At 33.0% G+C, this 144,179-nt stretch overlaps 2 protein-coding genes, 1 long non-coding RNA gene and 4 pseudogenes across 7 annotated transcripts; 5 read left to right on the top strand and 2 right to left on the bottom strand.

The window, feature by feature from the left end:
• Positions 1–4,828: 4,828 nt before the first annotated feature.
• On the top strand, positions 4,829–8,023 carry LOC120146239 (selenoprotein F-like). Its single transcript, XM_039159866.1, has 4 exons — positions 4,829–5,047; positions 6,499–6,557; positions 7,111–7,292; positions 7,797–8,023. The coding sequence occupies exons 1-4, from the start codon at positions 4,870–4,872 to the stop codon at positions 7,870–7,872; spliced, it is 495 nt and encodes a 164-aa protein (XP_039015797.1). The 5' UTR covers positions 4,829–4,869; the 3' UTR covers positions 7,873–8,023.
• Positions 8,024–28,896: 20,873 nt separating this feature from the next.
• On the top strand, positions 28,897–31,412 carry LOC120146985 (annotated as a pseudogene).
• A 21,469-nt stretch (positions 31,413–52,881) lies between these two features.
• On the top strand, positions 52,882–98,644 carry LOC120146955 (DNA polymerase I-like). Of its 3 annotated transcripts, none has more exons than XM_039160439.1 (19): positions 52,882–53,069; positions 53,685–53,916; positions 54,312–54,391; positions 54,714–54,752; positions 55,969–55,987; positions 64,359–64,412; positions 65,812–65,939; positions 66,026–66,094; positions 67,119–67,204; positions 68,070–68,179; positions 69,830–69,880; positions 70,516–70,574; positions 71,694–71,738; positions 71,838–71,912; positions 72,325–72,456; positions 92,172–92,191; positions 92,506–92,509; positions 95,868–95,875; positions 98,633–98,644. In XM_039160439.1, the coding sequence occupies exons 1-15, from the start codon at positions 52,911–52,913 to the stop codon at positions 72,442–72,444; spliced, it is 1,326 nt and encodes a 441-aa protein (XP_039016370.1). In that variant the 5' UTR covers positions 52,882–52,910; the 3' UTR covers positions 72,445–72,456; positions 92,172–92,191; positions 92,506–92,509; positions 95,868–95,875; positions 98,633–98,644. The 3 variants fall into 3 exon arrangements, with proteins under 3 accessions (XP_039016370.1, XP_039016363.1, XP_039016380.1); XM_039160432.1 differs by having other exon boundaries at positions 52,882–53,070; positions 53,680–53,916; XM_039160449.1 differs by lacking the exon at positions 64,359–64,412 and having other exon boundaries at positions 52,882–53,070; positions 53,680–53,916.
• On the bottom strand, positions 85,462–93,859 carry LOC120146975 (annotated as a pseudogene).
• Positions 91,926–92,456, top strand: LOC120146382 (annotated as a pseudogene).
• Positions 98,645–101,711: 3,067 nt separating the features above from the next.
• LOC120146227 lies at positions 101,712–102,911 on the bottom strand. Of its 3 annotated transcripts, none has more exons than XR_005518195.1 (3): positions 102,483–102,911; positions 102,264–102,351; positions 101,712–101,939 (listed from the first exon to the last, which is right to left on the bottom strand). It is a non-coding gene; the product is annotated as an uncharacterized LOC120146227 (long non-coding RNA). The 3 variants fall into 3 exon arrangements; XR_005518196.1 differs by having other exon boundaries at positions 101,712–101,847; XR_005518197.1 differs by having other exon boundaries at positions 102,273–102,351.
• Positions 102,912–132,587: 29,676 nt separating this feature from the next.
• LOC120146945 lies at positions 132,588–133,822 on the top strand (annotated as a pseudogene).
• The last annotated feature ends 10,357 nt before the right edge of the window (positions 133,823–144,179 follow it).

Raw genomic sequence — 144,179 nt, 5'->3', positions numbered from 1 at the left:
GAAGAAAGAAGAATCAAGTAATAGTATTGATAATAACAATTCATGGCATGGAAAGTAACAAAAAAAAAGATTGATATGCAACAACATTATTATAATAGGTATAGAATGCAAAAGGAACTTTAGGAACTTGTGATGAAAAAACAGAGTTAGAGAAATACTTGAGTGCAGAAAATGAACCAAATGATTCAAATTTTGATATTTTAGGATGGTGGCGTGAGTCTCAAAGGATATATCTTGTTCTTTCTAAATTGGCTCAAGATGTACTATTTATTCCAATTTCTACTGTTGCTTCTGAGTCTACTTTTAGCACGGGAGGTTGAGTTCTTGATTCTTTTCACACTTCCTTAACTCCAAGAATGGTTGAAGTTGTTATTTGTTCATAAGATTGAATACGTTAATCTCGAGACCCGCTTATAATATAGGAAAGTCTTCTTGAGTTAGAAGATTTGGAGAATGGTTAGTCTTTATAATCTAATTCGTAATTTTTTTATCTTTGATTTGCTATGATTACATTATACTTTTTTTATATTGATTTGCTTCATGTTTTGGAATATAGGAATAAAGGATTTAACACTATGATTGACGAGACAAATTCTATTTCTGGGGAAGCCAACTAAGACCTTGGGTGTTGGTGATTTGATATTAGAGTTAATATTTTGTGGCTTGTGGTACTACATCATAGAAGTTTATTTTATGTTTACTAAAGATTTATGTTTACTAAAGATTATCTTTGAAACTTTGATGGTGTTTTGGACTATTGTTAATTGATAAATGCTTAAATTTATAATATGATTAATTATGTATTTTGTGTGTGTTGGAAATTTAAACTAATATAAAAATATACAAATGTAATATGTATATGTATTAAGTACTATGTAGTATTAATATGTATTTTTTTAAATTAATGAGTAAAAATGTGAAAAAGAAATTTGTAATAGGTTACAGGTTAACTTGTGTAACCAAACCGTTAATAACGGTTAACCAATACCGGTTAATCATTTTTAAATGGTTAGGTCATGGTTAGTAAAATTGAGTAATCGTTATAACGGTTAACCAAACAGTTTAGACAAAACGGTAAGGTTAATCAACCAAACACCCCTACAAGACAGTTTTTGTTCAAAGATAAATTTCAACCATTTGACAACAATTTCATTTGACTAGTTGAATGTTGAAGATGGATCCAAAAACAAATTAAAAAATATCAAGTTGGGCTTAGATCACTTTAAAAGGACTTCTTGAATATCATTTGGATTAGCCTTCACAAATTGGATATGTGGTCAATTTACACCAGTATTTAGATTATCTAGACTTGGAAGTGTAACTCAAATATAGTTGGCTTCAAACCATGAGTTAGCACAATTTTTAGTCAAATTTTCACCTTGGATCAAACTAGGCCATGAATTTCTTGATTCTTTAGGGTAAACTACACATTTAGTACCTAAACTATTACTTTTATTCTGTTTTGGTACATAAACTTTCATTTGTTTTAAAATCATACCTAACATTTACTTTTTGTTTCGTTTTGGTACCTCACTGTTAAAAACTTAACAAAATTATTACAACGTGGTACTTTTTATGGGTAAATTGCATCATCAATCACTCAACTATTTCTCACTCTTATTTTGATCGTTGAAGCTTATTTTTTTTAATTTAATTACTTAACTTTCAAATTAATTTTGATTTAATCATGTCACAAAAATATTAATAAAATAAATTTGAGTGATTAAAACATGAGAAATTTGAAAGTTGAGTGGTTAAATTGAAAATTGTTAAACTTTAGTGACCAATATATGAGTGAGAAGATAGATGAGTGATGGATGATGTGATTTACCCATAAAATGTCACATACAACAATTCCATTACCAAAATGAAACATAAACTAAACGTTAAGTATGATTTTAAAATAAATGAAAGTTTAGGTACAAAAACGAAGAAAAAAATTATGTACTAAACATATAATTTACCCTATTTTTTATTCTCTATATAAGCTTGTAACTAAGGGGTGGATATTCGATCGATTCGAGTAAAAAAATTTCAAGTTATTCGAGTTTCTATACTAATTTTATTATAATTATTTATAGTATTATGGCAAGGATTCGAGTTATTCGAGTTTCTCTAACCATATAAGATATAGATATTTTATATTCTGTTCACATTAAATTGTTATTTAATATATCAAATACAATATAAAATTATGAAATATATTCATAATATTATATTTTAAAGAAAGTATTTTGAGGGTAAAACATTGATGAGAATATAAAAGAGTCAAGGAATTGATGGGAAGAAATTATTTGCAAACAATTGTAGTCAAAAGACCATATTAAGTAAAATGCAAAGTTAAGGGACTAAATAAAGAAACTGAGATTACATTTTTAGTAAAAAAGAAAGAATTGAAGTTACGTGGATATTCTATTATGGTATATGAGAATGTGACTCAAATTTGGTAAAAAAAAATTTTAAAATAAGAATGAAGTGAAGAAATAAGGAAATTATAAAAAATTGAGGGACTAAATTAAAAAAATAGAAAATTTGTTATCAAAAAGAGGAATTGAAAGTACATATGTATTCTATGATGATTTATGAGCATGTGGTTCAAATTTGGTAAAAACATACTTAAAATATAGGATAAGTTAAAGAAACAAAGAAACTATAAAAAATTGAGGGACTAAATTGAAAAATATAAAATTTGTTATCAAAAAAAGGAATGGAAAGTACATATGTATTTTTCGATGGTTTAGGAGCATGTGTTTCAAATTTGGTAAAAAAAGAGACTTAAAATAAAGGAAGAATTGAAAAAAATAAGGAAATTATAAAAAATTGAGGGGCTAAATTGAAAAATAGAAAATTGTTATCAAAAAGTGGAATTGAAAGTACATATGTATTCTATAATGGTTTAGGAGCATGTAGATCAAATTCGGTAAAAACAAACTTAAAATAAATGATGAATTGAAGAAATAATGAAAGCAATGACTAAATCGTAAAACTATTAAAATACTTAGTCAAATTTTTAGTTTTTCGAGTAACTTGAAATTTTAAAATTTCAACTCAACTCGAACTAAAAAATCGAATTGATAATTCAAGTTAACTCAAATAACTCGACTCAAATAACTCAAAATTAAAAGAAAAATCAAATTTTCAATTCATGTTGAGTTTGCTCACCCCCTACTTGTAACCCTTTACTCGCAAAGTCTTGTACCATCATGTTCAATATGAACTTGAGTTATCTCGACATTGATCTTTTTATTAGGACTCATGGGAAGGTCAATATATTACGTCAATGATCTTGAATTTAGGTCTTGATGCTTGATCATCATTATTATTTTTTAAAATTATTGTTATTAAATAATGAAGATAGTATTCTAAACTTTTAAAAATATTAATTATTGTACTAACTAAACTATTTCGATGATTAAAAAGATTATTATTATCTCTAGAAGTCTCAGATTCGAACATTGGAGATTATAAGGGTGATAAGTTTCCATTGTTAAATTGTTGAAAAATCTTTAGAATAAATATTATCTTGTAATCATCTCAGATTAATCAAAAATATATATTAATTATTAGTATTTGAAATATATTCTTAATATTTTTATTAATACAATATTATTATTTTAATACATAACTAATATAATTAATTATATTTATATTGTAATAACATAAGTAGTTGTTCTTTAATTAATAAAATATTTTTTATTTAGCACAAATCAATTTAACTAATTGGTTAAAAGAATCGTTATTATTTCTAAAGATCACAGTTCGAGCATCGGCGAACAACTAAGCCATTCATCATCAAGAAAAAATAGAATTATCTGAATGTTCTATAATCCTGCGTCATTTTATATTTTGTATTATATCCATGAGGTGAGCGTTTGATCGGCTCTAGCAGAGTTAAAACATTTTAAGTTATTCTTCAAGTTGTTCAAGTTTCTTTTTAATTAATCCGAGGTAAGAATAGAATAGTATCTATTTAAATAAAACTCTCAATCTTTCGACGTTGAACACTCACACTCCTGATATTTATGGTGCTCGAATTCGGATCCTCATAAATAATAGCAACTCCTTTTAACACAAAGATCACTTAGTTTGTAGTACTAAATTTAATTATAAACTTTTTTTTAAATAAAGAAAAACTACTAGACCATCATACTTTCTACTTCCTTGAGCCATAGCTCATAAACCGTTGTTGGTGGTGTTTCAAAAATGCAGATATAATAATACTATTTGTTTTAAATTAAAATTAATTTTTTATAATCATATATAATATATATATATATATATTTATATACACTACATGTATCATGTAAAATAAAAAAATTTGACTTAAATTTATAATCAATTCATTAATTATTAAAAATTAATTTATTTAAGTTATATTTTATAACTTAATTTAAATTTAAATTTTTTTAAATCAAATTGAATTTATAAAACTACTAATTAAATTAACTTGAATCAAATTTTCTAGTCAAATTAAAAAGGAAAAAAATTCGAATCTCCCCTCATATCCTCAAAATTTTATTTTTTTTTTTTGAAGGAGTGACTGTTTGTTTACTTTCAGAATGATTAAGTGTTAAATTATTTAAATATTGAATAATTCAAAAGCTCTGAATGGTTTGGCTTTGAATAGTTTGACTCTGAATGTAACATATTATTTGATAACTGACTCTGAATGATTCAGTACTTATATACAGAATCATTTAACACTATTTTACCGAATCAATCAAAACTAACACGCTAAATGAACGCTGAACTGGGTCCTTTAACAGTCAAACAAACAGCCCGGAGACTTTAAATTTTGTGTAAGACGTTAAAACAGAGAACGGAGCGACAGATTTATCCCCAAGAAAAAAGGTTCGGAGCGAAAGAGAAATGTTGAAGATGGGTTTACATTTATTTTCTTTAATAATTATTACAATTTCATCAGCCGCCATGATTGTGCCATCATCAAGCGAACAGCTAAGTTCGAAGCAATGTGAGGATCTGGGTTTCACGGGCTTAGCTCTTTGCTCCGATTGCAACACTTTCTACGAGTATGTCAAAGATAAAGGTATCAAAATTCACCCTTTTATAAAAAATTCTAATCTTGGTTTTCATTGTTTTATTGTTTCAGCGCTTTCTTTGATTGAAAATTGGAGTTTTTAGGTATTATTTGTTTGGGTTTCCATCTTGGTTTCTGGGTTATGATTTTATTGTACCAGAACCGTTTCAGATCTTTCAATTTTGATACTCCTTTTTTCCTGGTTGGCAATGTGAAGTTCTATTTATTGAGGTCAAATTTCATGTGATCATGATAATTCTTCTTTCTATCAAGAATCTTTATAGGTGGATGAACGGTTTGAAGTGTTAAAGAGAACCCCCTTTTATTTTAAATAATCTTCTTCCTCAATTTTTCACAATTTGGGTTATGGAGAACTGAGATTTTGCATATTTGTTACCATTTTAATACTAAATGTTGTTTCGATTCAGAGAAGTAAAAAAAAAAATCACAGGTAAGCCTATATTATCTGGTTTCGGAGTGAGTGTCAATAGGGGTAGGCACCCTGTTTTACATCTCAAATATTTTTAGCGATGGCAGATCATACCTTCATATGGTACTCTAAATGGGCTAGACATTGATTCTTTTACCTTATATTTTAGGTATTTTCTTTGTATTTTATATGAATTATTTAATTTTGCACCCCTAAGATTTTATAATATCGCACCCCCTAAAATTTTAATATAATTTTTTATGTTCACGCCCAAATTCCTCCTCCGTCCCTGGGGTAATGTGAAGCATAAACATATAGGCTTCATTGCTGTTGACAGTACATTACCTTCTTTTTTGCAGCTCAAGTCTGTAGTTATGGAAGATCATGCCGCTATATTCATGTCTGAAATATGTTACACAGATTCTTTAGGAATACAAAGAGTCCATGTACTATAGAGTTAAGCAGAAGCATATAGGTTTTATTGCTGTTAAAAGTACCCTGTGTTTTTTTGTAATTCAAGTCTTTAGCAAGGGAAGTACATGGTGTCACAAAATGAAACTGCTTTGTGATCCTGCTGCCAATGATGTTGCTTTCATTGATGTGGTAAGGGTAAGGTGTCTGTTGAACCTATGTTACATGGAATCGACTCGTGTCAGATACAGGTATTTGTTCGATATGGGTATCTTCAGTATTTGTAGGTTTTCCATATATTTGGAGAGCCCTTGACTGGTCATATATCCCATTACCATGTCCGAAAATGACATGATTAATTCAAGAAAATTGAAGAGTTGAAGCAACATAGCTGTTAAATCAGCATAATAGTTGGAAGACTTGGTTTGATATAGCAAAACATCATTGTGAACAACTCATTTTGATTAATAACAAAGGAATTTCTTTATAGATTTTAAAGAATACACCAGTTCTGGCATGTATAAATAAGTTAAATATTAAACTCAGTGCTCAAGATTAGTTAACTTACAAATGCTTTCCTTGCTCCAAAATGACTCTGAACTATATTTTCTGATTTCAGAGTTGATGTCTGATTGTTTGAAATGCTGCACGGAAGACTCAGATGATTCTGTTAGTAAGGTATGAAATGGTGCGATGTCTTTGATATTGTGCATAGTCGAAGAGTTGTTCCTCTTGGATAAAATTGAGTTTCGTCATAACTCATAAGGGGACGTAGATGTTTAGAAAAAGAGTGTGTCAATTTGTACATTGTCATCGAACCTCTTAGCAACTGTAGTTTATAGCCTGTATAATACTGCTGCAGGTACCTCAGATGATATTACACTGTTATGCTATCACCATTATTAAGGTTTTAAGTTTCTTACTGAACTTTGCATGTAAGAATCAGTCACATTTATTTTCTAGATCCATCTGCGTGTATTATATAACACTATTTCCCGAACTGTAGTTGTCATTTAGTGTAGGAGTCACATTACCTATCTCTCTATTACTCCAACTCAAATGTGAGTGTCTGACATGGTTATGTGTCCAACATGGGTATGTTTGGACCATACCAGATACAGGTTTCAGACATGGTTGCTTAAAATAAATGAAAATCCAAACAACATAGGCCAACCATATTGCGTTTCCCCCTGATTTATTAAGTCTCATATCTTAATTCTTGCAATTGCAGATTACTTATTCAGGTGCGATACTGGAGGTGTGCATGAGGAAACTGGTATTCTATCCCGAAATCGTCGGTTTTATTGAAGAAGAGAAGAGCAAGTTTCCATCTGTTAAAGTGCAGTATGTTTTCAACTCTCCGCCCAAATTGATCATGTTGGATGATGAGGGCCAACATAAGGAAACTATAAGGTTAGTTGCTTCTTCTCTTAAGATGCTATATCCACTCATTATAAGTATGGGGGAAAGATTACTTTGGCCAAACTCATTATGATGCTCTTTAAGTTGCCTAGAATCAACATCCCATAACTGTTTAAACGGACACTATGAATTACAAAAGGAATATTATTTTTGTTTATACAATAAATCTTATCTTTTTTTACTCTTGACCTGCCTCTAGTTTACTAAGACTCAGATTTATGAGTCCGACACAGACGCAACTATGTTCAGTTTTTTAAAGTTAGAAATGTATTTCAGAGGCCCATGGAGGGTCACATCCTTATACCTATGTCTAGATGAATGGCCCATGGAGGGTCACATCCTTATACCTATATTTACAAATTCATCGTATACGAGCTTCGTATACAAATACTTTTAAAAAAATTCGAAAAAATTAGCTATGTCCATGCCAAATATTGCTCGGATTTTAGTGGAAACAATGAGGCTCCTTCTGAATCTTTCTATGTTCTTTTGCAGAATTGACAATTGGAAACGTGAACACCTACTGCAATTTCTGGGAAGGAAAGTTAAACCCAATTCAGCTAGTTCATAGTCTGATTTGTTTGTGATTGAAAGTAAACCCTTTTTGTTACTCATTCATGTAAGCCACCATTGTTTATGGCAATTCATTTTCTTTAAGAACAAGAGTATGAATTACGAATAATTTTATTTTTTATCCAAGGAGTATGAATTGCATTTTTATAGTTGAAAATTTAAGGTAAACTATACCGGATACCATTAAATTTTAAACGTTGTATCATTTACGTAGTTAAACTTTTAATATCTTCAATTGTAGCATTGAAATTTAATTTTTGTTTCAATTATACTATTGGGGTTAAATCGTTAATGGAACGGGCGACGAGGCTGTCACCCCAAAACTGGTACTTAATAAACAAAAGTTGAAGTTTAACCATTGGACTAACTTGAGCTTTTGTTACATTTCAAAAAGATAATATAAATATCAAACTATACTCGAAATTATACAAGAGTAATGACCAAGGGCACTCGTATGAGAATAAAAGTGATTTAAGAGTTCATTCGTGTCGTAAATACTAAAATAACCCCCAAGTAGAGAAAATACCAGATTACTCTCATGGGTAGTAAATGATTTATGAAAGCTTATAAATGATTCAAACATGTTCTATGATAAATAAATGATTATCATGTTGCGTGATATAGTGCATGATGTTAAGACGACTTGAGACAGATCATCTCAGTTATTATTATGATAACACATGATATTAGGGAAGCTTGAAATAGGTCATTTCAATTACTATTATTGATGATTGATTATGCTGAGATCAGATCATTGCATATATTATTGATTGTAAGAATACACGGTAAGATAAACATAAATGTTCATGTTGTTAGTACTGTCTAAATTAACTAGTTAGGTCACTTGTACAATGACATGCCTAAAGTCAAGCAACTGTGTTTCTATATCTCGAAATTGTTTTCCTTAGCAGAGCTATAAAGCGATGGTATTGACACTGTTATATTTGGGCATACAAGTTATGGCGCATCGATGCGTTTAGACCTACAAATTTGTCCATCATAATGGAGTGATTATGTGTCGATGGGAGTCTGTGGACCATATCACCTAGATAGATCCCTATTAGAATTTACTCCAAACCTCTTTAATAATGTTTCATGATGATTATTTAAAAAAAACATGATAACATGTTGATGTTTTTATGTATTATATATATATATATATTCTTACTATGGATTATTATATGAATTATAAATTTACTAATTCTGATGATATAATTAAACATGATATGCAACTATCGTATAAATGATTAGTTATAAAATTATCATGATGGAAAATCTTAATGAACTAGAGGTATATCCTAGATTGAATAATTATTCTGTCTAAAGTATAATGAATCCAAAATATTGAGAATATGAACATGTCATATATGAATTAGATGATCTGATGACTTGAGATAGGTTATACTTTAGACTTTGAGTATACATAATGAATTATGTCGATAATATCAATGATTACAAGAAAATATGATCAATGTTGATGAGTTTATAACTGGCTAACATATTTATTTTTATGAAACTTATGAAATATAATAGAATTGATGTGTACCAATGAGTTTGGTTAGCTTAGCATTTGCATTGGTTTCGCTTGCGCGTTACAGGTTTCGAGAATCACGATGGGACAACGATATTATCAAAGGATTCTCAAGGGGAGTACCAGAGTACATTGTTGAGGACTCGAGTGAGCATGTAGAGGTTATTGTTGGACTAAAATCCATAATTATGGGCACAAAATTTTAACATATATTGTTATCATAAAATATGACTTAAATTAAGTGACCAATTATGTTATAAAGTCGTAAGATATTAGAAGTATCATGGGAATAAAAGTGTAGATATTATTAAAATTGTATTTATAATTTGATGAGGGATAGAGTTATCAGTACAAACAATAATTGATTCTTAAATTAGTTATATAAAAGGGTTATGATCCACAAGAAATAATCTTGTATTTTCTTTTATCCCGTCAAAGAGTTTATAATCAAGAGAAGTCAATATTCTTAGAAGATCAAAATCAAAGAAAGATTCAAGGATTTCAATCTATCAATTAATCTAAATACGCTTTCGCGTATAATATTTTTTCTTGATGATTTAACATGATTAAATCCTAGTTAATTTTCATATTTACTACGATTTGGTTCTGACATTTATGACTTTATTGAGTCATGTTGTACATATTTTATTTTGAATTTTATTTCAAATAACGGAGCCCCGCTTTTATGATTTATCTATACTTCATAATTTTAGTATTAATCGTTTTAAAATTTTTAAGTCATTTCACCAAAATTTGTAAAGTTTAAGGTCACTCTGATGATCGAGGGAGCACTTCCAATATATCATCGTGTAAAGTTCGAGTTGAGAGCCACTACAAAAAAAATATACTTTTAGTAACGTTGAAATAGTCACTAAAAGCATTAAATTTAAACACTAAAATTCATAGTGACAAAAAAATTTCAAACCATCACTAATAATCCGTCACTATTATATAAGTGACAAATATTCTAAAAGTTGTCACGATTGTTCATTTTTGTGACTATTTATTCGACACAATTATCAATATAAATTGTGATGAATTTGTTTGACCCTAAAAATATATTTTGTGATCATCAATATTGTCATACTAAGTATTTTTAAGTGACCAAATGTTTGATACTATTATCAATAAAAATTATGATAAATTTGTTTGACACTGAAAGTATATTTTATGACTATGCTTTTTTGACACAAAAAGACTAATAACAGTTATGAAAAATTTAGACACTAATATTATCCTTATTAATGAAAAATATTTTATCACAACTATATAATTAAATTGATTAATTAAAAAATTTATTATGAAATCAATTAGTAGATATTATATTTTTAATTGTATCCATATTTGTTTAGGGACATAGATTGCAGTCATTATCATCGGTTAGTTATTCGCTAGACTAACTGGTTATTGATTTCACATGTTATCTTTTGATACATTAATACAATGCATGACTTTTTAAGATGATCGAACATGTGACTTTCAAGGAAAGAGTACAATGCTTAACCACAATTCTAAGAAATAAATATTTGTTGTTAATAAAAAATAATATTTATTTTAAAATATCATTGGAATTAATTTTATTTATTTTAATATATATAGTATTAATTATTATTAATAATAATAATAATAAATTAATTTTTTTATGATTTCTCATATGAAATATAAATACATTCATGAAAAATTAATATAAAAATAATTAAGTTAATTTTAAAATATAAACATATAAATATTAAGATTTAGACTTAAAATAATACCAAGTGTCTTTAAATTATATTTAAAAGATAAAATAAAAATATTTGACAATGTATTACCTCTTGTAGTGAAAGTCCTAAATCAAAAAAAAAAGTACTAATAAAGTTTCCCTTTTGACAAACTAGTTTATCTTAACAATAATTTTATTTTTTATTGATGTCAATATTTATCACAACAAAAAAGTAAAATTTTAAATGAAAATAAACTTTACTGGCATAACAAATATCAAATACTATTGATCACTTTATATCAAATACTATTGATCACTTTATATGTCATCAATATTGTTATATCATTTCTCGCCAATAAAATAATTGGCGTCAATTTGCATATTCTAATATTGTCCAAAATTTTGTGACGGTGAAATTTGTGTCAAAATTAAATACTTATAGTGAGAAATTTTTTATCATTTTAGTTATTACTATAAAATAATGAAATAAAATACATCACAATTATTTTTGTTGATAGTGTCATACAAATTTTTGTCACCAAAAGCTTAATAATTGTGACAAAATTACTAATAGTCACTATCAATTTTTCATTAAAAACTTTTACTCTTATAGTGATACTTGTGACGTAATTTAAGACTTTCACAGGTATACCATTATAAAATGGTAAACTTTTAATATCCCAAAATAATAGCTAGTGACTAAAATGGAAGTTTTGAAACTTGAGGTCTAATTTGAAAGATTTAAAAGTTCAGGGACTTAATTGGGAAATAGTTTGTAAAGGAATTATTAGTAAAGTTTGAAAGTAATAAAGTTATAATGTTCATTTGATAAGAAAGATTTTTCCCTTTATAAAGGAAAATCACGTGGGAAATGAGGGAAAAGAAAAGAGGAATCTGGAACCTTGTTTCTTCTTCTTCCTCCTCTCCACCGTGACACCATAGCTAAGGTACGTTGGTCTCAAGTTGGTTAATTCTTTCGTTTTTCAGTTGGTTTTGATTCTTGGGGTGATAGAAAAGCTTAAGGAAAGCTTAAGATTAAAACTTAAAGAGGATTAAGTTATGTGAGATTGAAATAAAAAGAGTTTTTAAAGGAATTATTGAGATTGGGTTAGTAAATAAGTTTTGAAGTGAAAATTGATTTGTCACCAGCTAAACTAAGAAATTCGGAATGATAGAAATGAATTTGGAACATATTGATTTATTGGTTTAATTATTGAATCCAAGTATGTTTAGGGATATGGGATGTTATAATGAGCTAAAGTAAAAATAAGTTGATTTGTGTAAGTATAGTTAAGTCTCAAGGGTTAAAAGAAGAGTAAGGAAGAAGAATTAAGTAGGCTTGAGTGAATTTTCGGGCTCAAAAAGGAAAATATGAGCAAGGTGTATCGGTACACATTCAATAAGTACCGATACATCAAGAGTAAAATCCGGGAAGACATTCAAAGTGTACCGATACATTAAGGAGTGTATCGATAACCCCTTGAAAAGGAAAACTTTCGAATGTAATATGTGTATCGAAACATAGGTAGTGTATCGATACACACGTTAAGGAATGTACCGATATACTTATAAAGGAAATGGAAATAATCTTTTTTTTAGTTTAAGAAATGAAAGATTTGAGTACATCAAACGGAATATTGATATGTATAATGTATGATTATGTAGATATCAATTGATAGCAAGTCCAGATCAGTCGACAGGTATTGGGCATTGAGGAAAAGATAAGAGAACGATATTGACTAACGAGGCTAAGAGAGTGCATATGCATTGATATATAATGTGTATGGAAAAAGACTCGTGATGAGTCTATTTCTAATATTTGATTGCATGATTTTATGAATGTTACTATGGGTGATGTGATTATTGTGTATGCATGAATACATGAATATATTCATAGGTGTTATAAGTGATTTCATGTGTTATGGGTATAGGTAATGATATGATGATAATGTATCACTTATATGAATTAGATTTAAGTGAATAAATGAAAAGTGAGATAAACTAAGTAGGGTTGACCTAAATGATAATATAAGAATATGAAATAAATTATATGATAGAGATTGAACATGTGATTTAAACTATAAGTTAAAGAAATTATATAATATATGTGATCATAAGATAATCAAATGTAAGATATGTGATATTGTATAAGTGATTATACAAGAAAATATATGATGAAAGGATATAAATTACATAAGCTAAGTTTAAGGGAAACTAGTATAATCGATTTAATGTATTAAATGAAAAATGAGATAAGCTAACTAGCATTGATTTATAGGATAATATGAGAATAATATATAAAATAGAAGACATTAGCATAAATAATTATACGAATATGTAGGATAAACTATAGGAGGAGAATAATGTGCTTAAATGAACCTATAATATATGAGTCATATGGTAAAGATCTTTGAAGCCATAGGAAAAGATTATAGAAGCTATACGATGAGAAGTATAGGAATACATGTCTAAGGGATATATGTTTATATGTTAGTAAATATGTTATGGGATTTATGGGAATATAAGAGAATAAAACATGAGATATATGATAGGTGCCATAACTTCTATAATTGCACCGAAGTGCCTCGTAGAATTGCCATAATTCTTATACCTATGCCTCGTAGAAATATATGAGATATATTGATTTTAGTCCAACAATAACCTATGTCTAGATGAATGGCCCATGGAGGGTCACATCCTTATACCTATATTTACAAATTCATCGTATACGAGCTTCGTATACAAATACTTTTAAAAAAATTCGAAAAAATTAGCTATGTCCATGCCAAATATTGCTCGGATTTTAGTGGAAACAATGAGGCTCCTTCTGAATCTTTCTATGTTCTTTTGCAGAATTGACAATTGGAAACGTGAACACCTACTGCAATTTCTGGGAAGGAAAGTTAAACCCAATTCAGCTAGTTCATAGTCTGATTTGTTTGTGATTGAAAGTAAACCCTTTTTGTTACTCATTCATGTAAGCCACCATTGTTTATGGCAATTCATTTTCTTTAAGAACAAGAGTATGAATTACGAATAATTTTATTTTTTATCCAAGGAGTATGAATTGCATTTTTATAGTTGAAAATTTAAGGTAAACTATACCGGATACCATTAAATTTTAAACGTTGTATCATTTACGTAGTTAAACTTTTAATATCTTCAATTGTAGCATTGAAATTTAATTTTTGTTTCAATTATACTATTGGGGTTAAATCGTTAATGGAACGGGCGACGAGGCTGTCACCCCAAAACTGGTACTTAATAAACAAAAGTTGAAGTTTAACCATTGGACTAACTTGAGCTTTTGTTACATTTCAAAAAGATAATATAAATATCAAACTATACTCGAAATTATACAAGAGTAATGACCAAGGGCACTCGTATGAGAATAAAAGTGATTTAAGAGTTCATTCGTGTCGTAAATACTAAAATAACCCCCAAGTAGAGAAAAATACCAGATTACTCTCATGGGTAGTAAATGATTTATGAAAGCTTATAAATGATTCAAACATGTTCTATGATAAATAAATGATTATCATGTTGCGTGATATAGTGCATGATGTTAAGACGACTTGAGACAGATCATCTCAGTTATTATTATGATAACACATGATATTAGGGAAGCTTGAAATAGGTCATTTCAATTACTATTATTGATGATTGATTATGCTGAGATCAGATCATTGCATATATTATTGATTGTAAGAATACACGGTAAGATAAACATAAATGTTCATGTTGTTAGTACTGTCTAAATTAACTAGTTAGGTCACTTGTACAATGACATGCCTAAAGTCAAGCAACTGTGTTTCTATATCTCGAAATTGTTTTCCTTAGCAGAGCTATAAAGCGATGGTATTGACACTGTTATATTTGGGCATACAAGTTATGGCGCATCGATGCGTTTAGACCTACAAATTTGTCCATCATAATGGAGTGATTATGTGTCGATGGGAGTCTGTGGACCATATCACCTAGATAGATCCCTATTAGAATTTACTCCAAACCTCTTTAATAATGTTTCATGATGATTATTTAAAAAAAACATGATAACATGTTGATGTTTTTATGTATTATATATATATATATATTCTTACTATGGATTATTATATGAATTATAAATTTACTAATTCTGATGATATAATTAAACATGATATGCAACTATCGTATAAATGATTAGTTATAAAATTATCATGATGGAAAATCTTAATGAACTAGAGGTATATCCTAGATTGAATAATTATTCTGTCTAAAGTATAATGAATCCAAAAATATTGAGAATATGAACATGTCATATATGAATTAGATGATCTGATGACTTGAGATAGGTTATACTTTAGACTTTGAGTATACATAATGAATTATGTCGATAATATCAATGATTACAAGAAATATGATCAATGTTGATGAGTTTATAACTGGCTAACATATTATTTTATGAAACTTATGAATATAATAGAATTGATGTGTACCAATGAGTTTGGTTAGCTTAGCATTTGCATTGGTTTCGCTTGCGCGTTACAGGTTTCGAGAATCACGATGGGACAACGATATTATCAAAGGATTCTCAAGGGGAGTACCAGAGTACATTGTTGAGGACTCGAGTGAGCATGTAGAGGTTATTGTTGGACTAAAATCCATAATTATGGGCACAAAATTTTAACATATATTGTTATCATAAAATATGACTTAAATTAAGTGACCAATTATGTTATAAAGTCGTAAGATATTAGAAGTATCATGGGAATAAAAGTGTAGATATTATTAAAATTGTATTTATAATTTGATGAGGGATAGAGTTATCAGTACAAACAATAATTGATTCTTAAATTAGTTATATAAAAGGGTTATGATCCACAAGAAATAATCTTGTATTTTCTTTTATCCCGTCAAAGAGTTTATAATCAAGAGAAGTCAATATTCTTAGAAGATCAAAATCAAAGAAAGATTCAAGGATTTCAATCTATCAATTAATCTAAATACGCTTTCGCGTATAATATTTTTTCTTGATGATTTAACATGATTAAATCCTAGTTAATTTTCATATTTACTACGATTTGGTTCTGACATTTATGACTTTATTGAGTCATGTTGTACATATTTTATTTTGAATTTTATTTCAAATAACGGAGCCCCGCTTTTATGATTTATCTATACTTCATAATTTTAGTATTAATCGTTTTAAAATTTTAAGTCATTTCACCAAAATTTGTAAAGTTTAAGGTCACTCTGATGATCGAGGGAGCACTTCCAATATATCATCGTGTAAAGTTCGAGTTGAGAGCCACTACAAAAAAAATATACTTTTAGTAACGTTGAAATAGTCACTAAAAGCATTAAATTTAAACACTAAAATTCATAGTGACAAAAAAATTTCAAACCATCACTAATAATCCGTCACTATTATATAAGTGACAAATATTCTAAAAGTTGTCACGATTGTTCATTTTTGTGACTATTTATTCGACACAATTATCAATATAAATTGTGATGAATTTGTTTGACCCTAAAAATATATTTTGTGATCATCAATATTGTCATACTAAGTATTTTTAAGTGACCAAATGTTTGATACTATTATCAATAAAAATTATGATAAATTTGTTTGACACTGAAAGTATATTTTATGACTATGCTTTTTTGACACAAAAAGACTAATAACAGTTATGAAAATTTAGACACTAATATTATCCTTATTAATGAAAAATATTTTATCACAACTATATAATTAAATTGATTAATTAAAAAATTTATTATGAAATCAATTAGTAGATATTATATTTTTAATTGTATCCATATTTGTTTAGGGACATAGATTGCAGTCATTATCATCGGTTAGTTATTCGCTAGACTAACTGGTTATTGATTTCACATGTTATCTTTTGATACATTAATACAATGCATGACTTTTAAGATGATCGAACATGTGACTTTCAAGGAAAGAGTACAATGCTTAACCACAATTCTAAGAAATAATATTTGTTGTTAATAAAAAATAATATTTATTTTAAAATATCATTGGAATTAATTTTATTTATTTTAATATATATAGTATTAATTATTATTATAATAAATAATAATAATAAATTAATTTTTTTATGATTTCTCATATGAAATATAAAATACATTCATGAAAAATTAATATAAAAAATAATTAAGTTAATTTTAAAATATAAACATATAAATATTAAGATTTAGACTTAAAATAATACCAAGTGTCTTTAAATTATATTTAAAAGATAAAATAAAAATATTTGACAATGTATTACCTCTTGTAGTGAAAGTCCTAAATCAAAAAAAATAAAGTACTAATAAAGTTTCCCTTTTGACAAACTAGTTTATCTTAACAATAATTTTATTTTTTATTGATGTCAATATTTATCACAACAAAAAAGTAAAATTTTAAATGAAAATAAACTTTACTGGCATAACAAATATCAAATACTATTGATCACTTTATATCAAATACTATTGATCACTTTATATGTCATCAATATTGTTATATCATTTCTCGCCAATAAAATAATTGGCGTCAATTTGCATATTCTAATATTGTCCAAAATTTTGTGACGGTGAAATTTGTGTCAAAATTAAATACTTATAGTGAGAAATTTTTTATCATTTTAGTTATTACTATAAAAATAATGAAATAAAATACATCACAATTATTTTTGTTGATAGTGTCATACAAATTTTTGTCACCAAAAGCTTAATAATTGTGACAAAATTACTAATAGTCACTATCAATTTTTCATTAAAAACTTTTACTCTTATAGTGATACTTGTGACGTAATTTAAGACTTTCACAGGTATACCATTATAAAATGGTAAACTTTTAATATCCCAAAATAATAGCTAGTGACTAAAATGGAAGTTTTGAAACTTTGAGGTCTAATTTTGAAAGATTTAAAAGTTCAGGGACTTAATTGGGAAATAGTTTGTAAAGGAATTATTAGTAAAGTTTGAAAGTAATAAAGTTATAATGTTCATTTGATAAGAAAGATTTTTCCCTTTATAAAGGAAAATCACGTGGGAAATGAGGGAAAAGAAAAGAGGAATCTGGAACCTTGTTTCTTCTTCTTCCTCCTCTCCACCGTGACACCATAGCTAAGGTACGTTGGTCTCAAGTTGGTTAATTCTTTCGTTTTTCAGTTGGTTTTGATTCTTGGGGTGATAGAAAAGCTTAAGGAAAGCTTAAGATTAAAACTTAAAGAGGATTAAGTTATGTGAGATTGAAATAAAAGAGTTTTTAAAGGAATTATTGAGATTGGGTTAGTAAATAAGTTTTGAAGTGAAAATTGATTTGTCACCAGCTAAACTAAGAAATTCGGAATGATAGAAATGAATTTGGAACATATTGATTTATTGGTTTAATTATTGAATCCAAGTATGTTTAGGGATATGGGATGTTATAATGAGCTAAAGTAAAATAAGTTGATTTGTGTAAGTATAGTTAAGTCTCAAGGGTTAAAAGAAGAGTAAGGAAGAAGAATTAAGTAGGCTTGAGTGAATTTTCGGGCTCAAAAAGGAAAATATGAGCAAGGTGTATCGGTACACATTCAATAAGTACCGATACATCAAGAGTAAAATCCGGGAAGACATTCAAAGTGTACCGATACATTAAGGAGTGTATCGATAACCCCTTGAAAAGGAAAACTTTCGAATGTAATATGTGTATCGAAACATAGGTAGTGTATCGATACACACGTTAAGGAATGTACCGATATACTTATAAAGGAAATGGAAATAATCTTTTTTTTAGTTTAAGAAATGAAAGATTTGAGTACATCAAACGGAATATTGATATGTATAATGTATGATTATGTAGATATCAATTGATAGCAAGTCCAGATCAGTCGACAGGTATTGGGCATTGAGGAAAAGATAAGAGAACGATATTGACTAACGAGGCTAAGAGAGTGCATATGCATTGATATATAATGTGTATGGAAAAAGACTCGTGATGAGTCTATTTCTAATATTTGATTGCATGATTTTATGAATGTTACTATGGGTGATGTGATTATTGTGTATGCATGAATACATGAATATATTCATAGGTGTTATAAGTGATTTCATGTGTTATGGGTATAGGTAATGATATGATGATAATGTATCACTTATATGAATTAGATTTAAGTGAATAAATGAAAAGTGAGATAAACTAAGTAGGGTTGACCTAAATGATAATATAAGAATATGAAATAAATTATATGATAGAGATTGAACATGTGATTTAAACTATAAGTTAAAGAAATTATATAATATATGTGATCATAAGATAATCAAATGTAAGATATGTGATATTGTATAAGTGATTATACAAGAAAATATATGATGAAAGGATATAAATTACATAAGCTAAGTTTAAGGGAAACTAGTATAATCGATTTAATGTATTAAATGAAAAATGAGATAAGCTAACTAGCATTGATTTATAGGATAATATGAGAATAATATATAAAATAGAAGACATTAGCATAAATAATTATACGAATATGTAGGATAAACTATAGGAGGAGAATAATGTGCTTAAATGAACCTATAATATATGAGTCATATGGTAAAGATCTTTGAAGCCATAGGAAAAGATTATAGAAGCTATACGATGAGAAGTATAGGAATACATGTCTAAGGGATATATGTTTATATGTTAGTAAATATGTTATGGGATTTATGGGAATATAAGAGAATAAAACATGAGATATATGATATGAGTTATGGCAATTCTACGTGTCACTTCGGTGCATTTATACGAGTTATGGTGACAGCATATGTGCACAACCTCTATGTACTCACATATATTTAGTTCTCAGATGTGTACATGGGCCAATAAAGAAATAATAATAAATACACTACATGTGATGTATATGTTTTGTGATATGAGATGTATTACATGAATAATATGATGTTGTTTGGTTAAATGAATCATATGATAGTTAAGAATATTAGGTACAAGAATACATGACTAAAATATATGAATGAATGTAATAATGATAATAATGACAAAATATGTAGAAATACACAATTGACTATATTAAATGTTATATTATTTTGTGTGATATCATTGAATGAAATTTTCATGCATTGTTAATTAGTTAAAGTTTCATCATATGTTTTATTATGCCTTACTAAGTCATAGACTTAGCGTGTGAGTGTTTCACATGTAGGTTCCGGAAAAACGAGAAGATAAGCTAAGGGAGCAAGACATGTCAGTATCTCCTTTACGAAGTTCATATCATAAAAGAAATGGAAATGATTATATATTTTACTATATTGAATATAGTTGGCATGTACTATGGAATTGAGTTTAATACGCTCTGATATGTTTTGTAAACCAATAAAATTTTAAATGTATGAAAATCAATTATTTTCTTGAACTATGAATTTTAATCCTTTTAGTCATTTTGTAAAGAAAAATGTTTGAAAAGTCAAAGTGATAACTCAGACTCAGATTCGAGTCAGATACGTGTTGGGGTGTTACATTTAATGGTATCAGAGCTAAGGTTTAGTTGATTCTAGTCTTAAACCGAAGTTAAACGAGTTTTAAAATGGTGTACATGCCAACATAAAGTGAAATTTTTTGATCTGATAGTGTAAGAAGTGTATTGTCTTGCTAATAGAATTAGTTTGATACGTTATAATAGGAGTATGATAATGAGAGTTTAAAATGAAGTGAGAGGTGATAGACATGATGGTGATAGCAATTCACCTGCTCTGGTTAGGTAGGATGAAGAGTGGACACTTCAAGAAGTGCCTCGTAAAATTAAAAGTGGATTTTAGAAAATTGAAATCATGTTAGAATAGCGTTAGAGTGTTTCTACTGTTTGAATCGGAAAAGTAATAGGGAGTAGTTTTGTTATTTCGTGGACAAGATAAAATATGGTGAATAAATGTTATCATGTGAACATTAGAAGATTTAGTGATGAGGATATTAGTTTAGAAAAGTTAGAGAATAAGTATTTGGTGATAAGTTTATCAGATGTATGAAGCCAGAGCTTATGAATTTGAAACAGGGGAATCGTAACGTGTATGGATAATAGTGTAGTTTGATAAGTTGATTGAATAATTGTTAAGCTAATTTACATGAAAATAAGGTCTGTATGTGGATTGTGAAGGAATTGTGCTCAGATTAAAAGAATGGTATTGGTGTTGAAATCATTCCCTTTTCAAGAAGTAGTTAATAGTACTATAGTTCTAGAGAGAGCTCAGAATGATTAAGAGAATTGGTATTTTATAATGATTATCACTATCAAAGGGAGGTGGAAATTTTGGGTTTCAAATACAATCATGGTTATAATCTGATAAAAGTCAGACTCACTTAAGTAGTCGAGTCTGGTACTGGAAAATTTAATAAGGAGTTGAAGATATATATGAAGAAAGATATGAAGATGGAGGAGTGGATTAAGAGTTTTTTTAGTAATTATGTTAATTGAAGAATAAAAAGTATTTAAATGGATCAAGTAATGTGGATATTATTTCGGAAGTGTTTAAGAATGTGTATATCGGTGATTAGTTTATAAGACAGAGGAAGTTGGAATGTTGAGTTTGAGCAAAGGAAATTGCATAGTGCCTGAAAAAGGATGTGGATCTGATAAGTTAAATAAATTATTGATGGGTTAATTCTGATTGAAAGGAATGTATATAATTGGTTCAATGAATGTTTACATTTCAGATTGGAAGAACCGGTGTTGATTAACGAAGTTATGTGATGGTAAGTGTATTCTGATTATGTAAAGGTGGTATAGCTAAGAAGATAAGGATTTGTGTATCCAAAGAAAGATAAAGATGTGATAAAGATGGGTAATCAGAGATAAGTATAAGTGATATGAAAAGAGTATGAGAGTATGAAAGAGAAGATATAATCGATGTTATAAGGATATTTTGATTTATGGAAAATAATGAAATAAGGAAATGAAAACATGGAATTTACAGAATTAGATATGATAAGGGTTATATGGAAGTGTAGATTATAAGTTTGATGTAGAAGTAAGAAAAATATGTGAGGTGATATAGAAAGATTGGTTGATTTCGTAAAATATACGCCTTAATAATATTGGATAAAGATTTAACGTTGTGTTTCTTGTTCAAATAGATGTAGTCAGGAAGATAAGAATTTAATTATATGTATTAAGGAAGTTCAAGGTATAGTTGAAAGGTGGTTTATGGGACAAAACAATTAGAGAAAAATGAAAGAAATCAATTGACCCATAATTAGGAATGGTAAGGATTATGATTTCTGTCTATGTGATGGTTGACATTAGATGGATTTATAAGGACAAGAAAGATTAAGTAAATGAAGTAACATCAGAACATTAGAAGATATGTATAGGCAGTGTTTTATCAATTAATTTAGTGAAAATTCGAGGACAAATTTTTTTTAACGGAGGGGAGATTTGTAATATCCCAAAATAAGGGCTAGTGACTAAAATAAAAGTTTTGAAACTTTGAGGTCTAATTTCGAAAGATTTAAAAGTTCAAGGACTTAATTGGGAAATAGTTTGTAAAGGATTTATTAGTAAAGTTTGAAAGTAATAAGGGTATAATGGTCATTTGATAAGAAATATTTTTCCCCTTTATAAAGGAAAATCATATGGGAAATAAGGGAAAAGAAAAGAGGAATCTAGAACCTTGTTTCTTCTTCTTCCTCCTCTCCACCGTGACACCATAGCTAAGGTAAGTTGGTTAATTCTTTCGTTTTTCAGTTGATTTTGATTCTTGGGGTGATAGAAAAGGTTAAGGAATGTTTAAGATTGCTTAAAACTTAAAGAGGATTAAGTTATGTGAGATTGAAAGAAAAGCGTTTTTAAAGGAATTATTGAGATTGGTTTAATTATTGAATCCAAGTATGTTTGTGGGATATGGGATGTTATAATGAGCTAAAGTGAAATAAGTTGATTTGTGTAAGTATAGTTAAGTCTCAAAGGTTAAAAGAAGGGAAAGGAAGAAGAATTAACTAGGTTTGAGTGAATTTTCGGGCTCAAAAAGGAAAATCTGGGCAAGGTGTATCGGTACACATTCAATAGGTACCGATACATCAAAAGTAAAATCTGGGAAGAAGTTCAAAGTGTACCGATACATTAAGGAGTGTATCGATACCCCCTTGAAAAGGAAATTTTTTTAATGTAATTTGTGTATCGATATATAGGTAGTGTATCGATACACACGTTAAGGAATGTACCGATACACTATAGTGTGTACCGATACAATTATAAAGGAAATGGAAATAATCTTTCTTTTAGTTTAATAAATGAAAGATTTGAGTACACCAAACGGAATACTGATATGTATAATGTATGATTATGTAGATATCAATTGAAATCACGTCCAGATCAGTCGACAAGTATTGGGCATTGAAGAAAAGATAAGAGAACGATATTGACTAGTGAGGCCAGGTGAGTACATATGCATTGGTATATAATGTCGATGGAAAAAGACTCGCGATGAGTCCATTTCTAATATTTGATTACATGATTTTATGAATGTTACTACAGGTGATATGATTATTATGTATGCATGAATACATGAATATTGTCATAGGTGTTATATTTGATTTCATGTGTTATGGGTATATGTAATGATATCATGATAATGTATCACTTATATGAATTAGATTTAAGTGAATAAATGAAAAGTGAGATAAACTAAGTAAGGTTGACCTAAATGATAATATAAGAATATGAAATAAATTATTCGATAGAGATTGAACATGTGATTTAAACTATAAGTTAAAGAAATTATATGATATCTGTGATCATAAGATAATCAAGTGTAAGATATGTGATATTGTATGAGTGATTATACGAGAAAATATATGATGACAGGATATAAATTACATAAGTTAAGTTTAAGGGAAACTAGTATAATCGATTTATTATATTAAATGAAAAATGAAATAAGCTATCTAACATTGATTTATAGGATAATATGAGAATAATATATAAAATAGGAGACATTAGCATAAATAATTATACGAATATGTTGGATAAACTATAGGAGGAGAATAATGTGCTTAAATGAACCTATAATATATGAGTCATATGGTAAAGATCTTTAAAGCCATAGGAAAAGATTATAGAAGCTATGCGATGAGAAGTATAGGAATACATGTCTAAGGGATATATGTTTATATGATAGTAAATATGTTATGGGATTTATGGGAATATAAGAGAATAAAACATAAGATATATGATATGATATAAGTTAATGTATACATATATGATAGTTGACAGGACATATGTGATTATATGATAGATGATACGAGATATAAGTAAAGGTATATGTTATGATCTATGTGAATACATGTATGTGTGATAAATCATATGAAAATAAATGATGAGTAATACTAAGTTATGTGATTATAAGAGATAAGATATATGACAAAAGATATGTGAAAGTGATATGTGTGGTTACATGTCTATATGAGTACAAGGAAATGTGACTATGTGATATAAGTGAAAAAGCCCATGTTACATGATAAGAGAGCTAGGGATATAGTTGGCATACCAAGTGTCGAGGGTCTACGCGGTCCTTCGGGACATATATGTATTCTTTGGAACATGTGTGAGGTCTTTTGAGACACATACTTGATCCTTGGCATATGTATATGATTCTTAAGGAATTTCTATGTGGTCCTTATTGACATCTTATATGGCACTACGGTGCATTTTTATGCGGTACTTCGGTGCAATTCTACGTGGTACTTCGGTGCATTTATACGAGCTGTGGTGACAACATATGTGCATAACCTCTATGTACTGACATATCTTTAGTTCTCAGATGTGTACATGAGCCAATAAAGAAATAATAATAAATACACTACATGTGATGTATATGTTTTGTGATATGAGATGTATTACATGAATAATATGATGTTGTTTGGTTAAATGAATCATATGATAGTTAAGAATATTATGTACAAGAATACATGACTAAAAGATATGAATGAATGTAATAATGATAATAATGACAAAATATGTAGAAATACACAATTGACTATATGAAATGTTGTATTATTTTGTGTGATATCATTGAATGAAATTTTCATGCATTGTTAATTAGTTAGAGTTTCATCATATGTTTTATTATGCCTCACTAAGTCGTAGACTTAGCGTGTGAGTGTTTCACACGTAGGTTCCGGGAAAACGAGAAGAGAAGCTAAGATGAGCAAGACAGGTCAGCATCTCCTTTATGAAGTTCAGATCAGAAAAGAAATGGAAATGATTATATATTTTACTATATTGAATATAGTTGGCATGTACTATGGAATTGAGTTGAATACGCTCTGATATGTTTTGTAAACCAGAAAAATTTTAAATGTATTGAAAGAAATTATTTTCTTGAACTATGAATTTTAATCTTTTTAGTCATTTTGTAAATAAAAATGTTTGAAAAGTCAATGTGACACCTCAGACTCATATCCGGGTCGGATACGGGTTTGGGGTGTTACAAAGCTTACTAGTGAAAGAAATGTAATTGTCACAATTATGAATAATTATAGTGACTACTTAATATGTTATAACTAGTACATCGTTTCCTATTAAAAAAATTAGCGAACAAATAGAAGTTGGACACAACTATTCACTTCAATAGTGACAAAAATAATTGTCATCACAAATCACCAACTAAGACTAGTGACAAAAATAATTGTCGTCACAAATCACCAACTAAGACTAGTGAAAAAATATTTTCGTCACAATTATGAGTAATGATAGTGACTGCTTAATATATTGTCACTATTATAATGTTTCCCACAAAATATAAGTTGGCGCCAATTTGAGCATTATATTAATGACTAATTGATAATGACAACTTGCTTTTTTCATAATAAAACACTACTAGTCACAAATTACTTGTGATGAACTTAGATTTGTCATAATTATTATCTAAGGAGTGACCAAATAGAAATAAGTCACAATTACTCACTTCAAAAGTGACAGTAATTTTCATCATAAATAACATACTTTCTGTGACAAAATTCTTTAATTTCATAACTAAAAATCTAAATTCTTATAGTGAGCATTATAAAAATATGAAACATTCATACTTACAAACTCAAATAAGATCAGACAATTTAGGTATGTTGATCAATGCTTGGTCTCTGATCTATCTCTAGTTTTTTTTTCATTTTTTTGTATACCAAAGTTTCATTAAGTGATATAAATAGAATATAGAAGACTTGCGGTTCGGTTCATACATGGATTTGAGAAAAGCTCATGGCTTGTCATTGTAGTTGATCAGCCACTAATGTTGATACTTGTGTAAATTAAAATCCCAATAATAAATCTTTGTTTTGTTGGACTTCTAAGTTTGTGTTTCCCTCGACCTTGTACTAGTTGGGGAACCTGAGTTCGACACATGACATTCATGTTATCTTTTCAATAGAGGTAGTCATCTTCATACGATGACTCGGCGATTGTCGACAAAGGAAGACGATGAGGAGGAGATTCCATGACAGGCATCCTCCCTAATAGAAGAACATCAGAGAACTGAAACATGTCTCATTGTCGTTGTTTAGTGTTGGAGCTGTTTTTTTCGGGAAACAAATTAAAAACAGAACCAAAATCAAAGAATAAACATCGTCAATTGTTCACAAAAAAGAAGAACAACAAGAAGTAAAGGGAAGATGAAAGAAAGAAGAATTAGAGCAAAAATGACCAAACTATGCTAACTAAATAAATTTATCCGGCCACATCAGTCTTCTCTTACTGAACAATAGCTATGAACAACCAATTGAATGATTTATTATAAAATAATAATGTCAATAACTTTTTTGTTTCTTTTGAAACTTCAGTATTAAAAGAAAAATTTACTCATACTTCAATGACCATTTATATAATTTATACTTTAAAATTTAATGTTTATTGAAGAACTTTTAAAAGTTGAATGCATGAGCCAAGTAAATCTTAGTTGCTCTCTCTTTTTCTCTTTTAGGGTTTGTGTCGTTTTTTATAGAAAGAATAATTTTTTCTCTTTTAATTTTGTTTAATCGATGATGACATCAATTTTGATATTGGTTGTCGGTCATTGGTTCTTTTTTTTTTCTTTTTTAATAAAAATAATTATGCTTTTGTGACAAATTTGTTCTTTCTTTTGTGGCATATTTTTCGTCTTATTTTCCGGTCGTTTGGTTGTTCTTTTTATTTGATGTTTTCTCAGGGTTGGATTTGATGACGCCACGACTGATTAAGATTGTGCTAATTTGTAATCCTATTGATCTTCCCTGCTATGGACCCTCAGATTGAATTTGCATACGTGATTTTACGTTCGTGTTTAGTTTCTCACGATGCACGACTCTAATTTACGATTCTCAGTGGTTTTTAATAACTTAATATCGTTTTTTGGTTTATTTGTCGATGCAGTCAGATTAATTTGTATATGTTGTTTTCAAGTCTTTTGGCTGAGGTTTTAACTTTTTCCTTGTTTGGTACTTGTATGATCTAGGCTAGTTTCAATATTATAGGAAAATGTTCAAATTATGTATTTAGTTTACATAATGATAATAGTAAACTCTTATTGTAATTTTATATATTTTAACTTTTTTAATAAGACTAGTGACTTGTATTAAAAAAATAAATGAACCAAATGATCTAAGTGGTTAAAGAATTGTTGTTATCCCTCAAGGTCACAAATTTAAGCACGACGTTCGCAAGAATAGTACTCATTATCAAGTGATTGAGATTCTTTCAAATAAATATTATCTTATATTCACCTCATACTAATAAAAATAACTTTTAGAAGTTGATATTTAATGGGAAAATTACAAATTTAATAATTGATCATTACTCTCTCTCTTATTTCACTCACTGTACTTTTATTTTTTTCAATTTCATCACTAAACTTTATACATTTAATTTTTAGTCACTCAACCATTAAATAATTAACGGCATTATGACATGACAATCAACATAAAAACGATGTAGTTTTGAATTCCTACAAAAAAAATTAAATTTCAACCAAAACGACATCGTTTTGATCTAAATAAAAAATTATTTTCTTTGCTTTTTTATTTTTCCATTTTCCCATCTTCTCTTCTTTATGCTTGTTCTTCCTCCCTTTTTATTCATATTTTCTCTTCATAAACTAAATGAACTCAGATTCTAACCATTACACCAGTCACCATTCTGACCACCACCAATGTCAGAAAAACCAATGATTATCAAAATTTCATACCAAATGCTTCTCACCATTCTAAACACGAACCCAATGTCCATTTAACCGAAAAACGCTCTAAACTCCATAGTTCTAACGTTGATTCCACTATCGTCGAACGTCACCATGCTTCTTCTTTAGTCACCATTTATGTTGATTCAAATATCGAATAAAAGCCCCTCTCTCTCCCTTTTCAATCCTCAGTTTAAATCTTTATGAAACCAAACCAAAAACCATGAGAATTAAAATCAAAGCTTTGTGTAAGAATGGCATGGACATTTGCATGGTAATACTTGAAATTTCGCCGATATCGGGATGAGTGTTATTTTTATTATTTATCATTTGTTTGAGCAAGTAATCTTATTTTGATTATTCACGGCAGATTGAAGATTCTCAAATGTGGCAAAAGCATAGTGATGAAATTGAAAATATTCAAATTATAGTTAGTTAAATAAGAGATAGAATAAAATTTAGTGATTAAAGTTGTAATTTACCCATATTAAAGTACAACAGACGTTTGAATAAAACCCTGAATTACTGCAATAAGTATAGACGAGGAAATTAGGGTTTTGATTTCCCCTCGTTGTTGGCATCTTCATAAATAACTCTAAAAGCCCTCAGCGGAAACAGTTGCTTACAGTCCCACCAAAATGGTTAGTTTCTCCCTTTCTTTTGAATTTCACTTCACTCACTTTGATTCTGTTCTGAATCTTTACTTACGATTTCAACTCTCACATTTCTTGTTATTTGCTTTCGTAGTTTTAACTTTAAGATTTACTTTAATATCAGTTTATTGTTTCACTGTATGTTTTTTTGTACCATTTATCTATGTAAACAAATGAAAATTTTGTTTCATAATGTTGATTTTGGCTGGTGGATGCAATAGTAGCTTCATAATTAATGATATTCCTTTGTATGTAGAAATTGGAACTTTAGGGGATGTTTAGTTGGGGGAATGTGGGATTTTCCTAGGAATAGAATTCACGTTTCCCTATTTGGTTAGTATGAGAATCTCACTCTCGGTAATGTAATATTACTAATAGTAGATATTTTGGGTATATTATCGGAATGTCATTACTTCATTTTCTTTAGGTATTGTTGGATTACCGGCGTTTTAGACTAAAATGTTCTTAATTTTTTTCCCTTCAAAAATATCTTTCTTCTGTCATTGAATAATAAAAATTCTACGAAGTTTAAATTATAAATTTTTCCTTAAACTATTTTAGATTTACAAAAAAAAATCTATAATTAAAATTTTATATGAAGTTCAGGAGTTAAAATAAATTTTTACCCTTTCATTAAACCTTTTTATATTTTTAATTTTGTAAAAAAATTATATAAATTTTATGAATTTAATTTTTTTAAAAAAAAATATATAAATATTTTCTAACTTGTTAAAAAATAAATATATAATAACAATTTGGTCAAATATACATTCTAATAATCTTTTATTTATTTAACCAAACACGGTAATTTTACATTCCTGCTAAACCAACCAAACACAAAATATAACATTCCCAATAATCTTATTCCCTAGTAATCTATATTCCCACTGACAATCTTACATTCCGTGAATCAAACGCACCCTTAATTCCTTAAACGAGTGTGTACGATGGAATACTCCTTTTGAATGTGTTCCATAGTAATTTCTAAACGGTGTTAGGTTCCGTTATATCTGCTTTATTTCAAGTTATTTAATGATTTATTTGTATGAATTTCTAGGCTCTCTGCTTTGTTTGATTTGGGTTAAGTTATTATTATTTTTTTTTGTTATTCTGTTTCAAAGTCTCTAACACTGCTGTTTTGACTGAACTTTTCCTATTGTCCTTGTTTTTACAGGCTAGAAGGTTGAAGAAACATTTGAAGAGGGTTAATGCTCCAAGGCATTGGATGCTCGACAAGCTTGGTGGTGCATTCGTGTGTTATCTTCTCGAAGTTTTTTGGCCTTTCACCAATTTTTGCTGCTGTGGGTTAATTTTGTTTTGAATCTTTGTTCATGCAGGCACCCAAGCTATCATCTGGACCACACAAGTCCAGCTTATTTTCATTCTGCGGAAGAGATTAAAGTATGCTCTAACACATAGAGAAGTGATTGTCATTCTTATGCAAAGGCATGTTATGGTAGATGGTAAGGTTAGGACAGATAAGACATACCCTGCTGGTTTCATGGCTATATAGAATTTGCTTTCTCAATCTCAATTTTCAAACTAATACTGAGTTTAAGTTCAGTTTCTTTGTTGATTTCCCCATGTCTTTGAGACTCTAAAATTAGTATCCGCAAATTGTCCCAGTGGATTGCTGTTTTTCGAGATTCAGTTTAATGGTTCGTCCTGTTGCATCTGACTCCTTTGCTTCCCCTTTACCTGAACTTCTCTATCCTTGAGTATTGTCTGAAGATTTTCTTTTTTCCAGATGTTGTTTCGATTCCAAAGACAAATGAGGACTTCCGTCTCCTTTACGACACAAAATGTCGTTTTCGCCTTCATGCCATCACAGGTGATGAGACCAAGGTTTGTATCAATTGGTCCTCAATTTGTTATATTTCCTGTTATTGCTGTTAATTACTGGTTAAGTTTCACTGGTATTTTGATCATGTTGGTTTGGTTGTATTTTAATGATTGTTGTCCTTGTTCCACTGAACTTATACTTTTCAGTTTAAGCTATGCAAAGTTCGGTCTGTCCAATTTGGCCAAAAGGGTATTCCATACCTCAATACCTACGATGGGCGCACCATCCACTACCCGGATCCTCTGATCAAGGCTAATGACACTATCAAGCTTGACCTAGAGAGCAACAAAATTATTGACTTTATTAAGTTCGACGTCAGAAATGTTGTCATGGTCACTGGGGGAAGAAACAGGGGACGTGTTGGAGTGATTAAGAACCGTGAGAAGCATAAGGGTAGCTTCGAGGCAATCCACGTTCAAGATGCTGCTGGACACGAGTTTGCAACTCGTCTAGGTAATGTCTTCACGATCGGTAAAGGAACAAAACCATGGGTGTCACGTCCAAATGGCAAGGTATCAAGTTGTCCATCATTGAGGAAGCAAGGAAGAGGCTTGCAGCCCAAGCTAGTGTCCAAATTTTATGATTATAGATATAATATCTGGAAATGTTTTTGGTCAAAAAAAATTAATCTATTTGATTGTCCTTTATGTTTGATTTCGTAGGATTTATGCTATGTTTTTACTCATGAGGACAGCTTTGGACCAATTATATGGATTTTGAAATTAAATTTATTTACCTAATTGGTCTATGTTAAATTACAGCTAAACCTTAAACAACAATTAGGAACACTTTCTTTAATTGGGCACATTTATAGTGTTTTTTTATGGTGAACTAGTATATTTTATTGAGTTGTGTAAAATTTGAATAAAATTGATTTGATTGAACTAGTGCAATTTGGTTAATTGGTTTGACTAATCCTAATACTATATGGAGGGAAGGGGAAGGGGAAGGGAGAAGAGTGCTCCTAGTAGGGATGAACATGGGTCGGGTTCTCGGTCAACCTAACCCGGTCTGAAAAATTTATACCTTCCACTTGAAACTCGACTCGACCCGAGTTTAGAATAATTTCACTTAACTTGAAACTTGACTCAACTTTTGAGATAAAATCCGACTCTGAACTAACCTAAAATAATATAAAATTATTAATTTTATTTAATAAATAGGGAGTTATTTACAAAAATAATATAGAGGGGTACTCTTGCAATTATCCATAAATATATAAGGTATTTTTAAATTATTTTTCGAGTTGAGCCAGGACGAATATTTTTACCCTAAATTCAAACTCGACCTGACCCGAACTTATCCTCTAAGAAACCGACCTATTTTTTTTCTAAAAAATACCAACCCGTCCGGGTTGGTTTTGGTCAAAACTTGTCGGGTTTGAGTCCCTATCCCTAGCTTCTAAAGAGTCTAGAACTCATGACCTAAGGGAATGCTTAGGAAACAAAAATGAGTAACTTGATTAATTGATAAATATATCATTTAATTATAAATTCATACTCATATAATCCTTTAAATATCTATATCGATATTTATCATTTATTCTGAATCTATGTGATATAAAAGCCAAGCAACTAGTGTTCTTACTACAATCTTGTGAGATTTTGAAGGTGTCAAGCCCATGAATCCTAATGCTCAAATCATATACATAAGATGTTGGTGTTGATTTTTTTTTTAAGTTTAAAGTCGAATTCCAATATTTTATTATTTAATTTAATTAATTTACCATTGATTTTTTATCTTTTAATTTGTATTAAAATTTTTAAATATACAAAAAATTAGCATAAAAATAATGTTTAATTAAAAAAATAAGAATATCTCTTATTCATTTAGGTACAATATTTTTTTGTTCAATTAAAAGTTTATATTTTCAACGTTACTATTTTAAATGTATGATCTGTCGTGGCTATTAAAAATCAATTACTCAAAATGTAACAAGTGTAATATTTATAAATTTTTTAAAATTTTATTTTCAAAAAAATTGATTATATTTAAATAAATTATATAAGGAATCAATATAATTTAAAAATATAAAATATAATTTAAAAATATAAAATATAATTTTTACTTTTTATTTTTACAAAAACTTAGTTTAATGATTATATATATATAATATTATAAAATTTAATCAAATATATAGGGCTTGATTTGATGGTTCAGGTGCTTTTTCCCTTTTAAAATTTTAAATTTGAATCCCTTACAAACATGTTACATTCTCTCTCTCTCTCTCTCTGCTATTAGTAATAACAATTTATATATAAAATATTACAATAAAATCTTAGTGGTTTAGGTGTGCCTAAGGGAAGTTTAAGACTTGGGTTTGATTTTTTTTACATGTTATTTCTTAATTGTGTTTTATACTTAATCGAGTGATGATACTTGTAATAAATTAATTAATTGGGTACAAAATAAAATGAATTAAATCAATTCAAATTAATAAAATATCCTCTAATCTAGTAGTTACATATGTCACCATCGAATTGGAGATTATATTTATTAAATTGATTAAAATTATGACTAAAATTGATATAATATATAAATATTAAAGACTAAATGTATAATTATTCCAATTTTTTAACTGTCTCATCATCTCCTCTGTTAAAATGTTAATGCCCAATGGTTCTAATTGAATATATTTAAATAGTTGGGTGACTTAATTGACAAAATTAGAAGATCAGTGGTTAAAATGAAAAGTGATAATAGTTAGGTGGTCAAAGTGAAAAGGACAACAATTAGATGGTTAAATTGAGATGAGTAAATAGTTAAGTAATCAATGATGTAATTTATTTAATAAGATATCACGGAGTTTGAAATCCATTTTAAGCATGGTCCATTGAAAAATAAAATAAAATAAAATCCAGAATATGGGTGTGTGAAAGTATTTGATTAAAAATGAGAAAATAACCTCAGTGACCAAAAATTTAGTATTTGTCTTTGTTTTGTCTTTTGGTTGAAGTAATGCAATCCATTCAAGTCTCAATTTTAGTATTTGAAACCGAGAATCGCAACGCAAAATGAAAATCGCATCGACAGAATCGCAATGCGATTTTAGTTTCGCGTTGCGATTTTCATTTCGCGTTACGATAGTCAAATTCGCGTTGCGATAGTCATTTTCGTGTTGCGATTTTCATTTTCGTGTTGCGATTTTAAGTTTCAAAAACTATTCTTCTTCTGCAAATTGAAACTTGAATGAATTGCATTACTTTAACAAAAAAACAAAGACAAATACTAAATTCATAGTGTTGCAAATTTAAGTTTGAAGAATAAACTACTACTCTTTATGTTTATTGTTCTTGGTATATCTTCACAGTGTAGTTTTTGGTATATCTAACTTGGTATGTTTATTGTTTTTGTAGAACTTGTATTCGGCTAAATTGACCTTAAGAAATAAAGTAAGCCTGGCCAAAACAATTACGTCGAAGCTTTCACCTGCACAAAGAAAAATATTTGAGGATATTTGCTTCGGGCCATGGCTGAAAGTACAACATCCGGGTGGAGATGCTATGTTGACCTATCTGTTTCTTCAAACCATGACTAGCGATCTACCAGAGACTATACAACGTCGTGATGAAGAGATATGGTTTTATTTTCCACCGGCGTATACGTGTTTTGGGTGGGAGGAGTTTTGCTTAATCACCGGTCTACGCTTCGGACACGATGGTGTAGGTCGGTACACTAGACATATTACCTGCCTATCATGGTTATCCCGGGTTTTTCCTGAGCTGTCAATGGAGAAGCCGAATTTACACGTGGAAGACTTGACGAGATTATTGAATAAGAAAGATGGTTTTACTCGGATGGATGACGTTGATGTTGTCCGAAGTATGCCTTCTAATACTTTTGCATGCCGGCTTTTTAGGCAGAGAGGCCAGACAACCTATTCCTAATTATCTAATTAAATTGGTAGAGGACCTAAATGCATGGAACCTGTTTCCTTGGGGTTCGTATCTATGGAAAGCTACATGGAATAAGTTATCGTCTGCCTTTGATGATCGAAAAAGTTTGTGTGGCAATGGTTTCAAATACACTTTGTCAGGCTTTATTTGGGCCTTTAAGGTAAGAATTTTTATATAATGTTTCTAAAATTATAATTAATTATTTAACAATTACTAATGTTTGTTATTATATTGTTTGTAGATTTGGATATTTGAGGCCTTTCCCGCCATGCAGACATATGCATTAAAAACTTCTAATGATATTCCTAGGGCTATTTCCTGGAAGAGGAAACGGACCTTGCAACAATGGGAAGATTTACTACCGTATACGACAATAAATAATGTAAGTTAACACAAATACTACCATATGTTTATAAACAAGTTATTACTAGTACACGTTTAACTTTGTTTGAGCTTTTATATTGTTAGGAGGCCAACACTCCATTACAGAGGCTGACACCCACGGAAGCTGAGCTTTCCACTGATTGGTGGCAAGCTAGTAAGCATTTTTTTGATGGCACGGATGATGAGAAGCCTCCACTTCGAGAGCCATCACCTCACCCAGAGCCATCACCTGATCGACCCGACTATACACCTCCACAACGAGAGCCATCACCTATTCTGTCACATCATCAATCCTCTTCTCCACCATCACCTCATGATAGGCGACCGGCAAAGATGCCACGACGTGTTGAGGTGTCTACTTTACGTGGTGAGGTAGCCGCTCTACGTGAGATGGTAGCATCATTGCAGAATGAGGTTCATACTCTACGCAACGAGTTAATTTTAATATTTTTCATATTTAACTTGATGATAAATTTACTCGTAATCTCACTTAGATTAACCATTTTACTTAGATTGCTTAGTAAATTCATTCGGATACTGCCAATACTGCTAAACTGTTTATTCTTTAACCCTGTGAAGTTAGTATTTGTTTTTTGTTGTCTTTTGGTTGGAGTAATGCAATCCATTCAAGTTTCAATTTGCAGAAGAAGAATAGTTTACTTTCGTAACGCGAAAATGACTATCGCAACGCGAATTTGACTATCGCAATGAAAGAATCGTAATGCGAAATGAAAATCGCATTGCGATTCTCTCGTTGAGATAGTCAAATTCGCGTTGCGATAGTCATTTTCGCGTTGCGATAGTCATTCGTGTTGCGATTTTAAGTTTTAGATTCTATTCTTCTTTTGCAAATTGAAACTTGAATGAATTGCATTACTTCAACCAAAAGACAAAGACAAAAACTAACTTCACAGTGTTGAAAATTTAAGTTTCAAGAATAAACTACTACTCTTTATGTTGTCATTGAACCTGCACTAAACCTATATGTTGTCCTTTTAAATGTTTATATAAGTGATTACTTCTGGAATGTTTTCTGATGCATTTTGTGAACAATGATAGAATAATGACTTGGGTGAATACCGTGCAAGTTTGAAATATATTTGTCTTTGTTTTCACTGTTTAATATCATGTCTGTTTATTTACTGATTTATGTATTAATTTATTTTTAGCGGCCTGCTAAGGTGGATGCTCTACGTTGGGTTTTTATTGCAAGACAGAGTTCACGCATCAGACGACGTGCACGTGCCATTACATCTCCGTTCACCCCAATGGTGCGAAGAATCCGTAAGAAAAAACCCGACTCACCTGTCATCGTTCAAGAGGCCTCCCCTATCATTCAAGAGGCCCCTATCATCCCTCAAGAGTCCCCTCCCACCGTTCAAGAGGCCACTGTCATAATTGAAGATGTCCCTCCCAACATTCTAGAGCCCGATTCACACGGCATAATATATCAAATTATTGAGAAACCCCCTCACGTGCCGGACATGATGGATAATTGTTGGCTTTTGTATAAGTTACCGGTCAGTACCATTCCGGCAGATGAAGTGGAGAGGAACCAAGTACCGGAAACAATTCTGGATAATACCCTTTGGGCTAAGACCGCAGTTGATTTCTATCTACATGAGCGGAGCCGAGGGTTTTACGCTGACATATACAAACTCAACGATGATATGCATTTTTTGATTGAACGGTCTTGGTGGGGTGAGTTATTAGGGGTTGAAGACAATGGCTATTTCAATGGGGGGTAAGTTTTATATTTCTTCTTATATTTCATTTTGATTAATTTTTTTTTAAATTTATGTAATTCACTAATATATGTCTTTTTTTGTAAAATAGCATATTGATGCATGGGTGTCACGTCTTCTAATAGTAAGGAAATTGAAGAAAAAAAAATACGCGACATACAATTATGCCGCCGTCTTTTCACGCAGTTCACTTGAAGAATCAACGACAGAAATCATATGTGTTGGCTAATGGACAAGCTAAACTTTATCCTGCATGGTGGGAGGTCGATAAGGTTAGTATTTATTTGTTTAAATATTTTAAAGGTGTTCATAAATAAGTGCGCAATTTGAATTATTACATTTCTGTTGAAAACATTTTTGATATTTCGATATAACAAATTAAGTTAAATGAATTTTAAGATTTTACAAATGATTTTACAATTTTATATTCGATTCAATTAACCGAATATCAAATTATTACTCCAAGTTTTTCAAGATCAATTTTAAACCTTACTAAATGTGTAAAATTGTGATTTGTACTTAAACTATTTTTAAAACAATTTTCACAAAGTATTTTGAACTAAAATCAAAGCCTAAATTCAATTATTTGAGGTGATGCACCGATGCATCAACCATGCATCGATGCATTAGTGAATTAATTGAAACATCGAATGCATTCCATGCACCGATGCATTCTCCATGCATCGATGCACTCTGAATATTTTCAAAACATCGAATGCATTTGATGCATCGATGCACAAGCCATGCATCGATGCACTCAGGCTATTTTCAAACATCGAATGCATTTCATGCATCGATGCACACTTGGTGCACCGATGCATCAAGTGTTCCAACGGTCAAAATATTTAAATTTTACACTGATGCATTCTCCATCATGCATTGATGCATGAGACGCTCCACCCAGAAAAATTAATTGTTTTCACACTTAAACGGCTCTATTGACTCCACTAGTTATCACCAACGTTCAGAATTGATTCAAGGAGTATTTAAACAAGTTCTGAAGCCATTGATCAACAAGAAGAAATAATAAGAAACATCAAGCAACTAGAATCAAGAGAGAATCAAAGAGAAAGCATCAAACCTCAAGTTTGAGCATTTCAAGCCTATTTTTCATCCAATATTCATTTGCTTTCAAGAACACTTTTGTACTCAATTGTATTTATCTTTGAGTATTCTTTTCTTTGTTCTAGAATTGTGCAAACATCTTACCTTGTGAGGTTTTCTTGTAAGTTTGCAAATTTGTAATCTTCTCTTTGGGAAAAAGAGTGTTCTCAAGAGTTGGGGTATACTCTTGAGGGATTTTGTAAGGGTATCTCTTTGGCCTCAAAAGAAAGAACAAATTAGTGAATTTGTTGGAAAATCCTTAGTGTGGATAGCTAAGGTAGTAGACGTAGACTTTGTTTGAGAAAGTCGAACCACTGTAAATCGATGTGCAATTATTTTCAATTTTCTGCAAAAGCTTCCACGAAATTTTTAATTGCCAATTCAGCCCCCTCTTGGCCAATTCCGTCGATCGATTAACTCAACAATTGGTATCAGAGCCTAACTCATTTGAAGGTTTAATCGCCTCTTGAGTCGATTCGGGAAGAGTTACATCGATTACAAAGTCATCAATGGCCTCCACTTCAAATTACGACTCCGGTCTCGATTCGATGCCCGTCAACAAGCCTCTTTTCTTCAATGGGGCTAATTATGCCTATTGGAAGAATAGAATGATGTACTTCATTCAAGCAAGTGACATAGGAGCATGGAATGCCGTAGAAGAAGGATACATCAAGCCTCTCACTCATCCAAGGTTGTGGAGTGAAGGAGACACAAGAATGTTCCAGCTCAACTCTAAAGCCATCCATATTATTTTTTGTGCTCTTGGACCAGATGAATACGGAAGAGTTTCATCGTGTACAACCGCCAAAGAAATATTGGATAAGCTTCAAGTCACACATGAAGGTACAGATGAGGTAAAGAAATCAAAAATTAGTATTCTAACGCATAGCTATGAAAATTTCAGGATGAAACCAAATGAAGACATCAAAGCTATGACGGATAGATTTTCAACGATTGTCAATGGTCTTAAATCGTATGGAGAGATCATCTCAAATGAAAAGCTTGTGAGGAAGTTAGTCTACTCCCTCCCAAAATCATGGCAATCAAAGAAGACGGCAATCATCGAGTCTAAGGACCTATCGTCCTTAACTCTTGAAGAACTTATCGGTTCACTCCTCACTCATGAGATGATGCTTGAAGATGAGGTGGACCTTGATAAAGTTGAAGAGACACCAAAGGAGAAGGAGAAGAAGAAAAACATTGGAGTTGCTCTCAAATCCACAAAAGATGAGAGTGATTCTAATAATGATGATGATGACGAGGAAATGGCATTATTTGCCAAACGGTTCAAAAAAATGATGAGACCTTACCGAGGAAGAAAATTCAAACGAAACGAAGGCCTCAAAAATGAACCAAAAGAGAAGGACCCAATCATTTGCTATGAATGCAAAAAACCGAGGCATGTCAAATATGATTGCCCACAATTGAAGAAAAATGGTCAATCAAAGAATAAGCACAAGGCTCATGTGGCTACATGGAGCGATAAAGAAAGTTCCGATGAAGAGGAACAAGAAGTAGCAAACTTGTGCTTGATGGCATTCGGGGAAGATTCTAAGGTAACCTCTAACTCATCCGATTTTGATGATTTATCTTATGATGAGTTATTTGAGGAATACAATGGGTTGGCTTTGGATTATGATAAACTGTTTTTAAAATATAAAAATGATGTTTCAAAATTGAAAAATGAAAACAAACTCATATCCAAAACCAACAATGATCTTGAAAGTAAAATCAAAGATTTGCAAATCAAACTAGAAGAATTTGAAAAGAAAAATTTAGATTTGCAAAATTTACTTTCAAAGGTCAATGATGATCATCAAAAGAAAATTGATGATCTTAAAACTTCTTTTGATAAAGTTGGTACAAAGCATTTTGGAAAAGGAGAAAATTCAAAATCCAACTTTGTTAGAAAAAGTTTTAAAAACTACAATCATAGAGGTCCCCAAAGAACCTCAAATGGAAAAATCGTTAGAAGCATGTGGGTTCCTAAAGAACTCATTACTACTAAAGATAAAGATATCCTACACAAATGGATACCTAAGGGGACTAGGATTTTGGAAACTAATGAATATGGACCTAAAAGAATTTGGGTACCAAAAATCAAAAATTAATCTATATTTGTAGGGAAATGAGCATTGCTACAAGGAACGGGAAATAAATTCAAACTCATGGTACCTTGATAGTGGATGCTCGAGACACATGACCGGGGACAAAAGCCGGATCATAGAGCTTAACGCCAAAAATGGAGGAGAAGTGACTTTTGGAGATAATTCAAAAGGTCATATTGAAGGTATTGGTACTATAGGTAATACCTCTTCCATACAAATTAAAAATGTTTTGTATGTGAATGGATTAAAGCATAATCTTTTGAGTATTAGTCAATTGTGTGATAAAGGATTCAATGTCTTATTTGAAATTAATGGTTGTAAAGTCATTGACATTGCATCTAATCGGATTATGCTTGTTGGTCATAGAATAGGAAACATTTACATGGTGCATTTAGATTCTATTGATATGACTAATTTATGCCTAGTTACTAAGGATGAGCATGATAGTTGGTTATGGCATAGGAGACTAGGTCATGCTAGTATGAGTGTTTTGCAATGGTTAATTCAAGGAGACTTAGTAAGAGGGTTGCCTAAGCTTAAATTTGATAATGATAAAATCTGTGATGCTTGTGCTAAAGGAAAACAAAAACGAGTTTATTTTAAATCTATTAATGATGTATCAACTAGTAGAGTATTACAATTGATCCATTTAGATCTTTTTGGGCCAACTAGAACTACTAGCTTGGGTGGAAAACAATATGCATTTGTCTTGGTAGATGACTATTCTAGATATACTTGGGTTCTATTCTTAAGTACTAAAGATGAAGCATTAGAACATTTCATCACATTTTCAAAAATAATCCAAAATGAAAAGGTTACTCTATAACTAGTGTTAGGAGTGATCATGGAACTGAATTTGAAAATCTTGGATTTATTGAGTTTTGTAATTCTAATGGTATTAGCCATAATTTTTCAGCACCTAGAACCCCTCAACAAAATGGAGTTGTTGAGAGGAAAAATCGAACTTTAGAAGAAATGGCTAGAACCATGCTTTGTGAAAATAATTTGCCAAAATATTTTTGGGCGGAAGCCATAAATACCGCTTGTTATGTTGTAAATCGAGTAATGATTAGGCCAATTTTAAAGAAAACTCCATATGAAATTCTCAAAAATAAAAAGCCTAACATTAGCTATTTTCATCCTTTTGGATGTAAATGTTTTGTTTTAAACAATGGTAAAGAAAACCTTGGCAAATTTGATGCTAAAAGTGATGAAGGAATTTTTCTGGGTTATTCCTTAAATTCTAAAGCTTATCGTGTATTTAATAAAAGAACTTTAGTTGTAGAAGAGTCTATACATGTTGTTTTCGATGATAATCTCCTTCCGAGGAAGGATTCTTGTGTTAATGATGATGTAGGTACTGTACAAACAAATGACGTTAGACATGATGTTGGAGAATCATCATCAAAGGAAGAAACAAAGGATAAGGAAACTCATGATCCCCTCGAGAATCCAACCATTGAAGAAAGGGAAGTATCTTTTCCAAGAGAGTACAACTATGTCAATGATGGTGAAATTATAGGTGATCCATCAAAAGGGGTAACTACTCGATCTTCTATTAGAAATATCTGTAATTATGTTGCATTTATTTCATGCATAGAGCCTAAGAACATCAAAGAAGCATTAAAAGATGAACATTGGATTATGGCTATGCAAGAAGAATTAAATCAATTTGAGAGAAGTAAAGTATGGACATTAGTTGAAAGGCCTAGTAATAAATCTATTGTAGGTACTAGATGGGTTTTTAGAAATAAACTTGATGAAAGTGGTAATATAGTGAGGAACAAGGCTAGACTTGTTGCTCAAGGCTATACTCAAGAAGAAGGCATAGACTATGATGAAACATACGCTCCCGTAGCTAGGATGGAAGCAATTAGAATGTTATTAGCATTTGCATGTTTCAATGAATTTAAATTATATCAAATGGATGTTAAAAGTGCATTTTTAAATGGTTTTATAAAGGAAGAAGTGTACGTGGAACAACCTCCAGGTTTTGAAGATTCAAATTTTTTGGATCATGTTTTAAAATTGACAAAAGCTCTTTATGGTTTAAAACAAGCTCCTAGAGCTTGGTATGAAAGATTGTCAAATATTTTAATTAAAAAAGGTTTTTCAAAAGGAAAGGTTGACACTACATTGTTTTTAAAGAGAAAAGGTAAAGATTTATTAGTAGTTCAAATTTATGTTGATGATATAATATTTGGTTCTACTAATGATGTTCTTTGCCAAGAATTTTCTAAGCTAATGCAAAGTGAGTTCGAGATGAGCATGATGCGGGAGCTCTCATATTTCTTGGGACTCCAAATCAAGCAAAGGAAAGATGGCATCTTCATTAATCAAGCTAAGTATGTCAAAGATATGCTCAAGAAATTTGGATTGGAAAATGGGAAGCCTTATGCCACTCCAATGAGCTCTTCTACAAAGCTTGACTTAGATGAAGGAGGTAAATGTGTGGATGTTAAATTATATAGATCCATGATTGGCTCATTGCTTTATCTAACCGCAAGTAGACCGGATATTATGTTTAGTGTTTGCTTGTGTGCTAGGTTTCAATCATGTCCTAAAGAATCACATTTACTAGCCGTTAAGAGGATCTTTAGATACCTTAAGGACTCTCCTAGTATAGGTCTTTGGTATCCTAGAGACTCTAGTTTTATCTTGCATGCCTTCTCTGATGCGGATTATGGAGGATGCAAATTAGATAGGAAAAGCACCTCCGGTACTTGTCAATTCCTTGGAAATATGCTGATTTCTTGGTTTTCAAAGAAACAAAATTGTGTTGCATTATCTACCACTGAAGCGGAATACATTTCAGCGGGTAGTTGTTGTGCACAAGTTTTATGGATGAAACAACAACTTTTTGATTATGGAATTAAAGTAGGTACCATTCCTATCAAGTGTGACAATACTAGTGCTATTTGTCTCACTAAAAATCCCATCCAACACTCTAGAACTAAGCATATTGAAATAAGACATCACTTCATTAGGGACCATGTCACTAAGGAAGATGTAGTTCTAGAATTTGTTGATACTTTGCACCAATTAGCGGATATTTTTACAAAACCCTTAGATAAAGAAAGATTTTGGACACTTAGGAGAGAATTAGGTTTAACTGACCTATCTTCACTTAGTGTTTAAAATATTTTAGCACTTTTAAATAATATTGAAAAATGCTTATAATAATAATTTTTGATTGCATTCTTGCTATTAGTTAGGGGGAGTTAGTGATTCTCTGTTAAAATTAATTTTATGTTCAAATAAAGTTTGAAGATTAATTTGATTGATTGAACATAATTAATTTGTGATATATGAGTTTCCAATACCATTAGAGCCAAATTATTTAGCATTTTAAGTGTTTAAAACGGATTTTTGACATTTTTGTGCTTTATGCACCGATGCATTTAACAATGCATCGATGCATAAGACCATGCACCGATGCATCCGTCGGGTTTTAGGTTTAAAATCCTCATCTTCTTCATTTTTCTCAAACCCTAAACACTAAAACATACAACCATTCGACCCCTCTCTCTCCAAAATCTCTATTTTTGCTCAAAATCTTCGGGAAAACATCGGATTCTTCAAGATTTTTATCCTACAAACCTGCTACAATCATTAAATCGCTCAAAACTTCTCCACATTCCCCAATCCGAATTTTTCAAGGTAATTTTTCAAAAACTCTATTTTATTAATTTTTGAACTTAGGACTCGTTTAGATTAGTTCTAGTTTGAAATAATTATCGGGCATTGGTTATGATGATTATAAACTAGTTTCTACAACGAATTTCATCAAAAACATAATTTTTCAAAATTAAATTTTGAATTAAAAAAATTAAAATTAAGTGATAGTTTGGATTTAATTGTGTTGTTTTCATGAAAACTATACATATTATGATATTATTTTAAAATAGTTTTCAAAACTTTGCCCATTAGGATTATATTAGAGAACCTTGAATTATTGAGGACTCATTTGAGTTTTGGGATTGATTTTTGTGCATACATGTGTTTTTAAATTGCAGGTGATATTTCTTTTCCGATTTCCCTAACCATGTCTAATCCCAAATGCCCTAGGTCATCCTCGAGTCGGTCTCACCAAAACCGTCCTCCCGCTCCTAGACCTCAAAATCCATCCAATATTCCTTCATCCCTCATTAGTACTTGTTTTAACATGCCTGAAAACCGTAGGGATGAATTGTACTCTAGGTACATGAACTCCTTCCAATCCTATCGTATTAGGGAAGAGCGTATTCCTTCTCTACAAGCTATGATAAAACTTGAATTTGAATACCTCTCAATTCTTCACCGATGGAAGTTTGATAAACTCTTTTCTCTTCAACCAATCGTCTTTCACCAACTTGTCCGCATCTTTTATTCCAATGCGGTTTATATTCAGAACACAACTCAGTGCAATACTATAGCGATTAGATCCTATCTTTTAGGACAATATATCACTATTACTTCTGAATCTATCGCATCTCATTTTGGTTTAGATGACGAGGGTTTATTTAATGAGAAGGAAGATGTGGAATATCCATATCTCCCTAATGCTAGTGTCAGTACCTTTAGGTCTCACCACGATTGATTTCTTCACTTAATGATCTCTTGGTAGTTTAGACCATCCGCAGGTCGGTACTCCACACTACGTACTACAGACTTATGGTGGATGCACTGTATAAAGAACAAAAAGAAAATCAATTTTCCACATATTGTCTTTAGCGCGCTTGTCGATATCATAAACATCATTCCCTCAAAGCATGTAAAAACCCTACCTTATGGTTGTCTACTAAGCAATTTGTTTATCAAACTCAGCCTAGATGTATCCCTTGACAATCCTATCCCGCTCCAAAACCCAATAAATATCACATCCTTAAAGAAATCGGATTGAAAATTGGATGAGAACACCGGACTATGGTCTTTTCGACCCGGTAAGCAAACCCCGGGAGCTAGTTCTTCACGAGCTGCTCCTAGTTCTTCTCGTGCTCCTCCTCCTCCTCCAGCTCCTGGCGCTGATGATGATCCAGAGCTTCAAAGGCTTATGACAGATATTGACGAGGAAGTACCAGCTCGGCAAGATGATCAAACGCCACCTTATTTCCGATCTTTTCTAGAGTCGTTTGATCTACGTTTTGCCTCCATTGAGTCTACGATTTCTGAGTTTCAGAGGGACATGCGTGATCGTATGGATGCTCTGACTCTTGAAGTTCGAGCTCATTATCCTCCTCCTCTCGATCCTCCAATGGAGTAGACTTACTTGTTTTCTTGTTTTTAAAACTTGGATTGATTTTGATTTTTGTGCTTTGTTTGGTACTTTGAACTTGATTAGTTGTTGGATGTTTGTTTGAGGATGCTTGAATTTATTATATATATTTGGTTTGAGATTTTAACGCTTTCTGTTTATTAATTTTGCATCATTAGAAATTTATGACCAAATTATGCCATTTCACATTTTATTATGAATATTGTTTATGAAAACTAATGGCTAATCTCTCTTTTGATTGTGATCTTAGCAGCCTATTATTAATAAATCAATTGGCTAATGTTTTTCAAAATTCTTGTTTAAAACGTTTTTATAGAGTCTTTTTGATTTAACAAAAAGGGGGAGAAAATTTAAGATGTGCTATAGTAAGGGGGAGTAAGTTTTTCAAAATCGATTTCAAAAATAATTTCTTAAACAAATCTTAAAATTACTCAAATGTTTTGTTATATCAAAAAGGGGGAGATTGTTGAAAACATTTTTGATATTTCGATATAACAAATTAAGTTAAATGAATTTTAAGATTTTACAAATGATTTTACAATTTTATATTCGATTCAATTAACCGAATATCAAATTATTACTCCAAGTTTTTCAAGATCAATTTTAAACCTTACTAAATGTGTAAAATTGTGATTTGTACTTAAACTATTTTTAAAACAATTTTCACAAAGTATTTTGAACTAAAATCAAAGCCTAAATTCAATTATTTGAGGTGATGCACCGATGCATCAACCATGCATCGATGCATTAGTGAATTAATTGAAACATCAAATGCATTCCATGCACCGATGCATTCTCCATGCATCGATGCACTCTGAATATTTTCAAAACATCGAATGCATTTGATGCATCGATGCACAAGCCATGCATCGATGCACTCAGGCTATTTTGAAACATCGAATGCATTTCATGCATCGATGCACACTTGGTGCACCGATGCATCAAGTGTTCCAACGGTCAAAATATTTGAATTTTACACTGATGCACCAATGCATTCTCCATCATGCATCGATGCATGAGACGCTCCACCCAGAAAAATTAATTGTTTTCACACTTAAACGGCTCTATTGACTCCACTAATTATCACCAACGTTCAGAATTGATTCAAGGAGTATTTAAACAAGTTCTGAAGCCATTGATCAACAAGAAGAAACAATAAGAAACATCAAGCAACTAGAATCAAGAGAGAATCAAAGAGAAAGCATCAAACCTCAAGTTTGAGCATTTCAAGCCTATTTTTCATCCAATATTCATTTGCTTTCAAGAACACTTTTGTACTCAATTGTATTTATCTTTGAGTGTTCTTTTCTTTGTTCTAGAATTGTGCAAACATCTTACCTTGTGAGGTTTTCTTGTAAGTTTGCAAATTTGTAATCTTCTCTTTGGGAAAAAGAGTGTTCTCAAGAGTTGGGGTATACTCTTGAGGGATTTTGTAAGGTTATCTCTTTGGCCTCAAAAGAAAGAACAAATTAGTGAATTTGTTGGAAAATCCTTAGTGTGGATAGCTAAGGTAGTGGACGTAGACTTTGTTTGAGAAAGTCGAACCACTGTAAATCGATGTACAATTACTTTCAATTTTCTGCAAAAGCTTCCACGAAATTTTTAATTGCCAATTCACCCCCCTCTTGGCCGATTCCGTCGATCGATTAACTCAACAATTTCGATGCAGGTGTTTATCCCTGTTTTGGAACGTACTCATTGGCTTCTCGTCGAGCTTCAGCTCCCATCCCTAAAGACAATAGTATATGACAGCATGATAAATTACATATCATTGTCTGATTTGAGAGATATTATTAAGGGATGGAGCTCTCATTTGGCTAAATTCTTGGATGCGATTAATTATTGAACTTATTCTGGAAACAAGAAGCCAAAGAAGTTCAATGTTACAGTTATCAGAGACGAGACCGTGCCACAACAAACGCCGGAAGCCAGAGGGGATTGTGGTCCTCTCGTATGCATGTGCTTGGAGCGTTTGATGACAGGAAGTACATAGTTTCTACCTCCCACCGATAGAGATAGAGGTGCAGTAGGCTTGTGGTTTCGGTATTTTATGGCTAGAGCGATATATGCGATACGCTGCCTACCTACATCCGCGTTATGAAAGTGTTCATAAACAATTTGTAAGTCAAATGCAAGTGTTGTTAAGTACATTGAATTCAATAATAATTTGCTGTTTGTTGGTTTTAGATGTGTAGAAAGTGTTGTTTGAGCAAATGTTTGGTTTCTGCAGGTTAATCTTGAAGTGAGCTGCGTGAAATTGATGTATGGGTGCATAAACAACTGTCTGGGGTACACTTTTTTTGATTGTTTAATTGACTCTTAAAAGTTTGATTTGTTTAATTGATGAGGAAAAAATAAGAATTATTAGCAATTTTTGCTTGTTTAATTGATTTGTAAAAGTTGATTTGTTTAATATTGATGTATAAATAATTCTTATTTGTTCTTGTTTAATTGATTGAAATGTAAAAGTTGATTTGTTGATTTCAATCTACATCATATTGAAGGCAAAAGACCTGTTGAAGGTACACTTTCGTAACGCTAAACTCAAAATCGCAATGCGAAAGCCAAAATCGCAACGCGAAAGTCAATTCGCGTTGCGATAGTCTAATACGCTTTGCGATTTTCTCGTTGCGATAGTCGAATACCCGTTGTGATAATCAAATTCACGTTGCGATAGTCAAATTCTTGTTGCGATAGTCAAATTCGCGTTGCGATAGTTAAATTCGCGTTGCGATTTTTTCGTTGCGATAGTCAAATTCGCGTTGCGATAGTCAAATTCGCATTACGATAGTCAAATTCGCGTTGCGATATTCAAATGAATGTGTAATAAGTGATAACAACTGAACAGATTATAGCAATGTTCAAACTTAAGTTACTAATACATGCCTAACTGAAAATGTTAAAAGTTTACACATAAAATACACATAATACAACATTTGCATTTAAAAATCACCTAAGTTAATAGTCCCAAAAGGTGAAGCCGGTTGTGATTGGGATTTTGATTTTGATTGCGATTTTTATTGCCTTTTTCTTGACACCATATGAGATTTGGATTTTGATGAGGATCCATATTTTGGTAGAGGAAAAGATGATTGTGATGGCACTGGTGATCCACATGTCAACCTTGTATGACCACTTTCCTTACACCGACTACATGTCGATCTCTTCTTCTCTTCACCCTTAGACGGTATACGATCGTGACTTTTTGGTCGGCCAGGTAGCCTTCTGTCAATGGTTGGTGGCAAAATTGTTTGTAAGTCATTTGATATGTCCCACTCAGAAGGATGTGGAATAGGGTAGATAATCTCGGCATAAGTCTGTCGATATACTTCTGTAGTGTATCAATCCATAGCGTATGCGCTTGAATCATCTTGGTTTAGATGAAAAGCAACTTTTATAACATGGCCACACGGATAACCAGATGTTTGCCATTTCATACAACTACACGTCTTTGCATTTAGATCGACAAGCCCATTTAAGTTATTATCCAGTACTTCAAACAAAGTGTTTGAACATGGTTCAACTCTCCATGACGTTGACTTCACAACACGTTTCGTTATCTTTTTTTCAATCCATGGTGTAACACGATGTTCCAATGTTCCTGTAAATTTAAATAAATAATACTTAGTAAAATATATGATAAGTTACGAATTTAAAGAATAATACCTGCATGGTTTCTTTTCTTGTAGTACCACTGTTGAATAGAGGCTCGAAAAAACTCCATTAACATAGTAATGGGTAATTTCCGGGAATGACGACTTAGAGTGTTGATTGATTCTGCACTATTAGACGTCATGAAACATATCTTGCTCCAAGTTGATGTACTCTTGACCATCTTTCAAACCCGAATCTTCTAGTGTTTGAGCACACTGAGGCAAAACACGTCTTAAACAATTTATATGCTTATTAAAATCCACTTCCCGATAAGCTTTTACAGCCTTCCAGTATGTCCATTTGTGATTTTTTTATACCAGCAGACCTTGATTTTAGATTTATATACAAATGAACACCACAAAGTCCATGAAAAGCATCTTGGAAACATCTTCTAACAGCGTTGTCAATTGAGTTTGCCCTATCAGATATGATTGTCAGATTGCTAATAGGACCTATGCAATCCCTAAGATGCCCCATAAACCATGTCCATGAATCAGAGGTTTCAGATTTGATAACCCCGTAAGCTATTGGCAATATCCCATTGTTAGTATCCATGGCTACTGCTAATAAGTTTACTCCAAGGTATCGACCTTTTAAATGTGCTCCGTCAACTATAATAACTGGGCGCATGCAAGTAATAAACGAACGAATCTACAAAATCATATACACAAGAAATATAATCATTTAAATGTGAAATACATGTAACTAACAAAAATGAGTCAAAAAAATTATATTGATTTACTAACCGCAGCACCAATGGCGATAAACAGCAACTCAAAGCATCCATCTCTATCTGTTTTGATATGAGTTACCGACTTAGGATTTTTCAGCTTTATATTGTGACAATAAGCCGGTAGTTAGGCAAACGATGCTTCTGGCGACCCCCTCAACAATTCCAAGGCATAACATTTGGCTCTCCAAGCTTGAGAATATGAGATACTAATCTTGAACTGAATATTCATGTCAGTCATAATTTCATGTCCCCGATATACCCTGCCATTCAAAAACATTAACTCAGCCAGAAAACCACCCAACACCTTTTTGTTTGCCTGTCTATGGTGAGGAAAAACTTTGATTCTTAAACATGTATGTTTATCAATAAAAGTCCTAACTTGAAACATTTCGCAATCTTTTATCCTCTTTGCAATCATACGCCACGTACAGTTTTTGTCAATCATACACCTTGTTTCGAAACGATCTTTGCTTGATTTGTTAACTTTTAGTTGGTAGCCATCTTCCACACATTTCGTATACAAAGCTATTTCAAGTCTTCCTTTGTATCAAAACAATCATCTTTCTTGATACGAATATTTTTTTGTGTAACAATCAACTGCTATCTTTACCAACTCTTCTTCCGGTATCTGAAGTAATTATGACATATTACAGTTATACTCCCGTGGCATTTTCTTCGGGGACTTTTCTTTGGGGATTTCTTCTTCTTATTTTTCTTCTTCAGGGTTATATGAATTACAGAATGGATGTTCAACATGTTCATTCACAGTTGTAACTTCCTCCTCATTATCATCAACAACATCTTCCTCGGCAGCGGCTGTTTCATCATCAAAATTCGGGTATTGACCAATATCAAAATCATTACACGCAGGGTCTGTTTCTTCTTCTGAAACATCATCAAAATCCGAGTATTGACCAAGATCAAAGTTTTGGTATTGACCAATATCAAATTTCGAATACTGACTAGTACTCACAACTTTTTCTGTTGGCTCATCATCATCTAACTGGTCAATACGAAAATCGGAATTTGGTGCTGAAAGTTGATTGAGATTTGGATTAGGGAAAGGTTGTGGGTTTTGAGATTGTGTTTGGTATTGGAAATGTGGTGAAACAAAATTTTCTTGGTGATGAAATTGTTGTGGAACCATTAAATTTTGAGCACCATAAACTGGGGTTGAAAAACTTAGTTGATTACTACCCGCTACTGACCCAACTTCACTACTTCTAGGTTCAACAACATACAATGTAACATCATCTTGCGAAACACTAATGTAAGCAATGAATCATTCAACATCTTCATTGTCGGTTAACAAATAAACTTTACCTTTTCTCTGATAAGATATCCTAAATCCACTTAAGGGCTCTAAATTCAATTTATTTGCAACACGTAACATTAGAGTTTCATAAGTTAACTTTTTTAATGACAGGTTTAGTTGAAGATTCATGGGTAAAGGCATATATTGTAAAACACCATGAACATTCTCCCATGACCCTCCAAAACACAAATATATCCAAACATGATCAACATTAGATGATTTCATTATTGTAAATTAATTTACTAAACAAACGAGCTGCGAAACTAAAACCTGTTGCCGGATGGGGAAGGATGTCGTTGGATATAGGAACGGATGTCGCCGGAGAGAGTGATAGATGGAGATGGAATGAGTTGCGATTTAGGGATTTAGGTTATGAGTTGCTTCTGCTGCGTAGTTATATACCCAAAACATTTTTGTTGCGAAACTAAAACCTGTTGCGAATTTGAAATTCAGTGTTGCGACAGTCAGAATCGCGTTGTGATAGTCAGAATCTCGTTGCGATAGTCAAAATCTCGTTGCGATAATCAGAATTTGCGTTGCGATAGTCAGAAGCGCATTGCGATAGTCATAATCGCATTGCGATTTACATATTTGCATTGCGATTTCGGAAAATCGCAACGCGAATTTGGAAAATCGCAATGCGATAGTCAGAATCGCGTTGCGAATCTGGAAACTGATTTGCGATACCGGAGATCGCGTTGCGAATTATCGATCGCATTGCGATTTAGTTGGTCATTTTGGCAAATCCAAAAAAAGTTGATTAAAATCGTATATTATAAGACATTTTTAGTCACTGAGGTTATTTTATCTTAATTTTATTGTATAAGGTTATGGTTAGGGATGTTAAAAAATACACTATCCAGATGATCTAGATGACCTGACTCGTCGACTCGATCAAAAAGTTCGGGTACAATTATTTTTTATATATAATAATATTATATATTTAATTATTAATAATTTTATATATTAAATTATTAATAATTTTATATATTAAATTAAACTAATAAAATTTTAAAAAATCAGGTGTTTTATTTATATTATAGATTATTGGATATTGTAATTGAAACTTTTAAATTCTATGTTTTATATGTTGGAGTATATAATTCAAACATTTAAATATATATATATATATATATATATATATATATTTAAATTAATAATTTAAAAGTAATAAAAAACCGGATACTAAATTATTCGAATTACGGGTACCCATAAAATTCAGATACTCAATTACCTAATACCTTTAATATTTGGACCGAAATACGGGCTAACTAATCAAGTACCCGAGAAGCCAGCTCGGCACGTGGTACTTTGGGTACCCGAAAACCCGGGTACTCGAATTTAAACACCCCTCGTTACTGTATATGTAAAAATAAACGGAGCCCTAAATCAAAGTTATCCTTATAAAATAATCTACTTTTTTGCGCTTTGGCGGGCAATTGTTAAAACTCAGACCCTCTCCCAATTCCTAGGTATGGAGAAACCAAATACCAAAACTATTTATCTCCAACTAAATTATTGCTTAATTATGTCTTTAAGTTCGAAATTTTGAATTGGGACACGAACATTTTCCAAGGAAAATACCTAAATAACAAGTTTTGTTTTTATTTTTGTTTTTGGTTAAGAGCATTCGTGTTTTAGTTAAACCCTTGGGAAGTGATTGCAGATGCAAAGACGTTTTGGTTAAGAGCATCTGTTTAAAATCTTCTTTTCTCTTATGCTGTTGGCGTAGGATCAATGTAAAGCCTTTTATTTATTTCTATGGAAGACTGGAAATAATAAATTCTGGCAAAAAGTTTATTTCGTTTAAGGCTGTTTTTTTTTTGCCATTTCCATTGCAGGAGAATTGACATCATTAGTATTTCTGGTTAAATTCATATTTGAAGCCTTTTTTTTAATATATACATATCTATCATTAGTAAGGGAGAAGGAATGATGCTATGAATTAATGGCTTGTTATCCTTCCTTGAATTTTCGCAATCCTTCCTTATGGACAAGTCTTCATTTCATTCGAAGGAGCTTCTCAATGAATCTGAGGGATGGAAATAAATCATTGAGTTGTAAGAGATTCTATGTGATCCACCCTTCACCGTTTCAAACCATTAAGGTACTGCTAAACAATGTTTGTAGGAAAAAGAGAATAAGAACCTTAGAAGAGGTCTTTTTCTTGTTTATTGCCTGTGTATGGTTGCAGGTGTCAAGCTGCTTGTTCTTGATTGAATACAATTTTAATTGTTTGAATTGTAATTGAAACATTATTCTTATTTAAAACAATCAGCCAATTATTGTATCTTCAGTGTTTGACTGCCCCATTGAGCAAATTTTGGTTCTGAACCAACTAATGCATGCTTCGACAGGCGCTTATGTTACCATATATTACTATATTTGAGCTTAGCCTTTGAAGCTGCGAAGCACCAATTCTAAGTTCAATAACCACCCACCTGCACATACTTGTTGCAGTTGTAAACCTGTAAGTTAACATGTTTCAAGCTTGGTCTTTGAAACTGAAATATAACCATATATATATATGGGAAACTGAGGATGAATGGATTGTCTGGAAACACAAAGAATAATTCAGTTAATAGCATGCATCACATGACTGAGGAATGACAATTGGTTTTTTTAGCTTTTGCAGTCCTGTTTTTATGTTGGAAGATAGTATTCATATCCCTTGTGGTATTATACAGAGATTATGTAACTATTGCCTGATGTTCGTTGACAGGGGTACTGCAGTTTATCTGGAAACTTAAATTCTACTTTACCTGGCGATCTTCATGCAACTTCCCTTGGGAATGCAGTGATTTCTACAAAGAAGGAACCAATATTTCACCAAGAGGCAGCTCTAGGCAGAGCCAACCTTCGAGAAAATGTGGTGAATGCTAATCCCTCTAGTGGTAGAGTAATGCTGATTGATGGCACATCAACCATTTATAGGGCCTACTACAAACTTCTAGGTAACTCATGTTGCTCATGGTTTCATTCTCTGCAAAAGGTATTTATTTTTAGCATATTAAAGTGTTGTTCCTTTGGTTTTCTACTTTCTGCTGCTAGTTTTAGGTGTTCCTTTCTTGCTGTCTGCTTTTCGTTTTTGGTGTCAATTGGAAAATTGTTTCTTAAATTAAAAGGTACAAAACAAAAGGCTTAGACATATAATTTGTTTCCTAAATCTGGATTAGTCGTAGTAGCTACCTTCTAATATAGTTATGCTACTATGTGCCTAAAACTGTTTCCTATAAATTACTTATGCAAGTTATTTTTCTCTCCATCATGTGTCTCATGGTCATATGTTACTTGCACTGATTTACTTCCTATTTTTTTTCCCCCACGTCTTCATGTTTGGTTGGAGTAGCGAAACTGCACCACGGGTACCTATCGCATGCTGATGGCAATGGCGACTGGGTTTTAACTATATTTACAGCTTTATCACTTGTAAGTTTTATAGATATAATTAAGGGAACTACTTTGCTTCTCTTTCTATTGTATTTATGTTGAAAGCATTCATTTGATGTAGTCTTATAGTTGGCTGCTATCATTTTTTGCTTATCATTGGCAACAGATTATGCAGGCAATATTTTCATAACGATAATACTTGATTCTTTGATAAACTATTAGAAGTGGCATGACTCCTATTGTTTGTAAAGTAACGAAAATCTTGAAATTTCTATATACTTGATGTGAATATTTAAAGATATTAATTTTCAATTATATATATATATAGGTTAAGGCATTTCTAATTGTTGTTAACTCACAGATAATTCATGTTCTGGAATTTGTTCCTTCACATGTAGCGGTATGTATGCTTTTTATTTATTTACTTTTGGCTTCTTTTGGTCTTTCTCAATAATAGTTTGAGATGCTTGTATGTTTACTTCACCATTGTCCAGATTCTCTGCAAATCATCTTGCTGATATAAATGTTGTATTAGAATTTGGAAGTTATTGAAACAACCTGAGTCTGATGTTGTTGATGGGAGGGCATAAAGACATTTGTATAAATACAAGGCATTTCTAAGACCAGATTTTTATGACTAAAAAAGCCTGAAGCTGATAAATGTGACTTTTAATTATGTTGTCTGTCTTTTTGGGCCATATTTATAAGGGAATAGCAAATTACTTGGTTAAAAGAAGAGTCCAATATGAATTTTTGTAAAACAAAGCTTTTTCAACCCCCCAATTAATGTTCTTTAAGTTGAAATTTGCCTATTTGGTTCAGCTCTGCAATCAAAAGTTGCCTTCATGGGGGATACCAAAATGAATATTTTATAACTTATCAATCATCAATAACGTAATTTGGTGGTTTCATGATTAATCTGGTTTGTTTTTAGGCTTGACTATTTTACTAACATGCAAGGTTTGTTTGTATATTATTATCCTGTCAAAAACTAATCTTAAGTAGCTTCTGATCTACCATTTCAGTATACCTATTGCATTTCTATTTATTTTAATATACCTATTGCATTTATTTAGGTAGAGAACTCAGAAATACACATTTTGCTGACATTCATCCATAGGTTTAGCTGGTTTGATGAGTTAATTTAGTTCCAGTTTTCTGTTATACTGGCATTAAGATTCCCTTCTGAGCTTGTATAACTAAAAAATGTATAGTATTCCCTCTCGAAAAGGAAAATGCTAAATGGAAAACTTATTCTTCAGATGAAGCTCCTTAATTTTTGAATACAATGAGGCAACAGAAAAACAAGGAATGTAAAGTAATGGACTTTATGATTTTTTTTCTGCAAGTTAACACATAAATTATGGAGAATCTATGTTGATTATTTAATAACTTTCACTCTTGGAAAGTTCATTGCATAATATGCATTGTCTTGTAAGCTGTATTGCTGTAAAATAAATTCTATGGCTTTGTTCTAGGCTGTCCTTCGGTATTCCTTACTATGATTTTATAGGTTGTCATTGCAGTTTTTTTATTCATTTTCACTTTACTGTTTATAGCTTTATAATTTTCCAATTACATAGTGTTCCTTACATGTTCCCCCTTTCAACATGCAGGTTGTGTTTGACCATGATGGTGAGATTTAAAATTCAGTAATATTATTTTTCCTTATATTACTTGATTTATAATCCTTATATGCGATGTTATTATTTAGATAAAATTTTAAGCTTTTGGAAATGCTTTCTAAATGAAACTGATTTTAGTTGGTAATGCTCGTGGTGCTCTAGGGAATATTTTCCGTACTCCACTTTTGTTTCATATGCACTCCCATTGTAAGAATGAGTGTTAATGTCAAGGTCATGGGAAGAAACCTAAACTTTACTTGCTTCTTTTTCTTTTCTTCTTCTTCTTCCTTCCAGTGTGTGTGTGTGATATAAAATCCTTGTTTAATTTTCCAGTTCTGTTCTAAAGTTGAGGCCTTCTTTTAGTCTTTAAGGCACGAGTTTATGCTGACCACCAAAATAGGGTTAGCTTTAGATCAATATCCATTTAAATATGTAAGTACCGGTTATACTTTCTTCATTACCATTTCTTTCTTCATGGAAACTTTTTTCCCCTTGATGTTGCCATGTACGCCAATATTTCCTACGGGGATTCTGAAATTCGTATTCTTCATAGTTTAATAGAAATATATTGTCTAGTGCAGTGTCTCTCTTGGAAGATTTTGGTTAGGAGAATCCTCAACAATTAATTTTTATTCTAGTTATGCAATAGGTTTGTCAATTGGTTTTTCATCCATCACTTTTGAACTACCGGATAAACTTAGTTTTTCTTAATAAAAAATCAACTTCAAAGCAGTCTCAATTTTAAATAACGTTGTGGGCTGTTAATTTTGTCGAGAGATATATATGTTTCTCCATGTATCTAGCATAATTTCATACATACATCTACATAGGTATGCAGCTTGTTCTAAATTTCAGATTTTGGGCTACTTGGAGATGTGATCTGTTTAGAAACTCTGACTAATCTTTGATGCGTTGTGGAAATTAAGTTTTAAAATTTGTTCTTTTATTGATTGTTGGTCGGGTATTCTCAAGCTTGTTCCAAGTCATTGGTGCAAGGTGTTAGTTACATAAGTGTAGTTCTAGTTCGAAAAGGTTATCTCAGTTTCTCACTCACACTCCCTCTCTTTCACCTTTTAGCATGAAGTCATGCACTCACGTTTATGCTTGAAAGCCCCCGTTACTTCTTTGCTTTTCACTATTGAGCAAAGACTATTTTTTGAGCTAGTTTTTGTGCCTATAAGCTCATTTAAATGTGAAAAAAAGCCTTTGACTGCTTATTTCATATGCAGTTTAAAAGTCCTTTAGTTTGAATTTAAAAAGTATAAAAGAGAGAGAATGAGTGTGAGAGGTAGAGAGAGAGAGGGAAAATTTGAAAAAGTCCAACGTCTCCGATGAGGAATGAACTGCGTTTGTTGATAATCTTAGTAAGAGGGTTTCAAGAGGTGTGTTAAGGGATTATTTTAGTCATTATGGTCAGATTCTGAGAATTTTCATCCTACAATTTTTAGAGAAACCAAATTACAAGTCTTCAACTTTTGCATTTGTTCAATTTGCTGGAGAAGAAAGCAGAAAAAAGGCAATCCAGCATGTTAATGGAAAGTGGATTGATGGGAGAAGAGTCTCAGTAGGGATTGCTAAGTATCAAAAGACTAAGAGGAGGGAAGCTGCTGAAGGAAAGAGGATGTTGGAGAACAATTAAAAAATCAGGAAATTACAAAAATTGGGGAATGCTGAGTCTGTGAGAACTTGAGGGATGGAAGATCGTATAAGGACGTCGTGAATATAAATTGTAATTTCAAAGAGAACCAGTTTTAGGGGGAACTTGGAGGGTCTAAAGCAGACTACAATTGGTGTGAGGAATGTCTGGGAGATGCATATTCCGTTGGAAAATTCGGAGTGGGTTAAGCGATCATTAACAGGGATAATCAAATCTTCTTTCGATCAGGATTCGATAAAGGAAGCTATGGAGTTCGAGGGAGTGGGAGTCCAGATATCGAGATGGGGTTATGCATGGAATGCTTGTATCATTACATTCAATACAGTTGAAGAGTTTTCAAATGTGGGGATGAACAAGAAAGAGGAGTTGTTCTTATGCTTTGATTGGTTGGCTCCATTACTGAATAATGATGGAGTTCCGTTGGCCTTTTGCCATGTGGAGCTTTATGGAATGCCTCTATTATGCTGGAATGAGGCATTCATGGAAAAACTTATTAGGAGGTGGGGAAAATTTATTTGTTTTAAAGAGGAATCAAAGAGCATATCGGATCTTTCTTTGGCGAAAGTTCTGCGCAGGGTGGAGAGTCCTTTTGATGTCCCTGATAGGTTACAATAGGTTCTTATGGCAGATCGTTTAAAGAAAAGATATCCCTGGGATCTGTCTTGAAAAAACCAGAAGAATTAGTGGGGAAGATGGTAGAGAAAATTTCCAAAGAATGGAACAGTGATTATGTCATGTCTGTGGAAGGGGATGGCTGACGCCTTACTCTGGCAGCAGCTGAAAATCAAAAGATATCAGAAGAGTCTAGGCTTAAAGTCATCTCTTGGCTGAACAAAGGACAAAATAGTTGTGAGAATGGAGTCAGTGGGGGACAAGTCCCATCGAGTAAGTCAAATGCAGAAACTTCTAATTGTGGGCTATCAGTTTTCTTGGAAAATAGGACAAATGACCCGGATGATAAAGCCCAATCGGATGGTAATAGGGTTTCTTTTTCACCAAAAAAGAAAATCATTCCTGGTGGGCCTGCATATAATCTAAAGTGGATTGGGGTAGGGGAGAAGAATTTTATTGGAAGATTTATACCCCAACCCAATAACATTTCATTTAATCCTATGGAAGTTGCTGAAGAGGGTGAAGATGAGCAGGTGAAGGAAAATACAGGTGGGGAAAAGAAGTGTTTCTAAATGAACAGGTTGTTGATATTGATAAAGATCATTGGTTGGCCCGAGGAGTCAAGAAGGGGATCAGTATTCAGTGCACAGTTTTCTAAAGATTTAGAAACGAGAAATGTATCTGTTGAACAAAGAGTTGGTTCAAAGAAGATGAAGGAGGTTATGAATGTTAATCAGTTTAGCCTTAACGTGGGTAGCTTCTCAAGTTCGAGTCCAAGAGCACATAATATTTCCAGCAGATCAGGGGAAGCGCGTAAAGGTTGGGAAAGTTCAAATGATTTAACAGCAGAGGTTGTCTTACAGGGTCAAGCACAAAATGAAGGTATTGTGGGGTATGTTGAAGGTTTTAAGGTGAAAAGCTCAAGAGGTGGTTCGAAAAATCGTTTTGCTAGCTCATTATCCATGAAGAGTGCCCCGGTTGGGAGGAGGTTGATCAGAAGTTATAAGAGAGTATACAGTAGGTCTAGGGAGAGGAATATATGGCTTCGAAATGTGTAGGGTTTTAATGTTGTTTCAGAGGGGGAATTAAGTAATAAGATGGGAAGGGCTTTAATTTCAAGAGTATCTCATTCTGAAATTCCAAAGGCTGTTGTTACTACAGAAGGGGACAGTGATTGTTCGAGTAAGAGGAGATTCAACAGGAGATTTAAAAGATCCCTCATTAGGGATGCTTTAGATCAAGCTAGTATTTCTACAATATCCTCCTTAGCTTTTCCATTGTTGTTGGAGGAAGCTATTGCTACCAGGGAAATAAGCAAGATATTGGGTATATCTTTCAAGGAAGGAAAAAAAGCTTTTCTGGAAAAAATAATGAATTTGGAGAAAGGCTTGAGTGGGGTTAGCTAAGTTGGCGGGTAACTCCGGGGTATGTTTGGTATTATTGAACAATTTTATGATGCCAAAGCTAGTCATTATGTCCTGGAACGTTAGGGGGTTGGGAAAAAAAAGAAAAACAGCGAGCTGTACAAAAATTAGTTTCTGAGAAGAAACCAACGTTTATTTTTCTGCAAGAAACAAAACTTGAGATTTTTTCCAAGTTCTTTTTTGAGGAGAAGTGGATTGAATAAGATTCAAGGATTCGTTGATTCGCCAGTAGTAGGTTCCTCGAAAGGTATTTTAAGTTGTTGGGATGATAGTATTTTTGAGTTAGAAGATCAGTATATTCACAGGAGATTTATTGTCATTTTTCGGGAAATTTAAAACCAACCAATTAAGGTGTGGCTTCATTAACGTTTATGGTTCATCAGTGGAAGAAGAGAAGCTGGTTTTTTTGAGGAGCTGGGTTTGTTTTTAAATGGGTACAATATACCTTGTTGTTTGGGAGGGGATTTTAATGCTTATTTATCAGAAAATGAGAAGGAAGGAAGAGCTCAAAACAGGAATTCTATGGAAATTTTTAGACTTTTTATTCAGCAAACGGGGCTAATTGATCTGACATTAATCGGGGGAAATTTTACCTGGAGCTGTAATTGGGATTATCCTACGTGTTGTTAGATTAGACAGATTCTTGGTGGACGCAAATTTCTCATCTGCTTTTTCTGTTATCACCCAATCTTTACTTCCTAAATCTATTTCTGATCATAATGCAATTATTCTTGAGAGCAGGGGAGATATTTGGGGTAAGAGACCTTTCAGGTTGTTTAATTACTTAATGAATGAGGATGGTTTTGAGGAGAAGGTTGTAGAGTCTATCAAGGAGTTTAAGAAGGACAAGAGAAGAGTTGGAATTTTGAGCATTCTTAGAAACACGAAATTTGCTATTAAAAAATGGTTTGGATATAAGAAACAATTTCCACGCGATTTAATTAATGTCCTAGAAGAGAAGATTCACCAATTAGAAAAGGGGTTTAGCAAAATCAATCTTCCAGTGTTTGTGACAGTGTAGTAGAGTTGAGGTCTTAGAGAAATGAATGTGGAGACTTTACAGAATCGAGGAGCAAATCTGGTTCCAAAATTCAAGAGAGAAGTGGGTTAATGATGGAGACCGGAATTCTAATTTTTTTTCACACATGTGCTACCATTAGGAGGATGATGAATTCTTTTAATGCTCTTAATGTTAAAGGTGAAATAATTAAAGTTCCGGTTCTTATCAAGACAAGAGTCAGAGATCATTTCTTTGAAGCTTTTAATTGCCGATCAACTTTGGAAGTGGATGATATTAAGTTGAATTTTTCAAGAATATCTCTGGAGCAGAGTCTTATGTTAGAAAAGGAGTTTCAGGAAGAAATTTGGGAAACCTTAAACTCATGTGATAGTAACAAAGCTCCTGGGCCAGATGGGTTGAATATGGGATTTTTTAAAAGGTTTTGCTCTTCCTTGAAAACTGATATTCTGAAATTTTTTCATAATTGTTTTCTTGGGAAAGGATTGGGAGCATGGTATTAATCACTCTTTCATAACTCTTATTCTGAAGGGCTGTAACATTGGGGGTTTAGATGATTTCAAACCTATTTGCTTAGTAGGAGGGATGTACAAGATTCTTTCCAAGTGTCTATCGAGAAGGTTGAGAAGTTGTATCAACGATATTATCAGTGATTCACAATTTGCTTTCATTCCTGGTAGACATATTTTGGACTGCTCTTTTATTGCTATTGAAGGAATTGACTGGTGGAGGAAGAAAGGACTAAAGGGTTGTGTTTAAGGTGGATTTTAAGAAGGCTTATGATACGGTAGATTGGGATATTCTCTTCAAAGTGATGGTTAAAATGGGGTTCAAAATAAAATGGTGCAGTTGGATTCAGAAATGTGTTACAACAGCTTCGGTGTCAGTGTTGGTTAATGGTGTTCCTACTGAAGAATTTCCAATGGCTAGAGGTCTTAGACAGGGTTGCTCTCCCCACTGTTGTTTAATTTCGTTGGAGAGCTTCTAAACCTATTGCTTCTAAAGGCGGTCTCTTCGGGTCTGTTTTGTGGTTTGGTTTTAGGCAAGAACATGTTTCTTTTAATTTATCTCATCTGCAATTTGCAGATGATCTCATTATTTTTTGCAATGCATCGAAGACGCAAATTCTTAATGTTAAGAGAGTTTTACGAGTTTTCGAAGTTATGTCCGGTCTTCAACTGAATCTCATCAAAAGTAAACTATTTGGCATTAACATTTGTGAGGAAAAGGTTTTGCAGTGGGCGAGTACTATTGGTTGTTCAATAGGACTTTTCCCTTCGGAATATCTTGGGTTGCCGCTTGGTGCTAAGAGAAATTCTTTAGCTTTGTGGGATCCAGTTGTGCAGAAATTTTACAAAAAGTTGGCCGACTGGAAGGCTAAGACACTTTCAGTGGCATGGAGACTAGTCTTATTGAAGGCGGTTTTCTGCTTGTTACCTACTTATTTCTTGTCTCTGTTCAAGATTCCTTCTTCGGTGAATGTTAAACTCAATTCCATCATGGCCAAATTTTTATGGGGAGGAGGGGTAGACTTCAAAATGATTCACTGGGTTAATTGGTTGACAGTGTGTACTTCTAAAAGTATTGGTGGTCTTGGTGTTTTGGACCTCAGTTCCATGAATAGAACTCTCCTAGGGAAATGGTCTTGGAGGTTTGCAAATGATAGGTGCTAAGTTTCGAAGCTTGTTTAAAGTCCGAGTGGGTAATGGAGAGAGTATCAGATTTTGGTTCGATAGCTGGGCGATTGATTCTCCTCTTAAAGTTGTTTTCCCGTGATAGTTTGTTCTTTCATTAAACAAGAATGGGAAGTTAAATGAGTTTGGTGAATTTCGGTCATCGGGTTAGTCTTGGCATGTTCAGATGAGAAGGAATTTGAGTGATTGGGAATTTGATCATTTTTTTTATTTAATGGCTATAATTCATCATATTAGTCTGTCCCATGAGTTGACAGATGGTCTGATCTGGAGAGGGAATGGGGAAGGTACTTATTCTGTTAAATCGACTGTGAAGTTATGCTACTCTATTTCGACAGTTGAGAATTTTCGGATGAAAAATATTTGGAGGGGTTTGGTGCCTCCTAGAGTGGAGATCTTTATGTGGTAGGTGGTGTATCAGAGTTTGGCAGTAAAATCAGAATTACAGAGGAGAGGGGTTTTGGCTATTGTAGACGTTGCATGTCCTTTCTGTAAAAAGGAGATTGAATCTTCATCACATTTATTTTTCACTTGCTTCGTGGCGTGGTCCCTATGGAATAAATTTATGAGATTTTGGAAAGTTGGTTCGGTTTTACAGGACAATGCGCAAAGCTTTATTTTAGCTTGGGAAGATATGGTGCCTTATTCTTCTATTTGGCCCTTCATTTCGGGAGTGGTTCTTTGGACCATTTGGAAATTCAGGAATGCCATTGTGTTTGAAGGGGGAATGTTAGATCAGATTGATCTATTCTTTATGGCAAGATTTAGGCTCGCTACTTGGTTCCTAGCTAAGTTCAAGTATGTGTCTATTTCAAAGGATGCTCTCATCAGTGATCCCTCTCTTGGGGATTGTTGCTCTCCTTCCAAGAATTCAATCATGAAAATTGTGACTTGGTCTCCTCCTCCAAAGGGCTTTATAAAGCTGAATATGGATGCAACTGTGAGTGGAGATTGGAGGAAAAGTGGTGTAGGTGGCTTACTAAGAGTTGAGGATGGCTCGGTGATGGGTTCTTTCCAAGAGGCTGCTGGCCCAGGTCCTCCTATTTTGATGGAGCTTAAGGCAATTAAGAAGGGCTTAATTTTCTTTGATTCGATCCATCAGCTTTTCAAGTAACGTTTGATTGTTGAAAGTGACAGTAAACTAGCTGTGGATTGGGTTAAGAATTCTGGTTGTTGTCCTTTTGTTTATTTAGATTTAGTGAAAGACATTGTTGCTAGGTTGAGAGATTTAGAGGGTGTTATTAGATGGGTTGCTAGGTCAGCCAATATTAAGGCTGATAGCTTAGCTAAGGCTGGTATTGGCTAGTTTAACTGTTTTGTTTAGGTTGCTTTTTATGCTTTGGGATGGTTATGGTAAAGGTAGTGTTTATGCTTGTTTTTAAACATTATGTATCTTTCGGTTATTAATGAATTCTAAGGCACTCTTTTCCTCCTTCCGCTGATTAATGAGCACCTTGTGGTGTTCCATTAATCATGAAGGGGGTTTTAACGAGGCCTTCTCTTCTTATCAAAAAAAAAATTGAAAAAGTCCTTGTATGAAGAGCTGAAACTCTTTCCAATCTTAGCTTTGTTGCCTGAGAAATACTAGCAAATTTTGAAGTTAATTGAACTTAAGATTTAAAAAAAGAGGTAGAAATTTTGTCTAAGACAAAAGTTTTCTGTTTGTGCACAAAATATTGTTAAAGGATATTGACGAAATCTAATACTCTTGTTGATTGAAGTTTTACTATAATCTCTGTAGAATCTTTGAGATGCCCTATATGATCTGAATGAAACCTTTTGATTCTATTTGAAACTGTCTTGGATTGCTATGCATCTACATTAGTTTTATTTTTGGGGGATTTATACTCTTTATGTGCTGGATAGGGTCATCTAGTCTGGTGATCCCTTTTGTAATCAGTAGCATGGAGTTCCATGGATTCTGAAGCTCTTCCTTCTAGCAATTATTTTTAATAAAAAGGACCTCTTCTTTTCAGGAATTCCATTTGGTCATACATGTATTTCTTCAAAAGAAAATGTCATGGGGAAAGGTATGCTTTTTGATGCAATTTTATTCTATTGTGTGGTCAAGTTGCTGAAGTAGACGAAATCAATCACTAAATTTGGAATAGTATGAGTTGGTAAAACTGGATAACTAAGGTGAAGCCATGGGTGTTTGTGTGTGTGTACACGTGTATGCACAAGTGCACACACACACATTACATGTGTGTATAAATAGTACTAAAGGCCAGTTCTTCCATGTAAAAAAAGAAGAGCAACTTTACATTCTTGATTCTTTCAGATTGGGAGGGAGTTTGCTTGTGCTTTATTTGTGTTAAGGAATTTCGAAGTCCAATATGCGTATTATACCCTTTACATCAACAGAAATGAATGAAAAATATAATCGGATAACACGTCTTCTGGAATTTTCTTGACTCTACAGGATAATAAACCCCACTTTTCTTTTTGTTTTCAAATTTAAATACCAATAATGCCACTCTAGTGACTGCCTCACTCTTGATATCTTCTGCATTAAAAGTCCTGTCAGTTGCTTTTGCTATCGTTTCTGTCTCTGCTTCACTAGCAGGTAAATCCTGGGAAAGCTTGTTTCCAATGTGTGTTATCTTTTTGCATGTTTCTTGCTTCTATACCTGTTTTTCCATCAAATAACTAGTAGTCCATTTAATTGTAGCTATTCAGAAAGCAAAGCATTACAGGCAATACTGCAATGGCCTTAACTTCTATATTTAGGAGATTTCTTCACATCAGAATTCAGTGTTTTTTTTTATAGTTAAAGATTGCTATGACTAATTTGGAGAAAGACTTCAAGGACTACGAATTTCTTGAATGAGATGAATAGACAGAGAAATCTTTGCTTAGGTTGATTAGGGTCATTGATCACATTTAGGCATATCCGTATATATCTTGATTATTTGCTATTGCATTTTCTATATTGCTACATTGATCCTTTTCCCAATCTCTGTTCAAATGACAGCCTCTACCCACTTGGACAATATATGAGCTTCTGTAGAGACCCAAGTCTAAGTTGCTAGACTTGCCTTTCTAAGCTACCGTCTTCTTCGTCAATGACTTTTAGGCCTAAATTAGTTCTGGGCGAGCCTTTTTCTAATTTTATCACTAGTTTTATACATGGATTTTATTTTTTATTTTTTATTGAGAATCATTAACTGTTATAAAATATTTTCATATTTGGTTGTCGTCTTCAATGCTTTATATCTTTGTTGTATCTTTTTTTAGAGGCCTGCAATTCGGTCCCTTTTCCCCTTTGCATTTATTCATTTGGCTCTTGTTAAGTCTGTTTGGATTTTAAGGGTTAACTGTAGCATTTGCAAGTAAGAAGTATACATTGTATTATGTCACCTTTTTGGCTGGAAATATAGATGTTTTATCTGAATAAATGTCTAAAATGTACTCTTGATCTTTTTGAAGGTTTAAATTTTCGTCATACTCTGTTCCCTTCATACAAGAGCAACCACCCTCCTACACCTGATACCATAGTGCAAGGACTTCAATATTTGAAGGCATCCATCAAAGCTATGTCCATTAAGGTGATTGAGGTAAATCATATGACACCAGAGATGCTTATGATTTGGTTGATCCGTGTCCTATGTTGCTAGAAATTAAAAATTTTATTCTATGGCAGGTACCTGGGGTAGAAGCTGATGACGTTATTGGAACACTGGCTGCAAGGAGTGTTGATGCAGGGTTTAAGGTAACTTTCTTTAGATTTCATCGGGAAAACACAAGTATGCCCTTTGATGTTGTTCAATAACTTTTGACTTTATTTGGAGGAAAAGAGATTTCACTAGTTCAAGGTTACTTAGTTTCATGATTAAAAAAAAAAGTTACTTGGTTTCACATGTGACAGTTTGGAGCTCAATTTATTTGGTGATACCACATTTACTAATAACAATTGTGATAAAAAAGAACTTACAATATCAAATTCAGCAACCATTTAATTGAACACGCTTCTCTTATGCTAACCAGGGAAAGACATGAAAGTTACCTGGTGTTGGAGCTTTCTGAGAGTTTTTTCAAAAATTTGAAGTGGTCTGTCTCTTTTTGACTTTCTGTTTACTTTATAGTTAGTATTAGTCTGCTAATGGCTTATATTGGTGGAGATATGCTGATTAAAATAATTGGAGATGTTTCGGGTCATCTTCAGGGGCAAATCCAAAATTTTCTTTTTGAGGTTCATATGAAATAAAAAGGAACCGAGATTTCACTTGAGCAATCTATGCATCAATGGTTTATGGTATCAAAGTATGTTTAGTAAAAAAAAAAATTACATTCATGATGTAAAATAAAAAAATTAAGCATTTCAAACTACCTCTTTAAGCTATGTACTCTATTAATGACGATCAAGTAATAACATTTTTAAATGGCTGGAATGATTAACAAGACAATATCAATGATAAATTTTCCTTTTGTCTAAATACTTTTACCATCTATGTGCGGGGAAGAGGTAAAGCTTATATATTGCAATGGAATAGGAATAAAGTAGTTATCCTATAGATAGCTGGGACAAAGCGATGCATGCCAATTTTTCTAGAAAAGTTTGCTCATAAGTATTATGCATCCTAGAAATCATTTTATTAAGAATTCCTATTAATTATTGTTTATCCCCCAAGGACACTGAATGTTACTTTTGTTAAATATTCAGAATACTAATTGTTTTTATCACTTTCCCCTTCTTATCAAGTGCTTTGGGTTTTAACTTTTTTTTTTACTGACAGGTTCGAGTTGTCTCCCCCGACAAAGATTTCTTTCAGATTCTATGTCCTTCATTACGCCTACTACGAATTGCACCACTTGGATACGAGTTAGTATACATTCTTTGATGCATTATCATTCTTAACCTCAATTGAAAATGGGTAATAAAGTCCTTTCTTTTCATAGAATAGGCAGCTTGATTATTTCTTTGCATGCATAGTACACATTTTTCATATGTGTATATGTTTCTTTTGTACAAAATTGTACTTTACACATGTTTGAATATCCCAAAGCCAGTACTTTTGGTCCACTATATAATATTTTCCAAGTTGCCCATCATTTTTTATGTATGCCTGGTTTTATTAATTGTCACGCCTCCGAGTGCAGTATCTGAATTCATGGATATTTATAGAAAAGTCTTACGCTTCTCATTTGACTATTTTCCTATTAAACACAGTGGAAGTTACCAATTCAGGACAGTTAAAATATAAGTTTTACGATGTAATATCCAAAAATTCTTTTTGTAATTTTTTTCCCACTTTCATTGTTAGGTTATGACGATTTTATAGTAATAAACTAATGATTTGCTGAAAAATGGTTAGGAAATTACAGTCACATCAAGATACTTCATTTGAGACCAGAGCTATTTGGGTTTATAATAGTATAATTAGATGTGCACCACTATCTTATTTTCTAAATACTTATTTTACTTGCACGCTATTCATTATAGAGTAGGTTTCTCTATATTACACACCTAATTTCTGTCAGTTGTGTAGATTTATAGTTTGATGGTTAGCATTTAATTGAATTGAGAATTGGATCTCAAATTTACTGCTATGTTCAAAATTGTGAAACTTTTAGATATTATTTATGGTGGTTTCTTCTGCCTAAGTAACTAAGTTTGTTTTTATTTTTGTTGTAGATATTCTTCCTTGTTCTCAAGGATCTAATCTTTTTATTGCTTGCTTTATCAGGATGGTTTCATTTGGACTGGAGGATTTCTCAAAAAGATATGGAGATCTGAAACCTTCGCAGTTTGTTGATGTAGTCTCTCTTGTGGGTGATAGATGTGATAATATTCCAGGTTGTCATGATAATAGTTTCAAATGCGTAGTAAAAAAAGAAAAAGAATATATTCACCATATTTTCTCAAGCTATTTTTATAATATTTCTTTAAATTACTTTATAGCATGAGAAACACTGACAAATTGATTTGAGCAATATTTTTTATATTTGACATGGTTCTTTTATCTTGGCATCTTCAGATGCTACACATTTTCTATTTATACATCTCATGGTAGTTTAAAAGTCATTTGTGATATCAAGCATTTCCATTTTAAGTTTCTTGTCAAGTTTGCACAATCTCTGGTATGAGCTATGTTTCATGTAAACAATTCTTTTATTTTTGGGTGTGGAAATACAAAAACAGAATTAGTGATATGAGGTGGGGAAGATGGAGAGGTTGATTGGGACATACCTTGGATGTGAGGAGAGGGATGTGGGAAGTATGAAGTAGGAAATAGAGAATAAAATGTTACTAAGAAATAACTGGTGAGAAGTGAGAACGAGGATCTGGAATTAGAGCTTGAAACACATGAGAGAGATGGGGAGATATGGTAAGTTTTTTACTCCCAAAATGAGGTTTGATTTTATAAACCATGAAATACCATGTAGCTTTGTACTAAAGGAAACTATATTTTGGGGTGATTGGCTGGTATATAACTTCAAAACAAATAGAATAGATGATGCGCTGTGTGGAATATGACTTATTGAACCCATCAAGTCAGTTTGTCACTCCAAGAACATGGAAATAATTTAGGAATTACCTTGGCACTTATCATGGGGTTAAACCTGTTATCTTGTATAAGAGTGAACTGGCAAATGTAATTAACAAAAAAATAAGCATATTCACATCTCAAATTGTATTCGACAGATTAAGACATAACTTGATTATTGTAGAAACATGATAGTGGTGGAAGTGGGTCTATATGAATTTTCTGTTTTAGAAAACATTTGATGGACCTTTTTCATACTTTTAAATCCTTTTTCATGGTCATTCAATAGAGAAGATAAGTCATAAGTGGCATAGGTTCATTGGTGTTTGAGTTTTTCAGTAGGACTAATCTGTTTATTTGGAAGTGGAGGTCCTATTTATTTTGGTTCAGCTGGATCCTATATGATGATCATGTCTGGAGTAAAAGCATGACAGCTAGTTAATATTATAGTATGCAGGAAGTATAAAAAGGGGAAGTGAAGTCCATATTGTTTATTAACTGCTTTGGCTCAAGTGAAATACATATAAAAGTTGGTTTCCAGAAATACAAAAACCATAGCATAAGTCTGACTTCTCTGATAGTGGTGAAAACATGATGCGAATTGAAAAAGATGATTAGTAGCAACTGACTGCATTATCTTTTTTTTTCTTATTTTCATATTTATGAGTCTTGAACATTTTGTTTCTGGAGTTCTGGATGCAACATGTATAGCTGCTGTGACACAGTACAATTGAGTTGCTTACATTGAGTTTGGAGTGAGTTGGAGTGGCTTGCATTTTTCCTGATATTTTTTTCTACACTACTTTAACTTGAAGATTGAGTTCTTTCAACATTAAGATTAGCATGCATATCCATTTATTACCTTGGATTTTCCTTTGGAATTTTCCATCCTAATTAACTTCCTTTCTAAATCAGATTGTGCCTAAAATTATTGATTTTTCATTTCCTTTTAAATGCAGGAGTTGATGGAATCGGGAATGTCCATGCTGTTCAATTGATCACTAAATTCGGTATGTAACTGTTAAGAACTGAAAAGCTGCATTTGTTTTTTTATTAGATCAAACAATCTGTTCCTGACGGATGTTTTACTAATGATTATACTAGTGATTCTGGAATAATAACAAACAAAATACTAATTTATTTTACCATGTATGTAAGCAAGGAAGTTGGCACTGTTTTAGAGGTTAGAAAAGTATTCTGTATGTTGTCGTTTTGAGTAATGGTTTAAGTAAGTCGTTTCTGGAGGTTCTGTTGGCTAGATCCTCTGAGTGACCTTGATAATTTTGATGTTTAGGTGGATTTCTCTGCTAGTTTTATACTTGTAACTCCTTTCCGTGGGTTTCACAAAGTGGTTTTGCCATATGCAAAAACCAATTGAGTACTTCATTTTATTTGTATTTATTTAGCATCTGAGAATGGTGTATGTACCTTCTCTCCTGTGAATTACACACCTATCATAAGAGATGCAATATCACCATGATTCGCAGCAAGCTTTGTGCTACCAATAGGCTAGGGGTTTCAATTCTGTATTTAATCTAGAGCTACTCATTTTCATGATTGCATACTCTCCTGTTCTACACCACTGTTACATTTCTCCTAGTCTGTCTGTTTTGTCATATTTGTTTATGATTTTTCTTCTGTGTAGGAACATTGGAGAATTTACTAAAGTGTGTTGATCAGGTTGAAGAAAACCACATCAGGAAGGTATAATCAGAGTAGGATGAACATAACATGAATATGTGCATGCTACAAAAATATTGTTTTATAATCTCTGTGATCATTCATGTATGTTATATAGGTGAACTGAGAATGAGACGGGGCCAATTTCATAAGCACGAGTTAAAGACTTGGTTTGGGTGTTATTTTAATAAATATGCATATATACATAGGTATATATATATATTATAGGACATCCTAATTCCCAACAATTACCTAAACTGGCCTACAAATTAGGTTCACTTGCACTGGCCCTCATTATATAGTTTCTGTTTATTCAATCATTTCATTTTCAGGATTTGTTATATGGGATAGCATTTTGGTAACTGTTGCTAGTTTTGAACCTAAATATGGCTCTAAAACTACAGAATCATGGATCTTATGGGTTAAGGTTTAGCCATTTTAGGTGAAATTACTGCCCTAGCTTTGCTTCATATGAAAGATGGAAAGGAGCTAAGATATAAAATTTGCTAATCAAATGGTTAAGGTTCAAAGCCTAAAGCTGAAGCTGTAAGAAACCATTCATTAATTTAGGGTCTGTTTGATAGGTGACCGAGTTGTTTATATGAAAACTTTTCCCTTCTAAAAGTACACGTTCCAAATAGCTATAAATTTCGAAGGTTTGTGGATAGGAAAGCATTATGACATATTGCCAGAAAACAGATACTGAACTGGGCACCAACTATTTTTCTCTACGGTAGTTCACCTGCATTTTGTCATCTATTGCCTACAATTTTTGCCTTAAATTTCCTCTCTTTGTAGGATTTGAGGTTAATCAAACTAGACTTTTTTTTTTGTTTTTTAGTGACTGAGTAATACTGCATATGGTGAATAGTTTCTCATCTTACCATCAAAGGGATATCTTCTTGTTAGTCAAATTAGGAACTCTATGTTTGCGAATAGGCTTAGTTCTAGTATTTTATATAACAAGACATGTTTTGTTCTGATTGAAATGGGTGTGATTTCCATTTATAGCCATGTGAGAATTTTCTGCACGGGGTGCTTTTTTACTTTTTTATTTTATGTGAAATAAGGTCCCTTATTCTCCTCTTCTGTCTTTACTATTATATATAGTGGTGAACCAAAGTTATGTATTATGTTTTACAGACCTTGATAGCAAATGCTGAACAAGCTGTCTTAAGCAAGAACTTGGTAATCTTTCCATCCTTTCTTGTTGTGGGCAACAACAATTTGAAGTGATAACAAGCGTCTTCATCCATGTATCTATCCTCATACTTTATGTTGTTGTAGGCAATGCTGAGATGTGATCTTCCATTCTACATGGTACCATTTTCCACCGGAGATCTCACATTTAATAAACCCGAGGTTCGTACAAAATTTTATTTTCAAATGAATTACATGCCCTCATGCTCAAACATATACAATTTGCCAAACGTCACTTTCGGATTGGTGAAAATATGGGCTATGATAGGCACATGATGCTGTAAAAATAAAACCAGACACTGGAAAATTACATATTAGGCTATGTTGCTCAGGGTTCGCATTTACTTGAAGCATGTCCAACATATGGATATGGGGATGTAACCTATCCTAAAATACATGGAAAACCTTAAAAAATCTAACCCAATACATTTATTACATTCACACCCGAGTCAGAGTAACATAGATATTAGATATATGGAAGGAATGTCCTTATTGGTCAGGACTATTTGCATTGCATGCTATATTGCATGGGAGCAACCTCAAAAACTGAAAGTGATGATACTATTGAATGCAGGACAATGGTGAGAAATTCACGAGGCTTTTGAATGCCATAAGTGCATATGCAGAAGGATTCTCAGCTGATCCAATTATTAGAAGAGCTTTGTACTTGTGGAAGAAGCTTGAAGCATCTTAAACTTTTGCTTCCGAGCTATTAAAGAAATTTAAATATGTTAGAATGGGAGAATTGCTTTGAATAGCTTATCAAAATAGGAAGGGTTATTATCCATTGTTGTGAAAAACTGACTTTTGCATTTTAATTTAGTTGACTAATGTAATTAAGATGTTAGATTCAGTTTAAAAATTGAAGTTCAATTCTGCAATCTTTGTTAGTCTTTGACTTTGTTATTTTTTTCTAACTTGATTCTTGATTTTTTTGGTACATATTAGCCCTTCTCAGTTTTAGTATTAACAATGTGACATTTAAAAATTATAACAAGTGTAATTTTAGAGTGACATTAAAAAAATTTGGGAGCTTATTAGAATGAAAAGGACCAATCCTTCAGGGAAAAATATCGGTTCTTTTAATTTAAAATCATAAAAACTTGTTCTAAATTTTTCTTTTAAACTCCCAAAGTAACTTAATGTACCAATTGATTTTATTATAAGGCTTGTATCTCAGAGGTTAGTGGTTGTAGCTCATACAGAGAATAAATTTACCACGAAAGTATAGCGTTCACCCCTACTTAATCGGGACAGAGCTCGGGTATAGAGTTTATGTCATGTGATGCAAGTTTAGTGTGTGAGGAGGAGCATACAAACCTTTGATCAAACAAGACGCCCAACATTAAAGATGCGCCTTTAAAAATATTCGTCAAATATGAAAGCAGAAAATTCAAAGATTAGTACAACTATTAATAAATAGTTCGAAAAGAATTAATCAATATCCAATAAAATCAATTATAAGATAATTTTTATTTAAGCTTTCAAATATTCACTACCACGATAATGAATAAGCATTATTGGCCTGACTCTCAATCTTAGTCCCCAGCGGAGTCGTTAAGCTGTCGTAACTTTTTTTTTTTTCAAAACGAAAACAATTATCTTTTTAAGATGAAAATTTTATTTTTGAAAATTTAGTTATTTCGAAATCGATGTAATTCGGAGTCGCCATTGACTTTTGGGCTAGGTAGGTCGAATAACTAAAAATGTATTTTAAAAACAATTTAATAAAGAATCATTTTTAAAGACAAATTAATCTACGTTTACAAGAAAATTATTTTTTAAGGGATCGTGAGTCGGTTACGTGCGGGGAAGGGAAAACCCCCATAGCGCTCAATACTAGTACCTAATCGCTTATACATCATCGGTAATGGAAATTAAAAATGTTAAACTCAAAAATTATCTCACAACTTATTTTATTGTTTATCAATTAATTCGTTTCGAACTATAAAGAATATTCCCTATTTTGAGAATAGATCACGTGATTCGCACGTCCTCCAATGGGAATGTTTTCCCATCTACCTCCTCAATACAAGAATATCCACTTTATTATTTATTTGAGTTCTCACATTAAGCATCAATCAAATATAAAATAAAATTAAAGCAATATGCCAAATAAATAAACACATTGTCATCATTAAAATAAAACAATTATTATTTCATTTTTTATCAAAGTAAAATCAATTATTTTTAAGTTCGTTTTCATTCGAATGTCATATTGAATTGTACTACCTCGATAGGTTGCACTTTTCACGCCCATTCGACAAAGTGCGTTCTTGAAAATTGATGTGAACATTAGTGATCACTACTAACTAATTTAAGGATATTTTATCATTTTTATGAAATATTTAGAATACATGGGTCATGTGAGTACTTAACAAATTAAATCAAGCATGGATATTAAGTAAATATGATTAATAGACAAAATCAGAACTAGGGTGGAACTATAGGGACTTGTAGGTAATAAATTCATTTTATTCCACATAGTAATCATGTTAATCAGTGACCATAATAGATATTCAATAAACCTAGTAGGACCTAAAGCATGAATATTACATTTTCTAACGCATAACGAGTTGAGAACTAAAATGTATTGAATCTAAAATTTAAGGACCATGTCAAATATTAGGCCAAAAGTTTAAAGACTGAATCAAATATTTACCCTAAAACACATAAAACATGCATAGTGGCTAACATGTAAACGAAATAAAGATTGAAGTTCAAACTAAAATAAACAAAATATTTATTTAGTGACTAATTGAAAAATTGCAAAGCACATATGACTAGGAAGGGTGTAACACCTACATTTTATTTAAATTTTAATTAATGATTTTTGGGGACCAATCCGTAAGGTTCTAAAAAGTTTAAGGTAGTTTTCAAAAATCCTGAAAGTTCTAGGACTTGACTTTGCATTTGCCCATCTCTTGTCAGCCAAAAAAATAAAAATAAAAATGGAGAAGTTGAGACCATCAAGAATTGAACTAGTGAGACCTAAAGCATGGTATACCATGTTCCTACCAACTAGAATATGTTACTGTAACTAAAATAATTTATTTCAATTTCTTTTTTAGTTTATCCAAGTTGGATTTTCATCCCAAAAATGCAATCCCCCAAATCTGGTTAGGATTAAAACCCTATTTCCCCTAATTTTTTCGTCATCGTCGCTTCACTGTACATGCTTCGTCCGACCTCCGTCTCTAGCACCTCCTTGACCATTGTGACCGACGACCTCCCTATATCAAAACTCGATCAGCCATTCATTGTGAAACGTCGTTAGCCATAAAAAGTCGTTCGATTGTCCATCGAGAAACAAAGCTACCATGCGATTTACCTCAAATTCACGCCGATCTCGAGCTCTGATGATCACATTTCCCTCATCGTCGAGTATCCTACTCGATTTCGACCAAACCTTAGTCATCGTTGTTGTGTGAATTATTGTTAGTCGGTTGGTTAAGGCGTTCGAAAAGTCATTGAAAAATATAAAGAACCTCAGGATTGTTTTGTCGATTTCACGTCGATCTCGAGCTCGGTTGGCCTCACCGCTACTCATGCGTTGCCACGCGCCTTCAGTGCACGTGGGCTTCGTTTCAGCCGAGTCAACCGAGTATTCTGGACTCTGAGTCAACTCAGATTGAGTTGACCGAGTCAACTTGTTGACCATTGACCAAACCCGTTAACTTTGATCAAAAAGTTAACTTTTTTAAAAAAAGTCCTATTTTATGTTTTTCGATGTCATGAGTCCAAATCTGAAGTATGTTTCGCCAAATTCGAACCTGATAAGATGCTTTTCAGCATTTTATCTTTCCATTTGAATAGTTTTCCCGTTTATCTCTCAATTAACAAAAACGTGTGATCCAATCTTCCACTTGTTGAGAAAGCAAAACCTAGGAATTTGGGATGACAACTATCATGAAGGTTTTGATAAAGTCAAACACTACTTATCAAACGCACCAGTTCTAGTACCCCTAATTCTAGGAAAGCCACTGATTATGTACCCAACGCTCTTCAAAAATTCAATGGGATGCATACTAGCACAACACAATGAAACTGGAAAGAAAGAGTGGGCCCTTTATTTTTTTCAGTTAAAAGTTCACTGATTGCGAGACTCGATATTCCCGTATCGAGAAGTTGTGTTGTGCCTTAGTATGGACTACAAAAGACTAAGACAATACTTGTTGTATCACACTACTTAGTTAATATCAAAGTTTGACCCGTTGAAATACATGATAGAATCCTCAGTTTTAATTGGGAGGATGACTAAGTGGTAGATATTGTTGTCTGAATTCGACATAGTTTATGTGAGCCAAAAAGAACTGTAGAGTGTGCCATTACAAACTTCTTAGCAAGTAGAGCATTGGACAATTATGAACCAGTGAAATTTGAGTTCCCTAACAATGACTTAATATGCATCTCCAACATAGAAGAAGAACAGACCTCAAGAGACAAAGTATGGAAGATGAACTTTGATGGTACCTCAAATGCTGCGGGGCATGAAATTAGGGCAGTGTTGGTTTCATCGGAAGGAGATCATTATCCTTTTACCAGTCGGCTTGCTTTCGAATATACAAACAACATGGTTGATTACAAAGCATGTATCATGGGAATTCAATATATAATTGAGCATAAAATTAAGATCCTGGAAGTATTTGGGAACTCAGTCTTAGTCATTTATCAACTTGTGGAAAATAGATGACTATGGATTCCAAATTGGTAGAATACAAGAATCTGGTCACGGATTTGATAAAAGATTTTGAAGAAATTACTTTCACTTACCTCCCGTGAGAAGAAAACTAATGGCAGATGCCTTGGCTACGTTAGCTTCAATGTTCAAAGTTAACGATCATGCTCGAATAATGCCTATCTGAATGAGCATAAGAGAAGCCCCACCTCACTGTTGTAACATTGAGGAGGATGAAGAAGATGATCTCTCATGGTATTATGACATCATTCAATATGTCAAGCATCGAGCTTACCCTGCTGAAGCTACGGAGAATGAAAAAAGAACCTTGAGGAGACTAGCTATGAGATACATACTCGATGGAGAAGTCCTCTATAAGAAAGGAGAAGACCAGATACTATTGATATGCTTGGATAGAATTGAGGCAAAAAGGATACTTGAGGAAGTCCATGAAGGAATATGTGGAACACATGCCAATGGGTTCATAATCACAAAACAAATCACGAGGTTAGGGTATTAATGGTCTACAATGGAAGTGGACTGTATCAGCTATGTCTGCAAATGTCATAAATGTCATATCTATGGTGATAAATTGATATGCATCCATCACATTTACATGTAATAACTGCACCTTGGCCTTTATCAATGTGGGTCATTGATGTCATTGGACCAATTATACCAAAGGCTTTTAATGGACATCGCTTCATCTTTTTGGCCATCAATTTCTTCACCAAATGAGTCGAGGCTACATCTTATGTCAGTGTCACAAAGGGTGTAGTCTGTCGATTCTTAAAGAAAGAGATCATTTGCAGATATGGATAATTAGAGAGAATTATTTCAGATAATGCTTTAAATCTGAACAATGATTGGATGATTGAAATCTACACCAAGTTCAAAATCAAACATCATAATTTGGCTCCTTATCATCCAAAGATGAATGAGGCAGTAGAGGCAGTAAACAAGAAAATCAAAAGGATTGCCACGAAGACTACTGAGACAAATAAGGACTGACATGAAAAGTTACCCTTTGCTTTACTTGCTTAACGTACCTCAGTTCGCACATCGACTAAGGGCAACACCTTTCTCACTGGTTTATGGGATGGAAGCGATTTCACCAATTTAAGTGTAAATTCCTTCATTAAGAGTACTAATGGAGCTGAAATTAGAGGAAATAGATTGGGTACAGAATAGGTTCGACCAGTTGAACTTAAAGAGGAAAAGAGGTTGAGAGCTATCTGTCATAGCTAAATGTATCAAAGAGAATGATACGAGCTTATAACAAGAATGTCAAACCCCAAGAATTTCATGAGGGGGACTTGGTGTTGAAAAAGATTCTCCTATACAAAAAGACTTTCAAGGGAATTTGATGTCAAATTGGGAAGATCCTTACAAATTGAAAAAGGCCTTTTTCAGAGGAGCTATGATTTTGACCGAAATGGATGGAGATAAGTTACCTAATCCTATGAATTCTGATTCAGTCAAGCGATACTACACATGAAGAAAAAAATGAAAAAAAAAGAGACAAAATGAAAAAAGGAATAAAAGGGGTGAAAAAAAAAAACGGACATCTATCCAATTGAGGATTCTAGTTGAAAATCCGCAAAGGATGGCTCGAATATTCAAGATTAGGCTGATGAATGGTGGATTCCCTTGGAAGCCTGATAATTAAGGGATATATTCTCATGCTCAAACATATTTAGTCTCAGAAAAGACTGTTGGAGAGAATATAGAATAATTCTTGCACTTGATATGAGGGATACTTGGTTTTGTTCTTCTTGTAATGTTTGTCTTCTCCTTAAAAGAAAATTGACTCCAAAGGATGATACCTTTCTTATTTTTGTTTTTAATAATAACAATTGATTATACTTTATTACTTCTTTTAATAAGCATCATGCATATAAAATATTGATTAATAACAATTTTTTTTCTATACGAAAGGATTATTATGCTTTACTTTGAGGAAAGTTTAGGGGTATAGGGGTTTCAAAACATTTTTTTACCAGGAAACATGAATGAAATTATCCCTTAGTATCTCATTATAATTGATCACGACATAAACCAAAGTGATTTCAATCAACCATTAAAATAATGACAGTTGGGACATGAGCTTATCTTCAAAGCAATTCTGATTAGGGATATACTTGATTGGACTTCAAATCATTTCAATAAAAGTTGATTTTGCAAAGATACATGGTTCTCTGATCAAATTAGAGGAAGCAAATTCAAGGTAGAAATGGGCAAAATGATAGCCAAATAGTACAGGGACTTGACCGCCAAATAGTGTAGGGGCCAAGATCACCAAAACACAAACAATAGGGGAAATTTTGTATCTATTGCTTAAAGCGACGAAGTCACAATTGATGGATTAAATCACGCAAAATTGCATCCAACATTCATCATATCAAATTGCATTAGATCATCTTTAGGACATGTTGCATATAACATGTATGGAATCATAACATATTACTTGTTTTAACAAGATCCAGGAAGCCCATCGCATTAGTAGATCCATCATCTTTCAATTATGACCAGATCTCCTCAACACGAAGGGGTAATGTTATCATCAGATTTGACAAGCAAATTACTCAAAGTGACCCGATCTCCTCATCATGTAGGATCTGTGTAATTTTCAAAATCAAGTAATCTTTAGACAATCAGACTTCCTCAACGTGAAGGAACAATGTTGTCTCCATATGCACAATTACCCAAATATGACTAGATGTTCTCAATACGAAGGAACCATGTCATTTATTGACTAGATCTCCTCAACACGAATGAGCAATGTCATCGTCAAATTTGACCCCGAACAAATTACCCAAAGCGACCAAATCCCCTCATCATGTAGGAGCCATGTCGTTTCAGAAATCAAATCATCTAGGGACAGTCATTTCAAGTGTGACCAAGTATCCTCATCACGAAAGAATAATGTCATCAACAAGTATGAAATCTTCAAATTGAAGGAAATCATCAGAGTGTGACCCGACATCCTCAACAAGAAGGACGAAGTCATTTTCGATTTATTTGCCTTGAAATGAGGAACTCCTGATCCAGAGTGAACATCAAGGTCGAACAAAATAGTGTTTGTGGTCTTTGCCCAATTCTCGTCACCCGATAATGGGCAAAGAGGGGCAATTGTAGACACTACATTTTGTCCGGGTTTTTATTTTATTTTATTCATTTACATTATAATTTGATTGAAAATATTTCCATTTATTCTATTAACTATTTATGACTGGTGGTTTGATTGAAAACATTAAAATAGTTAAGTGGTCTGATTGAAAAAATTGAAAGATCAGAGGTCAAAATAAAATTCGCTCATAGTTAAGTGGTCATGGGTGCAATTCACCCTATCTAATATCTTGTCTAGAATCATCGAACCTACATATTTTGACAATCCAATAATGTGTAAAATGAATAAATAAATTTCCATGTGTTCTATTCCGTTTGTGTATTTTTTTCGTATGTTTGAGTTGTTTCAGTATAGATTTTTTCATGTTCCTATAATCATGTCATGTCTAATATTATCTTGTGTGAAACCATGAAATATTTTACTTGGGTATTTTCATTACTTTGTTTCACCTTGGTGTAGTATACGTTTATTCTTGCTTCAAACATATAAAAATTACTAGTCAAGATTAAAAGCAGTGATTGTGAGAATAAATTAATCTCAACTATTTGATTGTGTTTTTGCTTTGACATAACAAGTCACACATGACTATGTTCTGATTTTTATTTTTAATTCAGTTGATATGAATAGAATCATGTTAAAATAATTACAGATCAAATTTTTTTAAAGTATTTTTTTCGTTTGTATTGCATGCTTTTACATCTTGTATGATCTTATATACTAATATTATTTAACATGATCATTTTAAAATTAGGTATTCTGAGTTCATCTATCTCTGTACTCCAATATCAAATGTTGAACAGTGTTCTAATCAACCTCTTTGACAGTAGACTTGACAATTCATGTCCATCTACTTTTTTTTTTATCTCGTAATCTTGTTAAATTACAAATCTTAAATTTTAAATAAAATAAAATTATAAATCTTAAATCCTAAATAAAAATCGTGTAATTAAAATATAATACAAAGGAAAATGTTGTGTATCAAACATTTTTCTGATTATTAATTGTAAAATAAATGTAGGCTCTTCATGGAAAGACTACTAAAGTTTATTTTAAATGCCCATTATAAGATTTTAAACGAAAATAGATAACTTTAATTCCAAAAAGAGGGGTGTGTAAATTCGGATATTGGATTCGTTCCGATATAAAAAATCGAATAATTAAAATAATGATTCGAAAAACTGGATATCCGGTCCGAAACATGTCACTTATTTGACCTAAACTCAATCCTATTTTACAGAAAATTCTATGAACCAATAATGTTGAAAACATTGCGGGAAAGAGTTTTCAGTTTGAATTTAAACTTTAAAGCAAGTGTTGGTTGTGTGAACCAACTGAATAGCAAAAGTTCATATTCCCCTGCTTTGCTTTTATTATCACAAACACCACAAGGTTCTTTGTAAGATGATAAAAGCGTTCATTTGTAAATTAATGAGCTTTCAAAACTTAACGAATCTTGCGGTTCAAACACCATCTTTGAACCCCTAAAATATCCCTGAAACTCGAGAAGAAAGTAAAATGCCTTTGAAAAAAGTAAAATGTCTATCTTGGAGAAGTCGGCCACAGGCTTCGGTTCATCTGGTCAACAATACTTCTCCTGGGCCTCTGATTATCACGTGAAACAAATGCCTACTGGGCCTAGGATTAAAGACCCATTTATTTTTCGAATATTTGGATAATTCAAAGTCAAGATTCCACCGATCCGTATCCAATTTGATTATCCTAATTTTTATCGGATATTCAATTCAAATTATTTGAAAAGATTCGGAATGGATGTTCGAAATTTCGGATCGTCGGATTGTTCGGATCAAACATTTTTGCACACCCAAATGTCTAGGTATGTGTGCCGAAGAAATCGTCTCCGAGGCACAAACGCAACGCAAAACGACAAACACACTTCTTTCATTTTTTACGCTTTCCTCTATACTCCAGACTCCTACCCATACAATATCTAGTAGAAATCAGATTGAGTAGTAACTTTAATATTAAAATCATGATCCAGTAGAATGTTATAATAATGACAATGTAATTATTTAAATCACATAAATACCCTCCATCCGTACACCAAAATACAGTCCCCATACTAAGGGAGTGCCTTGAGGCCTTAGAGCTTACCCAAGGAATACCTTAGGTCCGTAAGGAATTACCAACTTGATCAAAGCTGAATCTCCATACTTCATAATCCTACCCATACAATATCCCAATAATCGATTCACACAGTAAACATATATTCCATGATCCATAACTCGGTAACGATTATATTTTCCAATGAAAACATGTAACCAGAGAGTACATATCATGTAGCCATAGTTCATAAATAGTAAATCAATAACTTCGGTAAATCACTTTTCAAAACATATAAAACAATCATATAACACATATGAAACACACCAGAGGATTCAGTGATTTTCCAGAGGTACTTGGTATTTATCAAGTAGGGAACCATAAAACTTTTGTAGCTTGATAGTTAACGGATTCATTAGTCATTCGAGAAGTAATTTATCAAGATCATATAGTATTCAGATATTTTCAGAGGCACTAAGTATTCAGGAATGTATTCAGAATCTTTTACATCAGAGTTACTAGAGATTTCAAATATGACATGAGTGATTCTATTATTCAGGCAATCAGATACATTTTAGACATTTTTGGTTTCTTGAAGAATTCTTAGTAATTTAACCAAATGAGAGTGAAACAAAAATTTATATACTTAGGATTTTTATCGAATTATCAGGATAGTCCGATTAAACTATCCAATCCCAACACTGTGATACTTGCCAATCATTTAGACCTAGATACTTCACAATTATTCACTTTTAATACTGATTTCTCTAGTTGAAATGATCACCTTCAGAATCATCGTTTAATGGATCTTAGGGAGACGATAAGGTAATCCAATGGTATTTATTTCATTTCTATATTGCAACGGTATCAAGAAATGTCGACGTGCTTGATTCGAGGTTCCTAACCCTTATAGACGGTACAACATATAAGTTCACCAGTGTTTCTAGATTTATCCAAGTCATCCACTAAATTCTAGGTCATAAAGGGTACTTGGGTCATTTAGTATTCAAGTTTATCCCGGTTATTTCGAAGTTTCCAGAGTACTTTGATCGTTTCAAGGATTCGAATACGTACAATATTTCCATTCAATTCAACTTTGTCATATAATATATTCATTTTACACTTCAGGGGTATTTTGGTCATTTCCTTCAATCCAGTCTTTCCATTTAATTCAATTTTCTGAACAATTCAAACATAAATAATACTCTTGATGTTTTAGTCACTAGTTGTTTGCTGATAAATCAATAGATCTAGGTCTTGTACCTTCTTGGATGTTAGGATCTGATTATCAGCGACTTTCCGAACATATCAGGAATTTAATAGGTGAATCAGTAGTTTGTCGGATTAATTAAAAATTCATAGGGTACTTTTACTATCAGGGTCAGTCCAGACCATTTTTAGGTCATAGGGTAATCTCGTAATTTCTTAATCAAGTATTCCCGACATTTAACCTTTAAAGAAATAAATCAAAATTTTAGATCATGATGTCAATTTTTTACTAACTAATCCCTGAACTTAGAATTATTTCCAATCGATCAACCAATTTCTTTTGTGAGATGTTTTAGTCTTATACAATGTTCTGCATTTATTCTATATTCAATTTGAGTCCAATGATAATTAAATACACCTAATTAACCAATCATTTCCATTCATGCATTTACCAATTATCAATGAGTTTCGAAAAACATACAAAAGGTAGTAGAGTATTGCCTCGATTTAAGAGCCACACTGGTTAACCAATTAAACTCCATTTGATCACCCTCGAACTTTAATTCTACGTCCCATAATGTCTCAGATACATGGAAAAACCAATCACATTAGGAACGAAACTTAAATGTGAAAATTCATATTGAATCGGGAGATAAAATACCGAAAAACAACTTACCATGATTAAATTTGGCAAAACAGACTTCGGATTTGGACTCAAGATGTCGTAAAAACATAAATAGGACTTTTCAAAAAATTAACTTTTTAGTTCAAAGTCAATAGTCAACGGTTAACTTTGGTCAAAGTTAACGGCCAGTCAACAACGAGTTGATTCTGTTCGAGTTGACTCAGTTCGACCCGGTTCGGTTTAACTAGATTGATTCTAAAAGACTCCTAGACCGGCGAACGAATCCCACGCGCAATGTCGGCGCGTGCTAGCGCGTGCGACAGAGGCATTTCGGTCGGCCGATCCACTTTGGTTGCAACACAGCCTTCAAACATCTCGAACAAAGCCAAAAATCAAGCAAAACTAAGAGGAAATTAACCCAAAAATTAAACCCGAGCTTACCCACTCCGGCGATGACGAAACGACGACCACAATACAACCCAAGGGTTAGGTTTCAGGTACACAGGAACGACGAGCACAACCTCGACGGCGGTGAGGCGAACGGGTGTTTCGACCGGTAGAAATCGAGGAAAAATTGATTTGATTTGGGGTTTAGGGATGACGAACCTTCAACGATTTCTACACATCGTTTGGCAGCCAAACTTCGGTGAAAGGGTAAGGGGCTTTTGGTCGCCATACAGAGATGAGTCAGATGGAGGTGGCAACGACAACAATGGTGATCAGACGAGGGAATTCAGGTGGAGAGGGTTGGCGATGGGAGGGAAAGTTAGAGATTTAGGGGTTTGAATTTGGGGATTTTTAGGGTATGACATGGTTAAGCTTTAGATAATATATTTACCCATAAAAATCAACAATAATACTTTAACCTAAGGGGGTGTTTGGTTCAAGGATTGTGGGATTCCCATGAGATGGGAATCCCACATTCCCATGTTTGGTTGGCCGGGAATCTCATTCCCGTAATGTTTTATTACCAATAGTAGATTTTTTGGGTATATTACCGGGAATGTCATTACCTCCCTTTCCTTAGGTATTGTAACATTACCGGCGTTTTGGACTAAAATGCCATTAAATTTTTATTTTTTTTCAAAAATATCATTATTTTGTCATTAAATAATAAAAATTCTACAAAGGTTACATTACAAATTTATCCTTAAATTATTTTAGATTTACAAAAAAAAATCTATAATTAAAATTTTATATGAAGTTCAGTGGTTAAAAAATTTTTACCCTTTCATTAAACCTTTTTTATATTTTAATTTTGTAAAAAATTATATAAATATATGAATTTAATTTTTTAAAGAAAATATAAATATTTTGCAATTTGTAATATTATACAAATATAATAATGACAATTTGATCAAATATATTCCAATAATCTTTTATCTTTTAACCAAACACGATAATCTTACATTCCTGCTAAATCAACCAAACACAAAATACAACATTCTCAGTAATCATATTCCCTGGTAATCTTTTATTCCCACTGATAATCTTACATTCCGTGAACCAAATACACCCTAAATATCTAAAGTGTGGACATGCATACTAGGTGTCAGGGTTTAAACCCAACGACAACCATTCCATTTCTTTTTATTTTTTTCTCTGCCGTCAAAAAATGGAAAAATTCGGTATTAAATCTCTATATTTCCTGCAACTTTATAAAATAACCTACAAATTTTGAAAACTTACAATTTAGTCCCAAATTTCATTAAATTGTTTCTTTTAAATTTTAATTTATTATGTTATTATTATTAAAAAAAATATGGGATTCTGACAATTTTTATATTATTTTAAACAACAGTAATTGATTAACATTGAATGTTTTCACGTTTAAACATATAATTATCGTGCTTTGAATACAAAATATGTGAACTTTTTTACGTTTCGGTGTGCTCCTAGTCTCCAAAAACCTTTTGCGCCTTTTATAAAAAAAGACTTTAACAAACCACACGGCTGTTTTCATGAATTGATAACGAAAAACCATTTCCTTCAACTAACAAAAGCCAAATGGTCCAACATGTCCAATCTTTCTGTCATTTCAGTACTATGCAAAATCTTAAAATATTTTGACATCAACAGAATATAAGACAAGGGTTGAATCAAAGTAAATTTCACCATATATGATGCGACTAGCAATACCTTATCAAACAACCACAAACTCTCGGAAAATCAACGAAGCTTGACGCCTCTTATCACGCGGATTTACCACAAGCCAAGTCCCTCAACATGTTGGAGCTGCTAAACCCATCAAACCATCAGTGTCATGCTACAAATTAAATACACCATTAATGTAATTTCATCGGATAAATCAACATGATTACCAATGAACAACTGAACAAAATACACATAGGAGTCAGCTTCGTAGATATTGCATGTGCATTACGGTATAATACTATAAGCCCTTTCGTAAAGCCAAATATGAAAATCAAACAATATTCTCAGATTTAAATAGGGAAACCAAAAAAGATAAAGAAACAATGAGGGATATCAATTAATCACCTTTGGCCAATGGTTCATCCTGAGGTTTCATAGCGGGGAAGAAAAGAACCTCCTGTTTGAACAAGGATGCAAGAGATTATTAAAAGTCAATTATGGAATCTCAACAAGTATTTTTGCCAAAGAATTGGAATGAAAGAGTTGATATCCATATTAATGTGACTCTGATGTGGTTGTTGGATATGAATATGTATCCCACACGAATATGTTCAATTTTTTCCAAAGTTTTTTAATGCATTCAATGGGTTCTCGGAGGATCATATCTCTGTACCAATGTCTGAATGTGTTGGACAGGTATTTAAGAAAAAAATGAAGAGTTAGGAACACACACATAGATGAGAAGACAGACGGAGAGAGAGAACCTTGATATTCTGTGAATCGGTTAATAACATAGCTAGTCGATCAATGCCCAGTCCCCAGCCACCTGTTGGCAATCCGTACTCTAGTGCGGTACAGAATGTTTCATCTAAAGCCATTGCTTCATCATCACCTGATTGTCGATCCTGATATTCCAACATCACTATGAGAATAAGCCCTTGTATAACTAAAGTTACCGCCACAGCAGAAAATTTGTGATAATGTTTTATACCTTCAGTTGTTCCGCAAATCGTTGACGTTGTACGAGTGGATCATTCAACTCAGTGTATGCATTGCAGAGCTACAGTTGGGAAGGGAAAGGGATCAATAAGCCAAAGTAAATTAGTGACAAAAAAAACTAGATTTAAGATGTCGAGTAAACGTACTTCATGTTTGTTGATAAACAGTTCAAAGCGTTCAGTCAGCCCTGGTTTAGACCGGTGCCACTTGGCCAAGGACTCATTATTTCAGGATGGTTGATGATGAAAGTAGGATTCACACACGTCTCTTCTAGAAAATGCCCAACAAGCTGCAACAAAAAATAAAAAATATAAATTTTATATGAAACATGAACATCCATGCATAGGAAACGTGTATAAACTCTCTGTTACCATATAAAGGTGAGAATAGACACATTCTATCAGGGGATATATGATTCACAACCCCAACAGAAATCTCTTAACATAACTGAACAATGCCACTACAAGTGCGTACACAAAAATAAGCTAAATATGGTTCACATTTACAATAATCAATTTAAACTTAGAAACAACATTATGAACAATGATGGGGAGGGGGGGGGGGGCTGAGATTATCATTGAATGATGGGTTTTTCTAAAGAGTGTTCTTAGGAGTTGGGACACTTTAAGCTTACCATATTAAATTAATTTAGCAAATTAACTATCAACCACTACAATCAGGTATAAAATGGAGAAATTGGATTCTAGGTTGCCTAATTAGCCATCCATATGTCCATTATGGCAACATAAACACTCATGGCGTTGATTTTCTTACTGATCTAAGTTTTGCCATGGTATAATCAATCGTTCATGTAATTATACAAAAGCCCAACCAATTATACAATAAAGACCAGGAAATATTACATCAATAGACATTTCCATGTAATCTATTAAGTTGAGACAGTTTCTGTTCTCTTGCTTTCACTTTTCATCTCAATCTAATTGAGAATAAACCAGTTGACAGATTAGGTACCATTCCACTCAATAAACTAGTGAAAGTTCAGCACTTGGACCGTCGACCCCCTCAAACGGTATTCCCCTTCCCAACATAAGATTACTATCATATGAAAAATCTCATGGAGTGCTTTAATTCACATGACATATTCGAAGAGAAAGAGGAAAGACAAAAGACATACTTTATCCAATAAACGTGCTGTTGTTTGAGGAGGAGGGCATTTGATCTCAACTTTGCACATGCATCCACCAAATACTTGTTAGCTTCATCACTGGAAAAGTCCTTGGGTATGTTGAGGTTAGCCATCTTTTCCAACTCCTACCATGTCAAGCCTCCTGTGAAAATTAGTAACGAATTTTTTAGCAAAATTACTACAAGGACATTTTCAGTTTTGCTCACTATTCACATCATGGGTTACACATCATGTGTAAAAGGTAATCCATAAACCTGAAAGGTGGAGTGAAATCGATCTCAATTGGATCATTATCAAGGCCATTTGCGTGATACTTAATCTTATAGCCCCCTGTAAGTTCCTGACCATCCCTGTTGTGTATTAATCAAGTCAGAGAAAATCCAACAAATTCAGAATGAATAGAAAACTGACAGAAAGGTATCTTCCAAATGTCAGATCATTTAGTTACTTACCACTCAACATTTTTTCAGTGAGCTCCATCAAGTCATTATAGTCCGCAAAAGCCATATAGAACTCGCAAGTAGTGAATTCGGGATTGTGAGTTAAATCAATACCCTCATTCCTAAACTGTTTTCCAATCTCATAAACACGATCCAGTCCACCAACTACTAGCTCCTTAAGATATAACTCGGAGCAATACGCATGTAGAGCTTCATGTTCAATTCATTGTGATGAGTTACAAACGGACGAGCAGCTGCACCTCCAGCAATCATGTTCATCATGGGAGTTTCAACCTAATGATGGAATGTTCACATTAATGAAACATCCACAAAAGAGAACTTACAAAGAAAATTTGTAATTTAATACATTGAATAGATGACTAACCTCCAAGAAATCAAGATTGTCGAGAAAGCTCCTTACATAAGAAATGATCTTAGATCTGGTCTTGAATATTTGACGAACCTCCAGGTTTAACATCAAATCAAGATAGCGTTGGCGATATCGAGTTTCCTACCATGGAAGGGGGGGGGGAACAAATATAAACCGATTGAATTCTAGGGAGAATAAAAACTTGTCTATAAATACAAGTGCAAAGACTTCCATAGACTTGCATCAAACAGCTTTTCAGTAATATTAGCCAACAGGATGCAATAAGAAATAATAAGGCAAGAGGAAAAATGTAACAACTGATACATCCAACAAGATCATTTCCTAAATAAGCATCACATTCTTGATTTAAAATTAACAATGACAAGTTTCATGCTGTAAAATAGAATTGATGTTGCAGTATATAGCAAGCTAAATTAACATGCATCAGCATCAAACATGGTATATGGCAGGAAACCAATTATACAATAAAGTTTCTATGATTAGATATGAAATAGTACCTGATCCTTCAAAATGTATGTTTCAGGATTCCTGGTATTTCCTGGGACCCATACATCAGTTTTCTGCAAAAAAAGAAATGAAAAAGAAACATTGTTATCATCAAAGGATCTGAACGAAAAACAGTCACACCGAACCCTGGTTTACCTTCACACTGGCATCAGGACCTGCTTTTTGCCTCGGCATCATATGAAGACAATGGGATAAAACAATAAATGACGTAGGAAGATGCTCAGCTCCCCTCTCTTAGTTTTGCCTAAAAGAAACAAAGAACAAATTTAGAAAGTGAAAGACAGAGCATAAGAAGAAAACTTCCAGAAAATTGTTTCATTTAACACCCACTCCTGACCCCAAAAAGAGAGAGGGTTGCCTGATAGTGGGAGGAGAATTACACACAATCTTTTAGAAAATGCTGCAAGAAAGTTAACTACAAGAATAGAAAGAAATGCAATCATGAAGGAGAGTCACAAGTCAACTCCTGCATACTTCATAAGTTCAAACAATGATACCTTCATAAGATCCATAAAGGAAACAGTACTAGGGAAAGGCTTATTTTATTTTGTAATTAAATTTAATAAAAAGAGACAAGACCAACATTTGGGAACAAAAGGAGTAATGTATAATTCCCCAACCTGGAAACCCAGTGACTCCAACAATATCACCGCGCTTCACACTGGAATGGAATTTGCAAACTCCGCTTCATCCAAGCCTGACTTGCTGTGGTAACAGAAGAAAAAATATACAAAAGGGAAGTATGAGAATTGGAATTGTGCAGCGGAGAAGACGGGGACAGGACAATAGACAAAGGCACATAACCAATCACTAACCTCAACTAGAATAGATCACAGAGGCCAAGGTAGTGCCTCCAAAATATTTAACTTGTATGTATTTAAATAATGAATTATATGCACTGAAAAAATTTCAGTTAATTATTCGTGCACTTGCAGTAGATTACGAAAATCTGAAAGCATAAATATAGGATAGATACATAATTATAAATTCAAAATTTTTTGGTGCATATAAGAGAGCATATAGAACATTGCACCATGATGAATTCCAAACATTGCTCCTAAAATAGGAAAGATAATCACAGAAATATCAACTATAACATTTTCTAAGCTGAACTTAACTTGAGTGTGCATCACTGGTCATCATGAAGATTCAAAACTAGACAACATATTGAATTATAATAATAATAATAATACATAAATATCCACCACATGCTCAATTATTTTGCTGGTAAATGCACCAAAAAATGTAGCTTTTTTTGTTGCAGTAAAAAAAATTAGTTGGATGACGCACCTAAATGTAGCTTTTTGTTCTAAGAATGTAAAATTTCAGTGAAAACTTAACAGTGAGTATGTATAATGTTTTTTCTTGAAATTCCCATAAGTCTGACTATAAGAGAAACTTGGACCAAACTAATAAAGAACATGCATGTCCTATGATGAAAAAAATGGATATATACCTTGCATCAGTCATAACTTGGACTTTGGCCCCCTCACCATGCAAGTCATAAAAGAAAAGCTTTGAACTTGATGATCTTTTGCTCATAATTCGACCTAACATAAAAGAAATGTGGTGGCCATTTCAAAAATAAATAAATGAAAAGAAACCATGATACATTGCATAATACTTTTGGAGTAAGAGTAGCTCATTTAAATACCAGCCAAAGATACTGAGACATGCTCGATATGCTCCCCATTGCCTAAGCTTCTATATTTATCTATATATTCAATGACAGACATTGATGCAAAGAACTTATGAGGATATGGATTTTTTCCCTCTGCCTTTTGAGCTGCAAGAAATTTCAGCCTATTCTCATGGAATTGCTGAAAAGAAATGACTATGTTAAAATTATGTCCGAGAAGTTCAATGAAATCCTTATGAACTTCTCATTCATTCATTATTCAAGGTAAATACTATAGCAGTTGCTAAACTATACCGTTGGATCCATATCTTCATCATCAGCTGCAGCTGATTTCTGACTTTGTGAGCTTGTCTTGGCTGCAGCCTGAATAAAAAGTACAATTAGGTTACCAAAATGGTCATGATGAAATTGAAGAACTCCAGCAATGATAAATAACAAAATGAGGAATACATACTGTAGACATCCATTTTTGTCCGAGACAACAAAAAATTTATTATTTATTTATTATTATTATTTTATTAATTTATATATATACATTTTTTTTGCAGGTCTTCCATTCCCATCAAACAACCACTAAACCACGTTCAATCCCACTATCCCACCTACTCCAGTACCCCACGACTATCACCTATCTATCACTCATTTTTGTTCCTAAATGGGGGAGGAAAACACAAAAGGGGGGCCACGGATATCAACTCTTTTTCTCTAGGATTAGAAAGATCTGTGCTTTTAATATTCAAAAGGGGGGCTCTTGAGGAGGTCGAATTTAATGTTTCTTCCAACCACCCACTCCTTTTAATTTCCCATTTACAAATGGAAAGCCCTGTACTCATAAACTAAGAAAGTAAATGGAGGAGGCAGCAGATCGGGGAGCAAGCATCAAGCTTTAGGCCTGACTACTCTGCAACAAAAACGAATCTTTTTTACCTTTTTGATTTCTTCTTTCCCACCAAAATTTTTCATTTCTGGGTTCATTCTCATACCAAATCTAAACAAGGGTCCCCACGTTCCTTTTTCTGTTATATTTCCATAGGGAAACAGTAGCCAACTGAGCCAACAAAAAATCCAAACACAGTGAGTGCAGTGTTAGGATCTATATAAAAAAAAGGGTTATTTCTATTATTATTCATTTGGGGTTTTAAGGAGGTTTCATCAATGGCATCTCCTTATCCCATTCCAGTTACTGCTACTCAGCCCTTCTTCTTCCTTGCTTTGAACTGCATCTGACTTCGGGTGATTCAATAAGAAAAAAAAGATGGGAACAACAGCAGCTCCTGGTTCTTACATGGTCAACATCAAGCCTTGTTTTTTTCTTCACGTAACATGCTTGTTTCGAGCAGCTCGCAAATGACAACAATAATCTTTCTCGAAGAATCATCAAGGAAATGCAGCGTCTCCTAAGTGAGCCGACACCGGAATTATTGCTTCACCTTCAGAGGATAATATGGATATTTCAATGTGATGATCCTTGGTCCCACTCAGTCTCCATACGAAGGAGGGGTTTTCAAGTTGGAACTATTTCTGCCTGAAGAAGACAAATGGAGTCCATCTCTCCAGATCCGAACTGTACTTTTGAGCATCCATGCACTTTTGAGTGCTCCAAATCCCGATGATCCACTTTCTGAAAATATTGCTAGCACTGGAAGTAATGAGGCAGAAGCCGTTGAGACAACCAAGGAATGGACTCGTTTATATGCGAGTGGCACATGAAGACCGGTGGAATCGGCTGCCCTCATAAAATAACATTTTATGCAACGTAAGCTACTCGATATCGGTTTCATAGCGAAATTTGGTTTTCATCAACACGTGCACTGGTTATATTTTCCAAGACTGTAACATGTTGGTCTTGAAATTCTTAGGGCCAAATTGTTGTTTTAGTCCTTCCAGGTTTGGATAAATTTCATTTGTTTGCTTAAAGTCATTTTTCATTGTGATTTGGTCCTCTAACTTTTTTATTTTTTCTTTTGCAGTTCATTTTTTTTTAATACCAAGTTAATCCATCAATTTTAATTTATTTCAATTTAGTTAGTCATTTTGTTCCTTTTTAATTTTAGTATTTTTATTTAGTTATTCATTTTTTTTCTCTTTTAATTTTAGTGTATTTTATTTATTTATTTATTTGTCTTTTTATTTTTATTTTATTACCTTTAAAATCTATCATTCTTTACATTTTAGGGATATTTTTAATCGTCAAAGGTAATTATTCGAATTGATTTTTTTTTTTAATTTTAATTTAAATTTAAATTTTCGCAACTAAGACAACCGGCAAATTAATTGGTACCGAAAGGGCGGTTCAAGGGTGCTAATTCTTCCTTGACCGTAACCGACTCCCGAACCCGACACATTTCTGGTAAAAATGCAGATCAGGTAAGATGGTATCCGATCCACCTAAATGTTTTTAAAGTGATCGGTGGCGACTCCAATTCGTTTAATCCAAGTCGAAGCCCAATTCCGGGCCCAACCGAAAGACGGTTACGACACATACTATTTTTAAAATTTTTCTTGTGTTAAGAAAACAAAATTAAATAAGTCAACTTTAAGAATAATTGCACACATTTGATAGAAACAATATACTAATTAGTTTACATGAGAAATTCTAAACTGCATATCTTAATTTTGCTAAATTTGAAGGTAATTTATTGTTTTAGATAGCAACTGCTCAAAAAGTAAGGATCTAAATACATAATCACTACAATTAAAACTATGCTCATAAATTTTAATTCTAACATTCAAAATATAGTTTGATTTTTTATAAGTTCACATTTTACTTTAAAAAAGGATAACAATGTTATCTTTAAGGGAAAAAGAAAAAGCAACATGGTACCTGTTTGGCTGCTTTTTCCTCCTCCTTACGGCGGCGCTCCTCCTCCCGTTGCTTATTTTTAAGTTCCTTCTTACGAGCACTGCCAACACATTTTACAAACATAAATAAATAAAACCATATTGAAAATCGAAGTATCCAATTGTTTCGCTGTTAATTTTCTCAAGAATAAAACAAGCAGAAAGAGATGAAGAGGGAAATAGATATACTTTTTGCTCTGAGTTTCAGCGGTAGAAGCCGAATCCACAGCTGAATCAGAAACTTCTTTCGCCGTTTCTTCGACGGAGCCTTCCATTGTCAGATAATGAGGGTGGAGCTTCTCCCGATACTGACTAAGTCACTAAGGTTAAGAAACAGTGCGACTGATCATTGGGCTCATTAGGTTTTAAAACAAACAAAAACCCAAAGCCGGGATATATTCATAAACCTTTATTGGTGTATTAATGATTTATAAATTTTATGTTATTTAATTTTGTACTAAATTGTCATGGAATTCCATTTTATATAAAACATTTTAAATGTTTTTTAAATAACCAATATATTTTATTTATCGAAAGTCGTATCAACAATCGTCCTGCCAATGACAGACTGAACAAATACAATCGAGATTATCGAAAATAAAATATAACAATGATCGCTTAGAGATAGCCTATATCCAAAACCATTAACAAGTGAAGCAACGACGTACAAAAACTGAACACACCAACATCTCCGAACAACCAACATGGAGGAGAGAAACTTTAAGAAAAATCAAAATGACCAACGAAAAAAGCGACATCTTCTAAACAACAATCCAATCCGTCACATAGATGAGATACCCAACGAACCGACTTGAACAAACGAACAGATGAACTATGCATTAGGAAAGCAACAACCATATATTCAAGAAAATTAAAAAATCTAGAACAAAAACAATAAAGAAACCTACACCGAGAGTCCAAAAACACCGTTAGCCATGATACCCTTTACTAGAGAAATGACCCAGAATATTATTATAGAAAATACGATAAAACATAACTAAAAATGACAGGGTAGTGGTCGGAGAAGACAACCACCGCTGCCATTTTTAATATTAAATGTTTTTAATATTTATGAAATGGTTTGAATTTTGAGAGTAAGTTTTTGAATTTTTTTTTGATGATTTTATGCAGCACCTTATACTGATTAAGTTTAGGATGTTATAAACGTAAAAAGAAAACCACTAATAGATAAGTAGAGGCATGATCGAAAGGGCAGTCACAGAGAGGAGGGTGCATATTTGCTGACGACGATGCATCAATGAAGTTTAATAAAGAAATCGAGATTGGGTGAACAATATAACAATATTTTCTTTTCAAAATTGAAGAATTTTACAGAAAGACAAATGAAAAAATAAATAAATAAATATGAAAGAAATAATTAATGGTGGAGTCCAACGATGAAAAAGGTGGACGAGGGTAGTTAATTCAACGACGGTAGATATGATTTAGGGATAATGACCTACGGATTATGGAATTTTTTAGAATTAATAATTTCAAGGATATTTTTGAGAAAATTAAAAATTTTAGGGATTTAAAAGAAAATCGAAACAAATTAAAAATCAAATCACTATCATCCCTTCATTGGACTGTGATCTTTTTATGGTGGTGTCGGTTTAATCTTAAAATAATGGCTAAATAAATATTTAAAATAAAATAGTTATAATTTAAACACATATTTTTTAATTTAAAAAATAATAAATTATACGAGTGTTGATAATATAAAGAATTTTATATTGGGTATGAACCGTTTGGAGTTGTTCAATTCGATTCCTGATAAAATATTATTTATCATAATTTATTTTATAATTTATAGTTATTACAAAATATTTAATATAGTTTATGGTCATTAGAATAATGTTTATAAAAATTAATTATTTTGTAACTGCTATTGAATTTTTTACTATTTTATCCCTATATTGAGCCTATAAGTGGATGTTTATTTTTTTCATTTCAAATGGCATTTCAAGAGAAATATCCCAAACAAATGTTTACTTTAGAAACAATCTCATTGGTTTTGTAAACCTGTTCAGAGTGGGTTTTTTTTTTTTTTTAAGTTTTGAGAGAAAATCAATATCACCAAATCCACTCCATCTTTTGGGTATACAGAATTTGGAGAGCCGTGCTAATATGGGGGCATTCGTTCATTGTAGCGTTTACAAACATCGAGGTGAATTCACTTCTAAGGTCATAGATTACCATGACACGGTTATCATCCCATTTAATTATTTTATTTAATATTTTCAGCTAGTGGTAACGCTTCGTTTTGCAACAGTCAATTTTCCAATAATTTAGAAGCGAATGAATACTCCTACTTAAACATGATTGAAACTCAAAGAAAATATGGGACTTGAACAAGAAAATTCAGTAGCAAACACAACCTAAATCGTTGGTGAGATTAAGTTAAATCGCATGATTTGCATAAACTGAAAAGCAAGTTTTCTATCGAATCGGTATATGGTTATTACTATTTTATTTGCATTATATTTTAATAAAAAAATTCTATTAAACTAAATGAGGATTGGTTCTACTAACATGTGAGGTCATATGAACGTATTTTTTTTATAGATGTTTCCTTAGATCATAAGTGTTTTAATAATGCAAACGTTTTCCCTCTAATTTAATTGTACTTTGAAAAGGATTGTCAATAGCTTACGGTTTTCATTGTTGAAGGCCATTTTAGAATGGTAAAACTTTTTAATAGGAAATGGCAAAATCAATGTTGAAGGGTTGTTAATTATAATATTAATATACCAACAGTTGTTCTAGTGGTTTGGGGCACTATGTCCTTTAAGCAAGGTCAAGGTCAGGAGTTCAAATCCTGATGTTTGAGAATGGAGCAAACTGGATTGGGAGGGTCGCCCTCGCCTCTGCAGTACCTGATCTGGATTAGTAGGTCAATAGATTGGATATATCAGTGATTAATTAAAAAAATTAATTATGTATGCTTGTTGAATTGTTAAGTTTGTGAAAAAATAATAATTGTCTTTAATGTCAAATGTTCCTCAATTTTTAGCTTGTTAATTTAATAAGTTTTAAGGAAAATTAGGAACGGTTGAAAATCTATTATAGAAGGACCATAATGGCTATGTAAAACGCTTTTTAAAAATAAATTTGATTTTAGAACTTTTTTCGATGTTCAAACTCGAGACTTCAAGAAATAATAACAATTTTTTACCACTAAGAACCATTGATTCATACGATTTAAAACCTTTTGAAAAGGTGGAAAATTATATTTATGGATTATACTATTTAAAACTATTAATAAAAGGGCCATATGAAAATGATTTAAAGTGTTTCCATGCTTTATTGTCATAAATGGTGGAGGAAACCGAGAAACTATTTTATTAGCTTTAAAACATGTCTTAATAAAATCTTGCTTTATAATATAAGACATGTGTTAGATGTTTTGAATGATATGCACTAGAGTAGTGCATAGAAGTGTTTAAACATGCTTCAAAATTATGCATGATTATATATTTATTGGTGGTTTCATGGCATTTAAATTTATGCATAAATGTTACTTATAACTATTTTATTTAAATGTTTTTAAGTTTCAATAGTAAATTGTACGTTTTATTCAATATCTACATAAATATTTGTTGATAGCTATATAAATATAAGTGTATTAAACGTTCAATTTTGAAACTTGCATGCTATAATCTAGAAGTGACAAGATTATAATGATATGAACATTGACATTTTGGTATGTGAGATAATGCATGTATGATAATTGATTCATGTGGAGATATGAAATTATTTATTCTCATGTGGGAGGGGGTAAGATTGTACATTTTTTGAAAGTTAAGGTGAAAATAATTTTAAGTATTTTTTACCGTACTAATAATTTCTTTTGAGAAATTTGTAAAGGCACAGAAAATGTGTAATTTTTGGAGAAGTATGGAGCTGGTGAAGTTGAAATGAGAAGATTTTCCAAACCGAATAGTTGTTAAATTCAAGTTTTGATTTCTACAATCTATTGAAGATGAACCAAAATTTTAAAGATAGGAATCTTGTTACTACCAGTAAATTATTTTAGTTTTATTATGTTAGTAAATTATTTTCGTGACTAACCTGATATAATCTTCATTTGAATTTAGAAGATTCAAAATAGGTGTTGATTCACATGAAGTGATCGTCATGATAGATTTTGGGGCATGCTGATTATAGATGATGATGCAAAGTCTGAAGTTGCACGCATGGTGAGAACAAAAAAGTCTGTTTAGGAGTTATAGTTCTACCTATGAGGTCAGATTATTTATAATTGTTGCATATTAATTCATGCTTAGAATGATACATGAATCAGTTTAAACAAAGCCTTTAAGTTTTTCTTTTAAACTTAATGGAAATACTATGAAATGAGATAAACCACTAGTTAAGACTAAGGTAGTGAAAAACTACTACTACGACTAAAGCAGTAACGAGCCCAAAATGTGTATGCTTAAATAATATATTGATTTAAAAGTATCAAGCATAATTATTTAAAAGACCTTAATAAAGAGAAAATTCATAATTGATATATTGGAAAGTAGTGTGATGAGTATGAAATTGCATGTTTAGGATTTGTTTTACGAAGACCTGGTACTTAAGCGCGTCTAATGCACCACCTCTCTTTCATAGAAACCTACCTGGTGCCCTTTTCATTATTATGCCCACTATCTCAATTTTAAAAAATTACTATGACATATTAAGAACTCTTTAAGTGTGCCTAGGGCTAATATGTTGAAAATTATGAATGGAAAAGGGATAGACACTAGTGCTACTAAAAGATGGTTTGTAACCATTGAGTATACTCTTAAATAGAGAAAATGAAATAAATTGTCTATTCTCAGGAGTTGTGTTAAATCTCTTGCACTAAAATTGAGATAATTTTTCTATTGTTAGGAAAATTGAAAACTCCTCATAATATTAATAATTTCCTAAACATTTTTTTTAAATTAGGAAAAATTAAAATTCTTTTTGAATGGGAAAAGTCGCGAATGGTTAAAATAGGATATAAGAAATTTCATAATCATTTGAGAATATAATCATCTGTAAACAATATTTGAGTTTGTTAAAGTATAGTTTCATAGTTAAAATTGATAACAAACTTTACTCTAGTTTAATTGAGTATATGTGTTAGAGAATTTGTTTACATATTGTTTAAGACACTTATGGATTTATTTCTATCCTAAAAATGTTAGAAATGTGGGGGTGTCTTAAAATGATAATTAAAGCCAGAGAGGAACCTAGTTGGAAATTGATTCTTGATTTGTCGAGGGGGTATGTTTAAAGCCCATTGGTTGAGGAATTCATGGTGGATACCCAACTTAGTTATCTATTTTCAATGTGGTCAAACGAAACCATGGAAAGAATCGCAGTGTACATTTCTACCTACCTATCCTTATGACGAATAATGTACATGCACATGATGAGCTTAATTGCTCTTAATAAATTCATAGATTGGGCATTGGGTGATTTTAGTGAGAAATACTTGATGAAATTTCTAATTTTTGGTTGAATATCTATTCGTAATAAATTCATAACCCAGTGTTGAGTGGGTAGTTCTAATCGTAGAGGACTAGATGAACTTACTAGTAAAGAGGGTAAGTTTTCTTAAAACTCTTAATGAATTCAAACCCAAGAGTTTGACAATTCCTAATGAGGAAGATATATTGAATTCACCAATTAATGAGGTTGAATATTTATTCTTAATGATTTCTTATCTCAAAGTTTGGGTGGTTCATTTAAAAATGAACTTGAAGAAATCCACCATACCTATTGTGAGGATGAGCTATTGAAAAAGCTCTTAATTATTTCATAGTCCAATTTGGGTGGTTTATATTGAGATGAAGAGATAACATATGTAAGTGAGAATGATCAGTCACCTTTTATGAAAATGTTGGGTCATTCTTCTAGTACACTTACTAGAATCATAAAGAAAGAGAGCTATATTATATATATACATTTGTATATATACTTTGTAGACACATCGAGAACTTCATTGGAGGAAGGGGTTAGTTGTGTGTTATGAGTTCACCATAATCTTAAAAAGTTCAAGATTTGTTCACTTATCTAAGAGAAGAATTACTCATCATCACTATGTACTAGTTCAATATATGTTCACTAGTGCATAAGCAATTAATCTAGCTATTTCTCTTATCATGTTTTAACTTCAAATTTCTCGTTTTTTTACAAAAGATTTATTTTGTATTAGTGGGGAATGTTGGTAATACAAAGAATTTTACATTGGCTATGAACTGTTTGGTGTTATCCAATTCAGTTTGTATCTGTTTCTTTTAAATAAGATCATCTCGATATAATATTATTTATTAGAGTTTGTTTGGCCATTTATAGCCGTTACAAAATATTTAATATAGTTTATGCTCATTAGAATAATGAATATGACAAATTATTTTTTTGTAACGACTATTGAATCTTTTACCATTCTACCCCTATGTTGAGCCTATAAATAGATTTTATTTTTTTTCATTTCATATGGCACTTCAAGAGAAATATACCAAGCAAATATTTGCTTTAGAAACACTCTCATTGGTTTTATAAACCTGTTCAAATGATTTTTTTAAGTTTTGAGAGAAGAGTAATATCACCAAGTCTATTCCATCTTTCGGGTGTACGAAATTTGGAGAGTTGTGCTAACCTCGGGGGGCCATTCGTCCATTGTAGCGATTACACACATCAGAGTAAATTCACTTCTAAGACAGTGGATTACAATGACACGATTATCGTTCTATTTAATTATTTTATTTAATATTTCCAATCAGTGCTAACGCCTCATTTTGCAACAGTGTATCTTCCAACAAGTACTCACTAATGTTTGATTAAGTTTTTGTTTTCTTCATTGAAATTTCAAAAGTAATAAAACTAACATTATCGATGTGTAACAAAATGATCAATCTATTATCATCTCCGTTAAATTGATGATGTGATAATATTAACAAAAATATTAATATTTAATTTTATTCCTAAATTACTACTAAAACATCATATAGATCCTTGAACAATATTTTATATCTAATTTACTTTTGAGAACTTTCTAATTTTTAATTTTTATTAGGTCCCCGAAAGTTGCACAAAGAAAAGCATTAGAAACAAAATTTAAAGTTGACTTGTGACAGATCGTTGAACTTGAGAAATGGTTCAGATTAAAGCTAGATTAAAGTTGAAGTTCCTTTTCATTTATCTTCTTTCAATTTCTTATTACCCAAACAGAATCCAAGAACCAAAGGTAATGTTTCTAACAAAGAAACTTCTTTTTTATTAATTCTAACAAAGAAACTTAAAATAATAAAATACTTCATATATTATGAATCGATCAAAAACAAATAAACGCAAAAAGAAAAATAGAGCAAGAAAGAAAAAAATGAAATGTAAAATCAGTAGGACACACGGATCAAGTGGAACTAGGGATAGACAAGGACGAGGTTGGTCTTTCTTTCGTCTCGAACCGTGTTGATTTTTAGAGTAAAATTTTGAACTGATTCGTTCTAATTAAAATAGTTAAAAATATATATTTTATAATAATATATTTACGATCATTTATTATATTTCTAATAATTAAAATAGTGGACTTTGAAACTTATCATGTATACAACAATGATCGACTGGTTCACGATCGATGTCAATTCTACTGGCTGTTTTGGACTTATCCACAATGCATTAATGCTGTGAAATATTACAAGCCCGTGGTCCATATTGATGGGATATTCTTATATGGAAAATACAAGCACATTCTATTATTGAGAGTTGTTCAAGATGGTAATCGCAATATTCTTTCAGTTGCTTTTGCCCTTGTTGAAGGAGAAGATACATATTATTGGGTTTTTTTCCTAAACAACTTACGTTTACATGTTGTCGCGATGGAAAAATTATGTGTCATTTCAAATCACGGAGTTGAGATCAAAGCAATAATGGGACTCTTTGAGTCCAATGTGGCAGCTACCCTATGTCCAACATCGATACTATGTCCTACATATTGTCGCAAACAATCATGAAAAATTCAAGAAGAATGTAGAACGTCAATTATTTGTGTGTATGAGTATGTCACATTTCTTAATTTTATTTCTGTAGAATTTTCTTTTTTACGAGAACTTATCTGTAGACACACGTTTTTGATCAGACTTAAAAAAATATTATAAATATTAAAATATAATAATAATAATATTATTATTATTAGTTATTATATTTTACATTTACAGCCCAATTTACAAACTCATATTACAACAAATCTTGGTGCCCAGAAAATCAACTCGAATCGGTCCAGACCCTAACCAAGTTCGGATCAACTAGAGATGCATGTGTGCTTTACTGCTGTTCCCTTCCATGCGTATGAGTCGCCGCTAATCAAGCAGCCACCAAAGCCATTATTATCAATTCAACAGCAAACAAAAGCAAAATCAGCAGAAAATTGAGCCAAAGTCAATACCTAAACCTGTCAATATTTCACCAAATAACAAAGAAAAATGAAGAAGATGACAAGGAAATTGGGTGAAGACAATGGAGATAAAATCGGGGTTCATCAATAACAGAAAGGAGGATCCGAAGGGGGGCGATTTAGCAATCAATAGCAGGGAAAAAAACATTAAATGAAATGTTGTAATCGGGTATTAAACCCCAAAGGCATTTGTAAAAGCGATCCGACTTCTTTTCGAGAGGAAGCAATTCAAATATAGGTGCCAACTGTTTGATATTTCTTAGTGTTTTGTGTGAGTTTACAGAATGAATACGGGTAATTAAAAAAGAGAGATTTTCTTACGATTTTTACGATTTTTGTTCTCGGGTAAGTGTTATTTGTCTGGGTGTCATCGCCGAGTGTGAGTGAAACGAGAGCAGGGGGCCATCATCTGCATTATGTTTGAAGTGAAGATGAGGGTTACATCCTTAGATTGATTAAAGCCTTGCATATAGATTATTCGGGTTAGTTCTCATATTTTAAAATTTTAAAATAAAAAATAAAGATGAGTATAGTGTTTACCTTTCGAAGCCCACCGGTGAGTTCTTTTGAGCATATCTTTCATTTGTAAAATTAGAGGAAAAATCTGTAAACGAGACTAAAGAAAAGGTCTGAAAAATAAAATAAAATGAAAAACTGGTTCGTGATAGCTTAAAGAAAAACTAAAAAATCCATGAGCTTCCTCTTCTCTTTGTTTCGCCTGTACATGGCCGAGAGTAAAGGAAAGGTCTGAAGTTCCTAAATCCGGTTGTTTACTAGTCACTCATTTTGTCTAAATATTTTGGTGATAGCCCCAAAGAGAAGTCAAAGCAATTGATGGTGAATAGATCTTTTCGTTCTCAATCATCTACCTGTCAAAATGGTGGTGGTTTTTTAATGTTATCACCAAGTAGAGATGGGAGAGTAGAGAAGAGGGGAACGTTTGAGAAGATGAAGAGATTGCGGCTGGGTTGTTTAGTTTAGAATTAGGTTAGGTTTATTATTTTAGTTAGGATATATATTAAAACTTTAGGGTTAATTAGGTTTTAATCCTCCTAAGTTTAGCGTTTATTTATATTTTGGTCACCTGTAGGGTCTGATTTCGAATTTACTATGTTTTGATTGTCTTGATTTAGCTTTTTTCAAATTTCAGTTTTATTTGTAATTTTCGGGTGATTTCAGCTTTGGGTCATTAAGGTTTTGCTTATGGTTCATTTTAGTCCTTAATTTGAACGTTTGTGTTTTAATTTAGTTTCTTTATTTCAAGTGCGTTTAATTTTAGTCCTAATTTTAGTCCTAAGTATTGCTGTAGTTGAATCTTTGTTGTTTTAAACATTTGACCTTCATATTTTCGAATATTTTATTTTCATCCCCAATTTGTAATATTTAATTTTGCTATTTTAGACATAACCTTTAAGTTTTTGCATGTTGCATTTTGGTTATGAGTATTTGGGTTTATTATAGTTTTAGTCCATTCCATTAACCTTTGTTTTATTTTAGTTTCATTGTTTATTTTGATAATACCCTTTTAATTTAAAATTGTTTTAAGAAGATTGTCTTAACTAATTAGAGATCCGCTTTTGACGATTTTAAATTAAAAGTGTATCCCATTAGTGACATCTAAAAATTGATTCATCACTTTAAAATTTGGGAATGAGAGAAAAAGATTTGTTCGATTATTTAAATTTATTGAGAAAATGTCGTTAGAATTGACATAAAGATATGGTCTCAATATTTTTAAATAATCGAATATTCTTTATCTTTCTAATAGTTTGGTAATTTTAATTTAACATATTTCGTTAATTTTGATTATTATAAAATTCGTATTTTGTTGTTTGAAGGGATCATAAATCAAATTAAATTCGAACTTGTAAATTTCATTGCAAAGATTAATTAATCGACTAGGTACCGATTTAGGACGCTGTGGGGTGCTAATCCTTCCCCACGCGTAATCGACTCCCGAACGCAGATTTTGATAGCGTAGACCTCAAATTGTCGTTTTAAGTAAAATTAATTTTTATTTAAAATGACAAAATGTTTTTGTATGTCCAATCACACCCTAATCAAAGATTGGTGGCGACTCCTCGAATTATACGTTTTATTTTAAAAGGTAATCTCAAATTTTTCGATCGAGGGGTTTTATAAAATCGCATGGTTTTTAATTAAAAAATCAAATCTAAAGAGAAATAATTAAAAATGACGTGGTTTTTCGAAATCGCTCCACCCCGTTTAAAAATTGTTTCGACATTAACAATAAGTACTACATAAATCGCACAGGTTACGAAGGACGTATGATTCCATGCTTCAAGAATTACGAGGGAAAAATGAGCAAGGATACAATTATATCAGCCTTACCAACAAAGAAATGTGGATAAATGCATATGATGGTGGATATCGATATGAAAACATGACGACCAACTTGGCTGAGACTATCAATTTGATCTTAAAGGGAGCGCGCCATTTTACAAGTTACAACTTTGGTTTAAATGACGTATTTTCGTTTGGGGCCACTTTTTGCCAAGCTCAGTGGACTAGCTCAAACTTGGATGCAAAACAATCATGTTTATCACCCAATATTAGCTGCAAATCTACAATAAAGAATTGTTGCTTCAAATGGAATGTCTATAAGTAGCTTCTCTCGAACCTATGAATTATGTCATATCACAGAAATACCACGACCTCTTCAAGGGTTTGAAGCTAACTCGTTCAGAGTTAATCTACAAGACAAGTGGTGTGACTGTGAGTTTTTTCAAGCTCTGAAGTATCCATGCTCCCATGTCATAGCAACTTGCTCTTATACCCGTCAAGACTTTAATCGTTTTGTGGATCCCATATACCGACTTTCACAAGTATTAAAGGTATATGAATTTGAGTTCCCCTATAGGCAATGATAAAGATCCAAACGAGGTTCAAAATTGACTTCCGATTGTACTATATCAGTTCTTATTAAGGGAATCAGGTCGTCCAAAATTCACTTGAATTCACTGTGATATGGATATTCGAGAGACGTCCAAAGAAAACAAAAGATGTAGCATTGTAGAAAACTAAGCCATTATAGGAAAAAATGTCAATCTCTTTTATCATCACGTAACAATTGATGCTATGCCGATGAAATTGTTTTTTTGAAATATCATTTTATGTTATTTCATTTTCATTTACATTCAAGTAATAGGATAGTCAAGTGAAGATTAAGTACAAAATTGGACAAACTAAATAATAAAAACAAATTCAACAAATTAATCAATATACACAAAATAAATAAAAAGTCGTTATTATATAAAAATATTACATTTGATGTTAAATAAAGAAAACTAATTAAAAATATTACAAACTAAACAAGTCTATTGATGTCTACGTCTCAAATGTGTTCCACAGGGCGGTGGCTATTTATTTTAATGAGGGTTTCTTCATATAAGTTGTCCTTTCTCCTCACTCTCATCATCATTATTATCATCAATAATAGTTGGTATATTTTGTTGATCAGGGACGGATGACGATGTACTACCTCCATAGAATAAGGACCCTATAGGTGTATGACTAACTATCCCACTGCTTATAGAAAACTATGAAAACTGTGAAAACATAGACATCGATGAATGCAAAAACTCGGTCGGGGGTGTTTGAGTCTGTGGTGGTGCATCACCCGCCAAATAAGTAGCATATGAAGCCCACGTTGGATCTACAAGCATGAAACTATAATATCCTCCTAGAGGGGTCATAAAAACCTACTTTGATGGCACCAGAACCTGTTTGTGGTGGCATTTGAAATAGAGGTGGTGGCGTATGAAACAGTTGTAAAGCCAACTGAAATGGTTGCATCCCCATCTGGAATAGATAGGGAATATAACCTGGTGTAGATAGTGGTTGTTGTGATGGTTCCGATGCTGCTGCTGAAGACGAACCGGAAGTGCTTGTAATCCATCCACGAGTCGGAGGATGATGCGGCTGTGATGGTAGACGCCTTTCTCGACGTTGAGGAATGCTCCAGGCTCGTGTTTCCTTAGAAAGTAGGAATGCCTTATTATTCGTGTTGAACAACTGGTAGTATCATCCGCAACCAAATACTGATCCACATAAATCGACTCCCTAAGGGGAATGCATCCACGTCAATCCTCCCACATCATCACCCACTCGTTATGTTTCATCATCCAGTTGACTTCTTTTTTTCCCATCTATCGATGTTATGAAAGTTGTCGAGATTCATAGGTGCTTCTGGAATAGATTGTACAAAACCAAATTGCCAGAGTACACGATCAGTCGGATGCCACTCGACAATAGCATAACATATCAGAGGGACCACTGCTATCCATACATCTAGTGGGCCACTCATATTAGGTGGGATACAATGCCTCATTTCGTCAGTAGCATTAGGAGTCCATTGAAACTACAACAAATATATATAATTCTTTTCAAAATAATATTTTAATTATATAATGATAATTAAAGGTAAATAACAAATTTAAATACATACTCGTGTATAAATTTTTTGATCAATGAGTAGTCAAATTTCTTCTCATTCGTCTGGTATATCACGCTGATTTTTCCTTACACATGACCTCTTATTCAGTGTAAAAAATATTCATTATATACTTAAAAAAATTATTTATATACGAACTCATTATTGAAATTACCTCAGCAATAATGGGAAGACTAACAGGTTCTCACCATCGGACATAAAAAAGGCATGCGATACCACGCCCATGACGGCAGAAGCATGAGACATCCGCCGATAGCATTTTTCTGATAATCAGTTGCTCGACATATTTCTCTATATAGAGATGCCAAAACTACGGAAGCCCCAACTGAATGGCCCGTCAATTAAAAAAAAGTGAGGTGACACGACCACATACAATGAACTTGATTGTGAGATTTACCGGGTATCAAGATCCCTCATATCAGTTGTAATATGCAAGTTCAGACAACTCTTTTAGCTTGTTCCTCAGAACAGTCTTCACTCAAATGTTCAACATATGTCGCCAACCATGATAATGATATTTGACCACCATTGAAATTAGGTGGGATACCTCCAAGATACTCCTCGCACAACGAATGCTAGTCACTATCCACCACACCCGAAATGACATCCCGATCTACCGGCAGCCCCAGATATAAGGAAACATCCTCTAGCGTAATCGTACACTCCCCACATAGAAGATGGAACATGTGTGTCTCCGGTCTCTACCTCTCAACCAGTGCAGAAATAAGATTGCTTTCAAGGTTACAATGCTCATATCTAGCTATGTAACCGAATCCAGCCTCCACTAAATACGATCAGACACAACTTAGTATCTCTAACTTAGCATTATGAATAAATGGGTCTAATATACAATCATTCTCTTAATTAAATAAATAATATACAAATTAAAATATAAACTAATACTAAAAAATTAAAGAAATAAAATATTCACAATAATTAACATAACACAATAATAAAACTAATACAAATTAAATAAATTATTATTGTATCGATAAAATGACTCGTGATATGATTTCATTTTATGACTCACAAATCACCATCCATTCCTTTCAAAATTACCCCCAATCGTACGCCTTAATTACCCTGTCCCCTCCCCTATAAATATCCCCTCATAACACCCTCAAAACACTCCAAAACAAAAATAGTCTATTCTTATCACTCATTCTAACAACGCTCATTTTGCTGATACGATAACAATTTATTTAATTTATATTAGTTTTATTATTATGTTATGTTAATTATTGAGAATATTTTATTTATTTATTTTTTAGTATTAGTTTATATTTTAATTTGTATATTATTTATTTAATTAGGGGAATGACCGTATATTAGACCCATTTATTCGTAATGCTAAGTTAAAGATATCAAGTCGTGTCTGCCCGTATTTAGTGGAAGCTGGATTCGATTTACAAAGATAGAAATGAAGGGCATTGTAACCTTGAAAACAATCTTATTTTTGCACTAGTCGAAAGGTGGAGACCGGAGACACACACATTCCATTTTCCGTGTGGGGAGTGTACGATTACGTTAGAGGATATTTCCTTACATATGAGGATGCCAGTAGATGGGGATGTCATTTCAGGTGTGGCGGATAATGACTGGCATTTGTTGTACGAGGAGTATCTTGGAGGTATCCCACCTAATTTCAATGGTGGTGGAATACCGTTATCATGGTTGGCGACATATATTGAACATTTGAGTGAAGATTGTTCCGAGGAATAGGCTAAAAGAGTTACATGTGCTTGCATATTATGACTGATAGCAGGGATCTTGATGCTTGATAAATCTTGCAACCAAGTTCATTGTATGTGGTTGCGTCACCTCGCCGATTTTTGAGTTTTTTGGTTATTCAGTTGGAGCTTCGCAGTTTTGACATCTTTGTATAGAGAAATGTGCCGAGTAACTGATTATTGGAAAAATGCTATTGGCAAATGTCTTTTGCTTCTGTAGTCATGGGCGTGGTATCGCATGCCCTTTTTATGTTTAATGGTGAAGAACCCGTTAGTCTTCTTGTTATTGCTGAGGTAATTTCAATAGTAAGTTCACATATAAATAATTTTTTGAGTATATAATGAATATTTTTTATACTGAATAGGTGGTCATGCGTAAGGAATGATCATTGTGATATATTAGATGAATTATAAGAAATTTGACTACTTATTGATCAAAAAGCTGGTATATGGATATGAATTTAAATTTTGTTATTTAACTTTAATTATCGTTATATAATTAAAATATTATTTTGAAAATAATTATATATATTTGTTGTAGTTTCAATGGACTCATTATGCTACTTACGAAAAGAGACATTGTATCCCACTTAATATGAGTGGCCCACTAGATGTATGGATGTCGGTGGTCCCTCTGATATGTTATGCTATTGGCGAGTGGAATCTGACTGATCGTGTGCTCTGACAATTTGGTTTCATACAATCTATTCCAAAGGCACCTATAAATCTAAACAATTTGCATAACATTGATAGACAGGGAAAAAAGAAGTCAACTAGCTGATGAAACACAACGAGTGGGTGATGATGTGGGAGGATCGACGTGGACTCATTCCCAGTAGGGAGTCGATTTATGTGGATCAGTATTTGGCTGCGGATGACTACTACCAGTGGTTCATATGCTGCTTATTTGGCGGGTGATGCGCTACCACAGACTCAGACACATCCGACCCAGTTTTCACATTCATCGATTTCTATATTTTCATAGTTTCACAGTTTTCTATGAGCGGTGGGATGGTTAGTCATACATCTCTAAGGTCCTTATTCTATGGAGGTGGTACATCGTCTTCCATCCCTGATCAACAAAATGTACCTGCTACTGCTGTTGATGATGATGATGAGAGTAAGGAGGAAGAACAACTTATACGAAGAAACCCTCATCGAAATAGACAACCACTGCCCTATGAAACACATTCGATACACATACATCGATACACTTGTTTAGTTTGTAATGTTTTTATTTAGTTTTCTTTATTTAACAAAAAATGTAATATTTTTATATAATAACGATTTTTTTTGTGTCTAGTAATTAATTTGTTGAATTGTTTTTATTATTAAGTTTGTCTAATTTTTGTTCTTAATCTTCACTTGAGTAGTCTATTACTTGAACATAAACGAAAATGAAATAACACAAACTGATATTTCAGAAAAAAAACAATTTCATCGGCACAATATCAATTGTTACGTGATGGTAAAATAGATGGACATTTTTTCCTATTATGGCCTAGGTTTCTACAATGCCCACATCTTTTGTTTTCTTTGGATGTCTCTCGAATATCCATATCACAGTGAATTCGAGTGGATTTTAGACTACCTGCTTCCCTTAATAAGGAAAGATCTAGTACAATCAGAGCCAATTTTGAACCTTGTCTGGATTTTTCTCATTACCTATGGGGGGAACTCAAATCCATAAACCTTAAATACTCTTGAAAGTCGGTATATGAGATCCAGAAAACGGTTAAAGTCTTGACGGGTATAAGAGCAAGTTGTTATGACATGGGAGCATGGATACTTCAGAGCTTGAAAAAATCCACAATCACACCACATGTCTTGTAGATTAACTTTGAATGAATTAGCTTCAATCCCTTGAAGAGGTCGTGGTATTTCTATGACACGAAATAATTCATGGGTTCAAGAGAAGCTAGTTACAGACATTCCATTTGAATCAAAAAGTATTTTTTTGTAGATTTGCAACTAATCTTAGGTGATAAACATGACCATTTTGCATCCAAGTTTGAGTTTGTCCACCGAGCTTGGCAAAAGTGCTCCCAAATGAAAATACATCGTTTTAACCAAATCTGTAACTGGTAAATGCCACGCCCCCTTTAAGGTCAAATTGATAGTCTTAGCCAAATTGGTCGTCATGTGTCCATATCAATATCTACCATCATATGCATTTATCCACATTTCTTTGTTGATGAGGCTGATATAATTGTATCCTTGCTTGTTTTTCCCTCGTAATTCTTTAAGTATAGACTCAAACGTCTGAGGTAGCAGTTCGTAACCTGAGCGATTTATGTAGTACATACTGTTAAGTTCCCATAAAAAAATTATTCAGAAATAAAATTAAGAAATGTGACATACCCATATGCACAAGTAATTGATGTTCATCATTTTCATTATAGTTCGTAGTAATATGTCATACACAGTACCGATGTTAGACATAGTGTAATTGCCATATTGGACCTAAAGAGTCCATTGCTGCTTTGATCCCAGCTCCGCGATCTGAAATGACACAATTTTTCCCCCTCATGACAACATGTAAGTGTAAGTTTTTGAGGAAAAAAACCCAAGAATCAGTAACTTCTCCTTCAACAAGGGTAAAAGTAACTGGAAGAATATTGTGATTACTATCTTAAACAACTACCAATAGTATAACTTGCTTTTTATTTTCCATACAAAAATGTCCCATCAATATGGACCATATGCTTACAGTATTTCACAACATTAATGCACTGTAGGTAAGTCCAAAACAACTGGTAGAATTGGCATCAATCAGGAAGTACTCGATCTTTTTTTATATGCATGATAAGTTTCGAAGTCCACTATTATCCCAGAATTTAGTCTGTGCACTACTCTAAACCAACTTGGTAGTTCGTTGTATGAGGAATCCTACTCACCGTACAGTTTTTAATGGAATTCTGATTTGCCTTCCATGCTTTCCTATAGGAGACATTGTACCCATATTGAGACTGTATAGCTGAAATCAACACAACAATAGCTATATGGGAGATTGCTTTGACCATGGGCATGATGGCTTGGTAGATAATATTGGTGTCCAAGTTGGGATGGTCCTGGTTGACCCCTCTAACATAGCATGTATGCGGACCTTTGTATACTGTTAGTTCTCATATGTTATTTTTCCTATTCCTCTTTGATACTCGAACCATCCAGTTACATCCGTCATCATGTTGGACACAGTAACAGACATATGCTTTGGTGGTGGATCGGTCTACTCTAGAGTGAACAAAATTACGAATGTTGTAATTCTTAATAGCAATCGTCACTTCTTCTTTCGATGGAAACTCTATTATGATATATAACTCACAATCATTGAATAATGAGTTAAATTCATAGTCACCAACATTAGGCATATCAGTAAATTCTGGCCCGTACATTGTACCATATTCAGCTTCATACGTGTGTGTTGGAGGTTCAGTATGTACCGTAGTTGTGGGAACTTCATCGTCATCGGAGTTCATGTTGAACTGTGGTGGTTCTGGCTCAACGAATAGTCTAGCATCAGCACCATCTACACCTGGCTCACGAAGAGGTTCTTCTGGTGGAGATGAGGGTTCCTCTACGATTCTAATATTTAGGTCGAACAAGCTGGTAGTTTAATTTCTTCCCCTTGAACTTGAAGGCATCGTGTCATATGAGTTTTGGACTGACTGATGTGTCGTAGGCATCTCGACATTGAGGTCAAAGAAGCTTGCAATTGAATGACTCCCCCTGGAACTTGAAGTCATCGTATCAAATGGGTACTGAACAGATTGTTGTGTCGATGACATCCGTATATTCAAGTTAAAGAAATTGGCAGATGAATGCCTTCCCCATGAACTGTGGAAGTAACATTACCACATGGGTTATTCGTGGAGCCACCTCGATAAACATCATAACAAGTTACTGATGAATGTCTCCCTATGGAACTTGATGGGATGATACCATGATGTGGATTTCCCATTATAGCATTAAAATCATTACACATTACTACAATTGGGTTATTAACTTGATCAGCTTGTTGAGCCAGCCTATAGTGGGAGTATAATGACATAGCATGAACCACAAACACTTCAACAAATATCACATACATCTGTATATCGGTGTCTGAATTTTAATTATGAGAATCAACCATCATAGCAACATCGTCATTGTTGGAGAGTTCGAACGCTGTATAAGTTAACAAAAATACTGCTATTGGAAATCTATACTGAAGTGAGGACAATCTTCTAGTACTTACAACATGAGCCTTTCTTGAAATTTTAGTGATCAACTCCTTAAGAGTAATGTTTCTCTTTAAGGATATTCTGACAGAGTGATTTGATGTGAAGACAACGCCTGTTTTATCTTCCCTAATTTTTCTATTGTAGTAAACAAAACTAAAAACACCTCATTTTTAGAGTTTGAAAGATTGAGAGTTTTATATGTACAAAAATAATAGATTAAATACGCCTAATTAAATAAATAATATACGAACTTAAAAATAAACTAATACTAAAACATTTAAAAAAAATTCAAGGTAAATTTAACAGCACAATTTAACATTGTTACCGTATCAGGGAAATGTCTCAAGATTTAATCTCACCTTCCTTTTATACCTGCACAAAATAAAACAAAATCATTAGTACAAAAAATTTAATCTAATAATTAAAATTAAAATGGCAATAATATAATAAAAATTAATTTCAAATTCTAAGAACTATAACAAAATCTACTTAACTTGATAGAGTAAAATATAGAAGGAAGAATATGAAATTAAAATTTGGTGTGGTTTTATGTTTATTAAAGATACTATTTATAGGGGAGGGGTTAGCGATTCGCATGGTTTGTGTAATGATGGAGTACTCAATAATTCAAGGAAATAATGGAAGGCGCGAATGGTGATCCTAGGAAGGCGTGGATGGTGATCCGCGTTTTACTCCTATGTGGCGTCAGCTCGGACGAATCCTAAAAAAGTGCAGATGGTGATCTGCGCCTTTTTGTCACGTCGTCACAAAGGGTGTTAGATCGGTAAAATTAGAGCGATCGGTGTCTGGCTGATAATTATTTAATGGTTGGGTATTTTTGGGTAAAAACACCACAAATATATTGAAGTAAGAATTTTTTTCTCTCTTAATGATATTAATTATAATATTAAATAAAGATAAGAAAAAATATAGAAAATATAGTTTTATTTTAAATTTATATTTTATCTTATATTTCTAGTTAATTTCTTAATTAAATTGATCCCATTTGGTTTATGAAATCTCAATCAATATTTTTTTTTGAAAGGAAACATGATTGATATATTAATAGTGTTTTTCTAACTCTTGCAACTAAAATTAAAATATTGTTACGTATTCTTAATTTATATTTTTATAATAATAAAAATGCTACATCATAAAGAAACCTCAATTATTGATGTATAAGTTAATATTGTTTTATTTTATAATTTAAGTTTCTTAATAAGTGTAATAGTTAAGTTAGTGTGGTTTGACTTGGGATAGATGTATAGTAATTGAAGATACTATTTTTTTTATCCATTTTATTATTATTATTATTATTATTATTATTATTAATATTATTATTATCATTATCATTATTATTATTATTATTATTATTATTATTATTATTAATATTATTATTATCATTATTATTATTATTATTATTATTAATATTATTATTATCATTATCATTATTATTATTATTATTTTTATTATTATTATTATTATTATTATTATTATTAGTATTTATTATTATTATTAATATTATATATTATTATTATTTATTATTAATAAATAATTACAACTGGACCGGCCCAGTTACAAGCCAACTAGAACCGGTCCAGCCAACCAGAAACCCTAAACAATTAGTAAGGTTTCAGCTAGGGTTTCTAAACCCTAGCCACACCCAGCCGCCTCTGATGCTTCCAGATCCCAGCCGCCGCCTCACTGCCAAGTGGTCCAATGGCCCACTGCCGACGCCTCCGCCGCTGCCACGTCCCGAATGAAGGCTCCAGAAGATCAACGCCGGCCGTCCACGCCAAGGCTACGGGGTGAGTCACCACTGGTAGTCCGGTGACTCACCAAAGCCCTCTCTTCGGACCGGTCCGATGACCGCACCGGTGGTGGCTATAAAAGCCACCACCCACCTGCGAGACAGAGGAGAGAGACAGAACGAGACACAGAAACAAAAAAAAAGAGGAAGAACCGAGACAGCCAACAACAAAAAAAACAGAGGGAGAAATACAACAACAACGAATAGCAACCACAGCAGCAAACCAAAGGAAAAGAGAAGAAGAAGACTTACCCTTGAAGCCTTGGTGGCCCTCGGAAGCCAAACGTTGCCAAACCGCCGTTTAATAAGGTAGAACCTTTCGGTTTTGTTTAGATCTACTCCGATCCAGAGCTTTTTAGGGCAAACCAAGGCCAGATTCGGCTTTGGGAGGTTCGGGTCTTTATTTTAGGTCTTTAGGAAAAATCCGGCCACCGCATATGGTAGCCGGCGGTGGAGACCAACACCGTAGTACGGTGTCCGGCGACGGCCGGAAATTCTCTCGGCTAGAGAGAAGGAAGAGAGAGCTTCTTCTCTCGTTTTTGAGAGAAGAAGAAGAAGAAAGAAATGAGCTGCTGGCCCTTCGGGCCAGCCATGAATAGGCTTAAATAGCCCTCCCCAAACGACGCCGTTTTGGGGAGGGATCTGTCCGTAATTAATAAAAAGATTAACCTCTTCCGTCATCCCTTTAGTTTGTAATCTTTACCTTTTAGTCACTGAATCAAATTTTTGATTCTTTTAATTTGGTCTCTACATTTTATTTATTTATATTTTAGCCATTAACCGTATTAATAATATATTTAAGATAAATTTCATATTTAGTCCTTTAATTTTGATAAATAATATTTTAATCCCGAGTATATATTTTTAATTTATTTTAATATGATATTCGAATTTTATATATTTTTAAATTAGTCACTAAATTAATAAAATACGAAAATAACATGTTTAAACCCTATAATTTTGATTAATTATGAATTAGGTTTTTTAATTTTAATTTTTACTATAATTTAGTCACTAATTTTAAATGTTTTCATTTATTTTACCACTTTTAAATATATTGTTCTAATTGTATTTTTATTGTTTTAATTGTTTATATATTTAAATAATTTTACTATTATTATATAGTCATAAATATATATAATGAATAATAAATAATATTTTTTTTTAATAAATTATTTTAATATTTTAAATTATATATATCGAAGAAAAGGACAGTCTTAATACAACTAGATGTCCTATTCTGATATTTTAAAAAATTAAAAATTAAACAATATTATTTAAATTAATATTTATCAATATCAAAGAAAAGAGCTGTCTTAAGGCACCTAGAAGTTCTTTTCGGATATTTTTAAATAAATAGATTTTTTTATATATAATTTTGAAATAATAGGATTATAAATTAAATATATTTTTGAATTTTTAAATTTTAATAATAGAGACAATTTATAATTAAAAAGTACCAATTTTGGGCGTTGTAGGGGTGCTAATCCTTCCCTAAACGTAATCGACCACGAATCCCTTTTTATTATTAAAAAGAATGAATTTTTGGTTATAAACGCAGATCAGTTTAATTTTTTAATTGATGTTTTCTTAAAACTCTTTTAAAAAAAAAAAAAAATATTTTTAGGTATTCGACCTACCTGACCCAAAAGGCCGATGGCGACTCCCAAATTATTTTCAAAACCATTTATTCACATCAATTTCCCCGCCAAATTTAATATTTCGTGCCCGGACAAAAACCGGTTACGACAGCTTGGCGACTCCGCTGGGGACTGGTCAAACTTTTAAAAAATCAATTATAAATTGTCTCTATTAATTAAAAATTTATATATTTAATTTTAATTCTTTCTTTTCAAATTTTTATTTATTTATTATTTTTATAATATTTATATGTTTTATTTTATTTGCAAGTATTTTATTTCAGTATTTATTTTTATGTCAAAGGTTTGAACATTTCTCCTCACACACAACACTTGCATTGCATTACATAAAGCTCTATAATTGAGTTGTCCCTTTTAAGTGGAAGTGAAAGCGACGTCTTCGTGAGAATTTATTCTCCGTGTCAGACCTAGCAAGTAACTTTCGGGGTTCATATGCTCTATGTCTTCGTGAGAATTTATTCTCCGTGTCAGGCATAGAGAAATGTATCCCCTCGAATTGAACTCGATCCAATTTAGTCTGTAATGGACTAGGATTGAGGGTTAGTAACCCAAGGGGGCACTAACAAGGACAATTCGGGTACCTTTACTCCTAGATCTGAAACCCTGCATATAAAAAACCTTAGAAATTCTTCCAATCCTAAGTCATGCCGAAATTTTGTCCAAAATAGGTGTACACACAGGAGAAATGAATTCTGTCTTTCCTGTTAATCTATTTATTGTTTAAATTACATGTTTATTTAAATTATTTAAATTTAGAAAAGCATGTTTAAATTAAATAAATGTTATTATTGAATTTTTTATGTAAACTAATTTATTTTCTTTTTTGTGTTCTTTATTTTTCTGTTTGCATAGCATCATACAGGATAAAAGACATTGATCCTTGTGTTAATAGTCTCATTGGAAAACCTTCATCTATGGATAAAAAGTGTTCAAGTCAAGTAATTCTAAACTCAGAAGTAAGACAGTGGGCTGAAGATTTACAAAGACAAGAAGGAGACAGTCTGCAGGATGATTATGTATCTGACTTGGCCAGTTATGCTCCAGTTTCATTAAAAAGAAATGATATGCAAGATTTGCGAAGCATTTGGGAAAGTTGGGATTCAAACAAAAAATTGCAGTTTTATCAGACTTACGGAGACATTCCATATCTGCTCTATGTAGAAGTTGATGATGAATTACTCAGAGCCCTAATTCAATTCTGGAATCCAGGGTACAATTGCTTCACTTTCAATAAGGAGGACTTGGTCCCTACTATTGAAGAATATACAACTTTGTTACATCTTGAAGGTGCTTTGGAGAGTCGAATATATTCAAAGTCAATTAAAACTCAGCCCTTTCGAGTTAAATTAGCAAAGATTGCTGGGGTACGAGAAGAATGGGTAGCATCCCGTACAAAACAAAAAGGCGAAAGCGAAGGCATTGCTTGGACCAACATCAGAGAGCTTATTCAGAGTCATCCAGACGCTAAAGTACGATTCGATCTATTTGCTCTGGGTATATATGGTATGGTCATCTTCCCAAAAGCATTGGGATATATTGAAGCTGCAGTAGTAGACTTGTTTGAACAACTGCCAAAGAAGATTAATCCTGTTTCTGCCATCCTAGCAGAGACCTTCAGATCATTAAATGCTTGCAGAAGGTTAGGAGGTGGACGATTCTCAGGGTGTACTCAGTTGTTATATGTTTGGATCCGTAGTCATTTCTGGAAAACGGAAAAGGTTTCATACCGACGTTTCAATACGGATTATTCACCATTAAAGGAATTTCTGGAGCAGGAATGGCCGAAAGAAATTAAGAAGGATATGTGGATTAATGCCTTTAGAAATCTGCAAAGCAATAACGTTGTTTGGCGAGCCCCGTGGCAAATACAAAGGGAGTTCCTTTACAGGTGTGGTGATTACAACTGGATAATGCTGCTCGGATTATGGGGAGGAATTGGATATGCTCCACTTCTGGTTATAAGACAATATGAAGGTCGTCAATTTGTACCTGTCACTGTTGGATTACAGTCATCTGAGTTCGCATTCCACAGCAAAAATTATAAAAGAAGCATCATGGAAGCCGTTACAGCTTGGAAAACAACTTTTTGTATTCGAGCTAAAGCAGCAAAGGAAATGCTAACTCCTGATTATGAAGAATGGAGATCCGTCAGAAAAAACGAAAATATTCCTCTACCAGATCAAAATGAGTATATTTCTATGGAAGATCGCATTAAGGTGGTTCCATCAGAGATTGAAATCTTGAGAGCTGAGTTTGAAGCAGAAAGAGATGGCTGGTCGAAAGAGTTAGAGCAAATGAGACAAGATAAAGCTATGTTGGGGGTTGACATTGACTTTCATTCTTCACAATGTGCAATGTTGAGAAAAGATAAAGAAAAAGGTGAAGATGAGTACAGAGCCTTACAGAAAGATTACCAGGAGTTATATAAATCTCGAAAAGCATCAGGACCCGGCCAATCGACGGTACAGATGACCAGAGAATTGAACATTGAGAAAAGACGAGTTGAAGATCTGAAAGGAAAGAATAGCCGTCTACTCAAAAGCCTGGAAAAAGGAAAGCAAAAAATGGAAGATTTCGAGGTCGACAGAAGAGAGCGAATTATAAAACACAAGGCTGAACACCGCGAGATCATGAATGAAATACAAAGAGAAAGGGATCGAGCCAAAGATTTAGAAGAGATGAAGAATGACATCTTTGTTAAATTTGAAGGCGAGAAAAATAGCATGTTCAAGGGATTTGAATCTGAAATGAACCAGTTGATTGCTGAACTTGAAGTCAGAGGTTGCCAGATATGTTGGGGAACTAGCTGTTGAAGCTAAAATAATTGAGCATCAAGTTGATCCAGTTTCTAAGTGTGGAAAGAAGGTGTCATGGTTAATGAAGGAAATTATAGAGCTTAATAGGAAAGCTACGCCTTATCTGTAGTTATGAACTATTATAAAGAAACTTTTGTATACCGATGAAAGTTGTTCTATGACAGTTAACTTTTTGGGATCAATGTTTTTTCATACATACATTTTGCATACATTCATCATTCATTTCATAATTTTCGCTATGAATTATCATTTTATTTATTAAGTTAAAATTCATTAATTAAAATTTGAAGAAATAATATTAAAAGATTTTTCAATCGCAGTTACTCTGGCCAAAAGAGAAATACTACATCACTACGGTACTAGACAAGCCACTAAGAGAATTATGGAGGATAAAATACAGCGTATTGAGGAACAGCATCATAAAGAACAAGAAGAAATGAAAATGAAGCTGGAAAAAATTGAAGCCAGCATTGCAAATTCACAGGACAGTATGATGAAGAAGATAGAGGACATGTTTAAAAGGCAGGCTATCAGTGGAAAAATGCATGAAAATCCTGTGTCTTTTGACCAAGAACCTATATATCCTCTAGGTTTTCCACCAGAATCAATTTATCACTCTGGTACTACCCCTATACAAATCAATGCTCGTACATCTGCCTTACAAGAAGTCAAATCACATGAAGATCAACAAGTGGATCCTGCATCTTCAAGCAAAAATCCACTTATATCAGATGTGAAAATAGGGGATCTTAATACTGATCAGTTGATCCCAGATTTAAATGAGCTGAATGAGAAACAAAAAGTAAATGAAGAACTGACCAGACAGATCAAGAGCTTAGAAGAACGAATGAAATCCGTGGAAATAACTGAATCATTCTATGGGTTTGATGCTAGTGAGTTGAGTTTGGTTCCAGACCTAATCCTCCCTATCAAGTTCAAAGCTCCCGAATTTGATAAATATAATGGTACTACATGCCCTTCATCCCACATCACTATGTTTTGTCGAAGAATGGCAGGATATGTAAAGGACGAAAAATTGTTAATTCACTGCTTTCAGGATAGTTTGACAGGACCGGCTTTAAAATGGTATACTCAATTGACCAAAGCCAACATTAGATCCTGGAAAGATTTGGCTAAAGCATTTTTAGAGCAGTACCGCCATGTGACAGACATGGTCCCTGATAGATGGACTCTCCAGAATTTGGAGAAAAAGAATAATGAAACATTCAGACAGTATGCCCAGAGATGGCGTGACATTGCAGCCCAAGTTCAACCACCTTGTCAGAAAAAGAGGCCACAGTAATGTTTGTCCATACATTGAAGGCCCCTTATTTAAATCATCTAATGGGAATGCAACCAGAAATTTTGCAGATTTGGTCATTTCTGGAGAATTAATTGAAAATGTTTTGAAAAGTGGCAAGATTGAATCGAACGATGGGTCTAGTTCCAAAAGACCTACATACCGGAAAAAGGAGAATGAGGTCAACAATGCAAATTCTTACAGTAAGGATTCATCGAAAAGTGTTACAATAACCCAGCCAAGGGTTAAGAAAGAGGAAACAAACACTAATCGAGCAGAGTCCAGAGGATCTCGAAAAGAAAACGAAAGGTTGTCTTTTACACCTTTACCAGTACCATATGCAGAGGTCTATGATTCGCTGTTAAAAGCAGATGTTATACGGCCCTACCCTTTGGTTCCCATGCAACCACCATTCCCTCCTTGGTATGATACAAAGGCACATTGTGTTTACCATGAAGGAATTACAGGACATTCTATTGAAAACTGTCTAGCATTCAAAAGGGTGGTTCAAAATTTGATCAACACTGGGAAGTTGGAATTTAATACACCATCCGCATCAAGTCATCCATTGCCAAATCATGGAGATAAAAACGTGAATGCAATTCAGGAAGAGGACAGAAAGAAAGCAAAGACTGACATTTCTGAAATTAAATCTCCATTTGTTTGGATATTCCAACAGTTTTCTTTAGCCGGTATAATTCCACAACAATTCATGCCAAAGCAGAATGAAGGCAAGAATTATTGTGAATATCATCAGGAGAAAGGGCATAAAATTCAACTATGTCCTGAGTTTAGAAACTTGGTGCAAAAATTGATGAACAACAGAGAAATAGAATTCTTTGAAGAAGAACCCGGAAAAAAAGAAGATGATGTTTGCTCATCAGAGGATTCTAAGCCGAGTCAAAGAATAAATGATCCTGTGATCATTAATGTGAAATCATCTACGGCGATTCCTGCACCAATAAGGCCAAAAGTAGTTATCACCACTCCTCTACCATTTCCATACAAAGATACCCACAGGGTACCTTGGAATTATACTACCAATGTTTCAATGGTAAGAGGATCTGTTTCTCTAGAAAAAACAGAAGAGAAAAAACAGAGTTTGAGTACAACATCGACATCTGAAGCAGTGAGCGAAGTCGGTTTCTTTACGAGAAGTGGAAGATGTTACTCTCCCGAAACATCTAATGCTTCAGAACAAGTGAAAGCAAAAGGAAAAGCCATGGCAGTATCTCAGAAGGTATTTGAGGATGAATCCCTTCCAGCATTCAATGAACCTGTGACAGAAAAGCAAGCTCAAGAATTTTTGAAGTTCTTGAAACATAGTGAGTATAGTGTGGTTGAACAACTACACAAACAACAGGCGAGAATTTCTATTCTTGATCTTTTGATGAATTCAGAAGCGCATAGGAATGCTTTGATGAAAATCCTCAATCAGACATTTATCCCCGAAGATATATCCCTCAATAAACTTGACAGAATTGTGGGACATATAGCCGCCGACAATTACATAACCTTCACAGATGATGAAATACCGGAAGGCGGAATGGGGTCAGTAAAAGCTTTGAACATCACGACACATTGTCATGGTCATGTGTTGCCAGGAGTATTGATTGACAACGGATCTGCTCTCAACTTAATGCCCCTAGTTACACTTCAAAGAATGCCTTTGGATCAATCACACATGAAGAGTTATCAGAATGTGGTACGAGCATTTGATGGTACTAAAAAAGAAGTGCTTGGGAAAATGGAAATACCTTTGTTAATCGGCCCAGTCGTGTACAATATTGACTTTGTGGTGATGGACATCCACCCCACATATAATTGTCTCTTAGGGAGGCCATGGATTCACTCAGCAGGAGCCGTTCCTTCTTCATTACATCAGAAATTGAAATTTGTTGTTGATGGACAACTAATATGCGTCAATGCTGAAGAAGAAATCATTGCGTCTGTAACAAGCGATGTTCCATATATCGACACCAATGATGAGGCTCTTGAATGCTCTTTTCGAGCTCTTGAATTTGTTAATACAACCTTTGTTGCAGAAGGAAGGAAAATTCCATATCCCAGATTGTCTGATTGCACCAAGATGACAGTACAACAAACTTTAGGCATCGGAGCTAAAACTGGGAGAGGTCTAGGAAAGAATCTTCAAGGGATTTCAGTTCCTGTCAGTATAAAGATGAAAAAAGACCGTTTTGGGCTGGGGTTTAAGCCCAATCTTCAGCAAAGGAACAAAGAGATGAAAAGAAGATGTGAAGATAGAAAGGCAAAATTGAAAGGAGGAGAAATCCTTTGGAAACACATGTCTTTCCCACAGTTGAGGACAACATTCAGATCAGGGGGAACAATTAATGTGGAACAGCAACTTGTTGAAGCCTTTAAAAAAGAAAAGTTGATGAAAGACCAAGACATAGTTGAAGAAGCTATGAATGGATTATTTATCAACATGATCGCGAATAACAACAAGACTGGCAAGTACTTGGATATGATTCGACCATGCCTTCCTGAAGAAACACTCACCAATTGGACCACTGAAGATCTTCCTATAGTTTTTAATATTAATGCAGAGTAATATTCAGAACTAATCTTTATGTTTAGCTCAAAAATATGAAAACTTTTTGTTATCTTGTAAAAGAAATTATGTTAAATATAAGGAACTTTCTTTAAAATTTTCAAGATGGCAATCATTCTTTACATTTTCTTACATCTTTACATTTATTTATTTTCATAAATTTACTATATTCTTTCGGAAATTGCTCCGACTTAAATTTGCAGGTGTCACCGTGTTAATAGCATGTTATTCCTAGATTTAATCCAGTGATAAATTTAGAGCAGCCTATATGTCTGGAAGAAATCAATGGTTGTGAAGATGAACTAGAATGTGATGTTCCTACTGAACTATTAAGATTGGTAGAAAAAGAAGACAAACAAATTCTACCCCACAAGGAAAGGGTTGAGACTGTGAATTTGGGAACAGATGAAGAAAGAAAAGAGGTGAAAATTGGTACTACTCTGACAGTCCAGATAAAACAAGAATTGATAAATCTCCTTCAAGAGTTCAAAGATATCTTTGCATGGTCTTATCAAGATATGCCTGGTTTGAGCACAGATATAGTGATACATAAGCTTCCAATCAATCCAGAATATAAACCAATCCAACAAAAACTCAGAAGAATGAGGCCAGAAATGTTGTTGCAAATCAAAGAAGAAGTGATGAAACAGATCAATGCAGGGTTCCTACAGGCATCTAAATACCCAGAATGGGTAGCCAACATTGTTCCCGTACCAAAGAAAAATGGAAAAGTTCGAATGTGCGTGGATTACAGAGATCTCAACAAAGCTAGTCCGAAAGATAGCTTTCCCTTACCCCACATAGACACACTGGTGGACAATACTGCAGGGCATGCATGGTTTTCATTTATGGATGGTTTTTCAGGATATAATCAGATAAAAATGAATCCTGAAGACATGGAAAAAACAACATTTATAACCATGTGGGGCACATTCTGTTATAAAGTGATGCCATTTGGATTGAAAAATGCAGGGGCAACATATCAAAGAGCCATGGTAACTTTGTTTCATGACATGATGCACAAAGAGATTGAAGTATATGTAGATGACATGATTGCCAAATCCAGAACGGAAGAAGAACATATTCAAAATCTGAGGAAGCTTTTCCAGAGATTGAGGAAGTATCAATTAAAGCTCAACCCCGCAAAATGCACTTTTGGGGTAACTTCCGGGAAGCTTTTGGGATTTGTAGTCAGCAAAAAAGGAATCGAGATTGATCCAGATAAAGTAAAAGCAATTCAAGATCTTCCACCACCCAACACAAAAAAGAAGTTCGAGGCTTTTTGGGGAGATTAAATATATATCTCGGTTCATTTCTCAATTGACTGACAAATGTGATCCAGTGTTCAAATTACTTCGAAAGAACAATCCTGAAGTCTGGAATGAAGAATGTCAGGAAACTTTGGATATTATTAAGAAATATTTATCCAATGCCCCAATTTTAGTATCACCAATGCCTGATAGACCATTAATTCTCTATTTGACGGTCTTCGAAAATTCGATGGGATGTGTACTAGGATAGCATGATGAATCAGGAAGGAAAGAAAAAGCTATTTATTATCTGAGCAAGAAATTTACCGATTGTGAAGTTCGATATCCACCAATACAAAAATTATGTTGTGCTTGGTGTGGACTACTCGAAGACTCAGACAATATATGTTATACCATACTACTTGGTTGATATCAAACTTGATCCTTTGAAATTCTTAATGGAATCACCAGCTTGACAGGCAGAATGGCTAGATGGCAGATGTTATTATCTGAGTTTGATATTGTATATGTCAACCAAAAAGCGATAAAAGGAATTGTCATAGCTGATTTCCTGGCCAGTCGTGTATCAAATGATTATCAACCTTTGAACTTCAATTTTCCTGATGAAGATTTGTTATGCGTATCCATGAATGAAGAAGTCAGAACAAATGATGAATTTGCAACTTGGAAGCTTTACTTTGACGGAGCATCTAATGCTTTGGGACGAGGAATTGGGGCAGTATTAATTCTCCAGAAAATGTTTATATCCCTTTACAAGTAGACTGGAGTTCTTTTGCACCAATAACATGGCGGAATATGAAGCTTGTGTCATGGGATTGAAAGCAGCTATAGAAAGAAAAATCAAATTTCTCAAGATATATGGAGATTCATCGTTAGTGGTGTATCAATTGCGAGGAGAATGGGAAACAAAAGATCCCAAATTATTGGAATACCGAAATTTTACCCTCGAATTAGTGAAAGAATTTGAGAAAGTTACCTTCAATTATCTTCCTCGAGAAGAAAATCAAATGGCAGATGCTTTGGCTACATTAGCTGCTATGTTTCAAGCAACTAAGAAGGTTGATATGATGCCAATCAAAATGCAAGTGTATGAAATTCCTGCACATTGTTATAGTGTGGAAGAAGAGGTAGATGGTAAACCTGGTATCATGATATCCTGCAATATATCAAAAATCAAAGTTATCCACCAAATGCATCGGAAATTGATAAAAGAACCTTGAGAAGAATGGCTGCTGGATATTTTCTTGATGGAGAGATTATGTATAGAAGAAGCAATGATCAAATGCTGTTGAGATGTTTAAATACCAGTGAAGCTCGAAATGTCATTGAAGAAGTACACAGTGGAATATGTGGAACACATGCAAATGGTCTTTCTATGGCCAGAAAAATAATGAGATATGGATACTATTGGGCTACCATGTACACAGATTGCATTGATTACGCAAGGAAATGTCATAAATGCCAGATATATGCAGACAAGATTCATGTACCCCCATCTCCTTTACATGTAATGACAGCACCCTGGCCATTTTCTATGTGGGGAATAGATGTCATTGGGGCAATCACACCAAAAGCATCAAATGGACATTGCTTCATCCTTGTGGCAATTGATTATTTACTAAATGGGTTGAAGCTGCGTCATATACCAATATTAAGAGGTCCACAGTCTGCAAATTCATAAAGAAAGAGATAGTTTGCCGGTATGGCCTACCAGAAAGGATCATTACAGATAATGCTCTGAACCTGAACAACAAAATGATGACCGAACTTTGTGCACAGTTTAAGATCAAACATGCAAATTCAGTGGCATACCGTCCAAAGATGAATGGGGCAGTTGAAGCAGCAAATAAGAACATCAAGAGAATCATTACAAAGACTACTGAAACCTACAAAGATTGGCACGAGAAGTTACCTTTTGCTCTATATGCATACCGAACTACTGTTCGAACATCTACTGGGGCAACACCGTTTCTTTAGTCTACGGGATGGAAGCAGTCTTACCAATTGAAGTTGAGATTCCATCGCTCCGAATATTGAGAGAAATAAAACTGGATGAATCTGAATGGATCCAAGCTAGAGTTGATCAATTGAACCTTATTGAGGAGAAAGATTGAAAGCTATTTGCCATGGACAGATGTATCAAAAACGGATGATGAAGTCTCATGACAAGAAAGTACATCCAAGAGAATTCCAAGAGGGTGATCTAGTACTAAAAAAGATCTTGCCTATACATAAAGATTTCCGTGGGAAAATGCCTAATTGGGAAGGGCCATACGTTGTGAAAAAGGCCTTTTCCGGAGGAGCATTGATCTTGGCAGAAATGGATGGAAAAATTCTGAAAAATCAATAAACTCAGATTCTGTCAAGAATATTATGCTTGAAGAAAAGAAAGAAAAAGAAAAAAAAATAAATATAGAAAAGGAAAAAAGAAAAAAGGAGGGTCAAGGTGAAACCCGCAAAGGGCATCTTGTAACCAAAGGAAGGATTTGAGTTGAAAACCTGAAAAGGCGGCTCAAATGCAGGTTGATATTAGGCATCTGGTAATTGAACTCTCTTAAGATTTTGACAGTTTGGAAGAAGTTTCACATCTACAAGCATTTTGACAACGTTTGAGATCTTCCAGACAAAGGCTTACATCATTACTCTAAATGGTGTCAACTCGATTAATTTAGAAATACTTATGCTTATAATTCGTTGAGACATTGAATTTTTATTATTCTTATGCTTGTCATAACTTGAATACAATTATATCTATTTCAAGTTCAATTTATTTGAGATTCAATTTATTTTTGGAAATTCAATTTATTCTTTTCTATCGAATTAACATAATTTTGAAATAATTTAAAGATTTCTGAATATCACTTTATGTTAATATTTTTGAATACATGGAATACAAAGTAAGCAACTCATCACTAGCTTAAAGCCATGAACATCAAGATTGTTACAAGTGGTGCTACCGACAACAAGGTCGAATCCGCCAAATCTACTCATCAATTGCTCCAACCGATCATCATTCAGTTCTTGCACATCTGTTTTCAAAAGTATGCCAAGACAGTAAAAGGCAACTTCTGCATCATTGATCCCAGAGAAAAGAGACAGGACATTGATATCACCATGGAACATGTCTCTATACAGATCCTTGTGTATGGTTTTTAGGGAAACCTAGAATCATTTCCACCTCATCAGATTCAAGTGGAACAATTTTATTCTTTTCAACCCATACCAGATTCCATTTTCAGCACTCATCAAGAACATACTTCTGGACACTCGAATGTGGCTCATTGTCATAAGCTTCAAGAGCCTTACAGATCCTTTCTGTCAATTTGGCACTTCATGTACATGTTTATAAACAGTTCAAATTTGTTCTTGGATCCCATGAAAGCCATCATTTCTTTGTCAATAGAAAACCATCAGCACATGGAAGAATCAGAATAAGAGAAAACCTGTTCTCAATTGGCAGAATTATGAATATAGCCCTTTTCAGTGTAGTAGCATGGAAATGCTACGAATCTACAAATTCTGGCTCTACATCGAATAAGAACTATGATATTCTAGTTCAAACATTAACTGGAACAAATGAATGTGAACATAGCATCTTCTGGAAGTGTTCTTTGAGTTATCTGATCTGGTTGGACAGAACATAGCATCTTCTGGAAGTGTTCTTTGAGTTATCTGATCTGGTTGGACAGAACATAGCATCTTCTGGAAGTGTTCTTTGAGTTATCTGATCTGGTTGAAAAAAAACATAGCATCTTCTGGAAGTGTTCTTTGAGTTATCTGATCTGGTTGGACAGAACATAGCATCTTCTGGAAGCGTTCTTTGAGTTATCTGATCTGGTTGGACAGAACATAGCATCTTCTGGAAGTGTTCTTTGAGTTATCTGATCTGGTTGGACAGAACATAGCATCTTCTGGAAGTGTTCTTTGAGTTATCTGATCTGGTTGGACAGAACATAGCATCTTCTGGAAGTGTTCTTTGAGTTATCTGATCTGGTTGAAAAAAAACATAGCATCTTCTGGAAGTGTTCTTTGAGTTATCTGATCTGGTTGGACAGAACATAGCATCTTCTGGAAGTGTTCTTTGAGTTATCTGATCTGGTTGGACAGAACATAGCATCTTCTGGAAGCGTTCTTTGAGTTATCTGATCTGGTTGGACAGAACATAGCATCTTCTGGAAGTGTTCTTTGAGTTATCTGATCTGGTTGGACAGAACATAGCATCTTCTGGAAGTGTTCTTTGAGTTATCTGATCTGGTGGACAGAACATAGCATCTTCTGGAAGTGTTCTTTGAGTTATCTGATCTGGTTGGACAGAACATAGCATCTTCTGGAAGTGTTCTTTGAGTTATCTGATCTGGTGGACAGAACATAGCATCTTCTGGAAGTGTTCTTTGAGTTATCTGATCTGGTTGGACAGAACATAGCATCTTCTGGAAGTGTTCTTTGAGTTATCTGATCTGGTTGGACAGAACATAGCATCTTCTGGAAGTGTTCTTTGAGTTATCTGATCTGTTTGGACAGAACATAGCATCTTCTGGAAGTGTTCTTTGAATATCTGATCTGATTAGACAGAATCAAGCATTGAGTTTAGAAGATGAATTTGCCAATAGCATCTTCTGGAAGTGTTCTTTGAGTTATTTGATCCGAAGAAGTGCATCAGCAGCCTTAGTCATTTGAGCAGCACAAATAAAATTTATCAATTTTACAATTGATGAGTTTGGACCATATTTCTACATGGCTATTGAAGCTTCAGCCTTTGAGAATCCCATTTTATCAAGTATAACAGTTTATTCTCCTCATCAGAATCAGAAGTCAAGATTTTTGGTATTAGAAGAACTATCGATATCTGTGAAATCATCTTGAAAAGCCATTTCATAATCAGATGAGCTGTTATCATAATCAACATGTTGCTTGAATGCAAGCTTTTCAAGAGCCTACACAATTGAGTTTTATTCTCAAGAAATTTTTGTGACATTATATCTACCTCTACATTTGTCAAAGAGGATAGATTCTCTGATTTGAAGAAGAAAGATTTATTGGGTTTCTACAACTGAAGAAATATTCAGTTCACCAATCTGAAATCAAATAACTCAACATTCATGCATCATATTTTAGGTGTTTACAAACATAGGTGCATTTTCATTCATTTTCATCTATGTTGAATTTTTAACAGGAATTTCAAAGATTTTAGCAAAGATTCAAATCTATCATTTGATGGATCATCATTTCCAGAAGAAGAGTTCATAATGAGAAGAATTCGTCATCTGAAGAAGGAAGAAGAAGTTCATAATGAGAAGAACTTGTTCAACCTTTTGCTTGAATTCATCAAATTGATGGATCATCGTTTCCAGAGAAAGTTCATAATGAGAAGAACTCATCTGAAGAAGGAAGAAGAAGTTCATAATGAGAAGAATTTGTTCAACCTTTTACCTGAATTCATCAAATTGATGGATCATCATTTCCAGAAGAGAAGTTCATAATGAGAAGAATTCGTCATCTGAAGAAGGAAGAAGAAGTTCATAATGAGAAGAACTTGTTCAACCTTTTGTTTAAATTCATCACTTGATGGATTATTCTTTTCCAGAGAAGGTTCATAATGAGAAGAACTCATCTGAAGAAGGAAGAAGAAGTTCATAATGAGAAGAACTTGTTCAACCTTTTGCTTGAATTCATCAAATTGATGGATCATCGTTTCCAGAGAAAGTTCATAATGAGAAGAACTCATCTGAAGAAGGAAGAAGAAGTTCATAATGAGAAGAATTTGTTCAACCTTTTACCTGAATTCATCAAATTGATGGATCATCATTTCCAGAAGAAGAGTTCATAATGAGAAGAATTCGTCATCTGAAGAAGGAAGAAGAAGTTCATAATGAGAAGAACTTGTTCAACCTTTTGTTTGAATCCATCATTTGATGGATCAACATTACCAGGTAAAGTTCATAATGAGAAGAACTCATCTGAAGAAGGAAGAAAAAGTTCATAATGAGAAGAACTCATCAAGAGCTTATTCAACCTTTTGAATGACTCTATCACAAAAAGGAGGTCATCATCATCCCCAGCAGAAAGTTCATAATAAGAAGAGCTTATTTGGAGAAAAAGAAGAATTTATTCAAAATCTCCATAATAATCAAAGTAAAGTCAAATGGATAAAAAATTTTATTATCTTTTCATCTTTGCCCTATTCTTGTTAACACAAGAATGAGCAAAGAGGGGCAGCTGAAGATACTATTTTTTTTTATCCATTTTATTATTATTATTATTATTATTATTATTATTAATATTATCATTATCATTATATTATTATTATTATATTATTATTATATTATTATTATCATTATTATTATTATTATTATTATATTATTATTATCATTATCATTATTATTATTATTTTTTTATTATTATTATTATTATTATATATTTATTATTATTATATAATATTATATATTATTATTATTATTATTTAATAAATAATTACAACTGGACCGGCCCAGTTACAAGCCAACTAGAACCGGTCCAGCCAACCAGAAACCCTAAACAATTAGTAAGGTTTCAGCTAGGGTTTCTAAACCCTAGCCACACCCAGCCGCCTCTGATGCTTCCAGATCCCAGCCGCCGCCTCACTGCCAAGTGGTCCAATGGCCCACTGCCGACGCCTCCGCCGCTGCCACGTCCCGAATGAAGGCTCCAGAAGATCAACGCCGGCCGTCCACGCCAAGGCTACGGGGTGAGTCACCACTGGTAGTCCGGTGACTCACCAAAGCCCTCTCTTCGGACCGGTCCGATGACCGCACCGGTGGTGGCTATAAAAGCCACCACCCACCTGCGAGACAGAGGAGAGAGACAGAACGAGACACAGAAACAAAAAAAAAGAGGAAGAACCGAGACAGCCAACAACAAGAAAAAAACAGAGGGAGAAATACAACAACAACGAATAGCAACCACAGCAGCAAACCAAAGGAAAAGAGAAGAAGAAGACTTACCCTTGAAGCCTTGGTGGCCCTCGGAAGCCAAACGTTGCCAAACCGCCGTTTAATAAGGTAGAACCTTTCGGTTTTGTTTAGATCTACTCCGATCCAGAGCTTTTTAGGGCAAACCAAGGCCAGATTCGGCTTTGGGAGGTTCGGGTCTTTATTTTAGGTCTTTAGGAAAAATCCGGCCACCGCATATGGTAGCCGGCGGTGGAGACCAACACCGTAGTACGGTGTCCGGCGACGGCCGGAAATTCTCTCGGCTAGAGAGAAGGAAGAGAGAGCTTCTTCTCTCGTTTTTGAGAGAAGAAGAAGAAGAAAGAAATGAGCTGCTGGCCCTTCGGGCCAGCCATGAATAGGCTTAAATAGCCCTCCCCAAACGACGCCGTTTTGGGGAGGGATCTGTCCGTAATTAATAAAAAGATTAACCTCTTCCGTCATCCCTTTAGTTTGTAATCTTTACCTTTTAGTCACTGAATCAAATTTTTGATTCTTTTAATTTGGTCTCTACATTTTATTTATTTATATTTTAGCCATTAACCGTATTAATAATATATTTAAGATAAATTTCATATTTAGTCCTTTAATTTTGATAAATAATATTTTAATCCCGAGTATATATTTTTAATTTATTTTAATATGATATTCGAATTTTATATATTTTTAAATTAGTCACTAAATTAATAAAATACGAAAATAACATGTTTAAACCCTATAATTTTGATTAATTATGAATTAGGTTTTTTAATTTTAATTTTTACTATAATTTAGTCACTAATTTTAAATGTTTTCATTTATTTTACCACTTTTAAATATATTGTTCTAATTGTATTTTTATTGTTTTAATTGTTTATATTTAAATAATTTTACTATTATATAGTCATAATATATATAATGAATAATAAATAATATTTTTTTTAATAAATTATTTTAATATTTTAAATTATATATATCGAAGAAAAGGACAGTCTTAATACAACTAGATGTCCTATTCTGATATTTTAAAAAATTAAAAATTAAACAATATTATTTAAATTAATATTTATCAATATCAAAGAAAAGAGCTGTCTTAAGGCACCTAGAAGTTCTTTTCGGATATTTTTAAATAAATAGATTTTTTTATATATAATTTTGAAATAATAGGATTATAAATTAAATATATTTTTGAATTTTTAAATTTTAATAATAGAGACAATTTATAATTAAAAAGTACCAATTTTGGGCGTTGTAGGGGTGCTAATCCTTCCCTAAACGTAATCGACCACGAATCCCTTTTTATTATTAAAAAGAATGAATTTTTGGTTATAAACGCAGATCAGTTTAATTTTTTAATTGATGTTTTCTTAAAACTCTTTTAAAAAAAAAATATATATTTTTAGGTATTCGACCTACCTGACCCAAAAGGCCGATGGCGACTCCCAAATTATTTTCAAAACCATTTATTCACATCAATTTCCCCGCCAAATTTAATATTTCGTGCCCGGACAAAAACCGGTTACGACAGTAATTATATATTCTATTATGAAATTTAAATTCTATTTTTTATTCCAAAGTAATAGTGAATTTATTTCATCAACCAGAGGTATTTGATATATTTTTTATATAGGGTGATTGTAATATAGTATATGTTCATAATATTTTTAATCTATTGACAACACATTTATATTTTATAGATATAGTTATTCGAATTCGAGTTTATACTTTTATATGTTTGTTAACAAGAGAAATAAGAATGTAATTGATGCAGATAGGGTGAAACTCTGAAGCAGCCGTTCATGGCACCCAAGCTGGTGCATCAGGCCACCCACACCGGTGCATCAGGCCACCCACACCATCCCACCCCAGAAGATCGAGATCTTTAAATCTTTGGATGCTTGGGCTAGGGATAACATTCTCATTCATCTTAAACAAATTGATAAATGTTGCCTAAGGATTTTCTCCCTGATCCTTCATCCGACGGATTCTAGGACCAAATCTGAGAACTCAGAGCACGGGCAAATGAGATTCCGGACGAGTACTTCGTCGTGTTGGTCGGTGACATGATCACGGAGGAAGCCCTTCCGATATACCAAACAATGCTAAATACCTTAGACGGAACTCGTGACGAAACTGGTGCTAGCCCTACTTCTTGGGCTACTTGGACGAGGGCTTGGACCGCCGAAGAAAACCGGCACACCGATCTACTTAACAAGTATCTCTACTTGTGTGGCAGGGTGGACATGAGGCAAGTTGAGAAGACAATTCAGTATTTGATCGGAACCGGAATGGTACGATGCTTTGGCCGCATGATCTTGTTAGTAAATTGTAAAATGAATGCATCAACTAAAGGTCGTTTCTGCATACTGAATGATCTTGTATATTTTATAGGATCCGGGTACGGAGAATAGTCCTTATTTGGGATTCATCTACACAACTTTCCAAGAAAGGGCGACTTTTATCTCCCATGGGCATACAGCTAGGCTAGCCAAGGTGCATGGTGACATGAATTTGGCTCAGTTATGTGGTTCGATTGCTGCAGACGAAAAGCCTCACGAGACAGCATACACTAAAATTCTCGAAAAGCTCTTCGAAATTGATCCCGACGGATCCGTCCAGTCCTTCGCCGACATGATGAGGAAGAAAATCGCAATGCCTGCCCACTTGATGTACGATGGAATAGAAGAAAACCTCTTCGACCACTACGTGCCCGTTGCACAACGAATTGGGGTTTACACGGTCAAGGACTATGCTGATATAGTTGAGTATCTGGTGTAGAGATGGAAGGTGGAGCAACTCACCGTACGTTTTTGCCCGAAGGCCGTGAAGCTCAGGACTTCGTGTGCCGACTTGCACCGAGAAATAGAAGGCTGGAAGAGAGAGCTCAATTGAAGGCTACTGAGGAAACACCCAGTGTTCCATTCAGCTGGGTATCTGGCAGGCAAGTTAAGCTCTGAATTCTCTGTCCTCCAAGTAACTTGTCATGCAAGAAGAGAAGGGCCTAGATGAAAAATATGATGAAAACTGTGTCTTTAGTTGTAATTTAAACAAGTGGAGGAAGTGTTAGTTTGGGGACTTAAGTGCGGTTGTTTCTGTGTGTGTATGTGCACCAACAATGAAGTATCAATTTCTTCCTCCTATTTCATGAAACCTTTTTGGACCAACATAAACAAAAACCTTATAAAATACAAAGATTCCAAGATGAAATATCGAATAAATAAAAACCCAAAATTACCTTAAAATCAAATTGAAACTGATAAAAAAAACCCAAATTAAATATCCTACATATTCCGTGGCACGTATAATGTTTAATGGTTTCATGCTTATGTATGTTAAAATTAAATTCCATGATATGCTGATTGTTGCCCCAAAATTAATTTGCCTAAATTAAATATTCAAGATTTAAGATTTAAGGAAGGTAGAGTAATTAAATGACGGTTGATTCGAAAACCATAACAAATAAAATAAAAATTTTGGGATTTAAAATTCTTTTTGAGGGAATAGGGGATTTATTTTTGAAATTTCATAAATTTATTTTTTATATTAGAAATTATATATTAACATATTTTTTTATAAATCATGATATTTTAATTTGAAACTATAAATTGTAAATAATTTAAATGTAATTTGGTATCTATATTAGTTTTATTAGAATATAATAAAAGCTCCAATTGATCTAATGATTGAACTTTAACGTTTATATTCAAAGGTTTTGAATTTAAATAAAATTGTCCGTCTAGCTCGATTGGTAGAGCTCAAGGCTCTTACCCTTGTGGTCGTGAGATCGAGTGCCACTGAGGGCAATTCGTAACAGAGGTCTTCCACGGAAGTTACTTCCAACTTGGCGTTGGGGGCAACCTATTACCCTATCTCCCCTTACCCCATTACATATGAGAATAGGATCAGTTAATTTTTGAATTTAGCCCCAACGCCAGGTTGAGAGTAGTTTCCGTAGGAGACATCCGAATTATGAATCCGTGAGACTCGATCTCACAACCCCAAGATTAAAAACCTTGTACTCTACCAACTGAGCTGAATAATCATTTCTAATTTTTGAATTTAAATCCCTTCAAATATAGCACTTCAGCAATGTAGTTTACCCAATATATTTTGGCATAAAGAAAAATGCCCTTAATATTTACTAAATAATTGATTTAACTTTTTTTTATATTATTTTGGTCCTTAATATTTTATTTTACCGTTGAAAATTTAATTAAATAATCACTTTAATTTTTATTCTTTAAAATATTTTGACCTTCAAAATTTATTTATTTTTAAAAATATTTTTTTAAAACGTATATTAACTAATAATTTTCTTTCACAAATAATTTTTTTTCATCAAAACTAATTTTTTTATAATGATTATTCAATAATATTTTTATCAGTTAAAGTATATTTATCTTTTAACTCGATATCCTAAAATATTTATCTTTTAAAAAACATTTTCTACGAAGAAGAAGCTCCTTGGAAACAACGCCATAACCCTATTTAAGGGTAGTCAAAGTCGTCTAGCAAAGCTGCAATTTATTTGCTTAAGAGCATTACACTATTCTTCTTCTTCATCTGATTAAAGCCAACCGTGTGTGGACCCTATATTAGCACGATTTCCAGGCCACGTATAGAAGCTAACTAAGCCATCGAGTCGTTTCTGTGGACCCTTCTTATTTTGCATTTCTGTCTAATCAACACCCTTTGATCCTTTATTTTAAAGGAAAATCAATAATATAAATATATGAAAAGACACCATATTTAAATATGAAACACGCGGAGAATGGCGCACGTCAAATTTTCTCTCTCGATACATGTTAGCTGGGTTAATAGAGATTGAAGACGAAGCAATTTCTTCTTAGATTCTTTGTTTTTTTTTATTGATTCTGCTAATTTTCTTGGGGATTTGTTAGGCTATGTCTGGTGAGGTAGCTACTGATTGGAGGAAGCTCTTTGAGGTGGGGAATGAACAGGAGCTGAATTTGTTTCCCCCGATGGAGGTTGAGGGTTCTTTTGTTGTTAAACCTCCGCATTATGTGTTTGAGGAAGGGATCTTAGAATGGAGATATGCATTGGTTGGGCAATTCATAGGCTCAACTCCGAATTTCGGATCTCTGTAGAAGATTGTTGAACTGATAAAGCTTATCCGGTTAAGGTTAGTTTGGCTGGTCCGAATTTGTTTGTTTTTTCATTTGTTAATTCTTCTGCTAGGGACTGGGTTTTAGAGAATGGTCCTTGGCATATTCAACATAAGCCAATTTTTATTAGGAAGTGGGAACCAAACTTGAAAAAGCTACCTTTTGATTTGGTTTGAATACCAGTTTGGATCTAATTGTATAATGTCCCTTTGGAACTATTTTCGTAGAAAGGACTTAGCTATATTGCAAGTACAATAGGTAAACCTCTCCACATGGATTCGATTACTACTACTAGAGAAAGACTTGAATATGCCCGAGTCTGTATTGAGATTCCTTCTGGTTCAAAGATCCCAGACCATGTTGATGTGTTGTTGTGTGATGGGTTATTTGTTCGGATTAAGGTTATTGTACCTTGGATGCCTACTTTTTGTGTTGATTGTGGTCGATTTGGACATTCTAGGAAATATTGTCATCAGGGGAAAAAGGTAGAACAAATTTGGAGGGTGAAAGGTTTTGTACATGAGGCTCAACAGGATGTTTCTGTCATTAGTAGTGAGGCTGTAAAAGATGGGATGAGCATTGGAAATGTTAATGGTGGAAATATTTCTGCTAAATAGATTGATAAAAGCTCTAAATGCAGAGAAAAATGTGACTTGCACTGGAAGAGATAAAGCTTGTTCTGGTAAGGAGAATGTGCAGGAGACTAAAAAGCCTATTCAAGAGGTAGCTGTCACATTAAAATATGACCAGGGAAGTAATCTTCCTCTTAAGAGAGGAAGAGGCAGACCAGCCAAAAAGGGTGGTAAAGCTGCTGTGGGAGGATTAAAAAATAAATTTGAGATCCTCAACTCTATTGATCCTGAAAGCATGTTAGGATTGCCTACTGAGGATTCTGGTAGAAAGCAGAGAGGTGCTTCTCTTGGAGTGACAAAAATAGTACAAGGTTTGAAACTAAAGAAGAAGGAGCGTGTTGAAAAAGTTAAAAAAGTTGGAGGATAGAGGTGGTGTTTATTCCTCTTTTATTTTATCATGTTAGTATGTTATTGGAATGTTAGGGGATTTAATAATCCTCTAAAGCAAGAAAAGGTGTTGCGTTGGGATGTTAGTTGCCAAATAAGTATCTTATGTCTTCTTGAAACAAGAGTAAAGGAGAGTAAATCTGAGGAAATTTTGAATAAGAGGTTTGTGGATTAGGAGTTTTGTTGTAATTATAGCCATGTTGTTAATGGTCGTATTTCGGTTATTTGGCATAAAAGTTTGAGCTGTAATGTTTGCTCTGTATTTGACCAAAGTGTTTCTATTAAGGGTACTTTTGGTGGAAAAGATATTTTTATAACTACGATTTATGGTTCCAATGATGGTAGTATTCACAGACAACTATGGATTCAATTGAGTTCTGTGGAGAGTATAATGGGTAATACGCCTTGGTTGATAGGAGAGAACTTCAATGTCATTTTAAATGATGAGGAAAGTTCAATTTCTGTTAGTGCCGGAACAAATGTTGATATTTTTTTATTTTCAGAACTGTGTGGAGGAGTTGGGGCTTTTTGATCATCCTTTTACTAGTCCTCTGTTTACCTGGTCGAACAAACAACAGGAAACTTACCTGGAACGTAAATTGGACTGAGTACTTGTAAACTCGAACTGGATTAGGACGTTTCCTGACTCAGATGTTGAATTCCAAGCTCCAGGTGATTCGGACAATTGTCTTGCTTTAGTTTGGCTGAACAAAGAAGCTCCTATAGCTAAACCTAAACCATTTAAGTTATTCAATTTTGGGCGATGGCATCCATAATTTATGACTATAGTTGGGGAGTCTTGGCAGGCTCCGGTTGCAGGGAACCCTCAGGTGCTTTTCCAAAAGCTTAAAGGTTGAAGAATTGTCTTAAGGAGCTTAATAAGACTCAATTTAATGACATTTTAGGTCAGGTAAAGCAAAAGATAGAGGAATTGATAAAAATTAAACTTGCCAATTTGGGATTCTGATATTGCTGGCAATAATATTAATGCTAAGTTGGAAGTTGAGAGGGAATTGAAAGTTCTTGAGGAGGCTGAATTGCTTTTCTATAAGCAAAAGGAAAAAATAAATATGATTAGAGATGGTGATCAAGGAACTCGATTCTTCCATTCTATGGTGTCTAGTAAGAGGAAGAATAACACAATTAGGGTCCTCTATGATCAAAATGGAGCTAGACTGGATATTTTTGAAGATATGTTCAATGAGGTAATCAATTTTTTTTTTAAAAAACCAATTGGGGGTGGTCGACTCGGATGTTAAGGGCTGTAATGTCAGAATAATCAATGATCTTCTTGATTATTCCTTACCAATGGGTGCAACAGATTCTTAATGTATGGAAGTCTCTGATGTGGAGATAAAGGAATCCATATGAGGGCAAGGGAATGACAAATCCCCTGGGCCAGATGGCTATAATCTTTATTTTTTCAAGAGAGCTTGGTCTATAGTGGGGGAAGATTTTATGGCTGCCATCAAGTACTGTTTTGACAAATCTTTTATACTCCATTCTTTTAATGCAACGGCTATAGTTCTTGTGCCAAAGGTGCCTAATCCGAATATGATCAAGGATTTTAGACCTATTTCTTGTTGCTCTGTGATTTATAAGATTGTTACAAGAATTCTAGTAAGCCGATTGTCTGTTGTTTCCCTAGTCTGATCACTAAGAACTAGTCTGCTTTTCTGAAATGGAGGAGCATAGTAGATAATACATTACTTGCTCAAGAGCTTGTTAGGGGATACAATAGGAAAAATATCTCCCCAAGGTGTGCTCTAAAAATTGATTTACAAAAAGCATTTGATTCTTTAAATTGAGAGTTTGTTGGTGTCATATTGTATGCTTTGGGACTGCCTGAGAAATTCATTGGCTGGATTTGTGCATGTTTTACAAACCCTAATTATTCTATTGTGTTTAATGGCAGCCTAGTTGGCTATTTTAGGGGTGCTCGGGGTATAAGTCAAGGTGATCCCCTCTCACCATATCTTTTTGTCCTTGCTATGAATGTTCTATCTAGTCTACTGAATATGGCTGCTTCGAAAGGAATTTTTAAATTCCATCCTAAGTGTAAAAGGATTGGCCTCACTCACCTTTGTTTTGCTGATGATCTGCTTATATTCTGCAAAGGGTTCTATTGATTCCATCATTGGTGTGCAATCTATTTTACATGTATTATATACCATGTCGGGTTTGAAGTTAAATGCTAGCAAATGTGAGATATATGCATCTGAGATATCTGCTGAACAATGTGCTGCTATAAAAGGAATTACTGGATTCAAACTAGGGAAACTCCCTGTGAGATATTTGGGAATTCCATTGGTGACTAGGAAACTTACGGTGAAGGATTATCGATGCCTTATTAATAAAATAAGGGCAAAGCTGAATTTATGGGCTAATAGGCATGTGTAGAATGCAACTTGTTCGTGCTGTTTTATTCAACATAGCAAACTACTGGTGTAGGTATATTATACTGCCACAAGCGATAATCAGGAAAATTGAATAGTTATGCTCTCGGTTCTTTTGGAAGGGGTCTGACCTACCTGCAAAAGGTGCTCGAGTTAGCTGGAGACAAATCTGTTTAATGAAATCTGAAGGGGGCCTGGGTGTAAAAGATATAAGAGGCTGGAACAAAGCATGTATTGTGCAATTGATCAGAAACTTACTGGCAAATGAAGGCTCTCTCTGAGTGGTTTGGATCCATTCTTATGTGATTAGGAATGTTGAGTTTTGGCAGATGAGTATCCCTATTAATGCTAGCTAGAGCTTCAAGAGTATTTTGAAAATGAGGCCTGTTGTTTCTCACCTATTTGCTGGTCTGATTAGAGACCTTAACACGAGACAGATTTGGGAGGATATGCGTATTAAGGTTCCTAAGGTCTCATGGCATCATTTGGTTTGGTTTCCTGGCTATATCCCAAAGTATATAATCACTATGTGGATGGCTATCTTAGATAGACTTCCTACTCGGGTGAGGCTTTTGAGAATGTAATTAAATATTGATAATGAAAAATGTATGCTTTGTGGTATTGAGGTTGAGACTAGAGATCATTTGATCTTTGAGTGTGGTTTTGCGAGAGAGTTATGGGGTGCCATACTTACTTTATGAGGTATAAATCGTAGAGTTAGCTATTGGGATAGGGAATTGGCATGGGCTATTCATTGCTTCAAAGGAAAGTATTTCCTTGTGCGAGTGATTAAAATTGCATTGGCTGCTCATGTGTATGGCATTTGGAAGGAGAGAAATAACAGGTTGTTTGGGGGTAAAGAAAGATTGGTGGCTGATGTGTTGAAAGATGTTAAAAAGCCATCCAGATTCGGCTGAATGACTGGACTATTAGCAGAGTTGACCCGAGAAATGACACCATCTATGTAAATTGGGGGGTATCTCTTAAGTTGGGGTGTTTGTTCTCTAGTTCTTCACTGTTTTTGCTGGTTACACAGCAAGTGCTAAGTTGATGTTTATATAGGAAACTGTTTTATGTAGCAGGTTTCCTGCTTTCTTGGGTAAAGAAAATGGAAATGACACCATTTTTTATTAATATAAAAATAAATATCTAAATTATATTTAAAATTAATTTTTAGCGTTTAAAAACTCTTTTTACTAAAAATTGATGTTGAATTTTTTATTACATTTTTAGTCATTTACCGTTAAAAAAAGTTAACTGACACATCTCACTTTATATTTTTTAAAAAAGTATTTTAAATGATATTTTATGTTTAAAAATAAAAAATATAAACGTGACATGTTTCACTTAATGATTTTTTAATGGTAAGTATCTAAAAATGTAACGAAAAAATATTAGACACATTTTTTTAACAAAAAAATCTTTAGACACTAAAAGTCTTTTGGATATACTTTAATCACTTATTTTTGTATTAAGCCTAGAAATATCTAAAAATCTTTTTGATTTGGGTACCTAAATTTTTTTCAATCAATTTAAGTATCTAACGTTACAAAAGTTATATTTTAGGTGCGTACATCGTATTGCTACTAAAAAATTGCATTAAAAATTAGTCAGCTGTTTGACATGATGCCTAATTTTTATTTATTTTATTTTTAAAAACAAAATTCATAAATAAAAAAATCCCAAAATTTTCTAAAATATTATAATTCTTAAATTTTAATTTCCTTCCTCGTCGTCGGTAGCGACCATCTTTACCGTCGGAAACCTACTCACTCATCATCAGATCACTGCCTTCAGCCATCTTATGTCGTCGATGCGATATCACCTACCTTCAATCCCTAAAATATATATTTAAAATCCCCCAATGTGCGTTGAAACCCTTGCCGGTTATTATGCCCACAGTTCACTCCCATACTCTAATTCCATCAAAAGCCGTTTGCTTCCTATCATTGTTAGAAATTACGCAATGAGCCATCCAAGATTAGTATGCAACAAGGGTTTATAATATAATAATTTAGGGATTTAAAAAATTAAGGTTTATAGGTTTAAAAATTTAGGGCTTTAGCGGATTAGAGTAACGATAAGAACAATGGTTAACACTAGGGGTTCACCAATTGGTGGGTAGGCGATCGGTGATGGTGATAGCGGTCGAAGATGGTCTAAGAATGAGGTTGATACTTTAAGAATAAAGATTTTGTGACTTTTTTTTGAGGTTTTAGAGAAATTTTGAGGAATTTTTATAAAAGTAATAATATTTTTAATTTTTTTAAAAATAAAATTTTCAAAATTATGTGAATGCAACAGTGTCACTTGGTAAAAACTTTTAACGGTCATTACGAATTAAACACCTAAAATATAACTTTTGTAATGTTAAACACCTAAATTGACCGAAAAAATTTAGACACCAAAATGAGAAACGAAATATAATTTGGGCACTAAATATTGAAACATTTATCTTAGATGAAAAAATAATCATCTTAATATTTTATATGAAAAATCATTTTTATTAAAATATTATTTGACTAATTTTGTTATATATGTGTATGTCATTATATATATATATATATATATAGAAGTTAGGATCCAATTAAACAATATATTTTTTAGTTTAATATATATATATACGAGAAATAATTCTGATTTCAAAGATTGAGTGTCATTATTATATTTGCGCACATGATTTTAAAACCTTCCTCTTTGTTGGGTTGTCAATTCAATTACACCTAAACCTTCTTGATACATTGCACGCCTAAGGGCTTGATATATTATTGATGATGTTGGGCTCCTTTGATTGTTCGGATCTAGGAAGGCAAGTAGTTCATGCAATTGTAAGATAGACTGCAAAAGAAAAGTTAAAGGTAGTAGAAGTAAGGACATAGGGTAGGCTTTGAATTAATGAAGTAAGATGCTGTTTTGGATAATGGTTATGGCGTTGTGATGATGGTGATGAAAGGAATATGGTAATGGTGTTTAAGTAGGTTGAAAATAAGAAAGGATGAAAAAAGAAACAAGGAAGAACCTATGCTATAGAAAACATAAACTCAAAGCTTAAACGAACCTTGTTCAAATGGAAGAAAGAAATTGGACCCTTTAGTTATAAAATAATTAAGAACCAAAAATATCAAGATGAAAGGATGAAGCCACAAGCACAAGGCTTGATAAGTCAATATAGTTCAATAAAGAACAAAAAAAAGATAAATTCTCACAAAGAAATGTTGTATTAAATGTAATGAGATGGTTTACAAATGCCAAATGCTTGACCTTATATAGGGAACAAAGGGGTGTGGCCGAAAAGCCACCTATATATTCAGCTAGGTGTGAACAAGGATGATGCCTTTTATGAAGTCACATGTTTCTTTAAATGAATGCACATGTCCCTTAGGTTTGGCGTTAACCTTTCCGTTCACTTGGTGCTTGAATAATACCTTGTTTTTGATGCAACTCTTCATGTATTGATGCTTGAATGAAAGGGAACTTCGTGGAGAGTCATAATCCTTGGTGAATGGTGACCTTTCATGAAGAGGAACAAGTAGAAATGGTGTCTTTTAGGTAGTAGCTCTTCAAGAAAATGTATGGCGCTTGGTATTGACATCCCCAATGAATGGTCATGATGTTTGGAGGTGACCTTTGATGAAGAGATACCACTCTTGACGAAAAGACATGACTCTTGGTGAAAAGGCACGACTTTAGATGAATGGTAATGACTTATAATAACATTTTTTGGTGAAGAGATATGTCTTCAAATAGCATCTCTTGGAGAAAAGCCACGACTTGAAAATACTCCTATTGGCGAAATGACACATCCTTAGGTGAAGTAAAATTTGATGAAGAGGTATCTTTTGGTGAAAAGCCATAACTTTTGGTGAGGCACCTCTTGGTGAAAGTCACGACCTTTCATGAACAGGTATGTCCAATGTTAAAGCACTACATCCCTTCATCTCCTAGTTTTCTTTAGCATGTGAAAACGAGTCCTTAGCCTTTAGCATCATTAGCCTTTGTTCTTATTAAACAAAGTATAGCATATAAGTAAACTATAGGATAAAAATCAAAGCGTATACTGTAAGATATATGTAATGCATGCCTAAGTATGAATGTAACAACCTAAATTCTGGGTTAGTAGTTTCGGGTTTACCTGAGAGATATGTAGATCACGTGAAGTTCGTAATTGAAGTTGTTAGGTCGAGTGGGGGCTTAATTGGGTGTAAATTGGACCATATGGACCATAGAAAGGGAATTTTTGCATTAGAGGTAAAAGAGGGATAACCAAAAGTGTAATAATCAAATTTTATAAAAATGAGGTTGATTGTTTGGGATTTTATCTCGTGCTTGGGAGTGAGTTTTGGGGTAAAAGCTGGGAGCTTTTATTTCTCCCTTCATTCTTTATATTTCGCCATTTTTCTTCATCATTCCTTAAGTTTCCTAGTTCAAAGGTAAGTCCTTTAAGCATCTTTCATGCTCCCTTAGGCTTAAAATCCATCCTTAAACCTTCTAGTAACATTGTTTAGTGATTCAAAACAGTTGTTTTCATGTATTGGGAAGAGAAAGTGGGTGGTGAGCATCCTAGTGCTAGAGGAGAATGAGATATCAAGTATGGTTGAGAAATGAGGCTCATTTCAAGATTCTTTAACCAATGTATTTCTAATCCTTTTTTGTGTTATAAATTTCCTAAACATGATGTTTTGTTGGGGACTTGGGTATTTTAGTATATTTGGGGGTTTTGCTTGATTCATACTTAGATGATGTTTTTGTTGTAAATGTAGTGTTTTTTATAGTGCTAAATGACCCTAAATAACTCACTCCCCTAAGATTTAAAAGTTAATTTGGGACCAAAAATAGAGTGTTTGGGAGGATTATTAAGTGTTTTCTAAGCCTATTTTTGGGTTTTTTAGGTT

The sequence above is a fragment of the Hibiscus syriacus genome, unplaced genomic scaffold (genome assembly GCF_006381635.1).
Source record: "Hibiscus syriacus cultivar Baekdansim isolate YM2019G1 unplaced genomic scaffold, ASM638163v2 tig00002511_pilon, whole genome shotgun sequence".
Classification (NCBI taxonomy): domain Eukaryota; kingdom Viridiplantae; phylum Streptophyta; class Magnoliopsida; order Malvales; family Malvaceae; genus Hibiscus; species Hibiscus syriacus.
The sequence above is the reverse complement of the archived record's forward strand: the minus strand, read 5'-3'. Positions and strand labels throughout refer to the sequence as shown.

Excerpts from the sequence above, each read along its gene's own strand:
- LOC120146239 (XM_039159866.1), top strand. The coding sequence starts at position 4,870 with ATGTTGAAGATGGGTTTACATTTATTTTCTTTAATAATTATTACAATT. Across the intron at positions 6,558-7,110 it reads CAGATGATTCTGTTAGTAAG|ATTACTTATTCAGGTGCGAT; the intron begins GTATGAAATGGT and ends TTGCAATTGCAG. Across the intron at positions 7,293-7,796 it reads CAACATAAGGAAACTATAAG|AATTGACAATTGGAAACGTG; the intron begins GTTAGTTGCTTC and ends GTTCTTTTGCAG.
- LOC120146955 (XM_039160432.1), top strand. The coding sequence starts at position 52,911 with ATGGCTTGTTATCCTTCCTTGAATTTTCGCAATCCTTCCTTATGGACA. Across the intron at positions 67,205-68,069 it reads ATTGCACCACTTGGATACGA|GATGGTTTCATTTGGACTGG; the intron begins GTTAGTATACAT and ends TTGCTTTATCAG. Across the intron at positions 69,881-70,515 it reads TCAATTGATCACTAAATTCG|GAACATTGGAGAATTTACTA; the intron begins GTATGTAACTGT and ends TCTTCTGTGTAG.